Source organism: Rhinolophus hipposideros, assembly GCF_964194185.1.
Source record: "Rhinolophus hipposideros genome assembly, chromosome: 24".
Lineage (NCBI taxonomy): Eukaryota > Metazoa > Chordata > Mammalia > Chiroptera > Rhinolophidae > Rhinolophus > Rhinolophus hipposideros.
The window spans coordinates 5,236,268-5,365,324 of record NC_138070.1 but is presented as its reverse complement, the minus strand read 5'-3'; the positions used below and the strand labels follow the sequence as shown (position 1 = coordinate 5,365,324).

General features: G+C 50.0%; 4 protein-coding genes and 1 long non-coding RNA gene across 12 annotated transcripts; 2 read left to right on the top strand and 3 right to left on the bottom strand.

Annotated features, from left to right (window-relative positions):
* Window positions 1–19,995: 19,995 nt before the first annotated feature.
* TMEM120B (transmembrane protein 120B) lies at window positions 19,996–53,774 on the top strand. Of its 7 annotated transcripts, XM_081036784.1 has the most exons (13): window positions 19,996–20,270; window positions 33,686–33,804; window positions 35,727–35,843; window positions 36,559–36,618; window positions 37,257–37,352; window positions 42,090–42,179; window positions 43,139–43,197; window positions 49,231–49,288; window positions 49,800–49,861; window positions 51,082–51,174; window positions 52,189–52,253; window positions 52,599–52,667; window positions 53,125–53,771. In XM_081036784.1, exons 1-13 carry the CDS (start codon window positions 20,202–20,204, stop codon window positions 53,236–53,238), a joined length of 1,071 nt encoding a protein of 356 aa, XP_080892910.1. In that variant the 5' UTR covers window positions 19,996–20,201; the 3' UTR covers window positions 53,239–53,771. The 7 variants fall into 7 exon arrangements, with proteins under 7 accessions (XP_080892910.1, XP_080892911.1, XP_080892915.1 ...); XM_081036785.1 differs by lacking the exon at window positions 43,139–43,197 and having other exon boundaries at window positions 49,223–49,288; window positions 53,125–53,774; XM_081036789.1 differs by lacking the exon at window positions 43,139–43,197 and having other exon boundaries at window positions 49,223–49,288; window positions 51,082–51,170.
* Window positions 53,775–54,790: 1,016 nt separating this feature from the next.
* RHOF (ras homolog family member F, filopodia associated) lies at window positions 54,791–66,445 on the bottom strand. Its single transcript, XM_081036799.1, has 5 exons — window positions 66,185–66,445; window positions 65,848–65,935; window positions 57,623–57,732; window positions 57,400–57,534; window positions 54,791–56,429 (listed from the first exon to the last, which is right to left on the bottom strand). Exons 1-5 carry the CDS (start codon window positions 66,320–66,322, stop codon window positions 56,265–56,267), a joined length of 636 nt encoding a protein of 211 aa, XP_080892925.1. The 5' UTR covers window positions 66,323–66,445; the 3' UTR covers window positions 54,791–56,264.
* Window positions 66,446–72,226: 5,781 nt separating this feature from the next.
* On the bottom strand, window positions 72,227–75,193 carry LOC308492172. Of its 2 annotated transcripts, XR_013992469.1 has the most exons (4): window positions 75,083–75,193; window positions 74,177–74,277; window positions 74,034–74,070; window positions 72,227–72,302 (listed from the first exon to the last, which is right to left on the bottom strand). It is a non-coding gene; the product is annotated as an uncharacterized lncRNA (long non-coding RNA). The 2 variants fall into 2 exon arrangements; XR_013992470.1 differs by lacking the exon at window positions 75,083–75,193 and having other exon boundaries at window positions 74,177–74,315.
* Window positions 75,194–76,554: 1,361 nt separating this feature from the next.
* On the top strand, window positions 76,555–100,211 carry SETD1B (SET domain containing 1B, histone lysine methyltransferase). Its single transcript, XM_081036726.1, has 17 exons — window positions 76,555–76,740; window positions 77,226–77,413; window positions 77,636–77,734; window positions 78,367–78,637; window positions 80,665–80,777; window positions 81,637–82,860; window positions 86,439–87,254; window positions 87,708–87,969; window positions 88,057–88,394; window positions 88,476–88,578; window positions 89,115–89,585; window positions 90,872–92,122; window positions 93,242–93,408; window positions 95,101–95,232; window positions 95,319–95,438; window positions 95,517–95,654; window positions 97,558–100,211. Exons 2-17 carry the CDS (start codon window positions 77,240–77,242, stop codon window positions 97,729–97,731), a joined length of 5,853 nt encoding a protein of 1,950 aa, XP_080892852.1. The 5' UTR covers window positions 76,555–76,740; window positions 77,226–77,239; the 3' UTR covers window positions 97,732–100,211.
* Window positions 100,212–103,790: 3,579 nt separating this feature from the next.
* On the bottom strand, window positions 103,791–113,021 carry HPD (4-hydroxyphenylpyruvate dioxygenase). The gene is made up of 14 exons (XM_081036760.1): window positions 112,980–113,021; window positions 112,581–112,607; window positions 112,002–112,064; window positions 111,564–111,668; window positions 111,175–111,217; window positions 110,900–110,982; window positions 109,864–109,953; window positions 108,738–108,841; window positions 108,239–108,316; window positions 107,539–107,701; window positions 107,342–107,413; window positions 105,865–105,987; window positions 104,195–104,311; window positions 103,791–104,097 (listed from the first exon to the last, which is right to left on the bottom strand). Exons 1-14 carry the CDS (start codon window positions 112,980–112,982, stop codon window positions 103,987–103,989), a joined length of 1,182 nt encoding a protein of 393 aa, XP_080892886.1. The 5' UTR covers window positions 112,983–113,021; the 3' UTR covers window positions 103,791–103,986.
* Window positions 113,022–129,057: the final 16,036 nt, after the last annotated feature.

Sequence of the window (129,057 nt, the reverse complement as noted above, 5' to 3'; positions counted from 1 at the left end):
TGCATCTTGGAGTGAAGGGGTTTCTCCTGTGTAGTCCATCAAAAGATGAATGGATAAACAAAATGTGGTCTATCCATACAAGGGAATGTTATTCAGCCATAAAAAGGAATGAAACACTGACACGCTGAAACATGGATGAACTTTGAAAACATTACGCTGAGTGAAAGAAGCCAGACAAAAAAGGCCACATATTGTATGATTATACTTATAGGAAATGTCCAGAAAAGGCAAATCTAAAGAGACAGAAAATAGATTAGTGGTTGCTGGGGGATGGTGAAGGGGGAGATAGGAAGGTGATAGTTAAAAGGCAGAGTTTCTTTTTGTGATGAAAATATTTTAAAATTGACAGTGGTGATAGTTGCACAACTCTGTGAACAGACTAAAAACCACTGAATTGTGCACTTTCAAGGGATGAATTGTGTTATGTGCATTTTCTCAATAAAGCTTTAAGAAGTGTGAGACATCTCTGATGCAGGATGAGCGCCCTCTATAGGCTCTCAGATGTTCAGAGCGAGTCACGTCCCCCTCGATGTTTTCTATGAGACTTCTGCTAAATTAAAAATCAGAAAAATGCCTAAAGAGGGTAACACAAAGTGTGGTAAATGTTGTTTAAATTTTTATTGATGTGTAAAATACATATAGAAAAATCATCAGAATACATACAGAAATACATATAGAAATATCATCAGTGTATAGCTTGATAATTGATTTTTGCAAACTGACTATACGTTGTCTGGGAGTGTCTCTCTTGGGAACAATGCCGAAAATCTAAATTTGAGTCCCCTTCATATATATGAGGCCACTTCCAAGTGATTCTTTAGGACCCCTCTTTTCCCCTCCTTTCTCTTCTTCTTTCCTAATCTCTAGGGTGATAACCATCAACGAGGTGACTATTTATGTTTAAATTTAAGTTAAATAAAAATAAAAATTCAACTCCTCAGTCACATTAGCCACATTCCAAGGATTCATACAATAGGCACACATGGCAATTGGCTACCATAAGGGGCAGCACAGATACAGAAAATTTCCTTTATCATAGAAAGTTCTACTGGATGCCCTGCTTCCGAGATCCCTGTCCTCTAGGCTCTATCCCTTCCTTAGAAAGTTTCCTTTTAATTCTCTCTCTCCACCCCAAATCCTCTTTCTTTTTCCTCTTTTGAAGTTGATCAGAAAAATGCTCTGTCAGAACCTAACATACCTAACGTCTGCAGGGATAAGCCAGTAGAAATTACGGTGTTTGAAAATAGTTGTTAGGCAAAGAAATACAGTTAATAAATCATCCCAAGGAAAAATGCACTGCCTTACTAGCAATTAAAGGAATGAAAGTAAAAAAAAATAACCCTGCCATACCATTACATACTGTCTAGACTAGGAAACATGTGTCAAAACGACGGACTGTCATACTGGCAACACTGCAGGGAAAGAGGCAACATTACATACTGCTGGCCATCCTGGCAATTAGGTTATTTCCTCCTGAAGAACCATCTGGAACTATGTTACATGAACTATACAACCATTTTCTGACTGAATAATTTCACTCAATGACTATGTATTTATTTATTTATTTAATAGCTGGTGGGAGGCATAGTATTGGTACTTTACATGCTTTTTATAAAAAAAATATGTGCTTTTCACAACAATCCTATGAAGTAGGTAGGAATCCTTATCTGCTTTTTAAAAATCAGCAAACTCTTCAGTTTGCAGATATTAGGTAAGACATCCAGAGTTAAAGAGCATGGTAGTGGCTGAACCAGAATTCAACCTCAGACCTCTTGATCTAGGAAAACCTGCCCACAACACCACTTTGCCTCCCATTTCTGAGAATTCTCTCCAAGGGAATGGTACAATTGGGGCGAGGGGGAAAATTATACAAACATATACATAGAAAGGTAATTATTACAAAAGGAACAATTGGAAAATGCACACAGGAGACAATGTAAATTGAGCCTGGCACATAGTAGGCTCTGCCCCTTTAAAAGTCAGAGGCGTGTTAAGAGAGAAAGGAGGTGGGTTATGATGCTGACGTAAAAAGCTTCTCGACTCATTTAAATGAGCATGCGTAAAGGTTCGCCCTCCTTCCTCCGCCACGTTCCTGCAGGCAGTGCGCGTGCGCCACCTGAACCCTGAGGGGCCTTTCGGCTCCGCCCGCCTATTTAGGGGGGCGGAGACAGTCGCGTGAGTTTGGTGGTACTACATTCTCCCGCGCAATTACCCAGCCCCTCCCCTTTTCGCACATGCGCATACATCACAGGGTATAGCGATTGATGAATGGTTCCGGAGATTGCGCCTGCGCTCTGGTTCGTTTTACCGGAAGTGGGCGGAAATGTGTCCTAAACCAAAGGGCGGAGGGAGAAAGCGCTGCAAAGGTGAGTCAAGCTGAATTTGACAACTGTCCCAAATGCCCCGCTGCAACATTACCAAGTCTAGGCATTTAAAGACCAGAACATGATCATAGAGACCTTACGTTTTGATTTTATAAAGGTTTTACAAAATTATTTTTGTTTACATGTATGTTAAAGATTTGAGGGAGAGGGAAGATTTTCCCTAAGTTTTCTTTTTCCTCATGAATTCTTACATTTCTAGAAGACTTGAAGACTCAATAAAGAAACATTTGGATGCCTCCTTTGTGTGCTCAGGTTGAAAACAAGTATTACAAAAAAAAAATAAAGTATTACAGGTTCTCATAAACCTGTACCCTCCTAAACGTGAGTAGTAGTCATTAGGAAGATACATTAAATAGAGTCAGAAAACGAGTCTGCACAGTTAACTGTGATTTTTGTGTCATAAATGTATAAATGCTTTGAAAGCCCTTCGTGTCAGTTCATCAATTTATGCCTTAAACGTTTGTGGAAAGCATATTATGTTTTGTATACAATTAAGTTCGTGAACTTGTTGCAACAATGTTGCTAACCTTTTTTGATATCAGAGGGATTATTCATTATGAATTTGTACCAACTGGAATTTGTACCAGCTAACCAAGTTTCTCATTTGAAAGTGGTGAAAAGGCTGCATGGAAAAGTTAGACGATATGAAGTTTTCGCCAACAATTCATGGCTCTTGCATCACGACAATGCATCAGCTCACACGCACTGTCTGTGAGGGAGTTTTTAGCCAGTAAACAAATAACTGTATTGGAACACCCTCCCTACCCACCTGATCTGGCCCCCAATGACTTCTTTCTTTACCCAAAGGAAATATTGAAAGGGAGACATTTTGATGACGTTCAGGACATCAAGGGTAATATGACGGCAGCTCTGATGGCCATTCCAGAAAAAGAGTTCCAAAATTGCTTTGAAGGGTGGACTAGGCACTGGTGTCAGTGCGTAGCTTCCCAAGGGGAGGACTTGGAAGGTGACCGTAGTGATATTCAGCCATGAGGTATGGAGCACATTTTCTAGGATGAGTTCGCAAACTTAATTGTCCAACCTTGTATGTACATTGTGCTGGGTACTGGAGATTCAAAGATGGATTAAAATTCAGCTCCTACCCTTGAAGAGTTTATAAGGACCATAGGGTTCAGGTATAGGAATAGCCTGGGCAAGGTCTTAGAGGTGGAATCATAGGGTACTCTGGAGGCTGTCTTGACTAAAACGTAAGGATGCCATCAAATAACATGAGAGATCGTGTCCTAAAATATGGTGGTATAGACGGAGTGAGGAGGTCTAGATGCCAAGCTGAGAAAGTTTGCATACAAATCCAATGGCCAAACCCACTGTATTTTCTTGAACTTGCTTTGATGGCAGGGAATGAGGCAGAAAGAAGTTGACTTTAAAAAAAAAATTCAAGTTTATTGGGGTGTCAATTTTTAGTAAAGTTACATAGATTTCAGGGGTACAATTCTGTATTACATCATCTATATATCACATCGTGTGTTCACCATCCAGAGTCAGTTCTCCTTCTATCACCATAAATTTGATTCCTTTTACCCTCATCTACCAACTCCTCCCCCTTACCCTCTGGTAACCCCTAAACTATTGTCTGTGTCTATGAGTTTTTGTTTCTTCATTTGTCTTGTTCCTTTGTTGTTTTCAGTTTTATATACCACATATCAGTGAAATCGTATGGTTCCTGACTTTTTCTGTCTGACTTATTTCGCTTAGAAGGTGACTTTTTTTTACCATGGTGACCTGATTAAACAGGGAGAAGTTGGGGAAACTAAGAAAGTCTTAAGCAGGTGGGCAGAAAAACCACCTTGTCAAGAATTATATTCTAATGAAGTACCCAACGCGCTGAAAGGAAAGGCAAGATGATTCTTGAGTAGCCTGAGAAAGTTGCTGAGACATTCTTTAGGGCTAGGGAGAAAAGCTTTTCTTGTTTGTAGCCGTCATCTCCCTAAGCTATTTTCTCCTTGAGAGAAAGGATCTTAAAAGGGTCCTAAGTCAAGAATGGACCTGCTGTAAAAAGAGTAATGGCTTCACAGGTACCTCATACAGAGCACAGAAAAGTAATAAAAAAGCAAACAAGGAAACCCTTAAGTGGACTCTAAATACATTGGTTAATATAATACAATCTTGCCCACAAGGGAGTCAGTCACACCGGGCCTTGTAATCAAAGGGCCATGTGCTTATTTTAATGGTCTGTTGTCATGATTTTGAAATTCTTAATTTTTTTAGTTTTTTTTTAATTTTTAATTTTTTAATTTTTATTTTTTATTATTTTTTTTATTAGTTTCAGGTGCACAAGACAAAGTAATACTTAGACGTTTATCATTTATATCCCTCACACTGTGTGAACCAACCCCCTTCCCCCGAAATTCTTAATTTTTTTGACAAGAGGTCTTAATTTTCATTTTGCACTGGGCGCCACAAATTCTGAATTTGGCCCTTACTTCCTTCTCCAACTTTTCTCTATGTCTTTGTTTTCTCTTTCCTAGTCCTATTCTTCTCTTCCTCTCTCCTCCCTTTCTCGATTTTCCTCTCTTTTTATTCTCCTTCCTTGGTTTTTTCCCATTCCTTTAAGCCTGCACTTAAGTATGCCGTGGCCTTTTAAGACTCAAAACATATTCCTGTTATGAGCTGAAAATTGTGTTCCCCCAAAAGATGTTGAAATCCTCACCCCTAGTACTTGTGAATGTGAACTTATTTGCAAATGGGGTCTTTGCAGATGATCAAGTTAAGATGAGCTCAGCAGAGTGGGTCCTAATCCAATCTGACTGGTGTTCTCATGAAAAAAGGAAATGTGGACACAGAGACAGACACAAGGACAACGCCATGCAAAGATTGGAGTGATGCTGTCACAAGGAGCTCCAAAGATTGCAGGCAAACCACCAGAAGCTAGGAGAGAATCATGGAACAGATTCTCCCTCAGAGCCTCCAGAAGGAACCACCCCTGCTGACACCTCGATTTCAGATTTCTAGCCTCCAGAACTGCAAGAGAATACATTTCTGGTTAAGCTACCCAGTTTGTGGTACTTTGTTGCAGTGGCCCTTGCAAACGAATACAGTTCCCAATAGGTCCTTAATAAATAAAAGGGATGGGTGAATAAAGGACAGTTTTATTGTCTCTGGCCCTTCAAGAGAGATATCAAGATAGTAACTTTGTCCAACCTTTGTCCAAGTCTGGTGAATGGCAGAAAAACAGGCCCTTTCCCCAACCTTTTTTAAAATTCCCCAATATTTTTACTGTATTTGCTTAGTATTGACTTTGTCCTGTGCCTCACACTTGTCCTAGGCCATGGTCATATGGGTGGGTAGAGTGGGTGGTAATGGTGGTGGACATGATTGGTTGCTACTGAAATTCAACACCCCCCCCTTCCTCCATGATGGCAGATTTCCAAATGTGTTAGCTTTCCTGTTGTCCAGGAAAAGTGATCCAGTCCCCAGAGACAAGGGGTGAATTATAATTGGGCAAACTTTCTGTAAAGATAGTTATATATATATATATATATATATATATATATATATATATATGTATCTGGCAACAGTAACTGCACTTCTAAAATGTTGAATGAAATTGAGATTGTGTTGCTAGTAGTATGGATCTCATTCATTACTCAAAATGTGAGGCCCTGTCTTAGTTCCTTCAAGATCCTACAGGCTGGGTGGCTTATAAACAACAGAAATTTATATTTCACAGTTCTGGAGGCTGGAAGTCCAAGACCAGGGTACCAGCAGGGTCCAGTGAGGACCCCCTTCTGGGTTGCAGATTTCTCACGTGGTAGAAGGGGCTAGGGATCCTTGTAGGGGTCTCTTATAAAGGCACTAATGTCATTCCTGAGGGCTCCCCTCCTGACCTTATCACCTCCCAAAAGCCCCACCCCCTAACCATTATATTGGGGGTTAGGATTCCAACATGTGAATCTTAAGGGGACACAAACATTCAGGGCTATAGCAGGCCCTAAATATAAATCATTAATAAGAAAATCTCATGATCCTAGGTACCATTACAAAGAAGGATTCTGTGTGACAGATCCATTCCCATATCCCAGATGGTATCAGTTAGCTTTTTTTAAAAACTTTTATTGGGGAATATTGGGGCTCAGTGTGTTTCTCCAGGGCCCATCAGCTTCGAGTTGCTGTCCCTCAATCTAGCCATGGAGGGCGCCGTTCAGCTCCAAATCCAGTCATCCTTTTCAATCTTTAGTTGCAGGGGCACAGCCACCATCCCATGCGGGAATTGAATCACTAACCTTGTGGTTGAGAGCTCGCGCTCTAACCATCTGAGCCACCCGGCCACCCCTCAGGAAGCTCAGCGGCAGCTCGTCTTCAATCTAGTTGTGGAGGGCGCTTCTCACTGGCCCATGTGGACATCAAACCGGCAAACCTGTTTAGAGCTCCTGCTCTAACCAGCCGAGCCACCCGGCTGCCCGGTCTTTTGCAGTAAAACCAGCAGCCCCCTATTCTGAGGGCAGACAGCAATAAATATTTCTTTAGTTCACTGAATTGCAGGTTAGCTGATCTAGGTTGGCCTTGGCTAGGGTAGCTCTGTACCCGTGTCTCTCATCCTTCGTCTGGGATCAATGGGTAACTCAGAAATACTCTCCTCACTGCAACGGCAGAAGTGAGCAAGTCTATTCATGCTAGTGTTTTTTTAAATCGTTGGTAATGTTGGCCCAAGCAAGCTACGTAACCAAATCCCAAATGAAGAGGTAGGAGAAATACACTGCCTAGGGTACATACAGTGCTCTGTTGATCTACTTACAATGAGTCCTTTGCAACAGAACACCATGTCAGGTTCCTAGCTATGGTGTGATGACAAGAAATAAGCTGAGGTCCAGGCCTCTGCCCTGTAATTTACTGGATGATCCAGACAGCTATTACTCTCTGAATCTATTTCCTCCTCTCCAAAATACACAACAATAACATTTATCTCTCAGGATCATTATGAGGCTTAAATGAAATACTCTTTGTGAAAGTATATTGTAAACAGCAACTATTCATATTGGAGGTGTGTGGAAAATGTATAAATGGTGACGTCTGCATGTTGTGAAACAGAGGAGAGCTGAGAAGTGCTGGGCAGTCGGTAAATTCTTGAAGTGCCTTTTCTGTCTAGTGGCACTTACATCCCCATTTCAAATAGCCCAATAGTAGCTTTCATGAAAACCCACTTAGACTTTTTTAAAATCACCAATTATGTGAAATATACTTTTCAAAGGCAATTCGAAAACACAGAAGGGTTGAACTCTTTTCAGTAGGGTGAACCACTTGGGAAGATAGTTTGGTGGGATCTGGTAAAGCTGAAAATACGGATAACCTTGCATCTGACAATTGCTGTACCAGTATAGATGTACAGGAATGCCCATTGCGTTCATGTTCTTCCAATCCCAAACAAGGAATGTCCCGGATGTTTATCAGTCATAACACGGGTACATCACATGTACTGTTCGTACAGTAGAATGTCACAGCAGTGAAAACAAATGAATTATTGTCACATGCAACATGGATGAGTCTTAAAAGCCCGAAGAAGACAGGCATAAAAACCAACAAATAAATTATAATTTTATTTCTAAAAGTTCCCAACTAGGAAAAATAAATCTATGTTATGTAGGGTTGCAAACATATGTGTCAAAACTACAATGAAAAGCAGAGAAATTACCATAAGAATTAGGATGATGGTTACCTTTGGGGCAAAGAAAAAGAGGGTTGCAATTAGGAATCAGCCATGTGCAAGGCTTTTGGGGGTGACTCGGGTCTAATTACGTAGGTGTTCACCTCATAATTATTTGTTAAATTTATACATGATGTTTCCTATATGCATATTTCACAAATAAAAATTTATTTCTTCCCTTTCCTCTCTTTTTTTTTTCTTTTGAAACTTCCCCAAATAAAAAACAAAAATATTAAGCATATATGTAATGTCATGCTTTCCTCTTTTGCGTTCTCTACTCAAGGCCTCTTTTCACTTGTTAGTTACCCTTATGGTGGGGTACAGGGGGTTCAGGCCATCAGCCTCTAATTCCTTACGTGAACTGAGATTTCGAGCTTTGTTTCACCATAACAAAATTCCACTAGGCAGAAATAATTGGGAAGTCCTGTGTTATTAGTCAGACATTGCCTTCCCTCTGAAGATCTTTTAATATCTTTTGTGTGATGCAATATTTAACATGACACACAGAAACAGGAGCCCTGTCTAGCTTTGCTCTTTATTGTAATCCCAGTGCTTAGCATGGTGCTTGACACATAGTAGCCACTCAAAAATATATACTATTTATGACAAATTTATTAAGATATATAAGTCACCTACCATCAAATTCACTCTTTAATGTGTACACTTCAGTGGGTTTTAGTATATTCAGAATTTTGCAACCATGACCACTATCTAATTTCAGAACATTTCCGTCTCCCCAAAAAAGGAACCAGTACCCATTAGCAGTCACTCTCCCTTTCCCTCATCCCCAGTCCCTGGGAACCTTTTTTAATCTTTCTGTCGCTGAGGATTTGCCTGTTCTGGACATTTCATTTAAACGGAATCATGCGGTATATGATCTTTTGTGACTGGCTTCTTTCACTTAGCGTCATGTTTTCTACGTTCTTCCATATGGTACCAGGTGTCAGTACATCATTCCATTTGATGGCTGAATAATATTCCATTCAGTGGTAGATCACATTCTGTTTATCCATTCATGAGTTTATTCATCCATTTGGGTTGTTTCCACTTTTTGGCTATTATGAGTAATGCCACTATGAACATTTGTGTACAAGTTTTTGTGTGGATGTACGTTTTCTTTTCTCCTGGTACTACACGTAGGAGTGGAATTGCTGGATCAGATGGTAACTCTATGTTTAACTTTTTGAGGAACTGCCAGACTGTTTCCCAAAGTGGCTGCACCATTTTCCATTCCCACTAGTAACATATGAGGGTTTTAATTTCTCTATATCGTCACCAACATTTGCTATTATTTGTCTTTTAACTTTAGCTATCCTAGTGGATGTGAAGTGGTATCTCATCATGATTTGATTTGTATTTCCCTAATGACTATTGATGTTGAACTCAGTATGTATATTTGTTAAATGCAGGAATTACCATGTAATTTTCCAGATTAAATAAGTATACCAAATTTTTTACATTATTATTTTTAAAAATTAATACTTTAGTTGTTTTCTGGTTATACAAGTAATACAAGTTCAAATGATAGTGGTTACCTTAAGAAGAAGGGAGGGGTAAAGTTATCAAGGAAGAGAGTCATGGTGTTATCTAGGCTGATAGCACTGTCTTATTCTTTTTTCTTTTCGTCTTTTTTTTTTTTTGTCAGTGTCCTATTCTTGACCTGGGTCTTAGTTACCAGGTTCTCTTTATAATTATTATTTAAACTATACATATGAATTTTATGCACTTTTCTATGTATATGGGATATAGCACAATTAAAAAGTTAATATATTCTCATTGTTGAAACCTTGGAAAGCAGACGTTTTGCTTTATTAAATATGAAAAACGTTGAAATATTTCTACCACCCGAGCTCTGTGAGTGGCAATTTTTCAGGTGGGATTAAAAAGAATATTTGTTTAAAAATCTTTGTTGAACAAGCCTTTTGCCTTTTGTTGGAAGAAACAGAAATTCTGAGAAGTTGCCAGCAGGTGGCGCAATGAAACAAGATTTAATCTTTACGGCTAAACAACAACAAAAAGCAAACCAAAAACAGAAACGTGAAAAGCAGCCAACATTTCATGTGGTCATTGGAAGATTTTTTGGTGAATTTTCCACTACCTACAGTCTTCCTCTAATATCTGCTATCATACAAAAGAACCTGGTAAATACAGCTTCATTGGGAAACTGTCAGATCTAATTCTTCAAATGCATGTAACAGCAAAAAACAGAACGATACTGGATATTTTCTCCCTTTTGCTGGGCAGAGTCTTCAAAATCATAGGATGTCTGGAACCCAAGATACAGGGCTTTTTATATCTGCAACAAATTATGGCAGCCAAGGTGTCTAGTAATAAATACACTCCTCAAATGTTGTTAGGGAGCTTTTGAGATGGATGAGGAAGTGTTCAATTTCTAAACCTTTCTCAAATACTTCTTTCCACTTGTATCTCATTAATAATAACCATTGGAGGTTGGGGAAATGTTCATTATTAAAAAAAGAAAAAAGGCATTTTAATTTGGACACCAAGCCAAGCAAGGCATCAACAAGCTCATAATCCTGTTCAATAAGGTACATTTATTGGGGGTAAGGGTGGCATCAGCCCTGGGAGAGGATGGTGGCGGCAACGGGGACTGGTTATATGTGAGGAGGAACAATCGGATAAGTAAATAAGGATAATGGGAGCCCGATTTCTCACTGCTGGAGGGGGAACTGGGAATCATGGAAAAGGGAGAAAACTAGAATGAACTCTGGATTGGTTTGGATATTGGGGTGCAGTGATGGTTTTCAATATTTATAGAATAGTTGTAAATAAAGGTGTAAATGTGCACAAATATATACCTACATTTTTACGTAAACTTAGCTCTAGATCTGTCCCTTGAGTGAGTCAAAAGTAGTGACATCCCATAGTGGTTGAAGATACATCTAGTACCCAGACCTCGGTTGTTCTAAATACCATTCTCCACTTACAGGAATCAGGAATGGTGAAGAAACGGCTGACTCAAGGTTGGAGGAGGGAAAGTGTCAGATGTTCTTGGAACACCTTTTTGTGTCAAAATGTAAGGAAATGCTCAAAAACATGATGGGGACCGATCAAAAGGACACAGACGCCAGCTCGAAATGGATCTCAGGTACTAAGTCTGTGACAACTTGAGCATCAAAGTAAATAATTATGATGGATGATAAAACCCACTGATTAAAATAGAAAAACATGAGTTTGTGCTGACATAAATAAATAGAAAGTTTGATGAAGGACAGAATATTTACCTAGAGTACCTCCCACAAGAATACTTACAAATCAGAAAGGGAATAAGAGTAACTTTAGAGTGGAGAAGCCTGGAAAACGCTACCTTAGTGAAGCCAAGTGAACGTCATCAGTAGTGGGACACATTGAAACCCGGTACCACCTGATGAGCCATAATGAGAAGAACACATCATCACTTCCATTGTAGTCTTAACAAAGATACCTTACCTCCGTCCAATCACAAGGATGCATTAGGCAAGCCCTAACTGAGGAAAACTACAAAATAACCATCTTGTCCTCTTCAGAAATGTCAAGACAAGGAAGACAAAGAAAGGTGGAGGAACCATTCCACGTGAAAGGAGACCGAGGAGACGTGACTACATGCAGCCATGATCTTGGATCCGATGCTTTTGCCGTAAAGGATGCTATTGGCACAGTTGGAAAACTTGAAGGGGGTCTGAGGGTTACAGGGGTGTAGTGTAAGCGGTCGGACAATTAAGTTCGTGAACTTGTTGCAGTGATGTTGCTAATCCTTTTTGATATCAGAGGGATTATTCATTATGAATTTGTACCAATTGAACAAACAGTTAACCAAGTTGACTATTTGGAAGTGCTGAAAAGACTGCGTGAAAAAGTTAGATGACCTGAACTTTTTGCCAACAATTCAAGGCTCTTGCATCATGACAATGCACCAGCTCACACAGCACTATCTGTGAGGGAGTTTTTAGCCAGGGACAAATAACTGTATTGGAACACCCTCCCTACACACCTGATCTGACCCCCAATGATTTCTTCCTTTACCTGAAAAGAAAGGAAATATTGAAAGGAAGACATTTCGATGATATTCAGGACATCAAGGATAATATGACGACAGCTCTGATGGCCATTCCAGAAAAAGAGTTCCAAAATTGCTTTGAAGGGTGGACTAGGCACTGGTGTTGGTGCATAGCTTCCCAAGGGGAGTGCTTCAAAGGTGACCACAGTGATATTCAGCAATGAGGTATGAGGTATGTAGCACTTTTTTAGGATGAGTTCACAAACTTAATTGTCCTACCTCATATCAGTGTTAATTTTTTTTTAATTGGGGAATATTGGGGAACAGTGTGTTTCTCCAGGGCCCATCAGCTCCAAGTCGCTGGACCTCAATCTAGCCATGAGGGCGCAGCTCAGCTCCAAGTTCAGTAGCCAGTTCAATCTTTAGTTGCAGGGAGCGCAGCCCACCATCCCATGTGGAAATCGAAGCGGCATCCTGTTGTTCAGAGGTCGCCCTCTAACCAACTGAGCCATCTGGCTGCCCCCAGTGTTAAATTCTTAATTTCTTTTACTTTGGCCAATTAGAAGAATGTTCTAGATTGTAGGAATAGCCCACCAAAGTATTTAGGAGTGACAGGGAGAAGCTGATCAGCAATCTACATTCAAATGGATCTGAAAGAAAAAAATCCTTTGTACTGTACTTGCAACTTTTCTTTAAGTTTGAGATTATTTAAGTTTAACATTTTAAATAAGTTATAGAAATCCTATGTATATTACATATAAGCAACTCAAAGAATAGGAGAAAATATTTGCAAATCATATACCAGGGGTGCCAAAAACATGTATACAAGTCACACTTTGGTCAATGTTGCTCAAGCAGTAGTTCACTGTAATTGGAAGTGTCTGGACTCTGATAGTAACCACTTTGAGCACCTTTTGTAATTGCAAAACGTGACTTGTATTCATTTTTTGTTATTGGTATATAGTGAGTATTACAATTTTAATACAGTTTTCTTTTCTTAAAATATGTGTATATTTTTTTGGCGCCCTCTGTATATGTATACAAGGGGGCTTGTATCCAGAATATATAAAGGACCCTTATAACTCAACAATAAAAAGGAAAATAACCCAATTTAAAAAGGAGGGAAGAATTAGAATAGACATTTTTCCAAAAGAACATATATAATTGGCCAATGAGCACATAAAAAGACTTTCAACATTCTTAGCCATTAGGAAAATGAAAAATCAAAACCACAGTGAGATAAATTTCACACAAAACTAAAGGATGCCTAAAATTGAAACAGACAATAACAAATGTTGACAAGGCTGTGGAGAAATTGGAGCCTTCAGACACTGCTGGTGAGGAGGTAAAATGGAATAGCCATTTTGGAAGACAGTTTGGCAGTTCCTTAAAATGTTAAACCCAGAGTTACCATCTGATCCAGCAATGAGAAAACATATATGTCCACATTAAAAATATGTAAATGGATGTTCTTAGCTGTGTTATTAGTAACAGTCAAAAAGTGGAAACAACTCAAATGTCCATTAACTGATAAGTGGGTAAACTAAACGTGTAGTTCCAGTCTTAAGGCCTTAGAAGCAGGAGAACTGATGGTGTAAGTTCTGGTCCAAGTTCAAAGGAGCGAGAAAAAGGAGGGCTGATGGTATAAATTCCATCCTGACAGCAGGAGAAGACCCATGACCCAGCTTATGTGGTCAGACAGCGAGAGAGAGAATTCTCCTTTCCTCTACCTTTGTGTGCTATTCAGACCCTCAACTGATTGGACGATGCCTCCCCACATTGGGGAATACAATCTACTTAGTCTACTGATTCAAATAATCTCTTCTAGAAACATCCTTCACAGACACACCCAGAATAACGTTTAACCAGATATCTGGGCATCACATAAGCCAGTCAAGTTGATACAAAATTAACCATCACAATATCTCAATAAAGCTATTATTAAAAAATATATATTACTCGGGCCGGCCCGTGTCTCAGACAGTTGGAGCTCTGTGCTCCTAATGCCGAAGGCTGCTGGTTCAATTCCCACATGGGCCAGTGGGCTCTCAACCACAAGGTTGCCAGTTCGACTCCCGCAAGGGGTGGTGGGCTGCGCCCCCTGCAACTAGCAACGGCAACTGGACCTGGAGCTGAGCTGTGCCCTCCACAACTAAGAAAGGACGAAAGGACAACAACTTGATTTGGAAAAAGTCCAGGAAGTACGTACACACTGTTCCCCAATAAAATCTTAATAGTTATATATATAAAACTCTCCAAAACCGTCAAGGTTCTGAAAAACAAGGAAAGACTAAGATACTGTCACAGACCAGAGGACACTCTGGAGACATGACACCTAAATGCAATGTCAGATTGAATCCTGGAATAGAGGAAGGACAACAGTGCAAAACCTGGTAACATCTGAATAAAGTCTGGAGTTTAGTACATAGTAATACACCTACGTTAATTTCTTCGTGCTGATCAAGGTGTCATGCTTATATACACTGTCAACAATGGGGAAACTGAGTGAAGAGTGTGAGAACTTCCTATACTATCTATGCAGGGTGTTTTTTGGTTTTGTTTTTTTTGTAAATCTAAAAATACCCCACACAAAATGTTTATTTTCTTAAAAAACCTAACACATAAAGTCAGTGCTTCCTGGTGCTTACATAGTACCAGGCATATTATCCGCATTACTGCATTTAATCCTCACAACGATCCTACCAGAGTGACCCCCAATTTACAGAAAAGGTGAATCAGGTGGTGGAACTGACATCTGAACACAGGTTGTTCTGTGCCCAGTTCACAGCCTGGTTCAGCCAGGACTTCACAGCCCCAGGTACTAGGTGCAGTCATGCAAATAACTGAATAAAGACATGAAGAGCATTTGATACCTGAAGAGTCAACATTAAAGAAATGAAATTTAGTAGATAATGCTCACCGTTCCCATAATATTATAAACCTGTGAACAGCAAGATAAGGGTTTAAAATTTCTATCAAACACCTGAACAACATTTCAGGGGGAAAAAAAATTCTATCAATTTACATGATGGACTATTTCTGTTTTACTAAATTCACCCAATCTTTTTCAGGGTATGTGAATGATTGTGTGACTTTAATCAGTATATACACATTATTTGAGGTTTGTGGGGACAGAGCCCCAGAGAGCAGTTTCCAGGCTCTCGGCCTCATGTGGAGAGGTGCTGGCTCGGGTAGTAGATGGCTGTCGGCTGTGAATGGTTGGCCATCAGCTGTAACCGTTGAGCCATTGGCCACTGATATAACTGCCGCGGCTACGGAGGGAAGCCGAGGAGAGTGAAGGAGAGTGGAGGAGAGTCGGTCAGTTGGCAGCAAAGTGGACAGCAGGTCGCACGTCGTGTAAAGCCAGCCTCCAGTGAGACCATAGTGATATGACTTCCCTACCTATGGCTCCGTGGGTGTTCCTTTTTGGCCTAGCCATATCCTGCATTCTTATGTGGGGAGCGGGAGCTGAGCCCCCCGCAGGAGACCCTGCACGACAAGGTTCTGCTTTTTACTTGCCATAGTGTGATGCACCTGTGTACAGGTGTACATTTAGTTCCCATAATGATCATTTTTTAAAATTAATTTATTTATTTATTAGTTTCAGGTGTACAAGACAAGGTAATACTTAGACGTTCATCATTTATATCCCTCACACTGTGAACCCCCCTCCCCCCATCCACTATCCCTCCGACCTCACACTGAACCATCACATTATATATATAAAATTATAGTTGGCATTCATTAATGTTTAGCTTCTGGTGTACAATGCCATGATCAGGTATCCACAGTATCCCTGAGGTGGCCATAATGATCATTTTAACAGCCATGTAGTATTACATAAAGTAGACAGACTGTAGCTTCCTTATTGTGACGTTTCCCTGTTGTGGAACTTGGGATGTTTCCAATGTGTGGCTGATCTGAAAAGTACTGCTTTAAACGTCTTTGCGCAAATTGCTTGTTACACTCTTTGGGACTTTTTAGATTGGCTTTTGGCATCCTGCAATGCCGAAGTAACACAGCTAGCAGTAGCTGGATGGTTTTGGGGAAGGTGTGCACCTTGGTCTCTTGCTATTGAAAGTCTGGTCCTTGGAGCGGTAGTGGCTGGGAGCTTGTAGAATTGCAGGACCTCAGGCTCTTCCTAGAACCTAGTGAATCAAAACCTGCATTTTAACAAGATCTCCAGGAGGTGGGTCATGAACACATTGACAATTGAGGAAACCCTGTCTTAGGTTACTTACCTGTCAGTTGGACTCGTAAAGGTCTGCTCCATGAGGTGGTCGTGAGGACTGAATGCGTTGATATGTAAAGCTTGTAGAAGAGAGCCAGGCGCAGAATGAGCGCTAAGCTTTTGCTCCTTTTATGACTCCCCAGCTGGCTGAGCAAATTCTCCTGCTGGCAAGTCCCTAAGTAGAGTGCCTGAAAGAAAACAAATAGAAGAGATTCCCCCTGGTGGTGTGGGCAGGGGTTGGCGAGGATAACCTGGCAACACACTGTTATCATGATCAAAGTCCCTAAGAAGAGCCAGCTCCAGCCCCGAGGAGCTGACAAATGAGTCTGAAAATGCTTTGAGCAGAAATGGGGACAGGGTGGCAGCCAAGTAAGATCTGATACTTCTGGCACCCGACCAGCTACATGATGGTGGTGGTGGCCTGCCTGTGCCATCTACAGAGGGCTCGTGAATAATGCACGTGGAGTCCTGACCCCACAGAGAGAACAGCCCCTTAGATTTGCCACCTGACTGCCCGCCAGCCTGCAGATAAGGTGCACCTGCCAGGATCTCCCTCGGGAGCAGGGCGAGCCTGTCCTGCTCATGGGCAGCCTGGGCTAATGGATCTGCTAGATTAGAGCAACTGCAAGCTGAGGTGAAGGGGCTTCTTCTTCCCAAATCCTCTGCGTGGTGACACTTTATCCATCCTTCAAGGCCCTGTGTTTTTTGTTGTTGTTTTTGGATTCTGCTAACCCCAATTAAATAAATCATTTTCTGTTTTTCCATCATTTGAGTGATTTAGCTAGTTTTGCAATCTTTATGACACATTATATTGGGAGTCTCAGACTCAGATGTCCAGGGACCACAGGTTATATAAATATATGAAGTAGGATAGGGCAACAGTTAAGCACTAGGGACTGTGGCAACTGGCGAGCTCCATGCAAAGGGACGGTGTACCTCTGTCCTAGCCCATTGCCGCGCAGGAGTGTGAGCCCAGTGTGACTAGATCTTTCAATTTTTCAAAAGAAAGTAAAAGTCTGGATTTTTATGTAATGTCTTTTTTTTTAATTTAAAAACATTTACATAAATGTTTATAGTGGCTTTATTCATAATCAACCCAAACTGGAAACAACCCCAAAGTCCTTCAACCAGTGAATGGATAAAGAGTGAGTAAACAAACTGTGGTGCATCTATACAATGAAATACACTCAGAAAAAAACCAAAACAAAACACCGGTACATGCAATAATCATCCACATCTCCAGTGTGTTACGCTGACTTCTGCTTCTTGCCAAGGTGCAGTCACATGGACCAGATTTACCTTCTTACCTGAAACAACTTAAAAAAAAACACACCAAAAAAACAGGTAAAATATGTCTATGAAGTGAGAGTTTTCATTCAAGACACTGGACATCAGTCAAGGGAGGATAGTGATCCCTGGGACAGGAAATAAATGGGGTTAATCCTATGATTGCCCAAGCTTATCGTCTTGAGAGGGTTGCTAGGTTGTGGTGCAGGGAGGGGTATCCCACATGGAGCCTGGTGACCCCCTAAGTTTGGAAGACAGAACTGAGAGTCCAGGGGGACCAAGGAGGTTAGAATTCTAGAAAGGAGACGTCTGCACACACAGAATTCAGAGATCTGCGAAGAGTCCCTCCAGTAGTCAGCTGAGCAGTGGTCAACACATGCATCCAAGGACGACTACCTGAGGTCGAGGAAATAACCTTCGGAGATGATGAGAGGCAAGTGTGTATAGCACGCACACACGCCTAGTCTTGCCTCAGTTGTGGAGAACAATTAGCTTTAGACTGAGCACTGTTTTCGTCCCAGGTAAATGTTAAAAGCAAGATTCAAAAGGATCAAATTGTTTCCAAGTAATTTAACTGCATCCAATATGCTCAAGTATATTTTTAGGAATACTAAAGTACAAAAGGAGAAGGGGGAGGAGGAGAAGAAGAAAAAGGGGAGAAGGAAGATAACCAGCCAAGAAGGTCAAATTCACAATGTCTGACATCCAGGCGACAACAACCAAGCATGCAAACAAGCTGTTTTACCTTTTTTTGAGAGGAGTTGATGTTCAACTTTGTAAGTTATATAAATGTGTAATCACGATGTTGTACACCTGAAACTAATACTATATTGTATATCAATTGTAACTGAGAAATAAAAGACAAAAAAAAAGTTGATGTCCTAACCCCCCAGAGATGTGAATCATAATTCAAAGATGGATACTAATTAATTAGCTGGGAATCCTGAGTAAGTCAAGGCCTCAGTTAAGAATTACAAATATTCTCTGTGTGCTTCTGTGCATATCCCCCATTCAGAGTTCTCAGAGGGGTCTGTGAACCCCAAAAGTTGAGAACCTCTGCAGTAGATGATCTTAATGTTCTTTCTTTTAACAAATGTTTATTGAGGGCCTACTATGTGCCAAGCTCTGGGGATCCAAAGACAACCAAGACAGAGACACGACCCCTGAGATCTCATCAAGATAATGTACCCATGGAGGGAAACATACAACCAACATGGAAACAAATATTTTCATATAGCGGTAACTTGTATGAATGAAATAAAACGGAGGAGGTGGGAACCTTGGGGTGTTTAGGAAACATTTTTTCAGAGTTGCTGTTATAGGTTGAATTGTGTCCCCCAGAAAGATATGTTGAAGTTCTAACCCCCACTACCTCAGAATGTGACCATATTTGGATAATAGGATCTTTGCAGATGTCAGTAGTTGAGATGGTGTCATACTGGAGTAGAGTAGGCCCTTATAAGATTGGTATAGCCTTATAACGGTAGAGGAAACACAGAGACACATGCAGGCGAGAAGGCCCTGTGACAACAGCGGCAGAGATTGGAATTACACAGCTGCAAGCCAAGGAATGCCAAGGATGGACAGCCACCACCAGAAGTTGGAAGAGGCGAGGAAAGATTCTACCCACAGTCTCAGAAGGAGCCTGGCCTTGCCAACACATTGAGTTTGCACTCCTAGCACCCCAAACTGTGAGAGAATACATTTCTATTAAGTCACCCAGTTCGTGGTTCAGGTGGCCCTAGGACACTAACACAGATGTGATTTGAACTGAGGCTTGAAGGATGAGCAAAAGGCAACTATATGAAGGTTTAAAGGTAAGAATGCTCCATGCAAGGGCAGGAAGAGAAAAAAACAATGACTGCAGAGGGGGAGTGAAATAGGAGATGTGACTGGAAAGCTAGGCAGGGACAGATCTTGAGGGGAGGGAATTTGGAGTCAATTAGCTCTGAGGCGGTTGTGTCATTTGAGTCACAGAAACAACTGTGAAGATAGTCACCCAGAATCTCGGGGCAGGAATCTAGGATGTTATTAGTTGCATTAAATAATGACACTGTGAGATTACAGGGCCCTCTCTGTGCTTCCCCGCCCCGCCCAATGACCTTGCCGCATAGTATCAGTTCTAGCATTCCATGCTGTTGGCTTTGGCTCAGGTCAGGCAATGCCAAGGGGTGATGGGCTTTCACCCCCCACAAGTCACCTTTCTCTCTTTCCACCCCAGACACCCCAAATACACACAACCTAAATCATCTAAATAAAATAAGTTCTGCAAATGCAGCCTGCGGACAAATTCCGTAGCACTAGCTAGAAGACAGAAATTCTGGAGGTGCAGAGGCATTCCCAAAGGTGCAGCACCAAACCTTGCCAAGACCTGCTAAACTACAGAGGTCCCTGGGCGGGCGCGCGGCGTGCGGGGGAGGCGCCGGGGAGGCGCGTGCGCATGCGCGGGGCTTGCCTCCGGGCGAGGGGCTGGGCCGAGCGCTGGGGTGGGAGCTGTGACGTCAGGTGCGCGCGTGGCTCCCGCTGCGCAGGAACAGCTGGTGCTTCTGAAGGCGGCCGGCGAGCGGACGGACGTGGGGTGCTGGTGGCCCGCCGCGTCACTCTGCGGGAGCAGCCGCCGCCGCCTCGCCTCACTGCACCATGTCTGGCCAGCTGGAGCGTTGCGAGCGCGAGTGGCACGAGCTTGAGGGACAATTTCAGGAATTGCAGGTAGGGCCGGGCCACCTAGTCCCGCAACTCTGCTACCTGAGGTGCGGTGCCTTCCCTTTCCTGCTCCCCCACCCCGGGCGGTTGGCACGATCAGGGCCTGGGGGCTGCCCCTGGCCAGGCCCTGGGGGCCGGTGGTCCGCATGGGCCAGCCCCCTCCCATCTCACGGCACTTCAGTTCTTCATCCACTTGGGGCGCCGCGTGGAAGCCGGTATTCCCCCGCCCTCGCACCGGCTCTTTGCTCCGCGCACCTCCTTAGCTGCAGAAAGTTGGTCAATAGCCTCTGAGGGGAAGTTACAGGCCTGTCCATGTGTGGGAGGCCTGAGGGGACAGGTACGTGCTGGGACTCAGAGGAGCCCAGCCCCCACCTCCGCAGGGGTCGCCTCTAACTCACCCACGTCCATCGGCTTTTGGCAGCTCAACTCCCGCTCTGCTCTAGTGGGGCAGCCCTCCACTGCAGCTCCATTCCGGAAGATGTGCTTGGGAGACGTTCACCCTGAACCCCTGGGCTTTGCTTAGGGATCAGGGACCCCTGTGCTCCCTTTGCGGTGCCAGCGTCTCTGGCGCTGCTGCCGGCAGAGTTTGGCGTGGTGGATGGCATCTGGCAGTTCTGACAGCTGGGTTGCCTGTCTCAGCAATAGAGGCTGCTCCCAGCCCTCGCCCTTCTGGCCCAGAGCCTGACGCGGGGTGGGGTGGGGGCGTAAGAGAGGCCCCCTGAGAGAATGGCTTTGCCGTCCTGGGGGAGCGACCCGGCAGGAGGATTTGTTCCTGATGGGAGTTCGCAGAGGCTGCAGCTACCGACTCTGGTCACTAGAGATGCCTCAGGAAACCTTGGGATTGGCCAAGGGGACGCCTGGACCATTTTTGGAGATGGGGCTGCTCCCTCTGCAACCACCGGGCTGTGTTTCTTTTTTCTGAGTTGGGCTCTGCTTGCCTGAAATCACATCACACACCCCCACGCCACTCCTCCTCATCGTCAGCTGGAACAATGACATGTTCCCTGACCATGTGGCTCTTGACTGCAGTTGGCCGGCCTCTTCCAGTGTCCAGAGGAGGGAGAGGAGATTGCCAAGGGTGTCTGTAATGGGTCTTTCTAGACATGAGGCAGAGTCCAGATGAATAGAGGAGCTGGAGAGACACAGCAGGCGGGGTGTGTGTGTGTGTGCTGTTTGAGGCATGAGCAGAGGGTAAGGGACCCAGGACCAGAAGGGGGTCCCTTGCCCAGCAGGTGTGGATTGGTGCCCTCTCCTTCAGGTCTAGGGCTTGGGTATCCACCTAGTTCCTGGGGGACCCTTGTGCCTCCACTGCCATGGAGAAGACTCAGCCACTTCTTAATGCTTTGTTCTACTGGGCTCTCGAGTCATGTCCAGCCATGGAGCCATGGAGGAGGTATTAGGGTCAGGAGTGGGAGAAGAGAAGAGGTTTGCTGTGTGGAGTTGTTGTTCATCATTCCTTCCCCTTGCCCTGCCTTGGACTAGGGGGAGTAGGAGGAATCTTAACACTTCAGAGTTATGCAATTAATGCAATTAACAGCAATTAGACAGCAAGTCTTGGCAGGCAGAGGCTGTAAAGGAGATGTTTGATTTGTTGTGTTCTTACTTGGTGTCTCTGAGCCTCAGGTGTGTGAAGGACAGAGAGGAATTGGGAATCAATTCTGGATTTCACCCCCTCCCTGTGCATAGCAAGGGTTATAAAAGGGCTGACCATGTGGAAACTGTGATGTTCCCTGCTTGGTTCCTCAGCAATCAGGGACTTAGAATGGCCTGGGCCCTACGTTGGGGAAGAGGGAGCCTGCTGGCTCCCTGAAATTTTCCTCAGGCTTTGGTGGCAGCTGCTGGGTCAGAACCTGATGGACAGAAGGCCACAGAATCCCTTGTGGGTTAATGTCATAGACTGGAGTAAAAACATTACATCGTCAGTTCATAGATGAAGAAACTGAAGCTTGGGCATGCTAATTAAACTGCAGTCACACAGCTCCTTAGTGGTAAAATTGGGGCTAGAACTTAGTTCTTTAAATGTTTAGTTCAGATGTCTGACCTTGTGTTGGGAGGCCCCTCTCTGTCATATTAAACGTGAGAGCTCTGAACTCCTGAGATGAAAGTCTGTGGAAATATGTGTCTAATAAGTAGGGTGTACACTGTCATTGGGTATGTGTTGGACAGACTTTCAGATATGAGATATTGGGGATCAGGAGGTTACAACAGGCAGGCAGGTGGAGAGCTGGAAACTAGAAAGATTAACAATAGCAAGGATTTCTCTTTTTTCACAAGAAAATTTCAGGAAATTTTCCTACATCTATCTCAGAATCGGGGATTTGTGGGTTTCACGCTCATATCTCTCTGATTCTGTCTTTCTTAGGGCGTTGTATAATGTCTCTGTGTTTTACCTCTCTTTCCCTTTTACAAATGAACAGGAAAGAGGAAATGTAATTCTCAGGCTCTAGAGGATTTGAAATGTCTTTGAAATCCCTCCCCACCCCCAAAAGTCATAATCTCTGGGACTTTCCAGAGGAAAGGATCTGATTTCTTTTGACTGTGATTTGCGTCGGCCAGGGCCTCACTGGACTCAGGGGCAAGGTCAGGTTGCTATGGGGCCTTTCTTTTCAGCTGGTTGGGGTTTCAGCCTTACTGGCGAATTTAGTGTGGGTCTGAGAGCAGTTTGGCCCCATGGCCTGTGGTATGACCACAGAAGGTCACTTACAGACACGGTGGCAGGTGGCTTAATGAGCATTTCCTGACTTACATCACTGGAAACCTGACCGCGTCTCCTCCCAGGAAGGAGGTGACCAGAAGTGGCCTTTCTCTAAACCTGACCTCACAGAAATGCAGGGGCCTGGTGGGCCATTGTGAAGATTTTGGCTTTTACTACCAATGAAATGGGCATCCCTCTAGCTGTTATGTATGAATAGACATCAGGCGGGCCGGCTGGAAGCAGGAAGATAGTATTATTTCATTAAAACCTTATGAAATAGATCTCGTCACCCCCAATTTACGGAGGAAAACTCAGTTACGCTAAGTCTCAGGGCTTGTAAATGCTGGAGCCAGGATTCAAACCCATGCTGTTGAACAACAGAGTCTGTTCCCTTAACCACTACCCAAAACACGTCTGTACCCTGGTCCTGTTTTGTGGGCTTAGACTCTTTCCCAGTATCGACTTGATTCAAAGATATGGTGATGGAAGGAGAACTGACTATGGGTGGTGAACGCACAATGGGATTGAAAGATGATATAATACAGAATTGTACACCTGAAATCTATGTAATTTCACTAACAATTGTCACCCCAATAAACTAATTTAAAAAAAAATAGGCATGATACAGTTTAGGTGAAGTCAACTTGCCATCCTTGGTAGTGTTTCCATGGTGATGAGTTTTAGTTCTAAGTATACTCAACATCCAGAAATCTTTCTTTGAAGTTGATTCCTTGGAAGGAGAACTATATAAATGCAATCTTTTGAAAACTTACTACCCGAGAGGGACTCAGCTATAAGGCACGTTTTGGTGGTGGCCATGGCTCTGTCGCAGTTTACTGGGTTGCCTACCAACTTCCGATGCTCCTGAGCCAGAGCCTGGTTTGAAAACACCACGAAGATTCCGTTGCTGGCAATTCTTGCAACAAATGTTGACTCAGGAATTCTGACTCCCCAGTTCTGGATCTTACAACTTAGCTAAGTTGTGTTAAGAAGGTATCTCCAGGTGTTTCCCGGCTGTGCTGGGACCTGGAGTCATTAACCTCGGCTTCCCACTGGGGCAGAGCGTGGGGCCTCAGATGCCAGGAAAGGCGGCAGATTTCTGAATCCTCCAATGGAAACTGACTTCTTTATGTCTTCTGTGTAGGAAAGACGCTGTGGGCATCGCAGCGCACAGAGCTAAGGTTACTGTTTCTATTTTTAAAAATCCATTTTACATATTTATAAGTAATACAGATCTACATAATTAAAAATTCAAATAAGAGATATGTACCAGGATTATCATAACACTAAAATTGCAAACCTAAATGTCCATCAGAATGGATAATTCCACTGAACATCCATGAAGAGCAGAATGAATAAACTAGAGCCAGGTGTATCAACATGAATAAATCATTTTTTAAAATACTTTTATTGAGGAATATTGGGGAACAGTGTGCTTCTCCAGGATTCATCAGCTCCAGGTCGTTGTCTTCAGTCTGGTTGTGGAGGGCACAGCTCACCGGCCCATGTGGGAATCGAACCAGCAACCCTGTTGTTCAGAGCTCATGCTCTAACCAACTGAGCTACCTGGCCGCCCCATGAATAAGTCTTTTAGACAGAAAAGCAACATTGCAAACTTGCAGAGGGGTATGACTTATAATAAAGTTAAACATTCCAAACAACACTATGTATTGCTTACTGCTATATATCTTTGTAGTACAAATAAAAGACTTGCAAGTAATTGGTATGGGCCAAATTCAGTATAGTGGAGATTTGGGCAGGATCTTAGCTAGAAGCAAGTGGCTCTCCCAGAAGAACCTCACTGAAGAGTTTAAGGAAGGGGCTATTTACAGAGCTGTGGCAGTTTAAGGGCGAGCCCCCTGGAGCTGGGATCAATTCTAATCCTACAGGGGCGAAGAGAGGGGTCAGTTGCCAGAGCACCCCCACCTCACTCTCCCCCCACCCTCCAGTCTTGCGTCTCAGCCTCCCACTGGCCAAACCTAAGTGGGAGGCAGAGTAAGAGAGCCCAGGAGATGTAGTCCAAAGGTATCAGCACAGAGAAAGACTGGATTGATCTGGGGTGGGATGGGGGGCAGAAATAAGCAGCATAGGAGTTCCCCTCTTTGGGGGCAGGGCATGGAACTACCACCTAGAAAGAACGCATAGGGGCTTTCTACCCAATGTGCATGTGCACTATTATTTCTTAAACTGAGGGTGAGAGTGAGTGTTAATGTTATGATACGTTTCTTTTCTATTATATGATTTTTCTGTCCTTTCTTATGTGTGTGAAATATGTCGTAAAATGAGCAGAAAACCAGAAAGTAATCCAACGGTACCAAAAGGCTTATAAAGAAAAACAGCTCTATAGGCTCAATGTCAGCCATGTACATGATTCTGATTGTGCAGATATCATTTACTGCAGAACTGAGTAGTGTACTGGGCTTGTATTTTTTTCTCTTAGAGAAATGTGTCTTAGCATTTGATTCTTTACTGACAATATTTGCCTTACACTTATCCTCTTTTTTCCCCCATCCAAAACTCTGTCCTTAGGTATTCTATCAAGTGCGTTTCTTTTCTTGGATTTCTTGGTCTGGAACTAGACAGTTGGTGGGGGAGGGGCTTGCTTTGTACTACAGAATGGGTCCTTTCTTCCACAGCCGCCTGTCTGCTCTGATGCCCCCAGCACTCTGGGTTATTTTTAGAGGTAGTGACTTGATGTGAGAGTCAATCACCTTTAATAAGCTCGTGCTCCCTGCGCTGAGGGCAGAGAGCTGACTCTCAGTTTTTGATGAGCGTCTCCCGTGTTCCAATCCACGGCTGCCAAGTTTAGAAATAAAAATACTGGTGTGGCAGTTTGGCGTGTTCTTTAAAAGTAAAACATTTACCATACGACCTAGCAAGTCCATTCCTAGGTACCTACCCAAGAGAAGTGAAAATATACGTCCACACAAAGACTTGTACGTGAATGTTCATGACAGCAGCAATATTCGTAAGAGCCAAAAAGTGGAAATAAAAAACAAAAACACGTGGAAATAGTCCAAATGTCCAAGAACTGGTGAATGGATCAACAAAACGTGATCTAGCTATACCAAATTTTTATTGCCAAGTAGCAGTAAAAATTACTAATACATGCTACGGTGTAAATAAACCTCAAAAACGTTGTGCTAAGTAAAAGAAGCCAGACATAAAAACCACATATTGTATGATTCCGTCTATATGAAATATCCAGAAGAGACATCTGTAGAGATAGAAGGTAGATAGTCGTTGCCAGGAGCCGGCAGGAGGGGAGGGAGAGAGTGAATACTAATAGACACGACCCATCTTATTGGTTGATAGAATATTCTAAAACTGGATGTGGTAATGGTTGTACAATTTGGTAAATATACAAAAATCAGTGAATTGTACACTTAAAGTGAATTTTATGTTATGTAAATTATAGCTCAATAGAGTTGTTTAATGGTTCAGGCTCTTAGGGTGGTGGAAAAGTACCCAATATTTTGGGGTGACTGTTTTGTTGGTGGCTAATGAAGGATCTACATTTTGGGGTGACTATTTCGTTGGTGGCTAATGAAGGATTCATTCAGCCTGACTACAAGTCCTTGCTTTTGGCATCTTTGAGATAGTAGTGCCCCGTGCAAGAGCTTGGTAATAATTAGTCCAAGATTTGTGGCTTCTCTTCTTACCTGGTGTGATTAACTTTGCCCAGAAGAAAAGCTCTGTTCTTTGGCATCTTAATCTACATTCTGACACTTGCCTCTGAAATGAAGACACTCAACCCAACTGGCAAAGCCAAACAGAACAAAACAGCATGTGTTTGCTGATGTAATTGGGAAGTCAAAAGTGTACCACCTTCAGGTACAAGCCGAACCAGGGGCTCAAGTGACATCGTCGGGGCTCAGTCTCCATCTACCTCTCTGCCCTGTTTTCCTCTCTGTTTGGGTTCATTCTCGGGCAAGGCAGCCCCATTAGGTCTGGGCTTACATCCTGCTACCTTCAAAACTAGGGAAAACAGAGTTTCTCTTTCAGCAGTTGTGATAAAAGCCTCACAACTGAGTTTCATTGGTTCTGAATGCCATTCCCTGAATTACCCGGCTGGGTTGGGAGGCTGATGTTCTGATTGGCTAGGCTTGGGTCACGTGCCCTGGAGCCTGGGGTAGGGTCAACCCTGCTCCTTAGCCAGAGCTCATTGACTGACTGTGGGGGAGGGATGGGACTCCAAAGATACTACGGGGGTATTAACCAGAAGGGGAATAGCTGCCTACTTGGCAAAAAGAAAAGGTCTCCATCTGGCGACTGGTTCCATTCAAAGCCACAAGGCCCAGGCTGATTGCATGAGAGGCAAGATTGGATTGCTTCAGTGCGGTTCATCCCGCTCCTTGAAAAAGCAGCTAAAAGCACAGGTCAAATCAAGGGTCTGTTGGAGATACCCTCATGTGCAGAGGCTACCTAGGGACCCTAGGGAAGACAAGAATTGTATGCTCCCCACCCCCAGAACCACCCCATGGACAGTGCATCAAGAGACAGATGTTGTAAAATGGTTTAGCCATTTTACTGTGAAAAACGGTATGGAGGTTCCTCAAAAAATAAAATAAATAAATAAAAAATAAGACACAGAATTACTCTATGATCTAACAATCCCACTTCTGGGTATATACTCAGAAGAATCAAAAGCAGCGCCTCGAACAAGTGTTTTTTGTTTTTTGTTTTTTAAAGATTTTATTGAGGAAGGGGAACAGGATTTTATTGGGGAACAGTGTGTACTTCCAGGACTTTTTTCCAAGTCAAGTTGTTGTCCTTTCAGTCTTAGTTGTGGAGGGCGCAGCTCAGCTCCAGGTCCAGTTGCCATTTTCTAGTTGCAGGGGGCAGAGCCCACCATCCCTTGCGGGACTCGAGGAATTGAACTGGCAACCTTGTGGTTGAGAGCCCACTGGCTCATGTGGGACTCGAACTGGCAGCCTTTGGAGTTAGGAGCATGGAGCTCTAACCACCTGAGCCACCGGGCCGGCCCCTTGAACAAGTGTTTATATACCCATGTTCATAGTAACATTATTCACAAGAGCGAAAGATGGAACTAACACAAGTGTCCACTGACAGATGAATGGATAAAGAAAATGTAGTATATCCATACAATGAAATAATATTCAGCCTTAAAAAGGAAGGAAATTCTAACATATGCTACAACATGGATAGAATTTGAAAACATTATGCTATGTTTAAATAAGCTAGGCACAGAAAGACAAATACTGTATGATTCTACTTCTATGAGGTATATAGGGGATAGAGACAGAAAGTACTAGAATGGTGGTTGCCAGGTGCTGGGTGGAGGAATTGGAATTATCCTTTGATGGGTTTGGAATTTCAGTTGGGAGGAAGAAAAAAGTTCTGGAGATGGATGGTTGTGGTGGTTACACAACAAGGTGAATGTATTTAATGCCACTGAATTGTACAATTAAAAATGGTCAAAATGGTATATTTTATGTGTACTGTGTTACAATTAGAAAAGCAAAAAAAATTAAATGATTAAAATGGTAAATTTTATCATAATTAAGAAAAAAGAGCACGTGAGAAACAGCTGTCTGGAAAAAAGTAAGGATCTAAGAAATGAACTGGTAACCTTTCCTACTGCTGTGTGACTGGCACGTGGACTCAGCAGAGACTGGGCATGAGCAAGGAATGCCCTAGGGGTAGAGAGTGTGTCACACTAAGGGCCCCCCCACCCCATGTTGTCTTTCTCGTGGCTAGCAAATCCTGAACCTGGAGCTGCCGACAGGAGGCCATGGGCCTTCCCATAATTTTATTCTCTGGTGTGTGGAGTCGTTCCTGATCCCCGGCAGTTTTCTCTCGCTCTGTCATGGGCCAGAGCCACTTCCCAGGGGAGATCTGATACTGAAGACCAGTGGAGCATTAGAAAAATGCCTGTGAAAAAGTCAATGATGGCACTGAGTGATGATGAGGTGTGGACAACTGTCATGTGCTGAGGGTGGGAGTGTAAATTGGTATAGTCACTCTGTGGGCAGTTTGCCAAGATCTATTAAAATGAAAAACAAGCCTGTACCTTCTGACCCAGCAATTCCACTTCTGTTCCCCAGAGAGAATCTTCCCTAGAGAGACACTAGCATGTGTGCCCAAGGAAGCAGTGCAAAGATATTATTCAATGTTGCATTGTTGGTTACAGTCAGAGACTGGGAACAACGTAAATATCCAGCAATAGGGGAAAGGCTTCAATAAAGTAAAGTAGTATGTCCATAGTATGGAATACTGCACAGCACTAAAAAGAATGAAGTACATCTATATATTCTTAGATGGTTAGATCTTCAAGACATATTGTTGAGTGACAAAAGAAAGTTGTGGAATCATGTATATGCTGATACTGTTAATATACCAGGGGTGCCAAAAAAATGTATACAGTTGGACACTTTGCTCAACGTTGCTCAAGCAGTAGTTTGCCATAATCAGAAGTGTCTGGATGCTGATGGTAACCACTTTGAGCACCTCTTGTAATTACAGAAGTCAAACGGGACTTGTATTCATCTTTTGTTATCGGTATACATCGAGTATTACAATTTTATAGCTTTTTTCCTTTCTTAAAATGTGTATACATTTTTTTGGCACTCTCTGTATGTTTTGAAAATCAAAAGTATGTGCTTTAGGGTATAAGCTATGGTGTTATAACAAAGAGATTCCCCAAATTAAAAGGCTGAAATGAGGTATCTTCTTTCTCACATAACAATCCAAAGGGAGGTGTGGTCCAGGGTAAGTGGGGTCCAGTTATCTATTGCTGCGTAAAACAACAAAAAGAGCATTTTGCTCATGGATTCTGTGAGTTGGGAATCTAGACGGGGTTCAGGCTGGATGGCTTGGCTGTGCTCTATGATGTCGGGGGCCTTAGATGGGAAGACATGAATGGCTAGGATTAACTCACGTGGCTGGGGCTGGAATCATCTGGAAGTTTCTTTACCCCTATGGTGCCTGAGCTGGAATGACCAAAAGGTTTGTCTTAGTTGGGACTATTGATCGGAGTGTCTACGTGTGACTTTTGTACGTGGTTAGGGTTTCCATATAGCATGGTGGCCTCAGGGTAGTTGAGGTCACTTGGGTTCCAGGTTGGTTTGGCTGGGGATGGGACAGTGGGCTTTGCCATTTGGATCATGTGGGCTTTGCCATTTGGATCATGTGGCTACCATCTCTGGTTTCAAGGTAACGGGACCTGTTGTTGCCATATCCCAGCCAGGAAAAGAGAGTGGAGGCCAAAGCAATTCCTTATAAAAATGTGGTGCAGAACTTACCTGCATCACCTCTGCTTGCATTCCGTTGGCTGACTCTTAGTCACACTGCTACACATAGCCGTAAGGGAGGCTAGGAAATGTTGTCTGTAGCTGGGCACGAGCCCAGCTATAACTCTGTAGGGTTCTGTTGCTAAAAGGAAGCAGAGGAAAAGAAGTATTAGGGACAATTAATTTTTGCAACAATGTATTTTTCATATATATGTATACATATTTGTGTGTGTATATAGAAAGAGGTCTATATAGAATACAGTCTGGAAGAATACATAGAGAAGAATACACTCTTCCAGACTGTATCCTTTTTGCTTCTGTTACCTGAAGAAACTGGTAACAGCGGGTACTTCTGGGAAAGGGAGAGGAGACAGGACAGGGGTGTATTCAAAGTCGACTCTAGCTGTACTGTAGTGTTTTAATTTTTAACAAGGATAATGTCTTCGCCTTTTACTTTGAAGTTAAATATTAATTCAGACTGAAGAGGTCCTGACGAGCATCTGGCCGCTGATGTTGCAGTGTTGGTCTTATCTCCCTGTACTGGCACCCAACACTGAAGAGTGCCAGTAGGTCACGTGGCCCTTTATCTTCCAGGAGCCTCAGCTGGAATTGCCAGGACGCTCAGTCCAACGGCCCCACTTTCTTGAAGACTAGAGTCAGGATCTTTTTGCCCGTCCTCCCCGCCTAGTTCTGGAGGATTTCCTTTATTACCAGCAGATACTGGGTGTACATAGATGGCTGTTCAGGCACTTGAATAATTCAGAAGTGATTAAAACCCAGCGTGTCTTTCTGCAGATTACTTATTAGTTACAGGTAGAAAGCTGGTCACTGTGCAATGGAGCACGTGGGTGGACACTGCCTCTTCTAAGCAATTAATGTGAACGTCACAAGACACTGTGTCCCTCCTGATGGGGACATGGAGGGTACAGTGTTGTTAGTTTAGTGGTATTCTTGTTCCTAACGCAGAACCCAAATCCAATCAGGAAGAAATAACAGACAAATCCAGATGGAGGGACATTCTCCATAACAACTGGACTGAACTCTTGAAAAATGTCGATATGGTGAAAGACAAAAGAAAGGCTGAGGAACTATTCTAGACTAAAGGAGACTAAAGAGAGAAGCAGTAGTCTAAGGCAGGAGACTGAATCGGGTCCAGGATCTTGAGGGAAATTGCCATCAATGGACAGTTAGCAAAATAAGAATTTGGGTGCTATTTGAGGTCATAGTCTTGCGTTGTGTCAAGGTTACATTTTCTGTGTTTGATAATTGTACCACATTACAATTATTTGTAACACACAATATTTAGGAGTAAAGAAGCCACGTCGTCTACAACTAACTCCCAAATGGTGTAGAACAGGAGTAGGCAAACTTTTTTTGGCAGAAAAGCCAAGTAGTAAAGATTCTAGGTTTTGCGGGCCATATGCTCTCTGTCACAACTACTCATTCTGCTGTTGTAGTTCCAGAGAAGCTACAGCCAAATGTGTAAATGACTGGGCATGGCTGTGCTCTAATAAAGCTTATTTACACACAGTGCGATTTAAATTCATGTATTTTTCACGTCACCATGTATTCTTTTGATTTTTTTCAACCATGCAAAAATCATTTCTAGCTTACTGCCCATACAAAATCATGTGGCTGGATTTGGCCTGTGGCTTAGTTTACCGATGCCTGATGTCGAAAAGGAACACACACACACACACACACACACACACACACACACACACGGGAATAAAGCGAATATAGCATAATGCTAACATTTGGTGAATCTGGGCGAAGGCTATAGGGGAATTCTGTGTACTTTCTTACAATTCCTCTGCAAGTTTAAAATTATTTAAAACTAAAAAGTTAAATAAGAAAGAGACAGAAGTTTCCTCTCTGGGGGCCCAGGAAGGAGGGAGTGATGACACTAGGCCTATTATAGAGACTGAGCCCTCTGTCGGGGGACCAAGGGAAGCTTGCTCATAATTATTCTTCAACGCTGCTCCTGGTTGTCATCTAATGACTTCATCTTATTCACTTCACCCTTGCTGTCTGGCTTACCCTTCATTTCTAGGGACCCTGGTTGGCAGGCACGAGAATTTAGGAGCTGGTCTCACCATTTCACCAACTCCTTTTTCTCTCTCTTTGCTACATACATTTCTCCACCAAGAAAATGACCAAGAAAACAGCCACTCTAAATATGCTCATTGGATTATTGTATTTAATTTCATGATTCTCGGCCCTCATACTGGTTTCTCCCAATTGCTGGTATCTGTCTTAGATGATCAAATCTAGAGGGAAGGGCTTGTTTCCCAGCAGATAGCGTTACTTGGGGGTGTGCAGTGGCAGCAGCGTTGAGAAATCACTGTGTTCCATTCTCCCAGGATTGGGAGAGTCTCTCTATTTCCTGTGGTGTTGTGGCCCTGAATGGTCATTTCCAGGAACGAGATATTGAGTTCATTGGAACGACTGTGTCAGGGTAGGGAGGGTTGGTTTTAAGAAGTATAAGCTTTTCTTAGTTGATTTAGCCAGAACTCTCTTCATGGCCAGGATCAGGAACCCAACTCAAACAGGCTTCAGTGAAAAGGAATTTGTGAATTTATATAACCAAGAGCATTACATTCAGACTTGGTTAGAGCCAAGGGCTGAAATGATGCTGTGGGAATTCTGTCTCTTGCCATGTCTCAATTCTGTCTTCCTGTTTGGCTTCATTCTTTTTTTTTTTTTTTTTAACTTTTATTTATTTTAAGTGTGTTTTTCTAGGGCCCATCAGCTCCAAGTCAAGTAGTTGTTTCAATCTAGTTGTGGAGGGCACAGCTCACAGTGAACCATGTGGGGATCAAACTGGCAACCTTGTTAAGAGCATGGCCCTCCAACCAACTGAGCTAACCGGCTGCCCCCTGTTTGGCTTCATTCTTAGGCAGGCTCTCCCGACTCAGCAGCCTATTGAGTCCCCTGACAGAGGGCTCAGTCTCTATAATAGGCCCAGTGTACCTGCTACCATCTTAGCAAACCGAGGAGAAAGAGGGCATCTCTAAACCCATATGTGTAGCTGGAGTCCCGGGGTTGACTCATTGACCCAGTTTGAGCCATGTGTCCATGCCTGAACCAATCCATTGCCAGGGGATTGGAGGATACGAATTGACCAGCCCTGGGTCACATGACCACCTTTGGCATGGGGACTGTCAGCTCTTCTCAAACCATCTGGAATAAGAATTGAAAGAAGATGGCCCCTCAAAGTCATGTGGTTGCTGTTGACATTAGAAAGGATGGAGCCTGGGCAGGAAAAACCCCAACAGTTCCTTATTAACCGAGGGCTGTGTGGTGGTGCCTTTCCCAATTCCAGGCCCAACTTTCTGAGCCCCATCTTGGATAGTTGTAGTTGTATTGTCTTGGCTATGACGTCTGTAGTCGCATCCCCTAACACAAGCAAACTATGAAAAATGACCTGTTTATGTTCTCTTCCATACTGTGCCTGCTCCTCTGTCCCTCAGGAAACTCATAGGGTCTACAAGCAGAAGCTGGAGGAGCTGACGGCGCTCCAGACTTTGTGTAGCAGCTCCATCCACAAGCAGAAGACACGACTGAAGGACCTGAAACACACCCTCCAGAGGTAGGCGGAGGGGCAACTCAAAGGCTCCCCTGGTTCTAAGGGTCAGAAACCAGCTCAACACCGGCTTGAGCAGAGAATGGAAATTTTCATGGAAAAAAAAACAGGCGTGGCTTCAGTCATCACTGGATCCGAGGGCAAAGGGTAGTTTTTGGAATCTGGTTTTTTCCTCCACGTTCTGCCTTCCTCTAGATTGGGTTCACTCTCAGGCTGACTATCCCCTCATGGTCAACGAGATGGCCACCAGCAGTGCCGGGCTTCTATCCTCCAGCCTTTCTTCCGACTGGCTTCGCCACCCCAGCAGAATGAGAATTTGTGTTTCCGCAAAAGTTCTGGGTGTGATCCTCACTGGCTGGCATGGGTCACATGCCCATCCATCTGTGAAGCAATCATGGAGACTGGTTAGGCAAGACTAGGTCACGGGCTGAGTTTATGGACCGGGCGGAGGGACCGCCCGCCCTACGTGAGCCACGTGGAGGGGGGAAGAGTATGAGAGGTAGTTCCCCGGAGGAAAGTGGTTATAAGAAGTCCTGTGGGCAGGTACACTGTCAGTATCCTTTTCATGGGTGTGGGGGCTCACCCCCCAGGCTCACTGGTGGAGGAGGTAAGAAGTCCGGCGTCCCCCCTGAGGAGGGACATGAGATCGCGACGTAGTTCAGTCCCTGAGGCCAGGATCACATGTTCACTTCGCAATCCCTATGTCTTCATACTTTGGGACGTCCTCTCACCCCTGATAGGTGAAGGGGTCCAGTGGATGCTGTCACGCGCCTCCACCGTCCCCTTCCCCCCCACAAAGGCAGGCAGGGAAACCGCGGCTCCCAGTGGCTTGTCTCAGGTCCCTTACTTGGGCTTCCATTCCAGAGTGTGTGGCTCCTGGTGAGTTCTGCCCCAGTGGACAAGTTTTGGGAAGGTTGCTGCTCATACCCCTGACCTTGGCTGACCATTTTGGAAATGGAGGCCCATTAGTCATGGGGTAAAGTGTGGATGGTTTTACGCAATGAGATGGCCACTCTTGGTAAAACACATCTGACTGATGGGAGGACTCAAGAATCTTTTATCTGTCTAGGGTTTTTCAACTTTGGTAGTAATAACTCTGGTTCTGGGGGCTGTCCTGTGCATTGTGGGATATTTAACAGCACCCACTAGATGCCAGGAACACCCTCCACCCTGTGTTGGCAACCAGAAAGTTCCCAGACCTTCCCAGTTGGAACCACTGGGTTAGAAGGTTGACCCATGAGTTCGGGTCAGTGTAAGGGGTCCTTACACTGAGGATCCCTACTATTTTGAGATTGTCTGTGACTGACTTGTTTTTCTAGTTTTGAGAGTTAAATGTCATCAAAGAATAACAGTTTGACCTTGATTTATTGACTGCTTATGTTTTCAAAGTGCCTTCCTGTCTGCCTGTTTAGTAATCTTCAGGTTATTCCTTTAGAAGAGCCCCGTCCTTTTGTGTCCCAGCTTAGTTTGCACAAGGCACGGACATATAATTCTTCTTTATTGTAAGCTTTCCATTTAGTTTGCTTCCGATGATTAAATCAAAGTCATTTGGGAAAAAAACAGAACAGTGAGACTAGTATTGCTAATAGATATCCACTAAGTTTGTACTACTATGAGTCGAGTATCGTTCTAAATATTTTAAATTGCATTTACTCACTTAATCCTCACAATGGTATTGTCTACGAGGTAGGCCTGATGTTATCCCTGTTTTTCAGGTGTGGAAAATAAGGCAGAGAGGTTAAAGGACATTCCCACGGTCACAGGGTTAGCAGGGAGCCAGCCTCAAACCCAGAGAGTACAGAAAGGGAAGTGAGGTTTTGAGAAGCACTGGGATGGAAAGATGGGAGAGCAGTGCCCAGAGTTTCTGGATTCTTCCTCCTGTCTGAGTAATGCTCCTGCTTCTTCTGCACCGACACTTCTGACCACAGGTACAAGCGCCATGCCGGTCAGGAGGAGGCAGAGCTCGTTCAGCAGATGGGCGCCAACATTAAGGAGCGGCAGAATGTCTTCTTCGACATGGAGGCCTACCTGCCCAAGAAGAACGGGTAGGAGCTGGGAACTTATACACCGCGCCCATACACCCACTCCCCTGCTGCGGGCAGACACCCAGGTCTAGGGCACCTGGTCTGCGTAACTCCCACCTTCCCCTTGGGACTTGAGATTGAGGGAGAAAGGCAGAAGTGAGGGCCGAAAGAGAGGGACGCTTCCTCACGTGTTCCTCTGTGAACACACAGTGGCTACCCTTGGTGGGGGCTACTGACTGGGAGCGGGGCGCAAGGGAGCCTCCTGGGGCGGGAGGGGTTTTATTCTTTGATCTGGGTGTTGGTTGCATGGATGTGTAAATATGTAAACATTCATCATGTTGTATACATACTTAAGATTTGTGCACTTATGATGGTTATGCCTTAATTTTTAAAAAGAGCCCATTTTAAACTGACCTAGAGGTTGTACACATGCCTTCACCTCATTGGCTGGAGCTTAGTCATATGCTCACATGAGCTGCAAGGGAGGCTGGGAAATATGGTCTGTAAGCCAGCTAAAATGGAGCGAGATGGGTCAGTCCCAGCGGTCACGGGTCACAGTCGTCAAGGTCCTCTAATCAGTATTCTCATGTGATGTGAGGCCCATTGTACTGCTGAGCTTAGCAGCCTATGTTCCCACTGGCTGCTCAGAGCATGCTTATTAAGTTTGAATATTTGCGGTTGGGGCCCTCGCCTGGGCTGTTAGGGATGTGGGGACCTCACTGGTCTTTCCTTCCAGGCTCTACTTAAATCTGGTCCTCGGCAACGTGAACGTGACCCTTCTTAGCAACCAGGCCAAGTAAGTGTTCCGGATCCCCACCTGGCTTTACAGAATCCAGGCATTTTGCTTTTTCAACTCAGGAGAGATGGACCAAGCTAATTTTTGCATAAATGAGAAAAATGTTAATAGTTGGGGCTCTGGCAGACCCCCTGGGGGAGGTTTCCTTCCTTTCTTCCTTCATAGAATCCGGATATTGGGTGGACAGGATTGCCAGTTTCCCATGAGAAATGGCCCCTGCTCCATTCCACACCTTATCATACACTTTTCTCCTGGGAAGCATTCAGTCATGTCTGCCCCGAATCTATCAGTTTCCAGGGAAATGGAGCCATAGAGTTTCCACTACAATAGCTGGGTGGGGGGGAGGGGACCCTGTCTCTGTTCCTTGCTCATCTCCTGTCATGGCCTGAAGCCCTAAACCAGGAAGTCAGGGATATGGGAAGCTTGGCACATCAGCCAACATTCCCTAATTGGTCGTCACCATTCATTCAAGACTAGGTCTCTCCCTTAGTGAGATCAGAAGGTCCTTGTGGGATGCGGATGGCAATAAGTCAAGAATCTGATGGAGTGAGGCTCCTGCCTCCAAAAGGGCCGTAGTTATATTACTGAAAATGCGGCAGTAGTGATGTGACCTTCCCTGGGGGTGTCTGTTGCCGCAGATTTGCCTACAAGGATGAGTATGAGAAGTTCAAGCTCTACCTGACCATCATCCTGCTTCTGGGTGCTGTGGCGTGTCGATTCTTCCTTCACTACAGGTAACGCAGAGTGACAGTGTGTGTGGGCATGCGGGGGGTGGAAAGGGGGCCACGAGAGAGGGATTCAGTGTCTGTCTTGCATCTACAGCGTTTGGTGTGGTGCGGTGTAGATAGAGAAGGGCCATTTCCCATGGGGCATAGCAGTCCTGCCCATTCTACGTCCCTCCAACAAATGTCTACTAAACGGCTGCTGGAGAGGTTTTATAATGTAGTAGTTTAAAAAGAGCGCAATGTGGACTCTGCATGCAATGGAATATGATTCGGCCGTAAAAAGGAATGAATTTCTGACACACGCTACAATGTGGACGAACCTTGAAAACATATTAGGTGAAAGAAGCTGGTCACAAAAGGTCACATAGTACATGATTCCATTTCTATGAAATGTCCAGAACAGGCAAATCCATAGAGACTGAAAATAGATCAGAGGCTGCTGGGTGCTGGGGGAGGGGAAATGGAGAGTGACTGCTAGTGGGTATGGGGTTTCTTTGGGAGTGAGGAGAGTTAGAGGATGGCGGTTCTGGAATTAGACAGTGGTGATGGATACACAGCGCGGTGAAGATGCACAAAATGCCACTGACTATATAAGTGACTTTAAAAGTGAATTTTATGGGATGAGAATTATACCTCAATTACAAAAAGGAAGAGAGGCAGAAAGAAAAGAGAGGGAGGGGAGGAGTGAGGGGGAGAGAGGAAGGAAACAAAAAGGAAGAACAGAAAAAAAGGAAGAAAAGAAAGAGCGAGGGATAGAGGACGGACTGCCTGGGTTTGGATCCAGACTGGCTATTCGTGTGGGCAGGTTCCCTCTAGGAGCCTCAGTCTCCCTATCTATAAAACGAGGGTGATACCGTGCCTACCTCTCAGGGTTGTTGTGACAAGTCAGTGCAGTAGCACGTGTGTGCAGGGCTCTGCCCAGGGTGGCGCCTGGCAGTGCTGTCTGCGTAGGACAGGCCAGGGGCTGAAGCAGCACAGCCCGGGGGGTTGCGTTTCTCCCTCTGGCCCGGTTCTCTGCCCCAGGGGAGGCAGTCAGGCACAGCCTGGGCATGTGGCCCACATATTAAGGGTTTATTTCCTAGCAGGCACTTGGCTGGGAGTCCAGTTGCTGGTCTGGCCACTTGAATGTCCGCACAAAGGCTCTTTTAGGCCCTGGGCCCGTGCCCGCCTGCTGCCTCGGGCCTGGCCCATTTCCCCGCAGGGCAAAGGCTGCACACATCAGTGATGCCTACTCTTACACCCCACTGGAAGGGGGTAAAAGTTCCTAATGTGCAACCAACCCCCCCTTTGCTGGGCCCTTGGGCCCTCGGGGGGCGGACCTGTGGTGTGTTTCCAGTTCTCAGGCTCCCTGAGGGCTTGGATATTTCCGTTTATCCCTGCTCCTTCTGCGTTGGTTTCCTAGGGGTGTCGTAATAAAGCACGACAGGCTGGGTGGCTTAAAACAACAGAAACATTTTGTCACAGTGTGGAGGCCGGACGACTGACGTCAAGGTGTCGGCAAGGTGAAGGCTCTATTCTTCCCGCCTCTTCCTACTTGTGGTGGCCGCCATCCTTGGCATTCCTTGGCTTAAGGCTGTTTCACTCTAGTCTCTGTCACATGGCCTCCTTCCCTGTGTGTCCCCGTGTCTCTCTCATGGCCTTCTTACGAAGACACTAGTCATTGATTTTAGGGTCCACCCTAACTTCGTATGGCTTCTTTTTAACTAATTACATTTCCAAAGACCCCTTTTCCAAATAAGGTCATATTCTGAGGTCCTGGGTAAATATTAATTTGGGGGCGAGGGCACTATTTAACCCAGTGCACCTTCTGTGGGTTAAAAATAGGACAGGGGAGGGGGCTGGCCAGGCAGCTCATCTCTGTTCCCTTCCCACAGGGACTTGCCCTGCTGGTTAACCTTGGACAGATAACCTGACCTCTCCCTGCCTCGGTTTCTTCACACAGAGAGTGAGGATAAGGGGAGCTCCTTGGCAGGGTGGTTGTGAGGACTGGATGAGTTACACCTGTGGGGTTCAGAACAGTGACACATACGCATTGCCTGGTGTCAGCCATTGTTATTGCCGCCGTTCGGCTGGGCTTAGGTTTGGATCTCACTCCAGCGCTTACCAGCTGACTGATCCTGGGGAACGCACTTCCCGTCTCTGGGCCTCAGTTTCTTCATCTGTAAAATGGGAAGTAATACTGTCTTAGTTTGGGTTCCCTCAGAAGAGCCCCTTCCCCCGCCGAAGACAAGCATTTGAATGTGCCAGTATTTTATTCAGGAAATGATCTCAAGTATTACTGGTGGGGGAATGGGAAGTAAGACTGGGGGGTAGGGGGAGGTCATCCGATGGGCACCTGGAGTTCAGTGCTGCTGGGTGATGGAGGGACAGTGTAGAACGTGCCTCAGTTATCCCACCTGAAGGGCGAGGGAACAGGGGTGTTTATCTCCTAAGGCTGTCAGTCAGACATGGAGGATTGCTCCCACAGGGAGTTACTTCCTCTGCTCTCCTCACCTGCCCCTCCCACCAGCAGGGGCCTGAGAGAGCCCCCAGGTGAGCCAGGAGGGAGTCGCAGGTGCTGGCTGTTAGAAGACACAGCTGGGCATGGACATGCAAGGGCACCTGCCACAGAACCAGTCCTGGAGGGTTGTCCGCAGATCCAGAGAGATTGTCCACATAAAATACCTGAAACCTTGTAAGTCCCCAGTGGTCACTGCTGGTCTCGTGTGGCCAGCTGAATCATGGTCCCCTGAGATGTGCACATTCTAAAACCCAGAACCTGTGAATATATTGCCTTACATGGCAAAAGTTCTTTGCAGATGGATGAAGTTAAGGATCTTGAGATGGGCGATGATTCTGGATTATCCAGTGGGCCCAGTACAATGACAGGTGGCTTTCTAAGACAGAGGAAGGAGGGTCAGGGTCACAGAAAGAGATGTGACGAAAGAAGCAGGGGCAGAGGAATGTGGGGCCACGAGACAAGGAACATAGGCGGCCCGTAGAAGCTGGCAAAGACAAGGAGATGGATTCTCCCCGAGCCTCCAGAAGGAACGCAGCCCTGCTGACGCATTGCAGACTCTGACCCCCAGAACTTTAAGAGAATAAATGCGTGTTGTTTTAAGCCACTAAGTGTGTGCCCACTTGTTACAGCAGCGACAGGAAACTCATACAGTTCAGAACAGATTAAGGCCGGGCCATAAAACTTGATGTTTACTTCTCTCTCTACTGCTAAGATAAAGGACCAGTGAAAAATAGCCTGGTAACCACCACTGTTACTGGGCCGGCCCCTGTCTTGAGATGAGCTCAAAAGTCAGTATCTAAGTGACTCTCTGCACTGGGGGTCCATCCCTGTTCCCTGCTGACCCCTTATTTCCTGTCCAAGTCAAGTAGGCCTTTGATTTTCTCAGTTAGGTGTCTGAGACTCATTTCTCAGACTTTCAACACTGTGTGCTTCTAAAATTATGACAGGGAACGTATATAGCTCTTCCTAGGCTGTAGTTACTGTTCTAAGCACTTTATGTTTTAAAGTCAGCGAGTGCTCATGGCAGCTTACGCAAAAGATGCCGTTACTGTCTCCACTTCACAGGGAGAATCACTAACTTGTCCTTGGTTCCCCAGGAGGGAAGAGGCGGAGCCTGGGTTGGAACTTAGGCCTTGTGTTTTCAGTGTGGACCTGACCCTCCAGAGACTGCCTCTGCCGGTCATGGGTCAGCAGCTCGGGCGATGGATCAGCTTAGAGTCTATCATAGTGACCACAAAACAGGGTCACATAGCTTAAAAGACACCGCCCAACATCTTCTATTATTGTTAAAGTGTCCTCTTTCCATCCCCCCCTCCCTCCAGCGCCATTATAGTTGGGGAGAAGGAGAAATGGAGGCGGGGCCAGGGGTGTTTTTCCTCCCCTTTTCAGACAGACAGCACCTGGTACTGTCCTTTCTATTCTTATGCCGAATGGATCTGTGTGACATTGGGAGGTACAGAGGCACTTCCCCATCAGGGTCAAAGATAGAGTCTTCGCTCAGATCTCATCAGAGAGACTGGCCGTGGTGGGGGAGCCCTCTGAGGGGCTGTCTGTCGCAGGCTCTCTCCCAGGATCCTACACGGAGGGGATTTTTTTACAAATGGCAAAGCTGAGGCCAGGCAAATCTCTGACATGGTCACACAGAGAATGTCTGCTGCTCCTCCGCTCTGACCAGGACACAGCGAGGCTCCAGACGCCCAATCTGTCGGCCTTTAAGACCTGCTTTGCCCAGCTCCTGGCTGTGGTCACCGTCTGGAAGACAGGAATCTCTTAAATTCATCTTACAGACAATTCAAGCCCTAAGAATTGTAACAAAATTTACAGAACATTTCACGGGACAAAGGGAGTTTACATTTTGACACTACACACAGTTTCAAAGAGAGTATAGGTTTCCGCTTACAGTCCTTCTGTCGCCATCCCACCCGAAATTTCACCTCAGACAGTAAGAATTTAGAAGGGAGACAGGTTGTCATAGGCTGGGAGGTCAAGGAAGGAGGGGAAACCTCAGCTAGAGCCTTAAGGGCGTAGGATTCAGGTAGAAAGGTGAGGGGGGGATGGGCATTCTAGGTGGAGAGAAGACACCTGAGAGGCCAATCCCCTCTGCCTTCCCAGGGATGGGGGGGGTCGTTTCCAGAGACACAACTGTGTGGGCAGCGCTCAGCCTGGGTTGCTGTTCTGTTGCGGTGGGGTTGGGACAGCCGTCCCTGGTTCTCACACCTGCTCTCGGGGCTGTTTCTCCACACCAGGGTAACAGACGAAATCTTTAACTTCCTCCTCGTGTGGTATTACTGTACCCTGACTATCCGGGAGAGTATTCTCATCAGCAACGGCTCAAGGTAATTGGGGGCCTGGCTTTGTGGGGGGCGTAGAGGGAACCGAAGGGAGATCTGTCATGGAGGGGAGGCAGGTGAGGGCTGTCACTCTCAGCCTGCGTTCCCTTCCTCCTCGGGGGCCTCCATGACCTGATCAGACCCAGAGCGGAGGAAAACTGCAGTGTCACTTGTTGTGGTCGGTCTCTTGCTTACCAGAAACCCTAACTCAAATGGGTTTAACATAGCAGGAAATCTATTTTCTCACATCACGGAATAGGTCTGTTGGGGCTGACTTCAGGTAAGGCTTAATCCAGATGCTCAGACAATGCCATCAGGACCCAGCTTCTTGCTCTCACCTACTCTGTGTTGTCTTTATTCTCAGGTTCCATGTAGGGCCATCTGGCAGCTCCATGTGGCAGGCTTATATCTTTATTTCTATCATTCCCAGCAAAATAGGGCACATTACTCTTTCCTGAGTCTCACGGGGGTCCTACTGGCGCTCACTGGGTCACATACCTGTTTCTGAACCAGTCACTATGGCCAGAGAATGCGCTGCTGTGATTGGCCAGGCTTGAGTCTTGTGCCCACCCCTATGGCCGTCATTGGAAGCCTAGAAGCTGAGTGTCAGGAGGGGAATGGTTCCCCAGAGGAAAATTAGGATACTGTCACTAGAGGATGAATGGATTCTGGTGACAAGAGTGATGGTCCCCCACAGGGAGATGAGAGTCTCAGGACTCAGTTAAGACCCATGGCTTACCATCTGCAGGACCCGTTTTCTATAGTTCTTTTTGGCGTGGCCATCTGAACCTCTGCACACCATTCTTACCCTGTCCTTTCCTGAAACAAAAAGTAACAACTTCCCAACCCCTCCCCGCTTCCTTCCTCCTGGGGGCTAGTCAGAAACCACCAGGAGCTGTGTGTTTAAGATTGGAGCATCTGCCAAACTCCCAAATAATTTGCCACCTTCTCACTTTTCTGCCCAGTGGTCTTTTAGGGCATATCCCTGCTCTGCCGGGCCTTACTCTGAACGTAGAGCCAAGAGGTAAGGATGGGGAACGATGGGTCTTAGGTACGCGGCCCTGTAGCCTGTAGCCTTTTAGAAAAGATCAGTGTTTCTCAAACTGCCCTCAGTCCTGTCCCAACCATGCCACTTTTGCCATGTCCACATACCCCTGGATGATCATTTTCCCACATGGTAAATCAACCCTCTCCTTTATTTTTGTTTACTTAAGTAAATATTTATTTAAAAAGGAAACTTTATGTCACCACCATACATGGAAAACCAGCCTCAATTGCAGGAAAGAGGAAGTAGTAAAAAAATATCTTTGTTTTCATTGTCTAATTTATTGAAGTCAATCATTCTTGCTTCCTGAAGGCTGAGCCTGAGGCCTGCTCTCTCTCTTACATGTGTGCACATGTGTGTAAAAAGGGAAATGAGCAGATCTTCAGAGGCTTTAAAGATGTATTAGCATTCAACCAAGACTCTCTCCTTGACTTAATCAGGAGAATGGAAAGAGAACAGAAAAGACAATTCAATACCATCTAGTGTTACACTTGAATATCATCAAAAACTCGGTGGTACACGCCCCATGCTTTGGGAAACACTGAAGTAGAAAATCTTACCAAATAACATTCATAGTTTTCCTTAATTTTAGTGAATAGTATCTTTCTGTTTTTGGGTGTGGTTGGCGGGGAGCCAGGGTAGTATATAGTGGGGAAATGGGGCCAGGGCAAGGCTTTCTTGTTACTAATTCTCATCCTGTACTCATGGGCTTGCTGTTAGTCTTGGAGTTTCACCCTTTTGATGGACTCATATTAAGAGTGTTCAGGGTCTCTAATAGTCACTAACACTTTAGTAAGAGTTACTCTGGTTAGTTCTTTTCTCTAGTATGACAGTCTGTAGATGGGGGGTTACCAGAGAGAAGGGAGTGTGACCGAGTGGATGTCCCTGTAAGGGTGGGGTACACCAAGAAAATGGGGAGGGGGACAAAAAGGGGAAGAAGAGCGGTTCCAAAGCCAAGCCTTATTTGCCTAGCTCTTTATCAGGGGCTTTTTCAGGGCCTCCTTTGAGCTTGTGTTCTGACAGGACAGCAGGAAGGGTTGTCTCTCAGCTTGGAATGCAAAGCTTTGCGTGCGGGTCCACTCCGCCCCCATCTGTCATTAATCACTGTGCCAGACACTGAGCTAGAGACTCTGAGATCACTCATACTCGGTGCCTTTTGGGAGCATTCAGAGAGTTTTTTAGAAAGACCCATTTATGGCAAATACGGTTCAGGAATCTCCAGTGATAATGGCACCTTTCCTCCAGACCCATCCTACCACTCTGGCCTGGGACAGGGGTTTGCATGTGGTGGTGGTGCGGAGTCTGGGATGGCTGGGGTGGGCCTGTACAGGTGCCTCATCTTTTGAAATGACTATGGGAGTTTTGGCCAATTTGTGGGGGCTGGGGGGTGCATGGTAGGTGGGCCGAATCTAGGTGACTAAAACTTGTGACTCATCCTCTACGTCTGTTGGATATTTAGCCTCCATCCTTCCCCAGCTCCTTCTCGGTGCTGATTTCTCCTGGGGGTGGGCAAGGGAGATACCTTTGAGGTTTCCCCTCACGCTTGGCCCTTCCGAGGGAATTGCTAAGAAACCAATAACTAAGAGACCACAGGCAGGAAGAGTGGGGAGGGGTCTGGATTGGGATGAACTCTGTAACTTTTTCATCTCTGAAGCATCCCAGGGCCAGCTCGGGAGCTCAGGGTTGGTACCCAGTAAACAGGCCCCATGGTCTTTATAGAAGTGAATTGAACCCAAGCTCTGCAATGAGGCAAGGTCCTTGGGGCCATACCGGTGTTCTAAAGACAGGTGGAGCTGAGCCATATGGTCTTCCTGGAGGCTTGCTGCCCAGTTTTGGTCTGACTGAGCCTCTTTCATTCTGTTCCTGGTTGCACCTGAGACCTGAATTAGGGGTGTGGTCAGGGAAGCAGGCCTAGAGAAGTGGGAATATGGGGGGACTCCCCCATCATGGGATGGAACCACCCTCGCTTTGTGTCTGATGCCTCTCATGAACTCATTAGTTCAGTTAGTGCAATAAGCAAGTTAACTTCCCTTGCAAATTTTGTAAATGATAGAAAACCACCGACAGGAGTAAATATGAAGGGGATTTATGGGAGCATATAAATGGATGAAAAGGGCTCAAGCAATGTTAGTTCCCTTCCCCACCCACCCCATTCTACCTATTCTGTTGTCCCCTGCACTGGTCCCCACAGCCCAAGTCAGCTTCCTACTGGATCAGGAATCCCAGAGGAAAAAACTACTTTCCTCTACAAGTCTAGCTGCAATCTTGAGATAGACTTCTGATTGGTTAGGCACGAGTCACAGGCTCATCCCTGGGCCAATCGCTGTGGCTGGAGGGATGCAGAGCCCTGATTGGCTGGCTCTGGGTCATGTGCCCAGTTATGTCACTCAGCTCCACCCCAACCACCGAGACTGTGTGTAGGGGTGAGTTCCTTCCCCGAAAGAAAGCTGAGGCCTGGAAGGTGGGGGGGGGGGGGTGATTGACAGTCAGGCAAAACAGCAGATGTCCCCTATAGTTCTGAGCCAGAATGAATAATGAATTAGGGATCATATTCATTTTTCTGTCTAGCCAGCCAACCGGTGCCTGGCTCTAATGTGCTCTTATAAAAGCCTTTCCTGGCATTCAGAGGGATAGGGGTGGTAGGCAGGCAAGGAAGGGATCCTCAGTGTAGAAGCCATTACCCCCACTGCCCAGATTACTGGAAGCACAAAGCCAGAAATGGCCTGGAGTTGAATAGTGGCTGGTACACGTGTCTTATGCAAGCATACAAACATGGCCAAGGTGTCCTGAAGGGAGGGCCATGGTCTCCCTGGGGAACAATCCTCAGATACCAGGACGTGCTGTCCCTACATTCTGGCAGGAGTGCACCACCCTTCCCGGGACATCTACTGTCTGCTTATTAAAAAGCCCATTAGCTCCTGCAAGCTTCATTTCTGTGGCAAAACGGGTCCAGAGAGTGACTGCTAAAGGGTGCAGGTTTCTTTTTGGGGTGACAAAATTGTTCTAAAACCGACTGTGGTGACAGGTGCGCAACTCTGTGAATATATACTTTAAATGGGTGAATTGTATGGTATCTGAATTACGTCGCAATAATAAAAGTGCTATATAAACATACACACGTGCACAAAACCTGCCCTGGAGTGTGCAGATGGGCGACAGGGCTGGTGAGGGCTGCACTGGGGATGAAGTGACTTCTAGCCATTCCCAGTGCAGTTGAGCTGTGTTTATTGGTAGCAGCTGTCATTGCTGGGCTCTGGGCACGGCAAGCTGTGAAATTAAAAGCTGCTGCTCAACTAAGCTTGTTACCCAGAGCCCGTATCTCCCAGACAGAGAGAGAGCACTTCTCAGGGGAGCTTTGGGGAGCAGGACAGGGGAGTGTGGGGCTTGTCGCAACCCGAGGACTTGCATGTGGCTTTGTGGTGAACTGGGAAGGTTCCAGAGAAGCTTCTTGGGTGCTCTTCTAGCTGAAAGTCAGAATGAGGCCAACTGCCTTTTCTATCAGAGAATTAGTGCCAGGGACCCTCGTAGAGTCTGGGGAGGGAGAGATGGGGAACAAAGACGTGGATTGATGTCATACCTTGTTCCATGAACTCATGTGGCACCTGCAGCCATCTCCTGTCACCTCTGTGCTGATGGCATCCAGACCAGCTGTAGCTTTCACCAGCCGCACCTCCTGGACATCACTTCATCCATTTCAACATTTATTGAGCGCCTACTGTTTACCTAGTGCTGTTAGTGCTAGGAATAAAGGAAAAAGCCTTGTCCCTCATCATAACCCTCGAGCGACCCCAGGCCATTGTCTGAACACCTAATTAATGCCCAGAACTATCATGGGGCTGCAAAGAGAAGGGACGAGTAAGAGCCAGACCCTTTCTCATGTCCATATTCTGGTTGAAAGGTTTTAAGACTGCTCAAACCCACGTGTTAGGACAAAGCAAATGAAAACCTCAGTGACACACCAATTTTAAAATTGATGGTCCAGTGTTGGTGAGGGTTTGGAGAAGCAAATATTGCCCTCTACTGCTGATGGGAGTGTACACTCGGGGAGCAGTTTTGGAGGAAAATTTGATAAGTAGCAATGCACACACCCTCTGAGCTATCTACCATCCCACGTCTTGGAGAAGCAGTGTCATCACACTGGGGGACTTGCACAAGGATGTCCTGGCAGCATCGAAGTTGATAGTGACAGCGGAGGAACAGCCAAGTGGGTTGTGGCAGAGTCACATCCTGAAATGTGACGTGGCATTGAAGGAGCCAGTGACACATCTGTAGGTACTGGTCTGGGATCAAGACCTGAAAACAAGTTTCAGGATGATTTTAGCTAAAAAGAGAGTCGGATCCAGCAGCTCACCTCCGAACCGGCTGATGCTCAGTCCCTCCTCTCGGGAGCTGCAGTGCCCTGGACACCAGCTCCTCGCTCTGCCCCCACCCCAGTCCTCTCCCAGCAGAGAGTTCCCAAGGGACATAGGTTGATGACTGCCATGGAGGCCTCCGGCGGCCCGATCCCTAGTGCTCAGTTCTTGGGAGGAGGAGCCCGGAGGCTTCCAGGCTACATTTGGCAAAGCACATCCCTGCCATGTAGTGTTCGGATAACTGAGCTCCTAGAGGGGGGCAGGGAAGGCCATCAGCAGCCTGAGACAAGCTCAGGGCCTTTGAAGGGCAAAGGTCTGAGGGTCTAATGTTCATTCTCAGGTGCCCCTGGCTCTGAGGAGGGGGTGGCAATCAGGCTCCGTCCCCAGTGGGAGAGGCCTGTGCTCGGGGAGTGCTGGCTTCTGACAACGGAGTCCCCCCAGCTTCGGGACTGGACGAGTGAAGTCCAGGGCTGGGCGAGGGCCTGCTATAGATGGCGGAGCAGATAAGCTCAGGGCGTGGGGTGCTGTGGGATGGTGTGTGTGCAGTCTGTCATTTCTCTGTACCTGTCCAGGGGAATGTAGATCGCTGCAGCTCTGGGTAAATGTTCTGTTTATCCAGCGCACTTATTGAGCACTTGCTCTGAGCCTGGTATCACAGACACATCGACGAACCAGACAGACAAGATCCCTGCTCTTCTGGAGTTTATATCTGAGTGGGAAAGCAGGTTCAGAAAACAAACGAGAAAAAGAATAATGAATCATTCCAGGTAGTCGTAAGCACCATGAGGAAGATGAGACAGAGTAAGGTGATCCAGCGTAGATCTGTCCGACTGTTTTAGATAAGTTGGTTGGAGAAGGCTTCTTAGAGCAGATGACAGTTGGCCCAAAAGTTGAATTTGGACCAGGAACCAGGCAGACCGTGGTCTTGGAGCAGAGAGAACAGCTAGTACAAAGGCTGGGTCTCCATGACAAATACACAGACTGGGCAGCTTAAACTACACAAATGGATTTTCTCACAATTCTGGAGGCCAGAAGTCCAAGACCAATGGCCTAGCGGGACTGGTTTCTCCTGAGGCCTCTCTCTGGCTTGCAGATGGCCACCATGTCCTCACATGGCCTTTTCTCTGAAAGCATGCACACTCCTCACGTGTCCTCTATAAGGACACCTGTCCTATTGGATTCGAGCCTGTCCGATGACCTCATTTAGCCTGAATTACCTCTTTAACGGCCTCACCTCCAAGACCATCACATTGGGGTCTAGGGCTTCAACCTCTGACTTTTGGGGGAACACAATTCAGCCCACAGCAGGCCCTGAGGTAGCAATGGGTTTGGGAGGTTCAAGGAGGAGAGGACAGAGAGGTGGGACTTGTAGCTGTGAAGTTTGGGCTGTGTTCTGATGATAGCGGAAGCCTTTGGAGGCCTGAGTGCTTCTGTGGGTCTCGTGGCTAATCGGCCAGTGGCTTATGTGTGGTTGTGTGTCTTTGCAGGACAGGGGAAGGGCAAAGTCCTGGCATGGGTCTATTTCATGGCAGTTTTCGTGCCACAGAGCAGCCTCCCCCACCCCAAGCTGCCCACATAGGCTGGGAACCTGGGAGACGCCTGTGTTTCTTTCCCCACCTAAGCTTTTTTTTCCTTTTCTTGTTCTTTCCGAGAATTAAAGGCTGGTGGGTGTCTCACCACTACGTGTCCACATTCCTGTCTGGCGTGATGCTAACCTGGTGAGTGTCTCCTGCCTCAGCCCCCCAGCTCTGCTCGCCCTCCCCACATGGCTGTAAATGGGGATTTGTGGTGGGTGAGAGGGCTCAGATGGGGCTTTCAAAGTCCTTGGCCTGGACTGACTTTGGGGCCAAGAAGGAAAGTATGGGCCAGCTGGGGAGTTTTCCTGGGAATGTCCTGTCTGCCTGCTGGCTGGGGCGGAGGTGACAGGGAGCAAGCACAGGGATGAAGAAGGCTGTGGCACCAAAGAGACTAAGATGGAGGGCGGGGGAACTGGTGAGAACTTAGATTTCAAAACTACATGGGCTCCCTTGGTTCCCCAACAGACTTAACAGCAGTGATGGAATTACCTGGCTCTAGCCCCAGGGACACTGGGGGCAAAGAAGGGTAAAAATCAGGGACCTGAGTTTAATTGTGAAACCTTTTGTTCTCTCTTGGTTGGAACAGGAATGGGCGGGAAGAATGTCTATTTCACAGTACACCTGAACTTTGCTTGTCCCCACTTCTCTGCAGGCCTAACGGACTCATTTATCAGAAGTTTCGCAATCAGTTTTTAGCATTTTCCATTTTTCAGAGTGAGTGTCTCTTGCACTGTTCCCTATGGAGGCTCTGTCCCCATACAATGAGGGGTGTGTCTTTTGAGGAAGGGAGCTGAGACTGGGGGAGGTCCCTGGCCAGCCTGGGGCGGGAGAGGGTCCCAGAAATCCAGAAAAGATCTACCTGCCCTCCATGTCACCTCCATCCTACCACCCAGCCCCCAGCCCCAGAAGGATGGCCTGACCCACCCCCACCTCCTGGAGCCCCAGTCACTGCCTTTTGTCCCCCCAGACCAGAATCGGACCAGTTGTGACCTCCAGGAACTAAGTGATGTTGGGGGCACTAACTTTGTTTTCCTCAAAATGGAAATATATGTTCCTTTTCTCATTTAAGAATAGCTCTGGGTTTATATACAGTATAAATTGGTCCCAGGGGTCACCTCTGGGAAGGGGGATGGTTGGGGACAAAAAGAGAGAGACTTGTACCTTTCACCAAGTACCTGTTTGCTCCCTTTGAATTTTATATCTATTCAAAAAATACTATTTAATTTTTAAATAAAACCCTGCTTACAAATACAGATATATAAAGCTGAGAATGTCAATTATATACAACCCCACCCGTAAGGGTGCTCACTGTTCATAGATCTATGTCCTTTCAAACATTTTAATTCATAAATATATATATATATATATATATATATATACTGCATTATGTATAGCCTACAAACAGGGGCTCCCTCTGTACATACAGCTTGGCTTTTTTTTTCTTTTAACAATTACATGGGTATTTTCCCCACATCAACACACAGCATTCTCCCTCCTGATTTTTAGTGCCTGCAGGTATCCCATTGTATGGACCGGTCTCTGGCCGTCTGGTCATTGCACACGGCTCCCAGCACGGGGCCACCATTCCAGCAGGCATCTTTTGACTACCTACTGCACGCCTAAGAAAGCTCTCCAAGTTTCTAGCCTAGCGGGGGGGCTTTGTGGGGTCCTCAGATATCCTTATCTCTCTTTGTATTCTGGATAACAGATAAAGTGGGTTCATACTCGCGTGTGTGTTAGGGGCGGGAGAGGCTTATACGCAGGGTGCCCCAGATAAACTGGGTTCCGATTGGTGTGTGTGTGTGTGTGTGTGTGTGTGTGTGTAAGAGGGTTGTGTGTGTGTGTAAGAAGGTTGTACCCAGAGCGCCCCCCACAGGACCTACTGCCCCGTGGAGGTGTTACCCAATCCTCCGGGCGCTGTGCTCCCCCTGCAGGCTGTGTGCAGTTCCTGCAATATTATTACCAGAGGGGCTGCCTCTACCGGCTGAGGGCTCTAGGGGAGAGGAATCAACTGGACCTCACGGTGGGTGAGTAGCCCACCTGGGGGGTGGGGGACATATATTGGCCCCTGCCCGCTGCCCCAGACTTCGCCCCTAACTCCCCACACGGGGAGCACGTGCCAGTAAAGACATCACAAGACCTACCACACACAAAGCCAGGGCTCCCGGCCTCTACCCGAGTGGCTTTTCATAATTCTTCGTGGGTTCTATTTCAGCTAACAAATGTGAGGCCAGCTGTGTGCCCTCAATCTCTCTTGTCCTTTTTAAGCATCTATTTTCTGTCCATGCTTTATAATCAATATAATGTTAGCCTGGTGTTGCTCACGTATAACTTACGTGTAATATGCCTACAGATACTATGTATAATGAATGCGGAACCTTTTTAACTCACAGACGTGGGTAACCGATCAGAAAAGCTTGGAGACTCCCCATCTAAACTTTCAGGGGTAACTATTTTTAATAAAACTCTATCTTTTGTGATTGTCGTTTCCATGGAATTACTCTGCAAAATAGGCTCTACTTTGTCAAGACTCAATCGAAATGATGCAGCCAAAGATCCATTATAAAATGCAAATTAAAGAACTTACTGCAAACATAGGCCCGGCACATCAGCATTCATAAGTGTGGTCCAGTTCACTTAGCTCATGGCCACTTGAAGCGTGAGAGCAGTCAGACCTGTGACAGGTGTTCCGCAGGTTCTCTGGGTTATTTTCATAGTGAGCACTCACGTCCCTGTAAGAGGTGAAGGCTGTTCCCCCTGCCCAGTGTGTGTTTATGCCTGGCTAATCTCAGGGTGACTGGCATGGCTGGGCAGGGGGCGCTTGGTAGGGCCGTGGGGGCAACCAAACCCCCTCACATGGCCCCTTGGTCCCTCCCTCCTCCCTCCCTCCTCCCTCCCTCCTCCCTCCCTCCTCCCCCCTCCCTCCTCCCCCCCTCCTCCCTCCCTCTTCCCTACCTCCTCCCTCACTCCTCCCTCCCTCCCTCCTCCCCCCCTCCCCCCTCCTCCCTCCCTCCTCCCTCCCTCCTCCCTCCTCTCCACAGAAGGATTCCAGTCCTGGATGTGGCGGGGCCTCACCTTCCTTCTGCCTTTTCTGTTCTTTGGCCACGTGAGTCCCCCTGGGAGTTTCTGGGTATCCCCTGCTCTGGGCCGACCCCTGGGAACAGAAGGTCCTCAGGCCTCTCCACCATTCACCAGCTATCCCTGAATTGGGCCCCATGAGGTCCTGGAGCTAAGATGGCCCCTGGGTCCTGGGAGGCCACAGGCAGAAGCCAGAACTGGCCCTCAGGCTACTGTGGCCTAAGGTGCCCCAGTTTCTTTTGGGGGCATTGTCAGTGTATGAGGGCAGTTGGTACCAGAAGCTAAGGGTCCTGGTGCATCTCCCCCGGCTTTCCCACGTGGGTCCCCAGGGGAATCGGGTGGGGTGAGCAGTGCCTGCCTCCCCTCTCTGCAGTTCTGGCAGCTCTACAATGCAGTGACGCTGTTTGAGCTCTCCAGCCACGAGGAATGCAAAGAATGGCAGGTATAGTGTGTGCATATGGCAGGAGTGGTGGTGGGCCTGGCAGAGGCCAGCTGGCTTGGGGAGAATTCTTTTCTCAACGGTGCCCTTCCCCCTCCACCCCCTCTATGAGGCCCTGCTGCTCAGACCTCTCTGCTACTGGGGCCTGGAAGACGGTGGGAGGGAATTCAGGAAGCACCTCAGTGGTCTGAAAATACCTAGGAGGTTCACCCCATGGAGTGCTACGGGGTGCCCAGGGAGACCCCCCCCTCTCCCCAAAGACCCTGCCTGACTCCAAGGACTCCCTCCCTTCACCCAGTTGGCCCAGAGCTCTGCCTTCCGCCTGCAAAACCCTGCAGTTTGTGGGTAGCTTGTGCTAAGCTGGTTCTGAGGTCCAGGAGTGGGGTGGACACTTGAGGGAGGGGAGCCAATCAGAGCTGGCAGCCTTTCCCTCCTTTCCCCCTGCTCTTGCCCCCTCCAGGTGTTCATGTTGGCGCTCACATTCCTGGTCCTCTTCCTCGGCAATTTCCTGACCACACTGAAAGTCGTCCACACCAAACTCCAGAAGAACAGAAAGAAGGCCAAGAAGCCGTGAGCCACGGACCATGCCCCTTGATCCTCCAGACTTTGAGACTGCAGGGGGGTCCCAGTCAGCACCCTGGCTGCCGACTTCCTCCCAGCAGTGCCAGTGGCCCCTGGCAGCAGTGACCTCGGGCCAGCGGCCTCACAGGGAGCAGGGCCGAGGCCCTAGCCCCCGGCTGAACCAGAAGAATGTGAGCCCCTCCTGTCTGCCCAGCCTTCCTATTTATGACGTATTTAATACCTGGTCCTCCCTTCTTCCCCAGACTCTCCGATCTTCCCCTACTGCTCTTGGCCAGACGGGGAAGCTAAGCCTTAGGGAGCCTCTCTGTCTCCACTCCCATCATTTGAGCCCCTCAGGGTGGGATGTGGACGTGCCTCCTGGGGTTGGACTTGTGACCTGCTACTTACAGATCCCAGGTGGGGGTGGGAGGAAGCCCCTGGGCAACCTGTGGAGCCTCCCTTGGGCGCACGGCTTCTGCTGTAAGCTTCCACCTCCCCCGGCGCCCCCTCTTGTGGGGCCGGTATTGAAGTTCTCGGAGAACCACTGTCTGTGCCTCCTGCTCTTTGTGCTTCCGGCGTCTCCTGCCTGCGGGCCACCAGGGCGGGGGGGGGGGGGGGGGGGGGCGGGGGGGGGGAGCAGCCCTACCTCCCTGAGGCCTGGGGTTCTTGGCCCTTGGAGCAACTTGGAGGGATGGCCGGTCCGGAGGGTTTCTGAGGGTCACCGCCAGAGGACGCCCCAGCCTCTGCATCATTTGGGTGGTTTGAGGGTGTTTTTTTCTTTGATGCTGAAAGTTTGGGTCTGCTCTTGGGGGCTTCTTAACCCCTAACCCCTCAGCCCACCTTCCCGAATCTTGCCGTGAGTACTCAGAGTGGAACCAAGACCCTCAGTGCTGACTGGGGCTTCAGGCAGCATGGAGGTCACCCAGCCGTCCAGCTCAGAGATTCTGCCATGGGGGGAAGAGTCTGAGCGGCAGGTCTGCGGGTCACCCCATGCTAGATTCTGAATTTAGGGCTGGGGGGGTGAAGGTGTGGTTGAATTTTCTGCCCCTTCTCCCAGACCTCAGCCTCAGCTGCCCTTAGCTACTTCCCTACAAATCCCGTTTTGACTAGAGTTCACAGCTGTGTCCACAGCCATGCTTTGGCCCTCAAAGGGGTTCACATTTTTTAATTACATTTTTAAAATATGAAGTTCCCCCTCCCCCCAGTACGACTACACATAAAAATTCAGATTCCTACTTTCCCTAGAAAAATGGAAAGACTCGGCAACATTCCCCACAGGGCAGCACGGGGCTGGCCTGAGCTGCCTGTCTAGGGTGGTGGGCTTGCTCTGGTTTGCCGCAGGCCCCACCACTCCCGTTCGTCCCTGCGCTACTTCATTCTTTGGGCCTCCCACCTGTCCCTTTAGGTACCTGGGTTTGCCCTAGACTAGGCCTTGGCAAACCTGTCCTGTAAAGGGCCAGATGATAACTTTCAGGCTTGGAGGGCCAGCTGGTCTGTCACAACTACTTTAGCCTACAGTTAGTTATAGGACAAAAGCAGCCCATGCATAAATGAATGGGTATGGCTATGTTCTAATACAACTTTTATTTACAAAAATACACAGCGGCCAGATTTGGCACACAAGCCATAGTTTGCTCACCTCTGTCCTAGACCATCATTTGTCCACAAGGCCTTGGATTCTGCTAGAATAAGAGGTCCTTGGTATGAACACTCTGTTGTGTCCCCAGGGCATGGCAGGGTCGTGGGGAATGTCAGTGGGGTGGGGTGGACTTCAGAAATCTCTCCCTAGCGTTGACTTTAGAGAGGCTCAGGCTTAGTGGGGGTCACAACAGTGGGCAGGGCAGGGGCTGAGGCAGGAGCCACCTTAAGCCATCATCCCATCTTCGGTAACGCTGACTCCTGAGCCCACTCAGGAACCAGGCAGCTCTCGGTCTTTGGGGTATTAGAATCACCGGGGGCACTTGTTTAAAAACTCCTGGTTCCCCCAACTCCCGACCTTCTGGAATGATGTTAAGTGCATTGCGGCAGGGGGTCAATGAAGTCTCTTCTTAAAGGAGGCTGGGATGGTCTAGGCTCCAGAACACATCTTGACAGATATGGTGGCTGTGAGGGGCAGGGGGGAGCTTGGTGACTATTTAAATGAGCCGGTACCATCCTTTTGCAGATAGGCAAACAGTCTGTAGAGAACTGGCCTGCCCAAGATCAGGGGCTGATGTCACTTTTCATCTCATGTATCCAGCAGTGGGGGGTCTTGCAGGTGAGGAGACCCTGAGCTGGGGTTGGATGGGTGGTCCAGAGTGTTTGTTTTGCTTTCTGATTGGTTCTTCTCTTGCGCGTATGCGCTCAGCTCTGGAAAGATGGCAGCAGAGGCGAAGGCCGCGATTGAAGTCCTCTGTATGGGGCAGTGGGGCAGAGTGGGTGGGGGTGGTGCCAGCCCCCATATTTAGGCTGCTGCCTGTGTTCTCCTGATAGGCCCAGCCCCATCGTGACCCCAGAGTTCTTGGGGGAAGGAAGCAAGAAGCTGGAGGATACAGCTGTGCCTATCTCGGGAACCCAGGGAGGCGGCTGACACCCAAGCAGCAGGCTTGGGGGAGCCGTGGGGACCGCTGCCAAATCCACATTTACCCACATAGCCAGTGTAGTTTGTCATTTCAAGCACAGGCGTTCAGTACCTTATTGGAGTGCAAAGGGGGACACGTATGGCTGGGGGGAAGGTGTGAAGAGGCACTCCTGAGTCCTGGGGACAAATGCCAGTTCTAGGGTACAGAGAGACTAAGTCAGGTACCCTCACCCACCACTGTGCAGGCCACAGCTCCTGTGGGACCCCAGAGGTGAGTTCATGGTCAGAGCCACAGCTGGGAAAAGAGGGAGCTCCAGAATGTTCTAAGAGTCTTGCCACAGGCTTCAGACACCAGGCATTGGAGACGCTCAACCCCAAGTGCCCTTTGAAAACGGGGAGGGGCAGGATCCAGGGAGCAGCCAGGGCACCTGAGCTCTATCAGTTCTGTTCCGAGGACCATATGGTCCGCCTTGCAGGGGTCAGAGCAGCAGGCATGGCCGGTGGTGTTTCTTCCGCTGTGCTTTCTTCAGAGCATTGAGGGCAACCTTGGTGGCCTCTCGGAAGACGTCCTCCACGTTCTCCCGAAACTTGGCGGAACATTCCAGGTAGAGGGCAGCTTGTATCTTTTCACAGATGGTCAGGCCCTGGGTTGGGGGAGGTGCCAGCATTAGATGAGGGGCCTGGAACACGAACTGCCTCCTGACAGCCCCTCGTCGGTTTGGGGCTGGCTTTGGGGGCTGTTTGGGGGTGGAAGCCTTGGTGTGGAGCCCCTTTCTCCATCCCAGGGCCAGCCTCCACCAGTGTGTGTGGATGGAACAGAAGGGCCTGTTTGGCTAAGGGCCATCCTGGCCTCCACTCCACACTCTGTCCAGCCTCAGGCAGAAATGGGGGCTAAATTCTGAGAACTGGGGTTTGGGAGGCTGTGTCTGCCAGGCCTGTCAGAATAGTTGAAGGCCCCAAGAGAGCAAAGGCTTCTAACGTACCTCTCTCCCTCTCGAAAGCATAATTTAGGCAACTGAGTCTGCTATTAGACTAAAAAATATCTTTATTTCTAAAACAAATTTACTTTATTAATGTTACTCTTTTTATTAAAATTTATTTTCTTTTATGTTCCTTTTTTATTCTCCTGTGCCTCACCCAGAAAACCATGGGGTTTGGTTTTGCCCAGGACTTTTAGGGGCAGCCTACTTTCATACAAGGGACTGCCTATTGGGGACAGGATGGTGGATAATATCCCAGACTCTGGGAGGCAGAGTGACTGGGGCAGCTTCCTAGCACCACTTCAGGTTAGTCATGGGGCTCTGGGCAAGCTACTTAACCTCTCGGGATTTTCATTTGTCCCCTGTAACATGGGGAACACGTAAAAGTACCTGATCAGGGTTATAAGGATTAAATGAGGTATGTAATGTAAAGTGCTCAGATAAGTGGGCTGTCAACAATATTTTAAAAGTATTGTTCTTAGAATCCTTTTTGTTTCAGCTGTCCGAAAGGCCACTAGGGCACCCCAGTTACAGAGGCCAAAGGCCTGGGAGCCTTTCCGGCTATGGCTGTGCCCAAGGACGCTGGCTCCTGGTGGTGGGTTGGGGGAGGGAAAGGGAGAGGTCCCTGGCTGACCTGCAGGTAGGTGATGGGCTCAAGCTGGGCGTCCCGAAGCTTCTGCAGCAGCTCCTCGTCCTTCCTCAGATCTGTCTTGCAGCCAATGAGCACCCTGGGTGTCCCAGGGCAGAAATGCGCGACTTCAGGAAACCACTGTGGAGGGAGAGGCTGGACATTAGGGCTGGGAGTAGATTCGTGGCCATTAGCCCCAGAGGCAGGCTGGCTGGGAGACAGGCCTCACCTTGATGGTTACATTCTCAAAGCTGGTGGGGTTCATGACATCATAGCAGATGAGCACGAGGTGGGTGTTCTGGTAGGACAGGGGCCGCAGTCGGTCGTAGTCTTCCTGCCCTGAAACCGGAGAGCGGGTGGGGGTCAGAGAGGCACCCCTTCCTTGCCCACCCGAGTCCCCAGTCTGGGCTCAGATGGGCAACAGGGTGGGGTGTCCTGGACAGGTGACTCCTGTCTCTAAGCTTCAGTTTCCTCATCTGAAAAACAGGTGGCAGCCCTGGATGGTAACAAAGATTACACGAGCTAAAACGCAGGCGGTGCTCAGAGCTGGGCCTGATTACAGAGTGCTGGAAAAGCTGCTGGCAATTATGCTGAAGACGCCCCACCCCCCATCCCGCCCCCGTGCTCAGGCTGAAAGCACAGACTCTGAAACCACATCCCCACCTTGCCAAAGATTCAATTAACCAGGGAGGGTGCCCCTCAAGCTGAGAGGTGCATGGCTTCAGGTGGAATTACTCCTGCCATTCCGGTAAATGCAAGGGGGGGTAGACAGCTGGAGATGACAGGCACACTCCCCACCCAGATCCACCCCCCACATCAGCCTCACCTGGGGAGAACTGACAGCTCCTGATGCTCGGCCCTCCCCAGCACCAATGGACTCAGAGCCCAAGGCTGGGCTAGAGTAGCAGTGGGTGTGGTTTTCTTTTTTTAATTTTTTAATTTACAATTTCAAACTTATAGAAAAATTGCAAAAAAAAAAACACCCAAAAAACCCACAAAGAACTAACTCTCAGAGGCAACTGCAGACTCTGGGCTTCTTCACGCAGGGGTACTTCCCTAAGGATTTTCTAAGAACAGGGACGATCTCTCAACTACCAAACTCGGCAAAGCAACACTGATCGGGTCCACAGGCCACGTTCAGATTTCACCAGTAACGTCCTCTAGTATTTCTACTCCAGAAGCAGGCCCAGGATCTGTACTTAGTCGTCATGCCCAGTGTTTTTGAAAAACTCCCACAGTGAGAGCTGACAGCCTTTCAGGCTCATTGGTGACCTCCCAGCCACTTCTGCAGAGAGGGATAATGACTTTTTTCCATTGAACAGGAACAGAAAGGCCCAGGAATCGCCCACCTTATCCCTCCCTCCAGCCTGTGGGTGCCCCGGTGGCGCCAGCCTGCCCTGCACAGCCTCCCTGCCAAAGGCCTCTCAGGACAATGGCCTCTCCACTGAGCATGGACAGGCCACATCCTGTGTCCCGCTTCTGGCCCCCCACTGACAACAGGGCACAGCCACCCTCTCCCCACTGACTCCCCTTCTACCCAGGGACCCCTGGCAGTGTGCAGTGAATGGTTGCCACAGTCGTGACGGTGGCTGGGCCATGCTGTCGTGCGGCCAAAGTCCCCCAGCAGTGAAGAAGGGGCCAGGGGTAGTCGGGGCCCAGTGAACTCAGACCCTCCTGCCTTCCTTGCCACAAAACTGGAGAAATCCTTGTTAGTCAGTGGGAAACCGGCTCAGCATGCTATTCCTGCGCATCTCCTCCCCTTTCTGTCCCCAAACTGGCCTCTCCCCTAACCTGTGTCCATGTCTTTCTAAACCTCTGCTGTCCCATAGAGTAGTTGCTAGTCCCATGTGGCTATTTAAATTAACACTAAAAATTCAGACTCTCCATTACACTAGCTGCGTTTCAAGTGATTAATTGCCACATAGGGCCAGCGGCCACTGTAACAGCGCAGGTGTAGAACGTTCCAACCACTGTAGAAAGTTCTGTTGGACAGCATGGCACCATCTTCGGCCAAGCCACCGGAGGTCTCCCATGCCACCTCCTTCCTGGTCTCCTGCTGCCCCTCAATGAATCCATCCTTCACCTGGCAGCAGGAAGGATCTTAAAACAAGTAAAATCCTGCCCCCTCCTCCCAACTGAAACACCCTGGATGGCTCCCTGTTGCCCTTTTGATAGAATCCAAATATAGTGGTCCCTGCACATGGGGGAGGAGGGGGGGGGGGGACGGCACCGACCTTGCCCCTATCCCCCTTCCTCCACACCCCTCACTCCCTACAGTGCAGTCAAGGTGCCTTCCTTGGTTTCTCAAATCCACCAAGCTCTGTGTCTCAGAGCCTCGGCACTTGCTGTTCTCTATACCTGGAAAGCTTTTCCCTCGTTTTTCCTATTTTCTTCCTAGCATTTTATTTTCAGTCATTCAGACTGACCATCCACATTATTTCCTTTTGCAGAATCATCGCCTTGTCTTGACTTCTACTTAATAATACCACCCTGTACTTGATGTCCTTTTCAGAATGCTTTTCCCTACAAATAATTAAATCCTGACAGCAACCGCCGAAGAAAGAAACAGAGAAAAGAAACAGTTTTAGGGAAGTGACGTGACCCGCCCCAGGTCACTGCCTCAGTGAATGAGACAGGATTCAAACCTCAGTCCTTTACAAGCTAACTTGGGTGTTCCTTCCGCAAAAACACAGCAATACTGTATTCTGCTTTGCACTGCGCAAAAATAGGTTCTGGGCTTCTACTAGGTGTGGTGCGGCTTGTAATGGTGGCGGAGCACTTGTTCTCCCCCCCTTTTTGAAATGTGGCAGGAGTGGACAAGCAGTGGTTAGGACAAGCAGTCGTAGGACGGGCCTGCTGTGCTCACACACCTGTCTTCTCTCACCTGCCAGTTCATTCCTCAGGCCTCCCCTTACCCTGGCAGTCGGCCCCCCGCCCTGAGTGTCCACAGTCTGTACTCCTGTATTTCCTCATTCACTGTCTGTGTCCCTGTGGACTGTAAGCACCTTGATGGCAGGGGCCACATCTGTCAAAAATGATTCCTGGCAGCTGGCAGGCGCCCAGTATCAGCTGGGTGTTGTTTTGAAGTTGTTCGACTCTTTGTCAGACGAGGGCTGAGAGGTGCCCCTGGGTTTGGCAATTTCAGCTGTGATGGTTTCAGCAGAGTTCTTGAGGGCTGTAGGAGGAAATCAGGCCACGCCTGCTCCACCTCCACAACTCCTCCCTTGCCGTTCCCTCCTCTTCAGAAGACTCTTCCCCAGGTCGCAGCATGGCTCCTCCCTCCTTTCCTTCAGGTCTGTGGGGACAAAGCCCCAAAAAGCAGTTTCCAGGCTCTCGGCCTCACATAGAAAGGTGCTGGCTCAGGTAGTAAATGGCCATCAACTGTGATCAGATGGCCATCAGCTGTGGCTAGTTGGCCGTCAGCTGTAACCCGTAAGCCATTAGCCACTAATATAACTGCTGTGGTGACACTAGCAGAAAAAAATGGGGGCTAGCAAGAGCGGATTGTAGAGAGGTGGACGCCGCCGGTGAGAATATAGTGTGATATGACTCCCCTACTTATGGCTCTGTGGGTGTTCCTTTTTGGCTTCACCGTGTCCTGCGTTCTTATGTGGGGAGTGGGAGCTGAGACCCCGCCTGACACCCTGCAGGCCGCTCAGCACGACAAGGTCTCTGGAGAAGTGTCACCTCCAAACTGCTCCAAACTCCAAACTCCAAACTCCAAACGGTGGTTGGGAACCACCGTTCCCAACTGCTCTGGAACAGCCTCCTTCCTGGTCTATCCCACCACCTACAGACCTATTTTTCCTCCTAGCACGTTATCACTACCTGATGTCACTATTTTTCTGTTTTGTTTTGTTTTTTTTTTTTGGTCTCCCCCATGAGGGGCTGTCTCTGTGCTGCTCCGTTATTCCTGGGACACAGGGGAGCTTGGTAAACGTTTGGTGAATGAATGAAGAAATGAATGAGTGGGTGAAGGAAGTGTGATGGTAACCCCCATGGCTCTCAGCGTTTGCCAGGTCATTACATCTCCATCACTTGTGTTAATTTAAGCAGCTGCCCCAGGAGGTAAGCTGGGCAGGGAGGGTTCTTCCTGTTAGGAGCACACGTGGCTGAGGGGGACATCTTTCAAGGTCATCAGCAGGCTCCCTGAGAGTTGGAGTGCCAACTCAGTCCCCAAGACCAAGGTCAGCTGCCTGCAAAGCCACTCTAAAAGTGCCAGTTCTCCCAGGAAGCCTTCCCCAGCCTTCCCAATTGCGAATTAACATCTGGACCTCAGTTTCCTCATCTGTGAAACAGATATGTGAGAAGCAGGTGAACCCTGATGCCTATGATAATAAAATGTTTAACATCAGCACAATTTATCAGCTGTGCTCACTCATCATGTGCCAGGCCCCACCAGAATTACCTGTATTGACTCCTCACTCCTCACTATGACTCTCTAAGATAGGGCTATTGTTATCCCCATTTTACAGATGCAGAAACTGAAGCACAGAGGATGTAAAGTGACTTGTCCAAGGTCACATAACTCAGAGGAAGCTTTGTAAATGACAGAAGACCATCGGCAGGACTATTGGGGTGCCTCTCTCTCAGTCACCCCAAAGGGTAGGGAGCTATCCTCATCCTACAAGCCCAGCCCTTACCAGGTGAGGAAAAGACTACCAACACAGGCATCTCAAGAAAGAGAGGGACTCTGGCTCACCCAGATCTCACCTCCTCCTCCAGGTTGCTTTCCTGGCTTGACTGTGCCTGACGTGGCTTTCCCCGGGATTCAGTGTGGGCTTCCACACAGGCACCGGGCCTGCAGATGATACTTCTGGGTGCTGTTGACCTCACATCTCGGGAGAGGTGCAATGTCCTAGACAACTCTCCCATACGAGTCAGGAGAGCCAGGCTGCACTGACTCCCATCCCGTGACCTGTTTCCTTGTCTGGAAAGGGGATGAGAACCCTGCCCGATATTGAAAGTCAAGGACTTCTAGGCTGAGTAATGCTGGACACAGGTGAGGCACTGCCACTGTGGTTACTGCTGAAATAGAAATTTCCGAGGGACAGAGGGCTTGGGGGGGGGGGTTCTGACCCTGGATCTTTAGACCCACAAGCTTTAGGATGCTTCCAGCTACAGGTGATACTATCACCCTCCCCATTTACCCACAGTGGTGCTAAGGCTTAAAGAGGCCAAGTCACCTGTCTACAGGCACCCAGGGGTCCTACTCTGGCCTCTGAAGACAGGTTTCAGATGTTTAAAATGCCCAGAGTTCTGTGCAGAAGGAGACCTTTATTTCTGGTGAGGAAAGGTCTGTGGGGCAGGGAGGAAGTGAGGCTCTCACTTCTCAAGAGGGTATTTCCTTTGTGGGAAGGAGCTTTGCTGCAACAGTCATCTTTCTGGGGACAGGGGTCTCTAAAGCCCAAAGCTGGGTGGAGGAGAGAGGGTGTTCTCAGGCCACAGTGGTACCCAAATCAGCTGGAGGGACAGACACAGGGCAGGTGGGTCCTAGCTCTGGCTGAAGTGTTGGTCATGGGAAGGGTGCAGGCAGCGTGAGAAGGAGAAGCTGCCCGAAGAGGAACCCACTTTTACTAGTGCTACTGGGACTCACCCACTTGCATGTCCTCCCCAGAGAATGGAGTAGGTGGGGCCCGAGCTGAGAGCACATTCTGACCACCCACAGCTTCGGCTCCCTGAGCTTCCAGTGCTCCTGGTTCCTAGACTCCCCTTTGTCCCTGATTCCTTGTCTTAGCAAGTCCTTTGGCCCCCGCTTTTCCTATTCCCGTCTCAGTCTGGGAAGGGGACCACAGCGCCCCACCTCCCTGAGAAATCCCCACCCCAAGGCCCAGATAACTCCATTTCTGATTGGTGTCTAACGTCCCACCTTACCCCGCCTCCCCTTGCCCAGGAAACCAGACCTCACCACAGCTTCCTGCCTGAGGGTGTCAGGGCCAGCAGGCAAGACTGCTAAGAAAAGGGTGCTCTTAGCCCCCACCTCCTTCACCTCAGAGCATTGAGCGCTCCGTCACCCCTCCATCCACCCTCCTGCTGCTTCGGTGTCTGTAACTGCTTCCGCAGGATGACGATAAGTCACTAGACTGGCCTCCCACGTGGGCTTCTGTGGCCAGGTCCTGGGTGTGGAGAAACTCAGCCTCTGGGGGGCCACCCATCCCAGAGCTCGGTCACCACTGGTTGGCTGGAAAGATGTCTCCCTGCACCCTGCCTTCCCCCACCCTTGCCATGGGGTCTAGCCCATCAGGTTCTAGAACCTTCTACAACAAACTTTACTAGACACGTCTCCAGCTGACCCACTCTCTATCTTTCTCTGTTTGGTCACCTAACCATCCTTTTCTGCCATGTTCTCCTGATGCCTGTCTACCCCACAGGTAGAGATGAATGTCATGGCCTTTATCACACAGGACTTCTCCAGGGGTACATCTGCATCCAGATTTATCCTTTATTCATTCCACGAGCCTCGCTGGAGGATGAGCACCGTGCTGGGTACTGGTGTACCAAAAAGGAATGACCTAGTCTCGCTTTCACGCAGTTCCCCACAGCGGCTTCCCCAGCAGGCTTCCCAGGTCAAGCCCTGTGACAGCCCTGTCCCAACAGGATATTCTTGAGGAGGGAGTAGCCACAGTTCTCCCTGCACTGTCCTGCTGCCTTTGTCCCACTGCAAAGCACATGGACGGGCAGGATCGGGGTCCAGGGTGGTCGAACAATTCCGATGACTCAGGGGGGGAGCTCCCTCCGTCCCTCCCAAAGCAGCTCTTTGAGCAAATCCTTTCTTACACCAAGTAGAGCTTTCCAGAACCTGCACATGACAATCTACCCCGACATGTTCTTGGAGCATCTTTCTCTGGGAGAGGCCAGAAAGACCAGAAGTGCTGGGTCCCGTGGGGCAGGCTTAGGTGAACAGTGAACAGGGGAGACACCCTGAGGGCAGAGGAAGGAGGAGAGAGTGAAAAACTCCCCTGACTCTCTGGGGGGCTGTCAGTGCTCCACCCACAAAGTGGAGTTAATGAACGTGCCCCTCCCTGGGGCCAGACGGGAAACACGTGAAACCAAGTGTTTCAGACATACCACAATTTTTACTGTTCTTGCAGCCACACCCTTGGGAATTCCTCAGAAGCCTGTAGCTTTCCCAGTTCAAGGGGTGAAAGCATGGGTGAAAGCATGGCCCAGTTCTGGGGGCACGGCCCTCACCTGACAAGAGGGGGAGGTCCTTAGAGGCCACTGCAGAGGGGGAGACACACCCACACAGCAAAGCCTGCCAAAGTCAGGAACAGCAGTTGGGGTCTGGGGCTGGGTCAGCCCGTTTCCTGATCCTCTCCAGGTGGAGTGAGAGATGCTACTGGCAGCTTTGGAGGGGGAGGGGTGTGTCTGGATTTTGGCTGGAAGGCCAGTTGGAGACTTCACCTCCTAAGTACAAGGCTTGCCTGGGGAAAGGGCAGGCACTTGATAACATGGTTTCACGCAGGTCACTAAACATTGAGTCACAGAGGCTGGGTGAGGGTCCAGCTGGGGATCCTGACCTTTGCTCCCTAATGTTAATTCAGCCCAGAGGGTAGCCAGGACAGGATGGAAGCTCCCTGAGGGTAGGCAGCCCCCAAGACCCAGCAGTGTTACCCAAATCCTCTCTCTCATTGGCTGTACGCCTCCCACCCCTTCCCCGACCACAGGGACTCTAATGACTCAGATGCAAGCTGCCTAAATCCACTAGAAGCTGCAGGTGGCAGAGAGAACCTCACATGCGTTCCCTAGAGCTCTGTGCCTGGTTTCTTCCAGGGAACCAGGAAAGCACAGAACCGTAGCCACAGAATCCTAGAACCACAGGCTCAAAACTGTAGACCACAGAATTTCAGAATCACTCACTGTAACCCATGTCATTCCAGAAACGTAAGAATCAAAATTTGCATCCACAGGACCCTGGAGTCTCAGGACTGTTGGCCACAGACTCTTGGAAGTCACAAGCTATGATCTGTAGCCCAGAGTATTCTAGAAGCATAGGACCCAGAAATGCAGCCCACAGAATCCTAGCACCAGGGGACTCAAATCTGCAGCCCCGGGAATCCTAGCACCAGGGGACTCAAATCTGCAGCCCACAGAATCTTAAGAGACCACAGCGGGTAACACGGAATCCTGGCAACAGGCGAAACAGAAAGGAGCCCACGATTTTCTAGAACCGCTGGAGAGGAACCAAGCCGAGGACTCTCAGCACATCAGCGCTGGGTGATGGCCCAAAATTCACTTCTTTTACTGATGGGCGATTGAGGTCCCCTCGGCCTCCAAGGCCACCAGCCAGGCGGTGGTCACCTGGCTCCCAGCCCGCGCGGCCCTCCGCGGCCTCCGGGAGTGATGGGCTGTCAGGGCCCCGCCAAGGCTGGCGGCCAGGCCTGCCGGCGGGGATGTCCCAGCGGGGGAAACCTCTTGGGAGGACCCTGAAACCCTCGGCGTGCAGGCACTCACCGGCGGTGTCATAGAGTCTCAGAGTCACCTCCTTGCTGCCCACGGTCACGTTGGTCGTGTACTTCTCGAACACAGATGGGGCGTAGCGCTGTCGGAGAAGGGATCGCGTTGGTTCTTAAGGGATCCAGCTGGACTCCCCGAACCTTCCACTTTCACCCATCTGGGCTCTGGGATTCCCGAGGGGGAGCCCCGGGGTGGCGGCCGCCTCTCTGCGCGCAGGCCGAGGACCGGGCTCCGGGCTCCGGGCACAGGATGAGGACCGTCCTTTTCCCACAGTAGCCCCAAGTCCTTTTTCCACCCCAGCCTACCCGCCTCCCGCCACCCTGGCGGGCCTCACCTCGGGGAAGGAGCCCTGGCTGTACATCATGAGCAGTGAAGTCTTGCCGCAGCCGCCGTCGCCCACGATCACGATCTTCAGCTCCTTCCTACCCAGGCCTGGGGCGGCGGTGTGGGCCGGGGTCCTGGGGGCGTCCATAGCCCGGAGCCCGCAGTACTGACAGCAGCGCGCGGGTCAGAGAGCTGAGACGGAGCGCTCCGAGGAGGGGGCGGGCCCCAGGGGTGGGGCTAGGATAAGCCCCGCCCCTTCGGAGCCGGCGCCGCCTCCGCCAGGCAGCCATCGGGCCGACTCCGAGCCTCAGTTTCCTTCCAGCCGGGGGCGTTCGCCTCTCATTTGGAGGGAAACTGAGGTAACTGAGAAACGAAATGCTTAACCGCAAGCGCTCCCACCCCTCCCCCGCCATCACGGCCCAGTCCCCCACCATCAAGATACGATCGTTTCTGTCGCTCCTTGCGGGCCACCCCTGATTGGCAGGCTCCGCCTCCTGGCAGGGGCTCTCTGATTGGCCGGCTTGGCCAATCAGACAGCGACTTTGATTGGCGAACTGACACCCCCCCCACACACACACACCTATACGGGTTCCTGGAGCCTTGGTTTCAAGCTTCGGATAAAGTCCCCCAGCTTTGTCCCGCCCCAGCTGTGTGACCTGGGGGAAGTCCACCTGTGACCTGTTTCCCCACAGGAGGTAGGTTGGTGATGCCAGGGAAAATGCTGGCACGGTGGTTGTCTGCCCACCGGTCTGGGCCTCCGGGGGCCTGTGTGGGTGCGGGTTGGGGGTGGGGAATAGCGTTTCCGCTTACCTACCCCCACCTCCCTAGGCACGCAAGGTAGACTTCTGGCGCCCTCTGCTGGGCGATCGCTTCGGCGCGGGCGACTTGGGGAGGTGAGCTGCTCTGAGCCACGCTAGCGAGAGCCTCTACCAGGGACCGTAGGCGTGAACCGAGCAAGACACCGTCGAGGAAGGGACGGGGAAAGCCAGGGTAGCTCTAGTTGAAATCAGCTGGGGCCCCCAATAGTCCACTTTGGAGACTGAAAACTCCTACTCAGACATTTGTTCTCCAGCCAACTACCCACGGCCTCCATCCCAGACTCTCCCCAACCCTCTCACTCCCCGACCAAAAAAGCTCTTTATTGAGCACTCACTATACTCTGTGATACTAGGCTGACTTCGTTTGCCCAAGCCAGGCCACTGGTCAGGAGAGGCAGGGGACGGACCCCTGCAGCAACTGAGTGGCAAGACAGACACTGACTGGGGCCGGCTGAGTAGAGTGGGCAGGGTCTTCCCAGCTGGTAGTTTCCTCAGAGAGCGGCTGGCAGGACTCAGGATCTTCTCGCCCCAATCCCACCCTGAAGATTCCCAATTTTCAACTTCTCAGCAAAGATGAGGTAAACTACTTCAGGGAGGAAATTGCCAACCTGGCAGTTCCGAAAGTGCCGGGTCATTTTCAGTGGATGCAAGGCATGATCTGACCACCAGAGGGGAGCAGCGACCGCCTGTGGGAGCCCAGAAAGAGCCAGAGCTGGGAAGAGGAAAGGCCCAATTCCAGGTCGCTGGGTAGAAGCCCTACCCCGTCACCCAGAGGGCATCGGCTGGGTCAAGCACCCCTAAACAAATTCACAGCAACTCATTCTTTTTTTTTTGCAACACAAGTTTATTGAGAGGCAATTCTGTTCCTGCCTGTAAGAAGCTCAGAGGTGCTCAGTTTAGAAACCAGAGCTCCTATGGGGTTCAGAGGTTGAGAGCCAGGTGGCACCTGAACTAAGCTTGGCAGGGTTGGAGGGTGGGCCAGTGGACGTAGATCAATACCCAGCTTGGGCAAATGCATGGTGGCTGGAAAACATCAGCAGGTTTGGCAGTGGATGAGGAGGAGGGAGGCCAGATGCGGTTGCCAAGGTAACTGGGATTATATCATGGAAGACTTGGCTACCAGGGCATTGGACAGAAGGCTCCTGAACAGGCCCAGTTTTGGGCCCTCAAGCTCTCTCTGGTGACCAGGGAGGAGCTGTGATTGGCTGGTCAGACAACCTGAGGTTGGTAGGAAAGGAGGAAACCAGGTCCAGAGACGTGTCAGAAATGACCCCAGGACCAGGGGAGAGGATGACCCCAGGAAGAGGGAGGGGAGAGGATGAAAGAGGGCTTTGAGTGAGGGGAGTACCACTTACCTTTGCAGCCAGCCCCAGGCTTCTCACCTCAGGCCTGAACTTGCAGCAGGGACCCTAAAGCTCAGGGAGGGACTAGGACAGTTCAAGAGAGGGAGGGAGGCTGGCTCATCTGGAAAGGGGCCTGGGGGAAATTCACTTAGAAAAGTCACCCCACTCTGAGCAAACTATCACTTGAAACTGGGTTAATCTCCTAAGCCTGTGGGAGGGCTTCTGATTAGCCTCAAAATCCTTAGACTTCAGTTTTCACTCTCTCCATCTGAGAAATGGGGCTAAAATTTTGATTTATGACAGAACCACTTACACTAAGCTGAGGGGAGGGAACAAGAGGAAAAGTGAGTCTTCCCAGCCCTGCCTGGGTCCAGCAGAACAGCTGACACTGGCCCCAGCCCACCCACCCACCCCTGCCTGGCCAAAAGGCTGGCAGAACCCCAGCCCCAGCCCGTCTGGAGCATGTTTGATTTGGACCCGGCTCCAGTGGTGTAGGGGCTGGATCTGTAGCTAAAAATAGCCAGCAGCTAGGCCAGCTGCTGGAATCTTCCTCAGAGGCAGCCAGGCCAGGCAAGCCAGCTGAGGAACTGGGCACACCCCCATGCCTGGGAGCCCTACTCCTTTACCTGTGAGACGTTCTGAGGACCCAGTTCTCCTATTCACCAGGAATTCCTGGAGATTTAGAAAGGCAAGAAAGATGCTTTAAACTGGTTCTTCCATAGAGCTGTTGGGACACAGAAGCCTAGGGGAGCTGGACAGGTGGCATTTGTGGGGTGAACTCATTTGGCCCGTGCCATAGCAAGGCCAAGTGAGCCCAGGAAAAAAGGGGCCAAATCCACTCTGTCTTGTCAGGGCAAAGTCTGGCCAGCACAGCTTGGGATGGGGAAGTTAATGCCAATGCCAATGACTTCCACTTCCCTAGTGCTTCAGAACATCCTGCGAGGTCCTGGCACACCTGAGGGTCATCTACCCCACGTGAGACTGAAGAAGCTGAGCCTTCATATACTAAGCTATTCTCTTAGTGTATCTCTGGGGTCCCAGAGATAGGAGGTGGCCTGGGGAATCAAGGCCATACAAAAAGCTCCCCTCACAAAGCCAGATCAGAAAGAGCTCAAAAGGTTATTGGCTAACTTCCTTCTCCTGGTTCACATGGAGAGACCACTGCTCCCAGAAGGGCAGGGACTGCCAAGGTCATTGCCAGCTGGAGACAGCACTCACTGAGGTGGCCTTGGCCTTGAAATGACAGGGTGCCGCTCTCTACAGTCCAGGCAAAAGCTGTGTCTCCACCCAGAGGGTCCAAAAGGTCGCACTGCACATGGGGCTCTCGGTGGATGGGCCGGAAGAGGCCGGACCGTGGCATCCAGTAGTAAGGCAGGTCAAGCGGCCTTCCTGCCTGGGGACGCCCTTCCGCTGGCGTGGCCCTCTAGGCAGCCCCGCCGGCAGGGTGCCAGAATACGCCCCGCCCCTCGCTCCCTGGGTGACCTGTGGGCAGGGCTACCCTCCTGGCAAGGAGGAACTGACAGCCTGAGGACACACAGGCTGCCCGGTCCCTCCCTGTCCCCAGGAGGTATTGGGTGGGGGGGACACAAAATTAGAAACAGGAGGTTAAAGAGAATACAAGAGGGGAGGAGGTAGCTGATGACAATCCTGGGTCATGGGGACACCTCTCCCTTCCAAGAATCACAAGCAGACCAGTTTAGCACCTAATTGCTCCCTAATTGGTCCCAGGGAGGGAGTGGAAGAACTGGCTGTAGCCCTCCAGGCAGCTGCTGAAAGGGGAGGGTTTAAATCTTTTAACAATCTGCCTCCCGAGGCAGGTAAAGACCCCTGCCCTAAGAGCCTCAAGGACTCTATGCAAAGGGGACACAAGACACCCTCAAGCAGCACAAAGGTCATTGAGGATCAATAGAGTTAAATGGTTTAATCAAAGGCAGAGCGGAACTTAGACCTTAGGACTGGGGTTGAGTGTGGAAGGAGGGAAGAGGCTCATCAAATTAGAGGGAGCCATCCCCCTCACCCTGGACAGGGGGCAGGGAGACTGGTGACAGGTGTGGTGGGGTGCATGCTCTTCCTCCTGGCAAAGGACAAGATGGACCAAACCCAGCGTATCTGGGGCTGGAGAGGCGAAGGCATGGCAGCCAGAAGAGCCAAGAGCACCTCCGGGTTACTGTCAACCAGACAGCTTTCCCAGCTCCCGGCAGTGATGCCAGCAGACAGCTGGCATGGGAGGGAGCCCAAAATAACCCAGACAGCTGGGGCTAGGGGGTGCCATGGATACAGGCGCTGGGCTGGAAGTCAAGACACCTGGAACCCTCTCCTGGCTGCTGGTGGTGACCTAGTGACCTTGGGCGAGTCACTTACACTCTCTCTAGGAGGGTGGGTGACCCCCAATTAAGACAGCTCATGGAACAGCCTGTGGAGCTGGGGGCAGGCCATGATCAGAACTCAAACTACACAAGAGGAAGAATGACGCTGGCTCCCTTCCCAGGGAGAGCCAGTCTTCCCCTCTGCCCTGAGGCTTTGCCACGTGCTCTGGGGTGGGCTGTGGGGAGGAGCTTGCAGCCAGCCAGCCCAGCCTCCATTCCCTGCAGCCACATCGGAATGGAGGCCGACTAATGTGAAGCCTAAATGAGGCCGGCCCCTTTAATCGAAAATAATCCTCCCACCACCCTTTTCAGCATGCATCATTATCATTTTACACAGGAGACCCGTCCAAGGTCACCAGCACAGTGGAGATTCAAGCCCACAGCCACCTGATTTAAAAGAGCCTCCCTTGATTAAGCACCACAATGACTCCAAACAAAATCTCAGGGTCAAGCTCTTACAGGCTCCCCCAAATCTCAGGTAAAAGTGGGCAGGGCTGATCTGCAGCCCAAAGGAGAGTCAGGTCAAACCCCAAATGGTTCATCAAAGTCATTACATACTAGAGACCACAGCGGGGAGAAGGTCAGAGATCAAGGGCCACACCATCTCCAGCTGTGGCGCTTCCTGGAGACAAAAGAGACTGGGAAATTGCGCGGACAGCTCGCGTTAGAATTGAGAGAGAGTCGCCGTTATTAAGTAGCCACCCACTCTGCCAAGCGCAGAGCTTGCATCCTCACAACACCCCAGGTGTTAGCTAGCCCAAAGGTTCTGAAAATGTGTCCCCAGATGACGGCGGCAGCAGCACCACCAGCTGGGAGCATGTTAGAAATGCAAGTTCTCAGGCCCCACCTACAGAATCAGTTCTAAAGTGGGATTCCGCTCCAGGCTCCAGTTTGAGAATCACTGACCTAGACCCACTTGTGCAGGTGGGCTCAGAGGCTGCAGCACACGCAAGGTACAGCAGGTAAATGGCTAGCTGGTTTGTAGGACTCCAGAAACGGGTCGTCTTGGTGTGGGGGGTGGGGAGGGAATCGTGGGAATTCCCAGGAAGTGGGAGAAGAGGCAAGAAACCTATTCTTAGAGGAAGCTGGCTCAGATGACAGGTCCTGTTTCACCTCCTTAGCAGCTCAAGCAGTCACCCCACATGCCCAAACGGGGCAAGAAGGGAAGGCCCTGCTTCTGGGCAGCAAACAGTGTCTTTCAAGGCATCCAGGGCCCTCCCCCCACCACAAAACACACCACTAGGAAACACTTGCCAGTGCAGCCTGTCCTATGCTACTAAATACAGCAGAGATTCCACACCCCGAACTCTGACAACAGAAGCCGACGGGCGGGATGGATGGACCCAGCAGGCAGCCGGTTTCACAGTCCCACACATCTGTGTGGGGGAGGGGCCGCAGAACTAGCCTAGCGGGTTTGAGGTGTACGCCCAACCGGGGCTCCAGGCCAAAGCCCCCCAAATAAATCTCCCTCCCAGGCTGCAAAAGGGCTTACACCTACCTTAGTGGGAGGACTCTCAAGAATCAAACTAGGCCTGCTCCTGCTGTCCAGAGGACGGTCCACTCTGGGGATATGGCCTGTTGCCCCTTCTCTGGTCAAGAGCCTGGGAGGTTGGGGGGGGGGGAAGTGGGAGGATTTGTTAGGGAGTTGATGGCCACAAACTGGACAGGATCTCCTGGACAGAAAAGGAGACTTACAAATCACCCCCTCCCCCACCCTATTCCCGGCTGCCAAGGCAGTCCTCACTGCGCAATGGGTAAGAGGGGGGATGGTGGGTGAGTCACGAAGGTTCAGCCCGGGTGACAAGCAGCAGGAGGCCACTCATCTGCATTTCCAAAGGCCAGCCCCGTCCGTAACCCTTCTCCCAAGAAGGGCCAGAGTGAGGATTTACCTGGGAGCCCCCCGCCCCCGGGGCCTCGGGGAAGGCCCGCGGAACCTTCCCAGTCCCCAACCCCCCACCTCAGCCCCTAGAGGGCCGGGTTGGAGAGCGCGCCCTGAACGACCAGATCCGGGCGTCGGTGGCTTCCGTGAGGGCCTCACGCCCAAAGTGGGGACAAAAAACGACTCCGCGCTTCGAGCACGGCTAACAAAGGGCGGTTGGGAGCCAGACCTGGGAGCTGAGGCTCGGGTGTGCAGCTTGGGGTCAAGACCTGGCCTCCGGAGGGGCCGATCCACGTCGAAGCCCAGACCAGCCCCGTGGCCCTTTGCTACTGGCTCCCGCGCGGGAGGAAGAAGGAAAAGCACGCGCGGCCGGGCAGTGGAGCGAGGCATCGTGCCCACGGGCCACCCCCCCCCCCCGACTGTGGCGCGGGGTCCGAGCCAGCTGCGGTGTTCGCGCTGGTAGTCGAGGCCTCCCGGCCAGGGGCGTCCACCCAGGCAGCGGCTTGGAACGCGGGAGGCGGCCTCCCCTCCCCCCGGCCCCGCCGCTTCCCTCCCGCCTCCCGCCTCCCGCCTGGCGCGCAGCGGCCGCCACCGCCCGAGCCGCGGGCGGCGCGCGAAATGGCGCCGGTCTGGCCGCCTCGCCCCACGGAGGCGAGCGCGGGAGCCCCGGCGCGCGACGCCCCCAGGCCCGCGACCCCCGAAACGGCCTCCGCCACCAGCCCCTGGCTCGGAGCGCTGTGCCCCGTAGGTCCTTGGGACCCGGCCCCGCTGAGGGACCACTGCCTGCTCCGGGCGCCCAACGACAAGCGGGGAAGGAGGGAGGAAGAGGAGAGTAGCCACCATTAGCTGCCCGCCCCCGGCCCCAGCCTGTGGCTCTGCTCTGAACCTTAAAATAAAACTCGTGTTTGGGAGGGAGGAGCGAGCGCGGCCGGGAGAACCGGCGGCGCGCGGGCTGCGGGCTGGAGAGATGCTGCGTCATGGTGCCAACATGGACGCCGGCCTTTTGTCCTTTGTTGCTTAGGAAGCGCAGGCGCGCCCCGGAGCCCCGAAAAGCCGGCTACCGAGTGCGAGACCCCCACAATCGGAAGGGAAGGAGGCCCTAGATGGGGCGGGGAGGTTTCCTCATCTTTTGCGCCCCCGTATCTCCAAAGCACTTCAATTTCTTCTCCCCACCAAGGCTCAGACCTACAAAAGCGAGGGACGAGCGCAGGCGGCTCCATGAATGCCCGGGGTCGTTGGGGGAGATTCTTCTCGCCTCCTGGGTAGAAGGGGCAAAAGAGGTCCCAAGAGCCCTCCTCGGGCCCCCACCCCTCCCCGATCCGGCTGCCAAACATAAACTCCAGAATCTTCCTTCTCCCCTCAGCTCCCACACACTTGCAGCCCTTGGCCTGCTCTAAAATAAAATAATTTCCTCGAAGGGGCAAAAGGAACTTTTTTTTTTTTTAAAACTTACCCGCTCACCCCGGTGCCATGGAGTCTGGAAGATCAAGCTGGGCGGAGAGTTTGGAGGTGTTATTGTAAATATCTTTGGGGGTGGGGGGAATTGTTTAGTTGGGAATATTTAGGGGAATGGTGGTGCCTTTTTGTTGTTGTTACCTTTTTGTAAGTTACACTCTCATGGCATTTTCTGTTCCTTCCACTTCTGCAAACTTTCCAGGGTTGGGTTGGCAAAAGGCGACTTCGCTGAGGGCTGTTTACTGCTCTCGATATAGCAATGGTGTGACCGTCATTAAGAGACAAAAGGCGAAAACACAGTCAAGTCAAACAAAAGGCAAAAAGACACACGGCCATCCCAACCACCATAGAAAATACCCGCGAGTTAACGTTGGTGTTTGGCTCGAACCAGCTAGGACTTGTTTTCCACTTTTAATCTAGTTTCCTGTGACGGCTTCAGTCTCTACACAAAGAGGTCTTCCTTTCCCTCACCCACCCCTCTACCAAGACGAGAAAAACAGAGCTGTTTTTCAACTGATCAATTTTCAAAGAAAGTGTACATGTTACTAGGAAGAAAGCTGACTAGCATTTATTGCTGTAAACATTTCAAAAGCTTAAAGCTAAAGCCTTAGCTTTTTAAAAGCAAAATCGTCTAAGAGCATTTTAACTGGCTTATAATAGACAAGAGCAACAAAGACATACATGCAGATGAAGGTTCAGAAAATTAAGGACATCTCAGCAACATTAACATGAAAACTGCACTGCGTAAGGACACAATGGATTGGGTACTTACAATGTAAAAGGTTTTTAAAAACTTAAAGAGTAACAACTGCTTACAATTTTTTGTTGCTGCCATTTCGCTAGTCCTAAAACTACACATTTAAAACATTACCTTGTTAAAAAAAGAGAGAAGGAGTTAATAAAATGGCCAGGTTTAAGTGTTTAATAGAGGAAACTATATATATTTAAAAATTTATTGTTCAGTCAAGAGAATACAGATTAAGATAGCTCCAAGCTCCCCCCACCCACCCAAGAAAAAAGAGGAAAAAAATTAAATATGTCATTTACTTAGGTTTTTTGGAATTCAAAATTGTTAACTGCTGACATTAATGGTGTGCTATGACCTAGTTATACAAGACAAAGATGGATTCCAAGTCATAAGGAAAAATCCAGATCTTTTTAAAAAGTCTTCTTCATTCTTCCAATAGTGAGTCCTTTAGCTTGTTGACAAATGTTAAACACAACACTGAGGCGTCCTGAACTGGATGGTGGAGTCAAAGGAAAAACATTCCCCATTTGCAACAAAGGAAAAACCCACTTGGCCATTTAATTCCATTGCAGAAAAATGGCTCCCCTCATCTGTTGGCCTCTCCTTGGTGTCTGATGAAGGATGTTTTGAGATCAGCGTCTAATAACTCAAGCCCTATAGAAGCCGCGCGCTGATTGGCTGCCGCGCCCTGCCGCCCTGCTCCAGCCAATTACCTACCCACGGCCAAATTACAAACCCCGAAAAAGAGCCCCAATATGAAATACACCACTACGAAGCCCCAGCGAGGCGGCTCCCTCGCCTCGGTCGCCAGACACGAGAGGCAGAGGGGGCTGCAAATGCGTCCTCGCGAAGCCCAGGAGCCTCGGAGTTGAACTCACAAAATGGAAGCCGCGCGCTGATTGGCCGCCGCCACTCCCGGACCTTTAATAAAGAAAGGGGAAGGAAAAGATAAATGCAAAAAAAGGGGGACTCTCTCCTCTGCTGGTGGCTGGAGGAAGGAGTGGGGGGGGGCGGTGGAGAGAAGCATGTGTTATGGACAATTACAGGGCGCTGCTCTCCAAAAATAAAAACAGAGTAAAAGGCTTCTATCAGCCAGAGTCCAGGCGAGAGTTGCATCCTCCCAGGAATGTGAATGCTAATTTGGTTAAAATCCTGGTTTCCCCTCCCCAGCTCAGCTCCGGGGGGGAGGCGGGGGAGGGGGTCGCGGGGCAGAAGAGGAAGCTGGAGCGTAGATACCTCGATTGCAACTCGTCTTGAGTCGTCTTGCCTCCCCACGGGGCTCGAGCGTCCAGACATACAATCACACACACACACACACTCACTCACACACCCCAAAAGCCAGTCCTTTTCCCCGAACCCCCACGCGCCCACCTCAGGTCTTGGCAGTTTGGAAACAGTTGTGGAGGCCCGAGGCGCACGCCGCGGCTCAGAGGGTAGCCTCAGCCGTGGAGGTAGAGCCCGGGGAGACCCCTTCCCCCGCCCGCTAAGCCCCCCACCTAGGTCCCAGCAGAATAAATAAATTAAAAGGCCTTCCCCCAGGGAGGGGGGAGGCAGTGTGGGAGCGCGCGAGTGAGGGGTGGGGGGCCGCTGGGGCCCGGGGCTTTGGCGGCGCAGCTGCCGCCGCCGGGAGAGTGCCTGGGGAAGCGGCGAGGAAGGAGAGGGGAGGAGGAAGAGCGGGAGGAGGAGGAAGAGGAGGAGGGTGAGCGCTCGGGTCGGGCTCCTTAGCGGTGTATTGTGGGATGTGCGGCTACTGGGAGCCGAGCCTCCGCCGCCAGCCGCCTCCCGGGCAGCAGCAGCAGCAGCAGCAGCGGCGGCGGCGGCAGCAGCTCCGGGCCCGGCAGCCGCGGCCGCGGCGCCCCCCCCTCCTGGCCCCCCGTCTGGCTGCCCCGGCCTCGGCTCCCGCGGGGGACACCATGTACTGGCTGGCGGCGCAGGGAGGCCGGCGCCCGGCGGGGATGTAAGCGCGGCTCCGGGAGGGAGAGGCCGCGGCCGGCAGCCGGGCGGCCCGAGCCCCCAGCCCCGGCCCCGGCCAAGCGGGCGGGCGGGCGGACGGGCGGGCGGCGCCAGGCCTGCCCTGAGCCCCGCGCCCGAGCCGGCCGACCGAGCGAGCGAGCGCCACGCCGGGCTGCGGGGCGGGCAGTATGGGCCGGAGCCCGCGTCCTCCGGGCACCCCGGTCCCCACCAGCCCGCACCGGAGGCCCCCGGGAGCCCTTCGCTGCCTCCCCGAGACGGTGGCCGAGCGGGCGGGCGCCTAATTCTCCCGGAAGGGTTATTATCTCGCTACATTCTTATTTTGGGGGGAGCCAGCGAGACAGTGCCTTTTGGGGCGCGCTGGTAAGGTGGAAGGGGGTGGGGGCTGGACGATTTGATTCTTTCGCGTGTGTGTAGAAGCGGCCGCCGCCGCCGAGGCGGCGGAGACGACAACAACTTGCTCGTCTTCAGGTTGGGTTAACGGCATGGAGAACAGTCACCCCCACCACCACCACCACCAGCAGCCCCCGCCGCAGCCCGGCCCTTCGGGCGAGAGGAGGAACCACCATTGGAGAAGTTACAAGTTGATGATTGACCCGGCTCTGAAAAAGGGGCATCATAAACTGTACCGCTACGATGGGCAGCATTTCAGCCTGGCGGTGAGTAGCCGGCGCGCCTCCCAGCCGCCCCCACCCACCCCCAGCCGCGCCGGGGAATGAGGTCCGAGCGGCCCGGGGACCCCCGTCCAGACCACCGGGCCAACTGTCAGCCGGGTCCCCAGCCCTGGAGTTTGACAAGTGCCAGGAGGAGGGGGGCGTCTGCCCCTGCCCCTGGGGATTGGGACCAGCCCTCTCATTCCGCCCCCCAATTCCTCCCTACAGATGTCCAGCAACCGCCCGGTGGAAATTGTCGAAGATCCCCGGGTCGTCGGAATCTGGACCAAAAACAAGGAGCTGGAGCTGTCGGTGCCCAAATTCAAGGTAGGACCCTTCCCCCGGCCCCAAAGTCCCTCCCCCCTCCCACCCCGAGTTCGAAAATAACGCCAGTCCTGACCGAGCCCAGCCGGATTCTGAGTTCCCGCCGTCCCGGCCGAGGAAGTTTTGACGGGGAGGGGGAGATTGCTGCAAGAGGGGTGTCCCCTCTGAGCTACTGTAAACAGAGTAACACTGCGGTGAAACTGTAATCAAGGCGCTGATACTGTGTCCTGCCCGCTCAGCTGGGGGCTCCGGGTCCCCACCTGGCTCCTGCCAGCCCGGGGGCTTGGCTCCGGGACCCGCCCCCCTTCCCAGTCTTGAGGCTTTAGAGGAACAACTTCCTAGCCCAAGGGGTTGCCCCTGACCCGCAGCTGGGAGAGTAGGCCAGAATGGGGGTGGGGGGTGGGGAAAGAGAAACTGTTTCTTTTTCCCCTTTCCTTTCGAACCCAGAGGACTTCCACGTTCCAAACGATTTAATCCTTCGCTTCCCGGGCCCGCCCGCGTGCATTTTTTTCCCCAAATTTTTTTTATTTTTTTTTACCCTTCATTGTTTTACACCGGCTGGCGAGTGGAGAATGTTCTGTTTTCCCTTCAGTTTCAATGTTCTCCAAACTCCCTTCCCCCTCGTCCCCTGCCAGATCGATGAGTTCTACGTGGGCCCGGTGCCTCCGAAGCAGGTGACATTTGCCAAGCTGAATGATAACATCCGCGAAAACTTCCTGAGGGACATGTGCAAGAAGTATGGGGAGGTGGAAGAGGTGGAGATTTTATATAACCCCAAGACCAAGAAGCACTTGGGCATTGCCAAGGTGGTCTTTGCCACTGTCAGGGGAGCTAAGGAGGCCGTTCAGCACTTGCATAGCACTTCTGTCATGGGCAATATCATCCACGTGGAGTTGGACACCAAAGGTGAGTGGAGGCTGCTGGTTCAGGACACCCTGTGGAGGGCGCAAAACCTGTCAGTGTGACCCCTTTCCATCCCGGAACTCCTCTTGCAGTGTTGGGGACCCCCTCACTCTTACTTGGGTGCCCTCCTACAATCTTATTTTCTTTGCCCCCTCCTTAGGGTAGAGTCACGTGGAGCTAAATGTGTTGTCTGTTGCTAGGAGACAAGCTGTAATTTACCAAATGTGCCGGTCCTTGGCCACTGCACCCCTAGGGACCACCTAGAAGCTTCCCCACCGCTGACACGCCCTCATACCCCTCTCCGAGCCCTGGTGGCCTGGGTTTAGACAGTCCCCAGTGTTGCCCTATGTTAGGGGAAGAGGCAGGGTTTGTTTATTGGGTGGGGAGGCTAAGGGGAGCCACTAGGATGCGTTTCAATACATAAAGAGTAGGTTCCTCAACTAAAAAGAGAGTCCTCCGAGGATCCAGGGTGTCTGTCCCTCCCCCATACCACCCCTTACCCCTGGAAGTGAGAACCAATCTGGGCCCAGAGTGTGGTTTCATTGATAATGTTCCAGATACTGCTCCGCGGCTGCAATGGGTGCTCCAGGGTTGACACTGTCTTCCCTCCTCTCTCTTAAAGAGACAGTAGCACCTCCTAAGCACAGTGCTGGCTCACTCCCAAGTGGCTGGCTGGGGAGGCCACACCTCCCACCCTTGGGGTCCTGGAAGGCTTCTCCTGGATGCTGGCTGGAGGGGCTTGCGAGGACTCTAGTTCCCACTAGGATAGAAGAAGGTGCCAGGTTCTCTGAGGACCAGCCAGCCCTGTGACTGGGTCCAGAGCCTCTTGAGGTTTCTTAGGAGACCCTGCCTGGGCAGGCATAGGTGGAAGGCTTCCAGGGGTTTTGTGAGCAACTGGGGCATTCAACCCAAGACAGAAAAATCTAAATCTTTATTTTCGGTTCTAATAATGAATACATGTTAGACCGAAACTCAGACGTTGCTGGGGGCTGTGGAGGGGTGAAGGTCCCGGGCAGGCACTGTTATCCCATAAGCTCTTGCTGAGCTGTACCTCGTTCTGAGTCTCCTGGGGGCACAAGCCCAGGTTCCTGTCCAAGCCACAGCCCGCCCTCACATCTCTTTCTCTAGTTTCTCAGACTCTGGAGGGGGGAATACAGACCCTTTGAAATCTACATCTCTCTCAGGTGGCTGCAGTCCTAAGACTTGAATGTGGACCTTTCCCCCTTCACACGCCCATGTTAAGGAGCAGTGTGCGCTCACCAAAATTTCATTTCTGCAAACAAAAAAAGGGTGGGGGTGGCCCTCAGAGACTGCTAACTAAGTTTGTATTTCAAGAAAGAGACCAGTAATGCATAGCTCAAGGAATGCGTCTCCTTTGCATATGTAAGCAGCTGCCTCACAGGGCTCTATAAATATCAATAATCTGGGGCCCCCTGGTCTGCAGAGGCCTTCTCTGCTGGTGGAGTGGGGTGGAGGGTTACCAGACATGGCTCTTGGGGCCGAGCCCCAGGCACAGCTGGGAAGTCTGGTCAGAGGAAGGAGGCCTGTGGAGTTGACAGGAATGGGGTACTAGAGTGTATTTTATAAACCCTGCTTGTCACCTGGCCCCAGATAGTTAACAACAAACTGTCACTTCTGTGTCACTGGGTCTGCTCTCCATTTGCTACCAGGCCCTGGCATTTAAGTGACAAGGCAAAAGGACAGGACTGGAAGACCTGATTCTTTGTTTGGGTGCCCAGGTGACAGGAAGGGGCTTTGTATTGAGTGTGGCATTCTATATTTGGGGGAGTCCCAGCCCCACAAGACATTAAATTCTGAGTTTCAGGATGAGAAAAATCACACAGTGTAGCAGCTTCACTGAACAGATAGGACTCCTGAGTGAGGTGCAAAGAGAGGTGGGAACTTGGTCAGGGTCACATAGCTTCCCCAGGCTTGGGGTCTCAGGCACAAGGGCCCCACAGGCAGCCGTCCTGTGGAGGCTGTCCCATTTGAGAGCCTCACTGAGTCCTCCATCCCTTGTCCTTCCACAGGGGAAACCCGCATGCGGTTTTATGAATTGTTGGTCACAGGCCGATACACACCCCAGACCCTCCCAGTGGGTGAGCTGGATGCTGTCTCTCCTATTGTGAACGAAACCTTGCAGGTAGGTTTCTCGCACCCCCCTCCCCATCACCAGCTTACTGATGTGCCCCTCACCCCCACTGTCACCATCTCCGGACTTGGACACCAGAGCCTAGGAGGGAAAGTAGCCTGGCCATGCACCGGCTGGGATTCCCACAGACCCCAACATCACTGGGGGCCCACTTTCCATGTGGATGCTGAAGCTGCTACCCCTGATGTCCTGTGCACCCCTCTAGTCCCGCCCCCAGAAAGCAGAGTTCAGGTCCCTCTTTCCAGAGCAAGACTGACTCCTTCCCCAACTGCTGCCTCCTAGAATCACCCTCACCTAGAGAGATTCTCATCCCAGCCCTTCCCCAACCAACCTTGGGAATAGCTTTTCCAGAATGAAGAGACTTTGCTCACTTGCTGGTCAGCTGAGTTGTTCATTAGGCACGTTTACCATGTCATACTATTTAAATCCTAAAATACTGGGAGGCTGGAGGTGACAGGGCCTTTGGCCACCCCCTCACTCCCAGGAACATAGTTTCCATGGTTTTTCTAGCTGCCCCTGCAGGAAGGTCTTTGATTTCTGCCAGCCTGAGACAGGAAGGAAATCCTAGTTAAAACCAAGATGTCAGGATCTTGTTTTCTCTTCTTGAGGGATTAGGAAAAACCCTCAAGGTTCTCTGAGGATAATTGGTGACTCCAAGAGTAGAGAAGGGTTAGGATCATCTAGAAACTCCTCTTCAATCCCCCCCCCATCCTTTTACCATGCTGCAGGTCTAGAGTGACCAGTTTGCCTCTGAGCTCCCCAGCAGCCAGTGTGAGAAGGGAAAATAGCCCCATTCCATCACATGTTCCCCACCCTCACCCCATGATGTCACCTACACCTCTCTCTCTAGCTGTCAGATGCCCTGAAGCGCCTCAAGGATGGTGGACTGTCTGCAGGCTGTGGCTCTGGATCATCCTCTGTCACCCCCAATAGTGGTGGGACACCCTTCTCCCAGGACACTGCTTACTCCAGCTGCCGCCTGGACACACCCAACTCCTACGGACAGGGCACACCCCTCACACCACGCCTGGGAACCCCCTTCTCCCAGGACTCGAGCTACTCCAGCCGCCAGCCCACACCCTCCTACCTCTTCAGCCAGGACCCCACGGTGACCTTCAAGGCCCGGCGACACGAGAGCAAGTTCACGGATGCCTATAACCGCCGCCATGAGCACCATTATGTCCACAACTCTTCTGCAGTCACTGCAGTGGCAGGGGCCACGGCCGCCTTTAGGGGCTCTGTGGACCTCCCATTTGGGGCACTCGGCAGCAGTGGCCCTCCATTCAAGGTTCAACCACAGGATTCAGCCACGTTTGCCCACACTCCACCACCTGCCCCAGCAACCCCCGCTCCTGGAGTCACGTTCAAGTCTTTCTCTCCCTATCAGACTCCTGTGCCCCCTTTCCCCCCACCCCCCGAGGAGCCCCCCACCACAACCACCTTTGGGGCCCGTGATAGCGGGGACTTCCGAAGAGCACCTGTACCTCCACCCTTGCCACCCACTGAGCCCCTGGCCAAGGAGAAACCGGTCACGCCGCCTGGCCCACCACCCCCCGATGCCAACAGCATGGAGCTGGGTGGCCGGCCGACCTTCGGCTGGAGTCCTGAGCTCTGTGACAGTCCAGGCACACCCACACTGGAGGCATCACCTGCAGGGCTGGAGAAACCCCACGACAGCCTGGACTCCCGCATCGAGATGCTGCTGAAAGAGCAGCGCACTAAGCTGCCCTTTCTTCGGGAGCAGGACTCGGACACGGAGCTACAGATGGAGGGCAGTCCCATCTCCTCCTCTTCCTCTCAGCTCTCCCCACTGGCCCCCTTTGGCACTAACTCCCAGCTGGGCTTTCGAGGCCCCACACCACCCTCCTCACGCCCCTCCAGCACCGGCCTGGAGGATATCAGCCCCACGCCACTGCCTGATTCGGATGAGGAGGATGAACTTGACCCGGGCCTGGGGCCCCGGCCCCCACCTGAACCAGGCCCCCCAGACCCTGCCGGTCTTCTGGGCCAGGCAACTGAGGTGGCCTTGGACCTGGCTGGAGACAGGACCCCAACCTCAGAGAAGATGGATGAGGTACCACCATGTCTGTCCATCTCTGTCTGGGATTAGTTTTGTCTGTCTTGTGTCTCCCTCTTTCCCCCTTTAAAATGTTATCCCCTTAGGAAATCTAGGTAAGACACAGAAGCAACAGGGCCAGGACAGCCAAAATAATAGGTCAGCCAATATATAGAGAATAAAATGTGGATGCAAAAAAGCATCAGGCTGAGCATATGGTTTGGCCCTGAGCTCCCTAGCAGCCATGGAGAGAAGGGAAACATGGAGGGCAGTCCCATCAAGTTCTGTTGCTCACCTTGTTAGGTATGGGAAATCAAGACTTTTCCTAGGGATCAATTCTGACTTGAGGTTCTTTGGTAGAGTTTGCTGAGACCCTAAAGAGTATGAATTGTGATGATTCTGGCCCCCCTTCTTTGTTGGGTGGCTTAGGGATGATCAGGGCTGGTCCTGAGTCTCAGGCAAATTGGAGAGAGAGGTTGCCCAGAGTGTTCTGCTGGTCTAGCCTGGAGCACTGTCTCCCAGAACCTGGTGCCCTCTGAAGAGATGGGAAACTGGTGGGCAGGCAGGGAGGACACTGAAATTTCCCTTCTGCTCTCCAAGGCTCCAGGAGTAAAGGAGTTAAGGGTTAGTCCTGGAGGAGGCCCACAGCCAGAAGCAGGCAAAGTTGCCCTCCCTCTACACTCTCCTCATCCTTAGATCCTCACCTGGGGTGTCATTGCCCAAACCTCCAGTCTCAGGATTGGGGTGAAGGTTGCTGTGTACCACATTCTCCTGGTGGGGTGTCCAGGGGAGTTTACTTTTAGGTCATCTTCCTTGGCTTCCATTTCTCCCCCTTCCTTGTCCAGGCACCTGCCCTGGCCCTCCTGGAGACCTGCGTTGGAACCTGTGGGCCCGGCGGGCATGAGCAGCCAGGGGTTTAGACAGAGCTCTGTGCCCCCGTGGGTGGCTGCAGGGTGGAGGGTCCCCCCTTCCCAAGCCCTTTGATTAAGCCGGTTTGGCTGCCTCGGGGAGGAACAGTGAAGAACTTGGCCTACCTGGGAGGGGATGGCAGGTGGCTGGGCTCCAGGGGGCCAGCCTCCAGGCAGTTCTGGGGAAGTGGTTTCAGGGGCCAAGGAATCCAGGCAGGGGGAGTTGACAGGTGTGCAGAGATGCTGGCCATCCTCTCTTCCCTTATGGCTGCCTAGGGTTAGGGTATGTTTACCATGTTGACCGCCTGGTCCAGGGCGAGGAAATACAGAGTAGCCAGAGAGACTGAGCTCTTCCACTTTATCACTGTATGGAAGGGGAGACTGAGGTTCCAAAAGCTGGGGTCTGGGATGCCCCAGGACCTTAACCGCGCGGGAAGCCCCCGTGTACTGAACCTCCAGACTGGCCCTCGGGAGCCCCCTGCTGGTATCTTGGAGAGCAGCACCCGGGCTCCTCCGGACTGAACTACGAGAGTCCCAGTGGTGGCTAGGGAGCAGTGCAGGGGCGTCCACTGCGGGGTGGAGGGCAGGGGGAGAAATTCCTTTTCTTAACAGCAGCTGGCGGTTGAAAGTGCAGGCTCCAGTTCTCGAGACTTGAGTCCCAGCTCTGTCACTTACTGGTTATGTGACTTTGGGAAAGGCACTTTCCCTCTCTGAATCTCAGTTTCGTCCTCTGTGAAATGGGACGGTGAGAGCACCTGTCTCACACTGTCTTGGCCTAAAGTGAGGTGCCTCAAGGGAAGCTTTCAGGCACAGAGCGGGCTGGTGCTGGACACTCGGCTAGTTCCCACCACTCCTCACCCCCGGGTGCCAGAGGGGCGGAGGGAGGGGCAGGCCGAGGGCTGGAGCACAGATGGGGTCTCTTCCTGATTGGCTGGCTGCATGGACGGGTTAACCCTCTGTGTGCTGTGCCTGCCTTGCTGGATGCTGTCTAGGGCTGATCTCCCGTCGCTGTCCCTGAGTACCAGACTGAGCCTGCCAGTTCTCTCAGCATGTGTGTGGGGACCGAGAGAGAGACAGACAGACAGATACAGAGACAGAGGCAGGCAGACAGACACAAACCTAGCAAAATCCAGAGTGTCCTGCTGCTGCCATAGGTTTGGTATTCCTTCTCTTGCTCCCTCCTGCATTTCCCTTTGAGACCTCCCTCACCTGTAGGCTGACCTCTGACCTTAGAGCCTGCACAGACCCCACCCCCTCAGCCTTTACTTGCACTTCCTGTCTCTTGCAACCTACAAAGTCGCTGTCTCCTCAGCCAAGTTCATCCGGAGCACCTTTCTGCCTCTTGTCCTGACACAAGAGCCTGGGGGTGGCCCGACCCTTTTCTCCTCACCCCTGCTTGCCCGTCTCGCTCCACCTTCACCATGTGGGTCCCAATGTCTCCCTCTAGTTCCTGTGCATCCAACTCCCCACAGCCCTGTGTTCTAATGTAAAGGGGCCTTTGACGGTTTTAGAGCCCCGGTCATCCTTGACTCCTCCCTTGTTCATCTGGTACCTCCTCCCTGGATTCCAGTAACAGCCCCCTCACCGGCAGGCATCCTGGGCTGGAATCCCAGTCCTCTGTCTGACTGGCTGTGCCTCTTGGGCCAGTTGCTTTCGACTCCCTGGGTGTTTCCTCACCTGTTAAGAGGGATGGGAGTAGAGCCCCACCTTATGAGGCTACAGTGCAGATAAGAAGTGAGACTCAGCCTCACACTGGCCCATACAAAGTATGTAGTCATGAGATTAGGTGAAAAACTAATTAAGGGAAAACAAAAACATACCTCCTATTGATGTACCCTTAGTACTGCTAAACCCCCTTGCTCAAATGTCACCTTCTCCACTGGGCTGTCTCTGCCACAGTGAGGACAGCAGGCTGAGCTGACTGGGGGCACATGCTGGAGAGCCTCTTCCTGCTTCAAATCCTGCCTCTATCTCTTGCTGGCTGTGTGGCTTTGGGCAAGTTACTTAAGTTCTCTGTGTCCCATTTCCTCATCAGTAAGAATGGAAATAACAGATCTACTTTGTAGAGTTTTTCCTGAGTTAACATATATAGAGTGCTTAGAAAGGCACCTGGCACATAGGAAGAGCTGTAGAGGTGGTAATTATTAGTTTTATCTTCTCTGAATACAAATTGAAACAGAATCTCTCAAATTGAAACAGAATCTGTTTTCCTCTTCACACCCCATTTCTCTTCCCAGCTTTCTTTTTCTCCAGGACAGACTATATATTTCACATCTTCATTCTGGTTACCCTCTGCCTCTTCCCTCTAGAAGTTCAGCTCCATTCAGAGCAAGAATTTTGTATCTCTTGTTCATGGCTGTGTTGCCAGCACCTAGAAGAGTATTTGGCACACAGCAGATACTGAGTAAATGTTTGTTGAATGACTGAATGAAAACTCATGATAACTGAGTGAGGCAGGTACTATAATGCCCATGCATTATGCAAATGGGGAAACTGAGGCTTAGAGAGGTTAAGTGATTTGCTAAGGCCACATGGCCAGGAAGGGAGAGGACCAGGATCAGAATTGCAAAATTCATGTTGCTCACTAGTCTTGCAGAAGGCTTCTTCTCTAACTGCCTGGTGTTCACAGTGGGTCTCTGGGACCCTCTCAGGCTTATCCTCACTGCTCCCTCCGTTCTCTCCCCACAGGGCCAGCAGTCCTCCGGAGAGGACATGGAGATCTCGGATGACGAGATGCCCTCGGCCCCCATCACCAGTGCCGACTGCCCCAAGCCCATGGTGGTGACCCCAGGGGCTGTGGCCCCCTCTGTGCTGGCCCCAAACCTGCCACTGCCCCCACCCCCTGGCTTCCCACCGCTGCCCCCACCTCCACCCCCACCCCCACCGCAGCCAGGCTTCCCCATGCCCCCACCCCTGCCGCCCCCACCACCCCCACCGCCCCCTTCCCACCCAGCTGTGACAGTGCCCCCACCACCTCTACCAGCGCCACCTGGTGTCCCACCCCCGCCCATCCTGCCACCTCTGCCACCCTTCCCTCCGGGGCTGTTTCCCGTGATGCAGGTGGACATGAGCCACGTGCTAGGTGGCCAGTGGGGCGGCATGCCCATGTCCTTCCAGATGCAAACGCAGATGCTGAGTCGTCTGATGACAGGCCAGGGCGCTTGCCCCTACCCACACTTCATGGCTGCTGCAGCTGCGGCCGCCTCAGCTGGGCTGCAGTTTGTCAACTTGCCGCCCTACCGGGGCCCATTCTCCCTGAGCAACACCGGCCCAGGCCGCGGGCAGCACTGGCCACCCATGCCCAAATTTGACCCATCAGTGCCACCACCAGGCTATATGCCACGGCAGGAGGACCCACACAAGGCCACTGTGGATGGCGTTCTGCTGGTGGTGCTCAAAGAACTCAAGGCCATCATGAAACGTGACCTGAATCGCAAGATGGTGGAGGTGGTGGCCTTCCGGGCCTTCGACGAGTGGTGGGACAAGAAGGAGCGGATGGCAAAGGTGGGTAGGCGGGTGTGGGGCACCCCAAGGTGGTGGGTGGGCAGGAACCCAGCCTGGGCTCTCCTCCCAAAGCACAGCACTGAAAACGGCTACCCACACCTCCAAAATAGGGTGGTGGGAATATTATTTTGTGAAATGTGTGTCGGTACAGATGTGCACTTACCGTGCGTGTCTTGTGGATTCCAATCTCCACAGTGGGAAAGCCACTGTCGGATGCAGGGAGCTGTGGTAGCCCGCTGAGTGGGTGAGGAAATTGAGGTGCAGCGAGGCACAGAGCACTGGGAGTGTCCTGAGGGGTGGATGTAGAGTGCAGCCAGGTCCAAGGAAGGAAGTGACGAGTTACTCTGCAGCTGTCACTGTTGGAGGAAGGCTGGTGGCTCAGGGAAGGCCGGTGGCTCAGGGAAGGCCAGCCACTGTCACCATGGTGACCATCCCCTGCTCTCTCCACCCCAGGCCTCATTGACTCCGGTAAAGTCTGGCGAGCATAAGGACGAGGACAGGCCAAAACCCAAGGACCGCATCGCCTCGTGCCTGCTGGAGTCGTGGGGCAAGGGCGAGGGCCTGGGCTACGAGGGCCTGGGCCTGAGCATCGGGCTGCGTGGGGCCATCCGCCTGCCCTCCTTCAAGGTCAAGAGGAAGGAGCCGCCTGACACAGCGTCGTCTGGAGACCAGAAGCGGCTGCGGCCCTCTGCCTCCGTGGATGAGGAAGATGAAGGTTTGTGCGCCCCACACACACACCAGGTGCGGCGGGTTCCTCCTTCCTGTCCCCCCAGCCCAGCTCTGATACTCTCGCTCCCCACAGAGTCCGAGCGTGAGCGGGACCGAGACATGGCGGATGCCCCCTGTGAGCTCGCCAAGCGGGACCCCAAGGGCGTGGGTGTGCGGCGACGGCCCGCTCGGCCCCTGGAGCTGGACAGCGGCGGGGAGGAGGACGGGAAGGAGTCATCGTCCGCGTCCTCGTCGTCATCGGCGTCCTCCTCCTCGGCATCCTCCACGACCTCGCCCTCGTCCTCAGCCTCCGACAAAGAGGAGCGGGAAAGCACTGAGGAGGAAGAGGAGGGGGAGGACGAAGGGGAGGATGAGGAGCAAGGCCCCAGGAGCCAGATCTCCTCCTCCTCAAGTTCGTCCACGTCAGATAAGGTGCCATTCGGTCAGGGAGGCCTGGGGCACCCGGCCAGGCGAGGGCATCTTGGGGCTCACCTGTCCATCCTTCTCCCCCAGGATGATGATGATGACAGCGACAGTCTGGATGAGTCTGAGAACGACAGCGAAGACTCGGCCCTGTCGGAGGCGAGTGACAAGGAAGAACGGGACTCAGATGGAGGTGAGCGGGGCAGGCTGTGGCCCCGGGTCCAGCCCAGGGTCCCCTGCAGAGGGCAGAGGCTGCGCAGGAGCCGCCAGGACTTCCTGGGCGATAGATCGTTAAATGTGAACTCATGAAAACACGGACTCGCCACACTGTGTGATCCCATGTATATGAAACGTCCAAAGTAGGTCCGTCCATAGAGTCGGGGAGCAGATGAGCACTCAGCAGGGGCTGGGGTTTGGGGGGACAGAGGGGCAAGAGCTGAAGACGATGGTTTCTTCTGGAGCTCATGACAGTGTTTTGGAACTAGACAGAGATGGTGGTTGTACACATTGTGAATATGCTAAATACCACTGAATCGTCTAAAAGGGTTTCCTATTAGGAGGATTTTACCTGAATTTTAAAAAAAGGGTGACTAGTTCACATACTCATGTCCCCCCCACATAGTTGAGGGCCTCCTTCAGGCCAGGTGTCACCTGTTTGAGCCCTTTGGGCAGCATGTGGTTGGGGCACAACCGGTAATTGGAGGGCCTCCGCCTGTGTCCCCCGCCCAGAGGAGACGGTGAGCATCGCCACCTCCAAGGCCGGACCCGGGTCCTCCAGCGAGAGCTCTGAGTCGTCTGAGTTCGAATCAAGCTCCGAGTCCTTGTCGTCATCCTCAGAGGACGAAGAGGAGCTGCTGCCAAGGAAGGAGGAGGAGGAGGAAGAGGCAGCCACTGATGAGAGCATGGCCCCTGCTGCGCCCGATGATGACCTGGAGGAGGAGGTGGCCCTGAGGCCATCGGCGAAGGAGCCCGTGGGCATGGAAGAGGAAGTGGACGTCGAGGCTGAGGACGGAGTCCCTGAGGAGCGGGCCCCCAAGCTGGAAGAACCCCCCCTGCCTATGAGTGTGGAGGAGCTGGCTGGCGGCCAAGAGCTCCCCGAGGAGCCAGGTCTGAACCAGGAAGGGTCCCGGTCGCTGTCTCCAGAGCCCCCTGTGAAAGAGGTGGAGGTCCGGCCCCTGCCATCCCCGGAGCCCACCCCAGGTAACACCTGCAGCCCCCGGGAGCGTGGTGGGAATGGAGGCAGGATGTCCTGACTGTCAGGACATCCCGAGCCTCAGTTTCCTGTCTGTAAAATGGGACCCGTGGACAGTACCTTCCGCATGAGGTTATGTGAGAGGACATAATGTGCCCACGCACAGCCTGATACCTCTTAGTTTCTCATAGGGAACTATTCCTTTGTGCCAGTATTTCCCCAAGGATTATCCCTTGGACTGTTAGTCCCATGAGATGCTACCAAAAAAGGTGTGCATGGTGATTTTAGCGATAGGCAGGAGGGGAAGCTTGAGGTGCTGGGCCAGGTGAGAGGGGCCGTGGACACTACCCCCTCCACCATCTTGATAGAGCTTCACAGAGCCTGTAAAAGGCTCTAACAGTACCGTCCAGTAGAACTTTCTTCAGTGATAGAAACATCCAATACCTATCAATACCGTAGCCACTCCACACAATATCACTAAGGGCACTTGAAATGTGAGTAGCACTGTGGAACTACATTTGGATTGTTACTTACTTTTAATTAATTTAAACTCACATAAACTCACATAGCCACATGTGGTTAGTTTGTACCTCTAATAAGTCCTTCAGGAAAAAAAATACTCCTCGTATTTTGTTTAAATCTGTTGTTTGGCTACAGAACCACAAGTCTTGAAATATTGTCACAAATATTCATTAAGCCTTTACTGCATCCCCAGTACTGTTCTAGGTACTGACAATGGAACTGTGGACCAAACAGACGAAAATATCTGCCCTCATAGAGTTTACATCCTAGGTCAGGGTGATAGATAACAGCAGATAAGTTAGAAAATATATTGTATGACAATGGACATACATACTAGGAGAAAATTTTAAAGGCTCTGACAAGTCCTGCAGAAAAGAATCTTGTCCAATTGTATTGGACAGCAGACCCCATTTTCTTTTTTTTTTTTTTTTTTTTTTTTTTTTTTTTCAGACCCCATTTTCTTAGTCCACAGGATGTTCCCTGTTCATAGGAACACTGTTCTAAAGACAGTGTCAAAGGCCAGCAGCCATGTCTCTGTCTTTGATTTCCTTCACCAGCACTTATCATGCACTTGCTGTGTGTGTGACCCTGGGTTGGGTGCTGAGCAGTCCTTGAGTGGTTTAGCTGGAGGGGAGTTCTGGAATCTCAGAACCTCGCGAGACTCAGGGCTATGAGTTGGTCAGGAATCAAGTACATAGTAGGGCATCATAAATAGGGCACTGAGAGGTGTTTGAGTCTAATAATGACCTGGTTTTTGCTTACCTCTTTGCAGCGGAGGACCTGGAGGCGGAGCCTGAACCCCCCACACTGCTTTCCTTACCCCTGCAGCCTCCACTGCCCCCGCCTCGACCACCCCGGCCACCCAGCCCGCCACCGGAGCCTGAGACCCCAGACCCTCCACACCTACCTGTCCCTCTTGAGCCTCCCCCCGAGGACCAGCCCCCACGTACTCCAGGACTCTGTGGCAGTCTAGCTAAGTCTCAGAGCACGGAGACGGTGCCGGCCACTCCAAGTGGGGAGGTTCCACTGTCAGGGGGCAATAGTGGCCTGTCATTGAACTCCCCACAGGTGCCCGGCAGCCCCTTCTCCTACCCTTCCCAGTCCCCCAGCTTGAGTAGTGGGGGCCTCCCAAGGACACCTGGCCGGGACTTTAGCTTCACACCCACCTTTCCTGAGCCCAGTGGGCCTCTGCTCCTGCCCGTCTGCCCTCTCCCAGCTGGCCGGCGCGATGAGCGGTCTGGCCCCCCAGTGCTCCTGGAGACGGGCCTGCCACTCCCTCTGCCCTTGCCCCTGCCCCTGCCCCTGGCGTTGCCTGTCCCTGTCCTGCGGGCCCAGACTCGAGCCCCTGCTCAGCTGCCACCCCTGCTGCCTGCCCCTCTGGCCCCCTGCCCGCCCCCCATCAAGAGGAAGCCGGGCCGGCCCCGGCGATCCCCACCAGCCATGATCTCCTTGGATGGGCCGTTGGTCCGGCCACCAGCAGGGGCCACCCTTGGCAGGGACCTTCTGCTCCTGCCAGGCCAGCCACAGACCCCGGTCTTCCCCAGCACCCATGACCCCCGGACTGTGACCCTGGACTTCCGGAACACGGGGATCCCGGCTCCCCCACCTCCCCTGCCCCCCCAGCCTCCCCCACCCCCACCCCCACCACCTGTTGAGCCCAGCAAACTGCCCTTTAAGGAGCTAGAGAACCAGTGGCCCTCTGAGGCCATCCCTCCTGGCCCCCGCGGGCGAGATGAAGTCACTGAGGAATTCATGGAGCTGGCCAAGGTACGGGGTTCCTGGCGCCGGCCACCTAAGAAGCGCCATGAGGACCTGGTGGCCCCAGGCTCGCCCGAGCTTTCACCACCACAGCCCCTCTTCCGGCCCCGGACGGAGTTTGAGGAGATGACCATCCTATATGACATCTGGAACGGCGGCATCGACGAGGAGGACATCCGCTTCTTATGTGTCACTTATGAGCGGCTGCTGCAGCAGGACAACGGCATGGACTGGCTCAATGACACGCTCTGGGTCTACCATCCCTATATCCTGCCAGACGGGATGGGGGGGTCCTCCCCACCTAGTACGCAGGAAGCCTCCCCCCCCCCCCGGGCCTCATCTCCCCTGATACCTGTGCAGACAATAGCGTAAGTCACTGTCACCTGTGGAGCAGTGTCCCTGTGCCGACACCAGGCCAGGCTCCCTATGGAATCACCGCCGGCACTGTTAAACACATCCTCTGTGTGAGGCAGATCTTACTCCCAGAGTTAGCACGTCTCAGAGCCAAACGTAACAGTGGCAGAGACTAACTGAGGACCTACTCTTCCTGGGTTCCCATCACCTAATTTAATCTTCCCAACAACCCAGTGAGGTAGGTCTATTATTATTCTCCTTTTACATATGTGTAGAAACCAAGGCTCAGAAAGGTTAAGTGACCTGCCCGAAGTCCACAGGTATGAAGTAGCAGAACTGAGATTCCCCCCCTTTTTCTGCCCCCCACCCCCACCCCTCCAGTTCAAGCCGTTGTCTCTCAGTCTCGTTGTGTAGGACACAGCTCCCCTGCCCATGCTGGTACTATGAGCTTTGCACCCCACCCCCCGACTGAGGCAGTCGGTTGCAGGTCGTTGGTCAGCAGCTCACAGAAGCTCTCGCTGGCTGCCGGCCATGCATGCTGGTTACTGGCTGCTCATGGCAGCACACAGCAGCCCACGGCAGAGCTGAGACTTGAACTGAGGCAAATCTGGGCTCTTAACTATGATGCTACCCTGATAGTCGATTGTTAATATAGCATTTTGAGGTTGGCGCTATCATCATCCCTGTACTAAACTCATTTATTGAGCATTTACTTTCTGTCAGGAATCCTGCTAAGCACCGTAAGCATATGTAATCATTCAGAGAGGCATCATTATTATCCCAGTTTGCAGATGGGAAAACTGAGGCAGAAAATGGATAAGAAACACATTCAGGCCATGGACCTGGGTACCCCTCACAGAGTTCTGACCGTCAGTGGAGTTGGTGGTGTGGGTGTGGGCAGTGAAGCTGGATATTGCAGCCTCCTGGAGATTGGTCTGAGGGTGGAGAGGCCTAGCCAGTGGGATGGGTCACCTGAGGGACCTTGCGGGGCTCACCATCAATGTCCATGTGGCCCTTAACCCACACCCACCCACCAGCCTCTCTTCAGCTAAGAAAAAGAAACGGGATGACGGCATCCGTGAGCATGTGACAGGCTGTGCCCGCAGCGAGGGCTTCTACACCATCGATAAGAAGGACAAGCTCAGATACCTCAACAGTAGCCGCGCCAGCACGGACGAGCCCCCCACAGACACCCAGGTACTGCCATCGGGTGCCTGGACACACCAGAGCCTTCTGGCCTGGGCAGTGGGTGGGGATCCTCCCAGAGGGGGTGCAGGCACTTGAGGGGTCGTGGAACCAGAGGGGCTGGCACATGGAGGAGGACATCTGGTTGCTCAGGTGTGAGAGGTGAGGTGAGTGGTGGGCGGTAAAGAGCCTCCGAAGGGTTTTAATCAGGGACGTGAGCAGAGTTGAGTTTCATTTACAGAAGGTTCACTCATTCCTTTTTAAAATTAGGTAAAATATCTATTGGGCACTTGCTGTGTCCCAGACACTCTTGTGGGCCTATAGCAGTGAGCAAAACAAAATCCTTTTTCTCATGGCACTTGCATTTTAGTTGGGAATAGGAAATAATTAAGTGAACGAATACGTGAATCCCAGGTGGAGACAATGCTATGGAGGAAACAGGAGAGGAGGCTATGGATTGGCAGGTTAGAGGGGATCAGAGAAGGTGACATTTGAGCCAGACTTGAATGAAGTAAAGAAATGAGCAATGTGGAGAACTGGGAGAGACCACAGAGAAGTAGAAAGACTTCAATAAAAAAGCTAAAACGGAGGGCTTCACTAAATCCAGTAGGTCACACAGGGTGAGGAGGAACCGACTCAGTGGTATGAGGAAGGAAAGGAAAGGCTAGTTGTGGCGAAAGAGACAGAGACTGGGTTTTCAGTGGGTTTGTATTCAGTGTGTGACAGCAGGCCCCAGGAGAGTTTTGAGAGAGGAAGTGAGGGTGGCATGGTTGTCTGTGATTTTCAAACCTCACCCTGGCTCCTGTGTAAAGAGCTGACTGTAGGGGTTCAGAAGCGAGACTGATACAGTTACTGCAGTTCCCATTCCAGACATGTGGATGGGTTGGACGTGGGTGGCTGTGAGGACAAAAGGGGATGCATTCGAAAGAATATCAGGAATGTTAGAAAGGCCCAATGGACAGGGCTGGAGGCTGGACTCCGTATAGGAGACAAGGGAATTGGGTGGGTCTGGCTTTGGGAGCCTGGGTAGCTGGATGCCAAACCCCAAGGTGGGAAAGGAGGTAGCACCTTCACTTTGGGACAGCTTGCGTTTGAGGGTTTTGGGGACATCCAGGGAGTGAGGCCTGGCAGGCAGTCAGATACACAGGTACAATATAAATATGGGGAGGGGGGACTTCCAGTCTGGGGACCCCCACTCAGGCATCATCAGCTTGGAGATGTTAACTGAAGGTCAGAGTAGGGACAAGCTTCACAAGGAGAGAACGTGTGGGGAGGAGTGCAGCTCCAAACAGTAAGGACTGAGCTGGAGGACGCGGGAGGCGAAGAGAAGGAAGGGGTGCGCAGGTGTCCAGGGAGGAGGCGTGGTTTTGAAGGCAGCGGGGGCTCCGAGGGGGCAGAATGAGAGCCACAGGGCTCGGAGTAGATACACACCACCATCTTCTATCCAAGAAGCAGAGATGCTTCTGAATCTTCTTGCTGAGATGAGAAAAGACAGCAAAAGTGAAGGTTGAGTTCCGTCGTTACCTTTAAGACGGGAGGAGCTTGAGATTCTGGTGAGAAGAAGAGCTGGTACTTAGGGACAGAACAGGCATGGATAAGCCAAGAGCAAGGAAGTTGGGGCAGCAGGGACCCAGAGCTTAGGGCGGGGGCATGGACACCAGGGTCAGTGGAACCAGCTCCCTGACCTGTCACCACCCTGGGCAGGGCATGAGCATTCCTGCACAGCCACACGCCTCCACCCGTGCCGGCTCCGAGCGGCGTTCAGAGCAGCGTCGCCTGTTGTCCTCCTTCACTGGCAGCTGTGACAGTGACCTGCTCAAGTTCAACCAGCTCAAGGTGAGGCCGGGCCCGAGCAGGGCAGCGGGGGTGGCAGCGGGACCTGAGACCAGGGCTCTCATGCCTCCACTCCTTCCCCCCACAAGTTCCGAAAGAAAAAGCTCAAATTCTGCAAGAGCCACATTCACGACTGGGGCCTGTTCGCCATGGAGCCTATCGCGGCTGATGAGATGGTCATCGAGTACGTGGGCCAGAACATCCGCCAGGTAGGCACTGCCTGGTGGCCAGGTGTCGGGGCGGGTCCCGGGCTGGCCCAGCCCAGACTAAGGCCTCTTCCCGGCCAGGTGATCGCGGACATGCGGGAGAAACGCTACGAGGACGAGGGCATTGGGAGTAGCTACATGTTCCGGGTGGACCACGATACCATCATCGATGCCACGAAGTGCGGCAACTTCGCGCGCTTCATCAACCACAGCTGCAACGTGAGTGCCGGAAAGGGACCGCCACTGCTCTTGCCACTGTGCCAGGGGGACTAGAAGGCCCTGGCACGGGAACCTGCACGGCCCGCTTCCCAAGCTTGGGGTCCACTGAGGGTGGGGTGTGCGGCCTTGCACATGGAGCCTTTCTCCTCCGAGCTTCAGTTTTCCCATCTGTCAAGTGGGTGTAGTGAGACGAAAGGTGTCAGGAAGTGGCCTGTTCCTTTGGTAATCATGGAGTTCCTTCTCTGCACTGGGCTTTTTCTGTGCTTCAGTGGGTCGGGCTCAGCCCTCAGCGGGCTCGCGCTCTGGGGCAGTGCTGTCCACTAGAAGTTTCTGCAGTGGTGGGAAGGAAAACTCTGTATCCATGCTGTCCACTGACTCAGTACTCACCCTGTGCGGTGTTAGCACTGAAATGTGGCCAGTGTGGCTGAAGAACTGAGTTCTTCATTTGATTTTAATTAATTGAAACTGAAATAGTCACATGTGGCTCGTGGTGACTGTAGTGGATGGCGGAGGTCTGGTGGGGGCGAGGCGTTGGTAACAAGGGTGGTTCTGGCACCGAAGACAAGCAAAGGGAGCTTCCAGCAGGAGGCAGGCCAGAGTCTGGGTGAGTACCCCCAACTCTGGCTTTGAGTCTGGACGTGGCTGCTTAGTGAGTGACCGCAGGCAACTTACTGAATGTCTCCGTGCCTCAGTTTCCCAATCTGTAAAACAGGAATGACAACGGTTTCTCCTTGTACGTTGTTGGGAGGACCAAATGGGTTACTGAGTGTACTGACACAGCAAGTTCTCAGTCCCTGCCCAGCTGCCTGGTTGTGACTTGATCATTGGGGGTTGTGGGGACTTTCCTGTCACTCTCTTGTGAGAGCTGAGGAATAAGGGGATTACCCAGGTGAGGGAGTGAGTGGGGCAAGCGTTCTGTTTAAAGGCTCTGGGGCAGGGAGGGAGAACACCTGTTTGAGGGACAGCAAGGTGGGCAGTGGGGATGGACTGGGGGCAGGAGGGCAGGGTGAGAGCATGAGGTTGGCAGGGTTGGGGTGCCAGGTCCCTCAGCCTTACAGGCAGAACTGAGGACTTTCTCTCAAAGCCAAGGCAGGCCACCAAATTTTGAGCCATGAGGTGACAGGATCTGCTGTCCCTTTGGGACGATTTCCCCGGTATCTGGGTCAGGAATAGATTTTCTCAGAGGACAGAAAGGCAGTAGGAACCGCTGCAGTCCAGGCGTGGCTGGTGGTAGTAGGTCGAAAGCAGTAGATAGAACCCACTGGATATGGTGGTGAGTTGGATTCGGTCTTGGTGGGGTGTGGGTGTGGGAGGCTTGGGGGCCTGGGTGCATGGTGCAGCTGCTCCCTAGAACTTAGGTTTGACATTATTAAGTCAAAGACATCTCCTGGAGCTGCCAAAGGCAAATACTGGGCAGCAAGAGGATTTCTGGGCCAGGTGCAGGGCTAGCAAACCTTTTCTGTAGATAGCAAGTATTTTTGGCTTTGTGGCTCAGACCATTTCTTAGCAATGACTTAACTACAATTGTAACAAAAGGAGCCCCGACAAAATGTGAATGAATGGGTGTGGCTCTGTGCCAATAAAACTTTATTTGCAGAAACAGGCAGCTGGGGGCCAGAGTTTGCTGACCCCATCTGTAGAGCCCAGAAATGAGGCCGGGGCCAGAAATAGCGATTTGAATCACCTGTGATATAAATGGAAATTGAAGCTGTGGGAAATAATTGATTATTATTATTACCATCGTCATTCTTATTTAATATCAGAGGCAAGAGTTCCTGGTCACCCATATGGCAGTGGGCATGGGGGTCATGGCAGCCAGCAAGTGAGGCTCAGTGTGGTGGCTGTGGTGGTGGACCACTGGGCGGGGTCCACAACTCACCCTCCCCTCCCGCCTCTCCCACAGCCTAACTGCTACGCCAAGGTGATCACAGTGGAGTCGCAGAAGAAGATCGTCATCTACTCCAAGCAACACATCAACGTCAATGAGGAGATCACCTACGACTACAAGTTCCCCATCGAGGACGTCAAGATCCCTTGCCTCTGTGGCTCCGAGAACTGCCGGGGGACCCTCAACTAGGCCCAGCGCCCAGTGAAAGGATATCAGCCGCCGCCAGGGGCTCCCCAGCGTGGACCCTCACGGCCCCGGGGCCTGGCCCCACCTCCCACCCCCATTTCAGGTGCTGTCCTCTACCCAGTGGCCATGTCAGGGCCTGGCGCCCCCAACACTACCCCCAGGACCCCCGTGGCTCCAGCCTCTCAGTGGGAAAGGGCTTCTCTGTCTGTCAGCCCATGTCTTGTGGTTTCTAAAAGAGCTCCGATGAGGATTTTTGTTCAACTTCAACATGAACTTCTCTTTGTCTCTGTGTTGCTCTCCCTGACTCGCTCCCCTTTCTCCATCTCTCTTTCTCTGTCTTTTCTCTTTCCCTTCTTTATTATCATCAGCCTCCTTCCATGAATGCTGCTATGTTGTTTTGTCTTCTCTTTGCTTTCTTTCTCATCATACGAAGAGACATTTTAACCGTTGAAATGTGAAGGCAGAATCAGAGAGCGGGGACCCCCGGTGGGAGCTGCAGAGGGCTCCGTTTGGTTGGCCTATGTTCTGGAATCCTTAGGCCAGGGCGCTGGGCCAGGTGCTGCAAAAAAGAGGGGGTTCAGGCCGGGCGGCTTTGACCTCAGAACACTATGTAAGGCTCCCCCTCTCTGCCAGCGGACTCTGAGGAGAAGAAACCCCCCTTCCAAGTCCCCACCCCCAGTCTATTCCTTCCCCAGCTTCCTGGGGGCGCCATTTCCCCTCGCAGACCCTGGTAGAGCCAAGCTGGTCCCAGGTAGGAATTTCCCCTCTGGGCTCTCCCAGCCACCCCACACCCTGCCACCCCCAAAATCTTGGGTTCAATGTTTACTTTATCATTCGAATGCCAGCAATGAGGGAGCCTCCCGAAGGCCCCAGTGTGGGCCGGTGGGGCACTGGGAAGGGTTATGTCTACTCTCTCCTGCCCTCACCTTCACCGGGGCGAGAGGAGGGCTTCCCAGGGCAGGCGGGGCCCCTAGTCCCGCCACTACGGGTGTCTGAGGTGTCTGACTGTGTGCACGTGGCATTTTTTGTTTATAAGCTTCACCTGCTCACCCCTCTCCCCCACCCCCAGCCCACACCTGCCAACAGCCTCCTCACCCCAAGAAGTTAAGAGCATATTTATTTTCGGAGAAGATTATTTCTCTCAGAGAAAGGAAAATCTTGGTAAAGTTTTTAAAACTCAGATCTAAATCTGACAGGTTTTTTTTTTAACCCTTTTTACCCCCTCCCATCATCTTCTTCAGGGTTTATTTCCATGAATTTTTTCTTGTGCGTGTATAAAATCAAAACGAAGGGAAAAAATAGGCTTTTGAAGTTCAGAACTAACTTCTGTATATACGCTGCCATAAAGGACTTTTTCTCGGGAACATTGTTTCTTGTAGAAACATGTGGGAAGACTTTTTTGCTCATTTCTTTGTACTTCCAAAAGACCACACACACACACACACACACACACACACACACATGCGCGCGCGCAAGTCCCCCGCACCCCAGAAAGCAGAGCAGGCATGTAAATAATTTATGGAAAGTGACTGTTGTGACCAGGAGTCATCCTCACCAAGAAGGGAGAGCTCCCTGTGGGGCCGTCCCCACACTGCGGATGCAGGCCTGGGGCCTCTGGTATCTCAGCTTGTGTCAAGCTTGTATCATGTAAATTCTGTACAAAGAATTGTTATTTTTCTCTTTTTTTGTCATTGGTGATTTTGTTTTTTTTTTGTTTGTTTGTTTTGTTTTGTTTTGTTTTAATTTCTTCACCCCACACCCTCTCTGTTTGAGACTGCCCTCTGGTTTCAAGGCCAGTGAAATCAGTGGCATTAAGACACAGAAGGGGGACCTGGGCATAGCGGTGAACTTCTCTTCCGTTTGCGGTTTTCTGCCTAACTGTGCAACTGAGGAAATATTTATTTTTCACATGAGGAAATGTGTAGTTCGTAGAGACAGCTGATTTAAGTTACTTGTGCAGCCCCCAAGGGGCTGTCTTCATTCTGTCCCCACCCCTCACAAAAGAAGTGGGGGGATGATAGGGGGAAACCAGGGGCCGGGCCAGCCTTAGCCCTCACTCTGGCCTCACCTTGCCCAACCGGCGAGGGGCCGGGCATCCCCTCCCCATCCCCAGGAACCCCCGCCCTACCCCTGAAATGGTTTGCCATATCCAGAAGTGTGTTGGCCCATTTTTCTTTCAATGCCTTCATTTCTATTGAACAAATTTTGCTTTTACAGAATTGGGGGTTTCTGCTTTTTATTTTTCTTGTCCCTCCTTCCCTGCCTCCCTCCTCCTGAAAAGAAGAGAACCCATAAATTTTAGGGATGTTTGTGCATATAGGCTCTATCATCCGTATGTAACTTGTTTTGAAGAGAAGTGTTTCCGTTGTGGGTGTGTCTTGCTGTAAATATTTGTTCATATTTTTGTGAATTCAATACTATGTACCATTGTATTATAGTAACTTTTATAAAGCAAACCATAAATATACTGACTTTTCTTACAGATACGCCATCTCTCTTGCTCTCCTCTCTCTCCCTCTTCCTCTCTCTTCTTTCTGTTGGGGTCACACCCTGTTCTCACAGAGGGTGGGCTGGTTGGGCTGGGGGAAGAGGGAAAGAGTAGATGGATGTGGTCCTCTCGGTCCAGCAGTTCCTGAACTCTGAGCCCTGTAGGTGAATTCCGTGAACTTGGTCAAGTTATAGTCAGACTAGACCTTTGCACAGCTTTTTAAAGTTTTCCTTCTAGAACCTTTCTTAAAACCTTAACTAACACTGCTAATAGTTCTGCAGTTAAGGAAACAAAATCCAACATCCTATCGCCATCCCTGGAAGAACTCAAATGTTTCAGATTCAAGAAGACAGTGCTCTTGTCTGCATTTGAGGGAGGAAGAGGCTTTGATAAAATAGTCACAGATTGAGAAGAATTATATGTATGTAGTGTTTGTGGTATCCCAGGTAGGTCTCAACTCTGCTTTATCCCTTGGTGGGGTAACTGAGGGGCCCACAGAGGGTTTGTTAGACGATGTCCACTTATCCCTGAGAAGGACAGAGTCAAAAGCTCAGCAAGAAGCAGCGTGATTGAAAAGATGCTGTATCTCACTTCTTACTACAGAAATGCAAATTATATCACAATACCCTTTCCCCTGTCCAGTGGCAAATAGTAGTTGGAAGGTACCCAATGTTGGCAAGCATGGGGCGGGGTGGAGGACGGGCACACATGCAGAAATTGCTACCACCTGTAGGAGGAAAATTTAAATATTAACAATCAGTATTTAAAATAATGCATAAACTCTTGGCCCAGATGTTCCACTGTCAGGACTTGAACCCAACAGCCCCAAGTAAGATGTACAAAGATGTTCTTGGCAGCCTCAGTGTGAGCAAAGGAACGAAGGCAGGGCAGGTGTCCATTAGGGATGGGCTGCTTTTCGGAGTTGTACATCCGGACAGGGGAATGCCACTGCAGCTGTATTTGTGGGAACAGAAAAATTGCTGAGGGTGAGGCTGAGCCAGGAAAGAAGGTAGATGCAGCCCCTGGCCATTCATTCATTCAATCAATATTTATTGAACACCTATCATATGCCAGATACTCCTCTACAGACCGGGGATACAGGAATGGAGAAATACTGCTCACCTTCATGATGATTGCTCTTGTGAGCCAGACAGTCATGAAGAATAAATACTATAGCCAGGAGAAAAATAGCTATGCGCGGAGGGTGTCCATGGGAGGGGAGAGCAGTTTTAAATAGAGGGGTCAGGAAGTCCACTTGACCAACCCGGGAACCAAACGCAAAGGAGATAAGGGACCATTACCTCACTGTAGACACCAGGGAGAAGGGCATTCCAGGCTGAAAGAACAGTGAGTGCAAAGTCCCTGAGGCAGGCCCCATCTAATGTGTTTGAGGACCAGCCGGGAGGCCCTGCAACACTGCAGCTGAGTGAGGGAAGGGGAGGGGAAAGGAAATGAAGTCCCAGAGGTACTGAGGGGGGCGTTGGAGACGCAGACACTGTAGGGCCTGGCAGGGCAGCACAAGGAACCCAGGGTGTCCAGCCCAAGGCACACAAGGGAAACACACACCCAAATTAGAGTTTTTCGTTGTCTTTCTCGAACCTGCTTCTCTTGCTATATTTTCCACCTTGGTCAACGGCACTTGTGTCCCCTGTCTCTCCACCCACCACTGCTGCCGCTAGTTACTAAGCTCAAAACCCGGAAATCCTGGACTTCTTTCCCATTAGCTATCAAGTCTGGTTCTCCTTCTCCCTTATTCTTCAAATCATCCACGTCTTCCTTTGCCTCTCAGACCCACAGGATAAGTCCTTTCCTCACTGGTTCTCCTGGAGGGGCCAAAAGGGGAGGCTCAACTGGAGACATCTGCAGGCACAGGGCAGAGTGGGGTGGGGTGAGGAGGGGAGGTGCCAGGTAGACTTGGGTAGAGCCCCTTACACAGGCCCGTCTCCAAAAATAACAAGAGCAAACACACAGCGCTGACACTATGCCAGCCAGTTTTAAACATGTTTGATATTAAACCCACAGCAGTGCTAGGAGGTGGGTATTAGTTCATCCCCCACCCCCATTTAACAGATGAGGAAAACAGGCGCTAAGAGGCCAAGTAGCTTGCCCAAGGTGACACAGGTAGCAAGTGGCTGACCTGGGTGAGAACCCAGGCAGTCTGGCTCCCAGGTCCGTGCTCAGCTAACATGGGTCTGCTCTGCCTAGTAGGCCCCATTTAAAGAGGCAGCCACCTCTTGGCACCAGCTGATTGTTGCTGCATAGGGAGGCAAGACCAGAATTGCCTGGTAATTCCAAGAAGAACCAGAATCCTAGAATTTGTATGTGAAATATCCCAACTTTCTGAAATGTTGAATCAAATTGGTTTGAAACCATGCAGACAAAATACATCTGTGAGCCACATTTGGCCCATGAGCCATCAGTTTGCAACCCTCCTGGGTTATAGAATTTCCCTTCTTTGCATAAGCCATGGGAAAAGAGAGGGAGGGTATTTTTAACCAGCAATCGGGGCTGCCGTTGTTCTCTGGGGTCTCACTGATGTTCTTTTTATTTCTGAAGTTCATGATCCCAGAAGCCTTGACTTCTTCTATTACCTGAAAAAAAAATTCCCCCAATTCTCCCATTATATCAAATTAGATTTTTTTCTTTCTTACACTGAGATCCACTTGCTCCTCTTTCTGAGTTGAGTTATCCTCAGGGAGGACTGTTAAGTATCAGAGCAGAAGAAGAAACCCAATTTGCCCCCACCTCTTCAGTTTTTGAAGAAAAATTTCCTTCCAAGAGTCTTAGGACTTGTAGCTCCTCTCCCAACTGTGTCCTTCTTTTGCAAGGGTCACTCACACTTGAATATGAACTAGCTTCTTTCCAAATGGAATCGTTCCTTACTGGGAGCAAGTCTGGGGAGAGTGGAGGGGTACCGGGGGAAGGGGGCACTGATGACCGCTATGCAGAGGGGCTCAGATCCCTCCTACCCACTCTACATCTCAGACCAGGAACCATGTCCAGTGGTTGCAGGGCAAGAATGCCTTTCTCAAGTTCCTTGGCTAAGAACCTCCCCTCTCCTATGTCCAGAAGTTTGGGCTCAGGGCAGTAAAGTTGGGGACAGCTCATCTTTAGAGATCATAAAGCCACCAGACAGAATGCTGCCAAGCGCGGTCCTACAGTAGGGCCGTTACCCTTGCTATTCCCTTTCCCTGGGATGCTCTTTTCCCAGATTGTCCCATGGCTGGCTCCCAAATGTCACCTCTCCAGAGGGGCCTTCGCTCTATGGAAATTAGTCCTCCCTCCCTGCTTCACCTCCACACAATCTCATCACCTGCTTTATTTTCTTAATAGCATTTACCACTCCATGAAACGATACTGTCTGTGTTCCCCTCTAGAATGTAAGTCCTCTGCCCGCCATGATTCAAGAATTCCCCTGACCCGCGCGGTCCTGTTAGCACGGCGCTTGCACCTGGCGCTTCGGCTCCGGCCGCGCTCGGAATCCGTTACGCGGGCGCCTCTTGCGGCGCTGAGCGCCCCCTGGCGACCAAAGCGCATGACGGCTCCAGCCCGGCACAAACACCAAGACACCGCGTGGGAACCGGTCCGATTTATTCCGGAGGCAAGGAGCAGCCCAGCCGAGGTGGCACGGTCAGGTGGGCGGATCCTCGGGGCTGCGGGGGCAGGGGGGTGAGTCCCGTGCGAGGTGGGCGTGTTCCAGGCATAGGGGGCGGGGCCCTCCGTGCGCCTGCTGGTGGGCGGTGCCTCTACTGCGGAGGGACGCGTGGGGCCTACATGCCGGTGATTACCCCGTTGGTCTCCATGTCGGTGAGATTGCCCCGCAAGTCCTGCTCCTCCTCGAAAGCCTTGAACAGTGAGTTGAAGTTGCCGGCTCCAAAACCCTCGAGTGGGAGACAGGAGGTGAGTTGCGGGCCCAGCCCAGAAAGCCAGTCGGGTTAACCTGCATGCCCCCTTGGGCTTCCTGGGGACAGGTGGTACCTGGTGGTTGTGGCGCTGAATAACTTCCAGGAAGAGTGTGGGCCGGTCCTGCATGGGTTTGGTGAAGATCTGCAGGAGGTAGCCTTTCTCGTCGTAATCCACCAGGATTTTCAGCTCCTAGGTGGGAGATGGGATTGGGTTAGCGGGAGGCTGGCCCGCCCCTCTATCATGGTGGGGTCCTTAGAAAGTCCATAGGAATGTGCTCCTGCACCCACTAAGCCAAGAAAGAGTCCTTTTTCCATCAGTTACAGACACCTCAAAACAGATCCCCAAGTTGTCCTATGACCACCCCCCCCACCCCCCCTCCCCCCTCCCCCCCCCACAGTCGCTGTGTAAGTCTCCATCACGGCTGGCTTGGGGCACCCCACTAGCCTCCACAGAGGTCTTCCTGCTTCCGCTCTTGCCTCCTGACAATCCATCTTCCCCACAGACGTAGAGTGATCTTTTAAAAATCAGATCATGCTCTTCCCTGCTTAAAACCCTCCAATAGATATTGGAACCCTCATAGGTTGATGGTGGGAATGTAAAATGGTGCAGCCACAGTGGACAACCATCTGGCGCTTGCTCAAAACGTTAAACATAGAATTACCATATGACTCAGTAATTCCACTCCTACTAGATATCTACCCAAGAGAGTTGAAACGTATGTCCACGCAAAAACTTGTACACAAATGTTCATAGCAGCGTAATTTATAAAGAGCCAGAATGATGGATGGACTATTCATGCGATAGACTATTACTCGGCTATAAAAAGGAATGAGGCACTAACACTTGCTGCAACACGGATGAGCCTTGCAAACATGATGCTGAGTGAAAGCAGCCAGTCAAAAAAGATCACCTACTGTATGATTCCATTTGTATGACATGTTCAGAAAAAGCAAATCTATAGAGACAGAAGACAGATCAGCGGTTGCCTAGCGCTGGGGGCGGGTGGAATGGTGGGATTGGGAAGTGATGGGTAAGGGGTGTGAGGTTTCTTCTTTTTAGAGTGATGAAAATATTCTAGCTTGCACAACTTAGTGAATAGCTACAAATCCCTGAATGAGGCACTTTGAGAGAGTGATTTATATATTATGTGACTTATAGATCATTAAAACTGTTAAAAACAACCCCTCCCCCCCAAGAAAACCTACAAAGGTTTCTGGCCACAGAAGAATAAAATCCAAAGTCCTAATTAGCCTACGAGAGGAATCAGCCCCTGTCTACCGCTGTGTGACTGAGGCCACTCCTCAAACACGTCCTTTAATCCACTCTAGCCTCCTTTCTGTCCCTCAGACACTGGAGCTTCCTCCTGCCTCACAACCTTTGCACCTGCTGTTCCCTCTGCGAGGACTGCTCCTTCCCCAGCCCTTCACACAGCCAACTCCTTCTCATCATCTAGGTTTCACTGAAATGTCACCTTCTCAGAGAGGCCTTCCCTGACTACCTCCTGTAAAGTAGTCCCAGGGCACTCTCTGTCAGAGCCTGGTTTACCTTTCTTCATGGCACCGACTCGCTCCCTGTCTGATGGGGTTTGTGTTATTTATTTGCCATCTGTCTTCCCAGTACTATGCAAGTCCCCTGGCTGCAGGTCTGGTTTCCCTGTGTCCCGGTGCCTGCTGTTGAGTAGAGGTTGCCGTGGGCGTTGTGGGCTCGCGGCCCCAGCTGGTGGGGACCTGCTCTTGCCTCACCTCCAGGACGTCTATGTTCTCCTTGACATGAATCTTGGCCGTCTTCAGCTTCTCCCGCAGTTGTTTGTAGTACGTGGATGGAACAGCCAGGAACTCCATGCCTCTCTCTCTCAAGCGGCGAATCTGTCTCAGAGCAGGCTCAAGGTCAGCCTCCTTCTCTTTCCATGCTCAACACCCCTGCCCAGGTGGAGGTGCTGGGGCAGGCAGTACTGACGCCCCCCACCTTCCAGAGTGTGCTGTGACCTTGTCCCCTTGCTCCTCTGGGTCTCGTGGGTTCCATTAGAAGAACAGCAATCACTGACATTAATGGGACGCTTGCCGGGTGCCTTTCTGTGTGTCACCTCGTTACATCTATGCAGTGATCTTTGGAGGCATTTGGGTGATTATTATCCCATTTCATAGCTGGGGAAACTGAGGCCTTGAGAGATTAAGTATCTACTCTCAACATGGCAGCCAGAGTGATTTTATTAAAATACAAGTCAAATCACGTCACTCCTCTGCTTACCCTCACGATGGTGTCACATCTTAGAGTCACATTCTAAGTCCCCACCATCTGCCCCTACTCTGACATTCTGATCTGGTCTCGTACCTCTCTTGCCTTTGCTCATTCTGTTCCAGCCACACTGATCTTGCTGTTCCTTCAAACTTCCTCTTCCCTGGCTGCCCGTTTTGCCTGGGGTGCCCCCTGTACCCCCTATAGCCACATGCTTTTCTCCTTCCAACTCTGCATTCTCAAATATCTCCTTCTCAATGAGGACTTTCATGATGTGACCGCCCTATTTGAATATGCAATGTCCTTCACCCTCCTTCTCCCATTGCCCTGCATTATTTTCCTCCAGAGCCCTCACCACCATCTAACATACATATTTTACTTGTTTTCTGCCTCCAAATTGTCTTGTTGGCTGATGTGTCCCAAGTACGGAAAACAGTGCCTGGCACATAGTAGGTGCTCAATAAACATCTATTGAGTGAATGGACGAATGAATTTTTGGTCGGGCCAGGATTCACTGGGACAGTCCAGGCTCTTGTCCACTCTGCCACATAAGGAATAAGTAGGACCCAGCCTCCCCAAGGGCTTGATCCATAGACTCAGGACATTTAATTTGGCTCAAAGGACCCAATCAATCTTGCAAGCTAATGTCCTCATTTTCATGGTGAAACAACTGAAACCTAACGAGGAGCTTGAACCCCGCAGAGAAACACAGCAAGTCACTGGCAGAACTGGGAAGAGAATCCAGGCGTCCTGTTACTTTGGCGCCAGCTGTTTTGAAAGCCTAGAGGGTTCTGCAGAGGCACTGAACTCTCCAGGGTAGGAATGTGCCTGCACAGGAGTGGCGGGAACCAGTGAGGGGGCCTGGTCAGCCCTTCAGGTCAATGAAGGGCACCCAGGACTGCCACCCCCACCCCCACTCCATTTTGCAGAGACTGGCTCTGGAGCTGAATGGGAGGTAAATGAGAATGGGGACGGGATCCTCACCGCTGCAATGATGTCTTGGGTTTTGAGAGCAATGTGCTGGACGCCAGCACCCCCGTTGTAGTCCACATATTCCTGTGGGAGGGAAACAAGGAAACGCCTGTCATGGGCCCTGTCCCTGCCTCCACAAGAGCCCTCAAACCTCTTCCCTGTTCTCTTCCTCCCCAGCCAGGTCCCTGGGGCCCAGGGAGGACCCCCACCTGGATCTGCGACTTCTTCCTGCCCGGCGCTGGCTCATTAATGGGCATCTTGATTGACTCCTCATAATTGGCCACCACGATGGAACGCAGAGAGCTGTACTCTGTGTGCACCTGCGTGTCATCCACGGACCAGAAACGGTGGAACTGCAGGTTTTTCAGGTACCTGTGGGGTGGCCGGAGAGGCATGTTGGCTCTGGGACTGACTCCATGTCCCTAGTCCACCTTCCAGAATGTGTTCCCTGAGCAGGTTCCCAAAAGGAGCCACCATTCACTTCATACACATCATAGAGTTGTACCTTTATTATGACAGTTTTCCTTCAGGTGGAAGTAAAGTCTTGTAACAAGATCCTTAGAGTGTGGCAGCACTCCCACAGACGCAAGTGCTTTGAGAAGGGGCACTTGCTTCTCGTTTACACAAGGCCGCTGTTAGGCTAGTGACAGTTTTCCTCTGAGCCTCCCTGGACTGCGACACCCAACCTGTGCCGATGCCCCAAGTTTCCTCAGAGAGAGGACCTGTGCATTCCTTTGGTCCTTAAATCTTCTGGTCTCCACGGGGACAGTTTTACAGGGAACAGATGAATCGGTGACCTCAGGCTAACCTCCTACCACCTTGCGTACATTTCCCACTTTGATGTCCCGAGACAAGAACTGGGGAATGTGCCTGTCCCCTTTGTGGGAAGGGCTTGGGCCAGGGACTCACCAATCTGAGGCAGACGTCATCTCCTGATCAGGCTGGTTTCCCACAATATGATCAATGATTTCGAGTTTGCAGTGGGGCCTGGAAGAGGGACGTGGTTAGGAGGTGAGCACAAGGTTACTCCCTAAATCTCCCCCTTTCCACTGGCCCCTCAATAACAATAAGAGCTCCCAATTACATAGCACCTACCATAGGCGCTTTATTTGTGTCAACTCACACACCCTTATTACCCCATTTTACAGATGAGTGACTGAAGTGTAGAGAAATAAAGTAACTTGCCAAGGTTAAGTAGCTGTGAAGTGACAGAGCTGGGATCTGACCCCAGGCATTCTGGTTCCAGAGCCTATGCTCTTAGCCTCCATGCTGCCTCTTCAAGCTACCCTTGGGAAGCCTCAGGGGCTCCCCAGAAGGCTCGCCATGCTCTATCCCCTCAGAAAAGCCCAGTCCCCATCAAGGAGAGGGGCTTTCCTCTCCACCCATCCCTGCTCTGAGGGGCACTCACAGCTTGGAAAGCAGAGGGTCCGTGAATGCCGGGGCCTCGAATCCAGGCAAGAACCGGCCAGTGTAGTTCATTTTCTCCACCAGGGTATGTGTTGTGTCCCCGTACTATGTGCAGAAAACAGCCGGGCTTAGCCTCTGAGCGCCTAGCCCCACAGAGGCCAGGCCGCATTTCATGGCACCAGCACAGTCCTGGGTTCCAACTGGGGACTGACCCTAACTCGATGTGTGACCTTGAGCAAGTCACTTCCCCTTTCTGAAATGAATTGCAAACTGTCGTTGGCAATTTCTTTGACAGTCTGTCTGCCCCACAGGTCGGGTCTGGAGGTTCTGTGAGGTCAGGGTCACTTTCTTGCTCACTGCTGTGTCCCCAGCACCTAGAGCAGTGCTTGGTGCATAGTATGTTCTCAATAAAAGTAGGTGGACTAATACTAAAAAGAAATCAAAAGCAAAAAAAAAAAAAAGGAAAAAGAAAAGTTGGTGGACTAAATGAAGAATGATGAGGGCATTGGATCAAATTATACTGAAGGGCTCTTTCAATCCTAACAATCTTTAAGTTGTATTTAAACATGAGAAGATAGGAACGATGCTTGTCTCTGTGTGACAGTGATACAGGTGCTAAACAGACTTGGTAATCTTTGCTGAGTGTCTACAATATACCAGGCACTGTTCTAAGTGCTGTACACAAATGATCTCATTTGATCTTTACAATAACCCTAGGAGGGGTTATAGCTAAAGAAACTGAGGCATAGAAAGGTTAAGTAGTGTGTCCCAGGTCACACAGGGGTTCCAACTCCAGTCCTTGCTCATTTAAAGGTAGTCACAGAGAGGTGAAATGATTTGCTCAAAGTCACACAGCTGGTGTGAGGTGGGACTTCTCAACCTCTGCCTGTAGCTTATGTCCCCATGTTGTCACCCCCCACTGGGGAGCAAGGGAAGCCCCGAGCGGTGGCTGGTAGCTCGCATCAGCCTCTGCACTGGCCAAGCAGTACAGGTGGTCAGACTTGAGGGAGAAGTCTGTGCCATGAGGCACAGGGCAGGACGGCTTAGGGATGGGGGTGAGGGTGGGGGATCCTGGCATCTCAGTGGGTGCTCACAGCAGGGGGGTGGGGGCACCAAAGTTAACTCACCGTCTGCAGCACAGCAAACTTCACCTTCCCAAACTTGTCTTGCTCCACCCAGGGCTCCCGAATGATTTTGGCACCTCGTTCCCGGGCTTTCTGCAGGGGAGATGGGGTGGGGGAGGCGGTAAGGGCTGGGCCCTCCCAGAGCTCTCAAGGGCTGCTCCTGCAGATAGCCTCTGTGTGGTCCTGCCACAGCCTCCTCCAGTTTTAACAGCCCCAGGCAGGAACCCCAGCCAGCTGCTGTTGCCCCTGATACCCATGCCTCATGCCCATTTGGTAGATTGGGAAACTGAGGCCCAGGTCCAGAGATGGGGCTATGGGAGACAAACCAGGTGGGGGTAGGGGTCTGCCTTATCTCTGTTAACTCACTCTGTGGCCCTTTCCCCTCTTCAGTCCTCAGTTTCCCCATCTGTAAAAAGGGTGGTTTGATAAGGAAGATATGAGCTGGCATTAATTGAGCACCTACTGTGTCAGACCCTCTGCCAAGTGTTTTACATACACGATTCATGCATTTATTTAGCAAAACCTTACTTACTGCATGTCAATGCTTATCACATGTCAGGCACCATTGTAGGTATTAACCTCTTTCATCCTCACAGCGACATTACACACAAGGTACTGTTGTCTCTATTTTATAGGTGAGGAAATTGAGGCACAGAGAAGTTAAGTCACTTACCCAAAGTCACACAGCTAATAAGAATCCGACCTGGGCAGCTTGCCTCTGGAGTCTATGCTCTGAACCTCAAAACTGCCTTTCGAATACAGTATTTGGTTTAGAGTCATGCTCAAGAAAAGGTAACTATATTTCATTTCCTCTTTGTAACAGTGAAGTAGATGCTGTGGTTATCCCCATTTTATAGATGCGGAAACTGAGGCTCAGAGAGACGACACACAGTCAGGGGCAGGGTGTTACTGGAACAGAGGCATGTGTCACACCAACATGGCAGTGTCCTCCCGCCCTGACTGATGGGGGTCCCTATGGCAGACAGGGCAAGCCGAGCTTTATTGCTTCATCTCCATGCCAGCCCAGGTGTGGTCTTACCTGCACAATGTAGTCACAATCTTCCACTTCGAACGCGATGTCCTTCACTCCGTCCCCGTGTTTCACCAGGTGATCGCCCATCTCTGTGGCCGGCAAGGGGAGTGGGTGGCGCTAGAGCCATGGTCCTCTCACCTGTACGCCCAGCCTGCTGGGCTCCATCTCCTTCTAGGCTGAGGCCCCCTTGCTGAACCCTGACCCACCCCCATGTCCCTGACCCTGCCCCCAATACCATGTCTCCACCCCCTGGTACCCCAAACCGCCTGGAGGCCCCTCACCTTTGTTCCAGGGGTTGAGAGCAGAGCAGAAAACAAATACAATCTAAGACACAGAGGAGAAGAGAGGGGAACTGGTGGCTCAGGAGAGTGTAGGCAGGTGTACCACCCACACCTTCCTCCCTGCCCACCCTTGAGATACCCCTGGTGGGGCAAAAGGACCAAATGACCCCTCCCAAGTGCTTGGCCCTGAGTTCCAGCCCCTGCTGTCTTAGTTCCCCCCCTGGTCCTGAGGGATGGGGGCTGCTTGTGTGCCAGATGCCCTGGGATGCCTGGAGGAATGGCCTCCTGTCTACTTTACCCTAAAGCATGAGAGTCAGGGAGCTGAGAGACCAGCAGGAAGAGAGGGACAGGCGTCCTGGATGAGCGGCAGTCCTGGAGTGTGGACTTACCGCCCCTTGCTTGATCACGTGGCTGACCACCTCCCTGGAACCCGTCTCCAGGCCCTTGTAGGCTAGTGGTTCAAAGCCCATCTTGTTGCAGTAGAATGATGCGGCCTGGATCAGAGTTGAAACTGGGTTTGTGAGGGCAGAGGGGCCAGCCTGGGGAGTCCCCAGACCCCCTCAGCCTGTCCACCCCAGTGCAGCGTCCCTCCTGGGGAGAAAGGCTACTCTCTGACCCCTGCTGACCTCAGATAAAATTCCTGCTGGGGTCCAGCCCTGATTGTGTAAATAGGATGCAGTGTATCGGTCCTTCCTGGGACAGTCCCAACACCGGCCCTGACCCTCCCCTCCCAGGGGCCAATCACGGACCCGGCTGGAGGCCTGCCTCTTCGACGACACTTTCTTGCCTGCCCTCTGCCCACTCCAACACCTCGCCCTGGCCTCTACCTGCTTGGCATTGCCAACCCAGAAGGTCACGGAGTGGAAGTGGAGGAATCGGCCTCTCTCGGGCTGCAGAAGGAGAGAAGGGGCGAGACTGAGTCCCTGGAAGTGGGTCTGGAAAAGTGCAGTTGGAGAGGTGTCCCCTAGTCACCTTCCTGGTCCCAGTCTCAACCCCAGAACTGAGGAGAAAGCCAGTTGTTCCCCTCCGCACCCCATAGTCTTGACAAGCTGCGAATCCGGTTTCTCATGTAGAACTTGAGTTCTTGGGGGGTCAAGATTGGGAAGCCCCCTCAGGAGGCCTGCCCAGCTTTCGCAGAGGGAAGCAGCCGTATATTACAGCAACAGATTTCAATTGGCCCTTAGAAAGAACTTCCTGACAGGATTAAGAGACTGGCAGGAATTTAAGAAGAGGTAAACGTTTTTCATAGGAGGGTGAGGCTGAGTGAAGCTCCGTCTGGGGGGTCCAGAGATGAACTTGAGTGCACAGCCTGGAATCACAAACCCACTGTACTTGTTCGTCTTCTGAATTTGGGAGACATCCCAGTCTTGCGGGGGCCCTTACCCCACATTTCTCCTTTTGCTTACCTTCTGTCCTTTGTCACTGTAAGTCGTCTAAGGAGAAAGAAAAGGACCATTAAGACTCAGAAGCTCGGGTCGCCGGCCGGCTCAGTTGGTTAGAGCGCGAGCTCTCAACCACAAGGTTGCCAGTTCAATTCCCACATGGGATAGGGGGTTGCGCCCCCTGCAACTAAAGATTGAAAATGGCAAGTGGACTTGGAGCTGAGCTGTGCCCTCCACAACTATATTTAAGGACAACGACTTGGAGCTGATGGGCCCTGGAGAAACACACTGTCCCCTAATATTCCCCAATAAAATTTATTTTTTAAAAAAAAAGACTTAGAAGCTCAGACACAAGGTGTTTCTGGAAGTCTCACCACAGATCGTACCCCCCACCCCCAAGCTGCCACAGCTCCAGGCACTTACCATGTTGATCTTGGTCAAACTTCCTGCTTGGAAGACTGGACAAGAGGCGGGGGTACTGCTGGACAGAGGTATTTAACACCCAGTAGGTCCCGCCTCTGGCCTCTTGGCCTTCCTGGGGGTGGGGGCTGATCCCAACCCTGGACGATCCTAGGCCTGGGAGCCTCTGATCCCGCCGCGGCGATGCTGTCAGGCCCAGAGAGGGGGAGTGATGACCCAAAGCCCTAGCCAGTGGCCGGGGCAAGAAGTCAAGGGCACACTCTTTCCAGGACCCTGGGCTGGGACTGCGATCCCCACACTTCAAAATCCAAAGCTCAGAAGCCAAGGCCAGCTTGAGTGCAGTGCTTGCTCCAGAATTCTTATTTCGGGAGAATTTAAAGGGGGGGCTGGTCTTGAAACCCTGTTTGCATGGCAAGTGCGTGGTTTATATTTAGGTAAGAGGGTTGTATTCCATTGTATTCCATAGTGGTTAGAGGCACAGGTATGGCGTTTGAATCCTGGAGTTGCTACATAGTATGTGACTGGGGAACATACTGAACCGCTCTGAGCCTCAGTCTCCCCATCTGTACAATGGGATTGATAACAGTGTGGTGGGGATTAAACGAGATAAAGCATAATAAGTCTTTGCAGTAGAACCTGGCACACAGTAAGGTCTCTGTTAATGTTGGTTATGATTAATTATGTTTCTTTGTGGTTGAGGGGGTTGATGGAGAATACGGGGGGCTTGGCATTGCCACAACCTGAATATGGGGAAAGCAGCTATGGCCCTGCCCCTGGCCCAGGTCCACAGTATCTCCAGTGAGATGGGAAGGTGGAGCTGACGCTCTGGGAGCAGAAGGGTCAGGGATCGCCACAGCACCCCCACACCTGAGTCCTCAGGTATCACTTCCCTGGAAGATGGAGTGGTGACTGCTGGCCAGCCATGGCATTTACCTGAGGGCTCCAGGACAGCTCCCCATCTCAAGCTCGGCTGCAGCCCCCAGAAACTCCATGGCTGAGCCACCTTGCGCTCTTCCCAGGGAACTGACTTTATCAACTGTCCTCATTGCCTGGAAACTCATTTCCCAGCCGTGATGCTGACTGTCGCAGCCTATGACTGTGCCACGACCCCCTACCCTCTTGCATGTTGGCTCCCAAAATGTCCTGCATCAGCCTTTTTAAAAAAATACAGAAAAACACGTCATCATGGCTAGTAATGACTTCAGAGTACATTTGGTCCAATTTTTCCCGATTTTTCCTATGAGAAAAACTGACAAATAGCAATAAAGTGACTGAGGTTACTCCCCTCTTCCTTCCTTCCTCCTTCCCGTTTCCCTTGCTCCACACCAGGGTGCAGAGTTGCCTTGTACCAGGATGGAACCCCCTCCCCGCTTTCCTCAGAAAACCCTGCCGGCCCCTGGCCACCTCTCCAGGAAGCCCTCTCCGAACTCCCTAGTCCCAGGTCTGAGGTTCAGCAAAGCCCTGCCATGGGTCAGCTTTAGCCAGCAACCCTACCGGTGGGGTTGGGGACAGGGTGGGTCCCAGGACAGTTAGAGAACTTTCCCGGGCCATGTAGTTAGCAAGTGGCAGAGTAGAACCAGGTTATTCTAACTCCAGAGCCTACGCTTTTCATTGCTGCATTGGCTTCTATACAAATAGGAAATGCTGATATTCCCACAGGACAGATGGAGAAACTGAGGCCCAGAGAGGTAAACATACGCCCGCGAGGTTATGGAGCTAGTAAGAACAGAGATCTAAACTCCATCCTATTTGCTTCTGAAGTTGGATTTCATTCCACCAGTCCAGATACCTTCTCCCTTCCTTTCTCCATTTTCTGGGCAAATCTAGAGGCAGGGGAGGTGATCCCACCACCTTATTCTGTCCCTCCTGGGGTGCCTTGCCAGCCTGCCCTCAGTGTTCACCTCAGCCCCCTGGGTCTAGGTTTCCAACTGAGAAAACCAGAGCGGAGGTAGCCCAGAGGGAGCTCTTGCAGGCCAGAAGTTTCCACCAACAGGGGGGCTCAGTGCAGCCCTCCTGCCCTCCCGGAGGAGGAGAAACATCTGTCCGCTTGCTCACAGTGGCCCACTCAGCCCCCCACTCCTGGAGTCTGGCCTGCCTGTGCCCTCAGCTCAAGGTCAATGTTTACTGAATCAAGGAAGCATGTCATCAGCAGCCTTGTGGTGCCAAAATCAGGTGTCCAGCTCAGCTGGGCAGGGCTGATGACCTTGTCCCTCCTCCCCTCTGGGCTTTGCTTCCAGAAACAGTGGGTCTCCGTCACACTGTGGACCCATCCCTAGGTCCCTCTGCCGTCAGTAGGCAGAGACTGGGGAGGGGTTACCTGCGGGGCCAGTTTCTGGAGACCCGATGTTCCCTTTCCCATGTTCCCTCTCAGGCTGGGTTCAGCTGCGTAACAGGTTAGAGTGGCTGTCGCTGCTCTTTGAAGTGTCACTCTGTGCCCAACCTGAGCTAGGAACTGGGCTTGTACAGCTCATCTCCGCCATGCCTGGTGCGCAGAAAAGAGCAAACACAGCAGGCTTGAGGCTGCTTGGGAGGGTGAGCCTGGCTTGGCATCAGGGAACTTGGATTTCAGAGAGGCTGTGGCTCACGGGGCCCACACTGTTTGTACAAGGTCTGTGCTTGGTCGGAGCACCTGCTTCCCTCCTGGGAGTCTGGGGTTCTGGTACCTGCTATGCGGCAGGCGCCAGTAAAAACCCTGGACGCTTAGGCTCAGACACACTTCCCTGGTAGACATTCACAACCCCTTGCTGGCGAAATTAAGTGTATCCCATGTGACGTCACTGGGAGAAGACCCTAGGCGGCTGGCACCTGGTTTCCTGTGGACTTATCCCTATACCCCCTTTCCCTGGGCCGATTTTGTTCTGTGTCCTTTTGCTGTAATACCTCTCAGCCATGAGTAAGACTATATGCTGGGTCTTGGGCGTCCTCCTAGCATCTCATCAAACCTAGGGGTGGGCTTGGGAACCCCTGACAGCAGGGGAATTCGTGCGATGGACCCTGACTCACTGAAAGATGGCAGCCACATTGTTTGGGGAAAGAAAGGATGAAGAGGTAACGATGCCCTTCCTAAGACATGAATGTGCGATTCCTGGCTGGACAAACCCTGGCCATCTTCTTCCTGACCACCGTGACCAAGATGGCCTCGACCCTGAGCTCCTTTCTGAAGACCTTGCTGAGCACTTGGTACCTGCCCAGGGGCCATGAGGCGGCCTGCATGGCTTCGTGAATGGATGACAAACCTTGGATGCCTGAGCGGCTACATGAGACGGCAGCTTGAGCTGCAGCTGACTCTGTTGTGGGAGGTAGAAACTACTTCTGGGATTTAACAATGATAGATGGGACCCCAGGAGAGCTGACTGGCTGGATCCCTTGAGCGATTTTGGCTGTGCTGGCTAAAACGAGGAGGGGGGAGCCCAGTCTCGTGATGCCTTTGGGTTTTGTTCTCCCCTCAAAGTGGGAGGAGAAAAGGGCCCAAACGTTCCAAAAGCTGGGCTTTGAGTGGACCAACAATGTTGAAAGTTTGCACTATTCTCTCCTGCAGGTGGGAGGGAAAAAGTGCAATCAGTTTCCAGAGCTAGAGCAGAGCTTTAGCTAAATCAGAGGGGAAAAGGAAGGGGGATACTCCACCTGCTACCGCCCTCCTACCCTAGCTATGCTGAGTTTACTGCTAGGGGTTTAAGTACGTTTGCAACAAAAATAAAGGGAGGGGAGGAATTTTTAAAAAATGTTTTTGTATTTTATAACGGTTACATCTGGATGTATGATGAAAATGTTATATGCTTGTAATTTCGTAAGTGTTGGAGTGATTGTCACAATCACGAAGAGCTGAAAAAAACAAAAACCTGTCACTGGGACACCACTTTCTTGCATTTTGCCATGTGGGCAGCTAGGGATTTGAATTCTTTGAGTATTGAAGACAGAACAAGTCTCTGATGATTCTTACTATGATTTTTCGCCCGTTGGACCCTTCTGATAAAAAAGAAGACAGCATGAAAAAGAGAGGCAATCTCTAGATGAAGATATAGTTTTGAGGTTTATAAAAGCAGGTTTTAGTTGCTCATGAGCTCTCGTTAAATCACGTCTGACCTTTAGAGTCGGATGATTTTCCATGGTGTGCATATTTTTGCGGGGGTCAACCTGGGTTCTAGGACCAATATGACAAAAGGGTTTGGGGAAGCCTTGCGTGTCTCTTGGGACCCACCTGTCTGGCCCTGCAGCATCTCAGCTTGGCTGCAGCAAAAGAAAATCTGCTGGTTCCCTCCCCCTCCCCGACTTTATTAAGGAATAATTGACAAATAAAGTTTGAGTGCAAAACATGCCAGCAATTCTTAGCCACTGGGTGGAGTGGAAATAAAGAGAACCAGTTCAGCCTCGCCACCTGGAATCTTCTGCTTTTGAGAGCACCCCAGGTTTAGTGGCTGAAGAGTTTACTTCCTCCTCTCCATGGCCAATTGCCCTTCTGATTCTGCAGCAAATAATAGTTACATGATTTGCATCACGATTTCCATGATTTAAAAATTTGTAAGTATGGCTTTTTGAAGGTCATACTTATCGAGGTGTAATTTGCACAGAATGAAATTTACCCTTTTCAGTGTACAGCTCTATGAGTTTCAAAAACATACATAGTAACGTAGCTATCACTGTAATTCAAGATATAAAAGAATTGCATTACCCCAACACATACCCATCCACCCAACCACCCCTCCTGTATACCTTTGTAGTTTAGCCCTCTCCCATCCCAATCCCCAATAACCACTGATCTTTCTATTCCCATAGTTTTGCCATCACGCCACATAAATGAGTCAGACATTACGTAGCCTTACGAGTCTGGCTCCTTCACACAATATAATGTCTCTGAGAGTCCTCCACGTTGGTGTCTGTATGTTGGCTATGTTTCTTTTCATTGCTGAGGCTTCTGCTAGTTTGTTAATGCTTCTTGTTAACTTTTTATAATCAGCTGATTGAGATCTCAAAGAAGACGGAGCCTTGGTTACAAGACAATATAAAGTCTTGGAGAACAGAGGCTGGGAGACAGATTTCTTCATCTTACCAAGAGGAGGGTTTTACCATGCTCTCTAAAGATGATGCCTCCAGAAACAGAAGTTTTAGAATTTTATTTAAAGCACTAAAGAAAAGCAATCAAAACCTAACTATTATAAAAAATGTTGGGGGGAGGAGGGAATGGAAAGGGGCAATGGTGGTGGGGAAAAGTCCTTGTCTTTCAAAAACAAACAGAAAGTTTTGGTCCTTCACAATGAGATGTTCGTGAATAGGTAACTACAGGAAACAAAACTAGAAACTTCCAAATGGGTACAGACCCTACGAAGAGGGAGGAGGTTTATGGGAGCAAGAAGGGAGGCTATTCTTATTTATTGAAGCCCTTTTAGAGGATAGAGGCTACTAGGGTCACAATTTGGGTTTCTGGGGGTGTTAGGAATGTTCTTGATCTGGATGCCTGTTAACAGTGTGCTCACTTTGTGAAAATTCATTGAGATTTGTGTCCTTTCCAAATGGATGTTGTAGTTGAGTAAAAAATGATTTTTTTATTGTGGTACAATACACATAAAATTTACCATTAGTGACGTTTAGTACATTCGCACTGTTATGTAAGCATCAGCACTGTCTACTTCCAGAACATTCTTATTACGCCAAAGAAGGAATCCCAAACCTCTTACCTGTCACCCCCCCAACTGTCACCTGACAGTTCCCCTGTACCCTAGCCCTAGACAATCATCAATCTGCTTTCTGTTTCTATGGATTTGCTTATTTGGGACACTGTATACATGAAATCATGCAATGTGTGGTCTTGTGTGACTGGCTTCTTTCACTAAGCATAATATTTTCAAGTTTCATTGTATGCATATACCAGATTTTATTTATCCATTATCAGTTGGTGGGTTGTTTTCTACTTTTTGGCTATTATGAATAATGCTGCGAATGTTCGTGTACAAGTCTTCGTGTAGACATGTGTTCTCATTTCTCTTGGGTTTATACCTAGGTAGGAGAAGAATTGTTGGATCATCTGGTAACTCTACGTTTAACATTTTGAGGAACTGCCAGATGGTTGTCCACAGCGGCTGTGCCATTTTACCTTCCCACCAGCCATGCATGGGGGTTCCAGTTTCTCCACATCCTCACAAATAGTTATTGTCCATCTTTTTGATTCTAACCATTCCATCACCCACTGAACGGACAGCTCATTGTGGTTTTGATTCACATGTCCCTAATAGCTAATGATGTTGATTTGTATGTGCTTATTGTTAATTCTTCTTTGGAGAAATATCTATTCGTAGCCTTTGCCTGTTTTTAAATTGGATTATTTGTCTTTTACTTATTGAGTTGTAAGAGTTTCTTAGATATGCTGGAATCAAGTCCCTTATCAGATATAAGATTTGCAACTTTCCCCCCGTTCTGTCAGTGGTAGTTTCACTTTCTTGATGGTTTGCAACACAAAAGTTTTTAATTTTGATGAAGTCCACCTTATCTATTTTTTCTTTTGTTACTTGTACTTTTGGTGTTGTATCTATGAAGGGAGGGTGATTTTTTAACTTAAAAGACCTCAGCTGAAGGAGTGTGATCTGTCTCCAAGTTGTCACCTCTGGAGGCAGAGCACTTGTTCAAAATAATGATAACAACAATAAGAACAACAACAGTGAAAACTCTGATTTTCTGGTCACTTTCCTTTATGTGCCAGGCACTGTGCGAAGCACATGACACACTACACCCTCTACTCATTAAATCCCTAATGTTCCTGTGAGGTAGCTGCTATCATCACGCTCATGTTACAGATTAGGAACTAGAGGCCCAGGGAGGTGTCCAAGGACACACTGCTAAAAAAGTGACAGAACTGAGAATTGAACCCAGGCCGGACTCTCTCCAAAGTCTGTGTGTTCCAGCCATGCTGTCGTTGCTCAGATATTTTGGAAAATGCTTTGGGAATGATCTCCAAGCCCATTTTCTTTTTTCTTTTTCTTTTTTTTTTGTTTTATTGGGGAAGGGGAACAGGACTTTATTGGAGAACAGTGCGTACCTCCAGGCCTTTTCTCTAAGGAGAGTTGTTGTCCTTGTTGTCCTTTCAATCTTAGTTGTGGAGGGCGCATCTCAGCTCCAGGTCAAGTTGCCGTTTTCTTGTTGCAGGGGACACAGCCCACCATCCCTTGTGGGAGTTGAACCGGCACCCTTGTGGTTGAGAAGACGCACTCCAACTGAGCCATTCGGGAGGCAGCTCAGCTCAAGTGTTCAATTTTAGTTGCAGGGGGCGGAGCCCACCATTCCTTGCGGGACTCGAGGAATTGAACCGGCAACCTTGTGGTTGGGAGCCCACTGGCCCATGTGGGAATCGAACCTGCAGCCTTCGGAGTTAGGAGCATGGAGCTCTAACCGCCTGAGCCACCGGGCCGGCCCCCCCAAGCCCATTTTCAAGCAGCAGGAGAAAACCAGTTTCCTGGTTTTACTCACGAACACTCTGGAGAAAGTTTTTCTTAACTTGGCCTTTGGCTGAGTAGGAAGGGCAGGCTTGATGGGGGAGGAGGGCAGGGGAGGTAGGAGCACTGCAGGCATGTGAGGGAGCTCTGTGGACTGGCTGGAGAGGAGCCACGCCCTGTGTAGGCAGAAGGCGCTCCTGATGAGCAACCTTAGGCAAATGACTTAACCTCTGTGTGCCTCAGTTCCCTCATCTGTAATATGGGAATTATAACAGTATTTCCCTCATAGTTTTGTTACAAGAATCATCCAATCTAATGTATGTAGAGTGCTTTGCTTGACACCTGGCCATGGTGGACTCAGTTAATGGTAACCGGTTATGCTCATTATTATACGGAATTCAGGAGGGTCTCAAATATCAGGTTGGGGGAGTGGGCTTTGTCTTTGAGGCAATGGGGAGCTATTGAAGGTTTTATAGCAGAGTTACATCATCATCAGGACTTTAAAGGCTTCTCTGCTCAAGGCCAGCGTGGGGAAGGGAGCCGAGCAGGAAACCCAGCTATGTGTAGCTGCTGCGTTTGGACTGAGTGGTCCAGTGGCCTATTTGTGATTCTTTGTGATATTTGGGGACCATAAATAAACCAAGAGCCTTTAGTTACATTTGAAAATTGGACCTAACAACAATCAAACAGCTCTGTGCTCTGCTTCCTAGACACTATAACTACAGACCTTCAACAGGCAGAACTAATGAGGGTTCAGAGGCACAAGGACAGAACTTTCCTTGTGGGGTCCCCTGCCAGGCCCCACAGCTCTCCCCACCAAGGGCTGAGATAGCAGTTGGGGACCAGAGGGGGTGAGGGCTGGCCTGGGTGCACAGCTCTTATCGGGACTAGAGCAGCTGGGCTGGGTCAGCTGCGTGGGGCTGGTCTTTATCTGTTGGGGCACATGATTGAACTTTGGGGTGACAGGCAGCTATATCACCAGACATCAGTTGTAGCCTGAGGGACCAGAGAGTTGATGGCATGGGATACGGGATCCCTGAGCTCTGGAGACTGTGATCATGGGCCACTCCCAGGCCCTTTCTGAGTCTCAGTGTCCCAAACTGCAAGTAGTACGCCGTGGATCGATGTGATTTAAAGCATGTCCTCCGTGCTTGGTTCTGGGGACACGGAGGAGCGTCCTGGATATTTGTTGTTTTTACATCTCCCGCATCCATTCCTACCTAGTTGAACAACAGCATTTCACTTTTCCTTTGGGGAACCCTCCCTTTCCTTCCCTTTCTGCCCATACGTTTGGGGACATGTGAGCCAGGACTGGCCAACAAGAATCCCTGTGATTGGTTCAGGGATGGGCGCCTGACCAGAGCTGGCCAGTGCGGGTTTGCTCTGGGACTTCTGCTCGAGCTCGGGGTTTGCTGAGCTGATTGAGTGGCACTGCAGTGTCCGTGTCTGACTCCGTGGAGGGAAAACGTGCCTGTGTATGAAGCCCACACAGAGAAAGGGATGAGAGAAAGAGACAGGCCGGCTGCTGAGCTCTGAGCAACTTGTTCCAGGCATGCTTCTGGGTGAGCCAAAATGTCCCCTCTTTTGCTTTAGCTAGTTTGAGTTGGGTTTCTGGCATTTACAACCACTATCCTGACGAACAGAAGGAGAAGAATAATAATAGCAACAGCAACACTATCTATGAGCTCTTTTTCAATATCAGGCACCAAAGTGGGGGGCAATGGGAGTTGTCTGTTCAGCAACTGGCATTGGCATTGTTTAGATTTGCTGGCACAAAATGATAAAATAATGTCGACAGACTTTTAGCAGTCCTTGTTATTACTTTTAAATTCTCTACAGACAATGCACCCCTGCGATTGGCATGGAGATAGGCTCTTCCTCCTCCCTTCTAGGAAGGGCTTGCTGTGCAGCTGCAGGGAGAGTGGCTGGCTGGCTGTCAGCTCCTCTTGGATCTGCTGTAGCTGCAGAGACGCCAGGCTGCCCCTCCCAGGGGGACTGAGTATGGCAGGGCTAGAAAGTCTGGCCATTGGGTAGAAAGCTCAGTGGGGGACAACTCTGGCTGCCAGTTTTGTCTCCAGAGGCTGCCCCCATGGAGTTGGCCAAGGCCTCGGGCCTCCCCTGATGGCTCCTTCTCCCCAATCTGGCTCCCTCCTTCCTTTCACTGATGTGGATCCCTAAAAAATTATTGAGCCCCAAACCCTGTCTCAGCCTCTGCTTCTGGAGAACTTATTCTGTGACAACCCCTTGCTACTGGGGGTGGACAGCACCCTCCACCTCTCCCGCCCTGGCGTGCCGCTTCCAAACACTGTGCCATGTTAGCCTCTCAACTTACTATCATTTCTCCCAGGTTACAGATGAGGAAACTGAGACTCAGGAAGATGCAGTCTTGCCAAACAACTTGTCCACTGTGGTTAGAAAATGCTGACCCAGAACCTGGATCCGGACCACATTTATATCACTGTGTTTGCTGCTATCCAGTCCTGGAACCAATCCCTTCTTTCAAGGTTTCGAGGAGCTTAGCATCCATTGCGGGAACATGTATGTGAAGGAGTGATCCACACTTGATCACTTTTTAAAGTCTAGAACAGGTCCTGGCAAACATTTTCTGTAGAGCTAGATAGGATGTATTTCAGGCTTTGAAGGCCACATGGCCTCTCCTACAACTATTCACCTGTGCTGTTGTAGTATATACATGCAGCTGTGTGCCAATAAAACTTTATTTACAAAAACAGGCAGTGAGGGGTATAAAAGAGACAGTGGTGCAGATTTGGACCAAAGGCTATAGTCTGTCCACCCCTACCCTAGACAAAAAATAAAACAATAAATTAAGTCTTGGTTTGTAGCATTTGAATTTTGTGGTGTAAATACTACCTATGGTCAATTTCAAGCTACCAATGTGAGGTCACTGAACTTGGAATTGAGAATGGCAAGTGCAGTAGCATACAACACAGGTATGATAGAAGCAGAGGTAATACTAAAATGTAGTGAACTAATTAGGAAGTGATGAGATTTGAGCATGTATTACCTTTGTTTTTGATACACTTTATTTAGTTGTAAGCTTATAGTATTTAATTTTTTGGCTGCCTTTTAATTTAATCTTTAGTATAATTTAATTTTAAGTGATGCTGTGGTTTTTTTTTGTTTGTTTTTGTTTTTTTTTTAAATAACGGTTCTCAAACTTTCCAAAGAATTAGCAATGGGCTCTTCTGAGCTGGTAGGAGCTGCTCTGCTGCTCTGGTTGCCTGAGGTTTATGGGGTGGGAGGACGCCATGGTTGGGGAATGGGCAGAGGAGAGCAGTGGCCATGGAGGCTGGGCAGCTATGGCATTGAGGCCCAGGGCACATCAAAGGGATTTTCTCTTTCCTCTCAGGCCAAACTTCCATCACGTCAGTACCTTTATCACTTGCATAATCCAAGTGGGAGGTTACTCAATATCAATCATTGATCCCTTCCAGAATCAACCTGTGTCCTCCCCAGCCAAAGTCTCCAAGTTTTCCAATATCTCCCATCTGTCAGGTTGGAGCACTGACTTTCATTCTTCTAACAGGGGAGTTAGCTGTGGCCTCCGATTTGCTGAACTGCCTTCAATTTATTGCTTAACCTCTCTGAACCTCCTTTTCCCATTTCTGAATATCAGGTGGAGCACTAGGAACTGATTCTCTGTTATCTACAGGGATAAGAGTGACTATATGTCCAATGCTTTGCATTTAACGTTAACAACCCTGCGAGGTAGGTATTATTATTATTATACCCATTTTACAGTTCAGGAAACTGAGGCTCAGAGAAGCCAAGTGGTTCATACTAGTAAGTGGTAGAGTTGAATTCATTTCCCCTTACTCCCAGTCCATGTTACTCTTATTGTCTCATGTGTCTCACTGCCTCTGGAGACCCTCAGGATTTTTACAGATGAAGGGGTCTGAGAGGCCATTATCTAAGGTCTTAAATCCCAAATGAACCAGAAGCCAGGAGAGTGACATAGAAGAGATAAGAGCTGAGTAGGATTGTGAAGTTGCAAACTCACACTTTGTCAATAAGAACAATGATTACTCAGCTTCAGCCAGTTGTTGCCTGTGGGCACATGGGCCTAGTTTGCTCAGAGTTTGATTAAAAGAAGCCGGACATTTAAATTTTTATGTGAAATCCAAATTGACTTAAAATTATATTGTTTTCATCTCCATTTAGATGAAATATCCAGGATAGGTAAATCCATAGAAACAGAACGCAGGCTGGTGGGTGCCAGGAGCTGGGGGTGAGGGAGGATGGGGAGTGACTGCTAATGGGCACAGGGTTTCCTTCTGGGGTGACGAGAATTAGAACACTTCTATCTGGAACTAGATAGAAGTGATGGTTGCACAACATTGTGAATGTACTAAATGCCACTGAACTGTGCACTTAAAAAAATGGTTATGTTGATGTTGCATGGATCTCATCTCAATTAAAAAAGTTGTATTGGTTCTAAAATTGTTTTGATTTTGTACAGTTTTAAATATTGGGAAATAGTGTTTTTACTGAAGATTAATATACATGGAAAAGTGCAAAAATCGTATAGCGCTCTGAAATTTCACAAACTCAACACACCTGTTTAACTAGCTCATCTAGGTGTTTTATTCTTTTTTTCTTTTTAGGTGTTTCATTCTTTATAGCAGAATTAATACAAGTCAATTTAGGGAAAAAAAGAGAAAATACACAGATTTTTAAAAAGGAGGAAAAAGAAAACACAGAAAGTAAACACATCCATAATCTTTCATCTGTAGGCAGTCACCATGGACAATTTGGGCATATCTACCCAGACTACCTTCTAAAAATGTACAGGTATGATGCTGGTCTGTAACGTAATTTTTTTTACCTATGCTTTGTAAATACTTTTCATAGTAATAAATACCTATGTTCATCGTGTGTGTGTGTGTGTGTGTGTGTGTGTGTCCTTGAAAAACCATTGTAATTACAATAACCAACCCTTACAACCAAAGAATTACAAACAGCATCTGCAATGATCTATCTCACTTGAAATGACAGTTTCATGCTCTTTGATAATGATTTTTTTTGTTAAATTACTCTGACTTCATATTAATGTCCTATTTTTTTCAATTGCTTTCTCCCTTGCCCTGCGCTCTGCCCCGACACTAAATATTGACAGTCTCACGTGGACAACCCCCACCTTCTTCATCGTCTCGCAGTCATATAGAAGCATATATAGACACATATATGGGGGAGCTGATTTTATTGTATAAAATTAGGATCACATACCATGTGGGTCTCTGCATCTTAATTTCCCCAGTGTCTAAATATTGGCGACTGTGCTGGATGGTCTTTTTGCCCTTCCAAGTCTCTTCCTCCCTGTCTCCCTTTATGCCCCAAGCTCCTTTGCCCTCAGCCAGCCAGAGGCTGGGGCAGGAGGTGAGAGGAGGGAGAGGACAGCTATTTCCTGCCATGCTCCCCCTCTGCCAGATGTTTGGGCAGCAGCTGTGTTCCTCTGCTGAAGATCACACTCCTGTTGGGTGGCCACACCTTCTCTAGGTTCCAAAGCTACTCCCTTCCTTTGACCTTGTAAGTCTGGGGGTGGGATCTGACCCTCAGGGTGGCCATCCCAGGTGGTTTTATCATCCCTTTAAATGCTCCCTTAACTTTGCCCTGACTCTGTAAATAGCCCTTTCATTAAATACCCCTTAAATGTTCTGAGTGTGCCAGCTGTTTTGTGATGAGGCCCCGAACCGATTCAGCAACTAATTTAAAATTCTTAAAAATTCTTAGTCAACTTACACAATCCTGCCACCAATTTGGACATTGGTTTATAGATGCAGGAATGGAGGGTAATTGACTTGGCAGTCTGCCTGACTTCTAGGCCAGGGTGGAGGGGAAATACATAAAATTTGCTGAGTCCTGAAGGCAGGCAATATGAATTATGACCGATCAGGTCTTCCTAGGGTACCTCTAGCTTCCTGGCTCTATTTCCCAATTCTGGATCTCTTGGTTCTGAAATGGAAATGAGCACTACATGGGCGTTTGGAAGAGGCAAACAATTTAAGTTCTCTGAAACCTTACACAAAGGCTTTCTAAAACAAAGGTTTTGCTGGCTATCTATGCAGGTAAGATGAACCAGAACAACTGGAATGGGGAAATAGCCTGTTCCCTTAGACTCCTCTGGTAAACATTCCCTCAGTCAAACATTTGAAGGTAAACAAGCCTCAACCAACATCCTTTGTCCTCAGTGCTTAGACACAGATAAACACACATTGATAATAACAGGTGGAAAGTGCTGTAAACAGCCTAGCTTTGGGGCGAGTTGGAGAATGATTCCCCAGGGGAGGTAATATGTGAGCTGGATCTTGAAGGAGGAGCTGAAATCACTCTGGCCTGTGGCGGCCTGATGGCCCAGTTGGTTAGAGCCCGAGCTCTCGACAATAAGGTTGCTGGTTCTATGCCCTAATGGGACGATGGGCTGTGCCCCCTACAGTTTAAAAGTTGAAGACAGCTGCTGGACTTGGAGCTGAGCTGCGCCCTCCACAACTAGATTGAAGGACAATTACTTGAAGCTAATGGGCCCTGGCGAAACACACTGTCCCCCAATATTACCCAAAAAAATTTAAAGGAAGAAAAAAGAAATCACCCTGGCTTGACCTGCGCTGAGATGGTGCCCTAGAGAACGAATGAGCAGGTGCCAGACCCTGTGTCAAGAGAGACGGAGCAATACGTGTACCAGAAAGTGTGCCTGGAACATAAGTTGTCTATGTGTGGTGGAGGGGGTGTGTGGGTGGGTTCAAAAGGCAAGGAGGGATTAGAAGTGTCTTGAAACACAGGGGTGCTGGAAAGCCCCTGAAAGCTTTTCAATAGCAGAGTGACAATGTCACACTTTGGGTAGGTTATTTTGGGTGCTGTATGGAGAAGGGATGAAAGGGGTAACCTAGAAGCTGAGACAAGTTCATAGGCCACTGCAATCAGGAAAAATATTGGGGTGGTAGGAGAGTAGAGGTGAAGGTGATGGATGAGAGCTATGAATGCAGGAGCAGAAACAGAATCTAGGTTTATGATGATCATAACAATATTGACAATAATAACATAATATAGTGATTTAAACAATAGATGTGGTTTCAAGACTGCATAGTTGAGAATCTTCTCCCCTCCCTTTTTATTTGGAAAAATGTCAAACCTCAGAAGAGTTGCAAGATAGTTTCCATGAACCTCCATATACACTTCACCTAGATTTACCTATTGTTACATTTTGCCCCCCCATCTCTCTCTGTCTCTCCCCCTCCTTCTCTCTCTCTGTATGTAGCTTTTTTTCCTGAACCACTTGCAAATTGCAGAAATTATGACACTACACCTCTAAATACTTTAGCATTCATCTCCTTTGAATAAGGAGAGCCTCATATAATCACAATACCATTTTCTTACTGAGAGAATTTAATATCGATACACTATTATATAAAGTTCATATCAAATTTCACTAATTATCCCAATAATGTCTTTTAAAATTGCTGCTTTTTAATGAAAAAAAAAATCTAACATCTAATCAAAGATCATGCGTTGTATTTAGTTATTGTGTGTCTCTTCTATTTTTTGGGGTGGGGGTCAACGTTAGAAATGTCAGTTTATTTAAAAAAGATAATTGAACAAAATATAGGAGGCCTAGTGTAATTGGTTCTACTTTTTTTCTTTATAAAGATGATTTTTGTAACTTTCTATTTTGAAATTATTTCAAACTCACAGGAAAGTTGCAAAGATGGTACAAAGAATGTTCACATACATTGTTCATGTAGGTTTCACCTAGAGCCAGCAATTATTTTCACTCTGCCACATTTGCCTCATCATTCTCTTGTCTTCAAATATAAATTCGTATTTTTTTAATGAACCATTTGAAAATAAGTTGACTCTCTTTCCCCTAGATACTACAGGGTGCTTTTTCTAGGGACATTGTCTTGTATAACCACAATGCAAGCATCAAAATTAGGAAATGTAACATTGATACTATACCAGCCAATTCAAATTTCCCCAATTGTCCCAAGAATGTCTTTTATAGCTTTTATTATTATTTTTTTTTAGGGGACTCAGGATCCAAACAGGGAGCACACATTGCATTTCCCTGCATCTCTTCAATCTTTAATCTAGGCAATCGCCTACCACGTGCATGTATTTCACAACACTGACCTTTTTGAAGAGTTCAAGCCAGTTGTTTTGAAGAACGTCCCTAAAATTAGGATTTGTTTTCCATCGTTGGATTCAGGGCAAACGTGTTTGAATACTACATCAGTGATGTTGTTTCCTTTTCAGTGCAAAATATTAGGGACGCATATTAAGATATTAAGTTTCATCGTTTGGTTTCAAGCGGGGTTGAAATTTGGGCTGCTTATTTTGCTGGTTGGGCAAGTTGGTTATTGAGATATCTTTCTCAGCTGGCAAATGAGGGTAATAATATTGGCTTCAAGAACAGTGTCTTCTTTTTTAAGTATTTGGTAAATTATTAGTATTTTAAGTATTTAAGTATTAGTATTTTAAGCAGATTTTAAGCATTTGATAAATTATTAGTATTACTATTACTGTTATCATCGATATTATTTTTAACCAAAATTTATAGTTTAATTATGTGACAGGGACTGAGCCCAGCATTCAGTTCTGTACCCCTCTAGCACCCAGGACAATGTGAGGCACAAAGGAAGCATTCA

What these genes read in the sequence shown, in the direction of transcription:
- SETD1B (XM_081036726.1), top strand. Translation starts at nt 77,240, where the DNA reads ATGGAGAACAGTCACCCCCACCACCACCACCACCAGCAGCCCCCGCCG. An exon ending in TTGTGAACGAAACCTTGCAG is followed by an intron (nt 80,778 to 81,636) that starts GTAGGTTTCTCG and finishes CTCTCTCTCTAG; the next exon opens with CTGTCAGATGCCCTGAAGCG. An exon ending in ATCCCCGGAGCCCACCCCAG is followed by an intron (nt 89,586 to 90,871) that starts GTAACACCTGCA and finishes ACCTCTTTGCAG; the next exon opens with CGGAGGACCTGGAGGCGGAG.
- TMEM120B (XM_081036783.1), top strand. Translation starts at nt 20,202, where the DNA reads ATGTCTGGCCAGCTGGAGCGTTGCGAGCGCGAGTGGCACGAGCTTGAG. An exon ending in GACAATTTCAGGAATTGCAG is followed by an intron (nt 20,271 to 33,685) that starts GTAGGGCCGGGC and finishes TCTGTCCCTCAG; the next exon opens with GAAACTCATAGGGTCTACAA. An exon ending in AGCATTTTCCATTTTTCAGA is followed by an intron (nt 49,862 to 51,081) that starts GTGAGTGTCTCT and finishes CTCCCCCTGCAG; the next exon opens with GCTGTGTGCAGTTCCTGCAA.
- HPD (XM_081036760.1), bottom strand. An exon ending in ACGTGATCAAGCAAGGGGCG is followed by an intron (nt 111,218 to 111,563) that starts GTAAGTCCACAC and finishes TCTGTGTCTTAG; the next exon opens with ATTGTATTTGTTTTCTGCTC. An exon ending in AGAACATAGACGTCCTGGAG is followed by an intron (nt 104,312 to 105,864) that starts GTGAGGCAAGAG and finishes TCTCCCACCTAG; the next exon opens with GAGCTGAAAATCCTGGTGGA.
- RHOF (XM_081036799.1), bottom strand. Translation starts at nt 66,322, where the DNA reads ATGGACGCCCCCAGGACCCCGGCCCACACCGCCGCCCCAGGCCTGGGT. An exon ending in GCCAGGGCTCCTTCCCCGAG is followed by an intron (nt 65,936 to 66,184) that starts GTGAGGCCCGCC and finishes CTTCTCCGACAG; the next exon opens with CGCTACGCCCCATCTGTGTT. An exon ending in GAGACTCTATGACACCGCCG is followed by an intron (nt 57,733 to 65,847) that starts GTGAGTGCCTGC and finishes CTCCGGTTTCAG; the next exon opens with GGCAGGAAGACTACGACCGA.